Genomic DNA, 144,179 nt, shown 5'->3' with positions numbered 1-144,179 from the left:
CTAAGCATTAGCTTACAGTTTGTGGATTTGTTTTAGGTACATCTGAGCCTAAGGGAAAAGACAAGGCTTGATGGCGCGGCGTGCACTCTCTCTCAGGCGTTTTATGGGACACTCTGATAATTTGAAATAAAATTGTATTTGACATGTTTTTTGAAAACAATTATATTTGGGATTTCATGGTTTGTGGAAAGTAATTCGGTTAATCAAAAATGAAAATTTTCTTTTAAATTTTGGGTCGTTACAAGTTGGTATCAGAGCCTTGGTTAGAGGGATTCAGGCACACCCTTGGGTGTGTCGGGACTCAAACTAAGGAAATGGTAAAAATTGTTTTCAATAAAATAAAATAAAAGTTAAAACTTTTAAAGAATGGAAAAGAGGAGAGTGCAACGTGCGTGATCGACCGAGCCCAGTAAGTAGTTTCCCAATATGTTAGCCATGTTATATTGATATTTGAGCTATGATAATCGTATGGATTTTGCTATGTGTATGCTTTTAAAATTGTATACGGTTAGGAGCTTATAGCCTTAGAATGATTGATATGGCCTTATTTCCTGCTCCTCGTATGGTTGTGGTCCTAGGGTAGAATCTATTATTCGAAAGTCTACTTGATATTTTTTGTGTATAATTTGCATGCATAGGGGCAACCTGTTATGATTGGTTTGATGTGGATAGAGAAAATCTTAGGACAGCCTAGGATTTGAGCTATACGGTAGCCTATGAGATATGGTTTGTTTTGGGATGAACTAGAGTTATCAGGTATAGCCTTGGGGAAGGTATAGATAGGTGTGGAAGGTAGTATTGGGCCCGTACTATTGAAAGCATAGGACCTATACCCGAACTGATGTTAGATCTGGAAGCTCTAAGGAGGACCGGTGTGGGAAGATCTCCTATAAGGAAATCCTGATCATTATGATTTTTGACATTGCAGTTCAGTATGGTGGTGATAAAACATGGAGTTGGGTGATCGGGATCGGGATCTGGATCTGAGTCGGGTGATGGTACCGAGCCCATCGACGAGAGGCTGCGTGATCTCATCGCAGCTGAGGTTACGAGCGGCATCCTTGACGCTACTCCAGTTATCTTTGGGACGGTCAAGGAGGGTATGATGGAGATTAAGGAGGAGAGGCTCAGGGCATTCAGAGTCGAGATTGTTTCGGGCCAGGTTGGGGCCCGAAGTCCCTCAATTCAGGAGTTCAAGGCGTGTGGAGCACCAGAGGTTTTCGGGTTCAGGGACCCCCATTGTTAGTCGACGCTAGGTGGTGGATATAGAGAACGCCCAGTGCATGAGTTCTTGCCCTGATGCGGAAAAGGTGGGTTTTTCTTCATGTATGCTGAGAGACAGAGCCCGAGACTGGTGGGGAGAGGGGACTAGTCAGGTGGGAGCAGTCGGTATGGCTGAGACGACATGGGCCGAGTTTGTTTGGGGATTTGATTTGGAGTTTGCACCAGCTATTGAGGTGCAGCGGTTGGTGAAGGAGTTCCAGGAGCTCCAGCAGACCACCGAGACTGTGGCGGAGATCATCTCCAAGTTTCGGGAATGAGCATTATTGATCCCACGGTATGCTACCGATGAGGACATGAGGAGGATGAGGTATCATTCCATGTTGAGGGATGATATTTGGGATTTTGTGAGCTTCACATGGTGCAAAACCCTGAATGAGATAGTGAAGAAGGCCCATGAGCGGGAGATGGAGTTGGACTTCCGCACCAAGCGGAAGCAGAGCAGGTTCAGGTGGCTGGTGGTCAGGCTAAAAAGCCTAAGACCTCTGACTCTTCGGGTAGGGTCCAGCAGGGTCATGGCCGATGTGCCAAGTGTAGGAAACCGCACAATGGAGTTTGTCGGGGGTCGGGACCCGGTATGCTATACATGTGGTCATTCGGGCCAAACGAGCAGGGATTTCCCCAAGAAGGGCTTGATATGTTTCCACTGCAACCAGGTTGGCCATAAAAGGCCGATTACCCGAGGTTGCAGGGAGGAGGAGGAGTAGTGGTGGCGCCTGTGCCCACCACCATGAGGATCACTGATGGCCACTCTATTAAGGCGGAGACTCCAGCGGTGAAGAGCCGTGCATTCCAGATGACTACCGAGGAGGCTCGGGCAGAGCCAGATGTTGTGGCTGGTATGTATTTTGTCTTCCTGCTCTAGATTTATTGTATTGCTTATGTGTATATTGTGCTTATGTATAGGGACCTTTTTGGTCAATGGTATGTCTGCTCACGTTTTGTTTGATTCGGGGGCTACCCGATTGTTTGTGTCTCTTGCGCTTAGCAAGAAGTTTCGGGATGTGCCGGGAACTTTGGATTCCCCGCTTGAGGTGGAGATTGCAGACGACCGCACCGTGAGTGATGCGAGGGTGTATCGGGACTGTGTCTTGAATGTTCTTGGGGAGAGGTTTCGTGTTGATCTAGTCCCGATCCATTGCGAGGGCTGAAGGTGATTGTCGGGATGGACTGGTTGGGGGCATGATCGATTGTGAGCGCCAGTCAGTAAGGGTTTGAACCCCAAGTGAGGGAGAACTGGTTATTCATGGTGAGAGGGCCTCGCAGGGGACAACCTTTTGTTCAGCTGCGAGAGCTAGGAGATTTCTGCAGCAGGGTTGTACGGGATTCCTGGCATATATCTCGGATACGAGAGTTAAGACCACAATGGATGTGGGCAGTATGCCAGTTGTACAAGAGTTTTGGGATGTCTTTCTCGAGTAGTTACCGGGAGTGCCTCCGGAGAGGCAAGTGGAGTTTCGCATTGATTTGGTGTCGGGTGCCGCTCCGATAGCGAAGGCACCGTACCAACTAGCACCTCCTGAGATGTAGGAGCTATCTATGCAGCTTCAGGAGCTGCTAGACCGAAGGTTTATCCACCCGAGCAGTTCCCCGTGGGGAGCTCCGATCTTGTTCGTGAAAAAGAAGGATGGATCATACAGGATGTGCGTTGATTATCGAGAGCTGAACATACTAACGGTGAAGAACCGTTATCCGTTACCAAGGATCGATGATTTGTTCGATCAGATGCAAGGTGCGTCTTGGTTTTCCAAGATTGAACTTCGGTCGAGATACCATCAGATGAGGATTCGGGATGAGGATATACCGAAGATAGCTTTCAGGACTCGGTATGGGCACAATGAGTTTGTGGTGATGCCATCCGGTCTCACCAATGCCCCAGCAGCGTTCATGGATCTCATAAACAGAGTGTGCAGACCGATGCTGGATCAGTCGGTGATCGTTTTTATTGATGATATCCTGGTCTATTCTAAGACCAAGGAGCAGCATGAGCAGCATCTGAGGGAGGTATTGGAGACACTGAGGGCGGAGAGGCTTTATGACAAGTTCTCCAAGTGTGATTTATGGCTGCGAGAGGTACAGTTTTTGGGGCACATCATCAATCAGGAGGCCATTTTGGTTGATCCAGCCAAGGTTGAGGCAGTGATGCGGTGGGAAGTACTGAAGAATGCATCCAAGATCCGTAGCTTTTTGGGTTTAGCGGGCTATTATCGGAGATTCATCCATGATTTCTCCAAGATTGTTGTGCCTTTGACCCGCTTGACCAAGAAGAATGTGACATTTCGATGGGGCACGGATCAGCAGTTGGCTTTTGATACCCTGAGACGGAGGTTATGCGAGGCTCTGATTCTAGTACTACCGGAGGGGTTAGATGATTTGGTAGTGTACTGTGATGCATCGATCTCAGGGTTAGGCGTGGTACTGACGCAGAGGGGGCATGTGATAGCTTACGCCTCGAGGCAGTTGAAGCCTCATGAGGCGAATTACCCCACCCACGACCTGGAATTGGGGGCAGTGGTGTTTTCCCTCAAGATTTGGAGGCACTACTTGTATGGAGTACGGTGCACAATTTATACCGATCACAAGAGTTTGAAGTATTTGATGGATCAGCAGAACCTCAACATGCGGCAGAGGAGGTGGTTGGACGTGCTGAAGGACTATAACTGTGAGATCTTGTACCACCCCGGGAAGGCCAACGTGGTGGCCAATGCTTTGAGCCGCAATACGGCGGGTTCCCCGATTGGGAACATTTGTTTGAGGATGACGGTGATCTCTCCATTGTTGGATATGATCAAGGAGGCTCAGGTCGAGGGTGTGAAGAAAGAGAACTGGAAGATAGAACGGATTCGGGGTCAGTGTCCCTTGTTTGTTCGGGATAACCGAGGTCTTCTGACACAGTGTGGCTGAGTGTGGGTACCGGTGACTGGAGGAGTGAGACAGAAGATATTGGAAGAGGAACACTGTTCCAAGTTCTCTATACATCCGGGGGCTATGAAAATGTATAAAGATCTGAGACTGAGCTACTGGTGTCCCTATCGCCTGGTTTGTGGAGCGGCGCTTGACCTGCAGGAAGGTTAAGGCCGAGCATCAGCGGCCTCATGGAAAGGTTCAGCCGCTACCCATTCCCATGTGGAAGTGGGAAGAGATCACTATGGACTTCATCACGAAGTTACCGAGGACATCGAGGGGTGTGGACGTCATATGGGTGATTGTGGACAGGTTGACGAAGAGTTCCCACTTTATTCTGATCTCTGAGAGTATATCCGCTGAGAAGTTGGCGGATATTTATGTGCGAGAGGTGGTGGATAGACACGGGGTTCCAGTGTCGGTAGTCTCTGATAGAGATGTTCGATTTAATCCAGATTCTGGAAGAAGTTCCACGAGGAACTGGGCACTCAGTTACATTTTAGCACGGCGTATCACCCCCAGACAGATGGCCAAAATGAGAGGACAATCCAAACACTCGAGGATATGCTTCGGGCATGCTTGTTGAATTTTGGAGGTAGTTGGGATACATACATCTCGTTGGCAGAGTTTTCATACAATAACAGTTACCATGCCAGTATCGACCGACCTCCGTTTGAGATGTTATATGGTCGGAGGTGTAGGACCCCGGTTTGTTGGGGAGAGGTTGGACACCGAGTCATGGGGAGCACTGAGGTATTGCTTAAGACTACCGGGCTGATTCAGTAGGTGCGCGACCGACTGCAAGTCGTGTAGAGCCGTCAGAAAAGCTATGCTGACCAGCGGCGATCGGATCTTGAGTTCCAGGTGGGGGACTTCATGTTACTAAAGGTGTTGCCATGGAAGGGAGTCATCAGGTTTCAAAAGAGGGGCAAGCTGGGGCCCCGATATATTGGATCGTTCAGGATTACGACCCGGGTGGGCAAGGTGGCCTATCGTTTCGAGCTGCCGGATGAGCTTAGCCAGATTCACAACACCTTCCATGTGTCACAGATCCGAAAGTGTGTCACAGACGAGGCCGTGGTCGTTTCTCTAGATGACATTCAGGTGGACGAAAGCCTGAACTACATTGAGAGTCTTGTTGCGATTTTGGATAGGAAGACCAAGGTTCTTCGGAACAAGGAAGTGAAGCTTGTAAAGGTGCAATGGCAGGACCGAAGGGGCTCCGAATGGACATTAGAGTCGGAGGATGAGATGCGGGAGCATTACCGCGATCTATTTGCGTCTAAGGACTTCGAGGACAAAGTCTAGTCCAAGTGGGGGAGAGTTGTAACACTCCAATTCAGGTATTACCATTGAAGCCCTTGAAAATTTAAATATATCATAATAAGTCCCTTAAGTACGTTGGGCATACTTCATGAGTACACTTAGCGTACCATGCATGGATGATCGCAGAGGGCCAGCATGTGCGCTGGGTGTACCAAAGGGTGTGCAGGGCATACGTGATGGATGTTCAAACCCTAATTTCCAAACTTGAGACCTATATAAGCATCCTTATCTCATTTGAGCTTCACCCTAACCAGCCTCCTTCACCTTCGAACGTCCCTGAAAACCCTAAAATGATTAGAGAGTGTGTTCTTCAGCTTTTGAGTGTTTAAACATCATCCTTGTTGTGTGTTATCTGCAAATAAGAAGAGGAAACAAGCTTAAAAGAGGAAGAGCTTCTGGATCTTGCATTTTGAGCAATCTAAGAAGCTTAAGGAGGTAAAAAACTTCACCTTGGTTATCTAGAGCTAGGGTTTTCTCCTTGGTCCCTTTTTGTGTTCTTGAACCACCTCTTGAGAGTTTGAGCAACTCTAGAGCTTAGGGAGGATAGATCTGAAGTCCTTTGGTCCATTCATAGCATAAAAATGGAGTCTTGATGGGTGTTTTGACCTCATCCATGGATTAAGACTCTTGGAAAGGTCTTAATGTGTTGTTGGGAGCATAGGGGACATCCAAAGGCATAAAGTTGCCAACTTTATGCCTTAGGACGTCTTAATGAGATCAGATCTAAGGTTTGAACGTTAGAACATCGAGTATTACGCACTTAATGGAAAATGTGCTTAATTTGTTTGTACGGTGGGCGTAACTTAGAGTACGCAGCGCGTACGGATCAGGGACTCAGTATGCTACGCGTACCAGGGTGGTACGCAAGGCGTACGCACAACAGATGGACTCAGACTTTTTTTGGGCTTGTAAGCCTTTGGTTCTTAATTAGTCATTGGGCCTGGTCACTTTTTGAGTTAGTAGGCCAACTTATCTGTTTTGGGCCATGGTTTCTATGTGTAACATCCAGTTTCGGATCGTCCGTGATTAGGGTTCGTGGACTGCAACCCGGGCATGAGGAAGTCTCGGGGTTGCGACGAGTTGCTAGGAGCATAGGGCATCTCGTCACCTTTCTAAGGATATGATATTCACTGGAAACGGAGTTAGATCGAGGAAGCAATGGAAGTTTGAAGTTATGGCAGGATAAGTCCTTTAATTGAAAAATGTGGCAGCGGAGTACGTTGGGCGTACGTGTGGGTACGCTTAGCGTACTCATGTGCGTGATTATTAAGCAGAGCCACCTAGTACGTTGGGTGTACCAGAGGGTACGTTGGGCATACTAGGAACAGAGTGGAAACCCTAACTTTGGATGTGTCCCTATATAAAGAATGAGATGGCCTCATTCATGGCCACCATCCTCAGTCTATAAACCCTCTAAAACCCTAATCCTTCGTTCATGGAGCTTGTGAGTGCATTTGAGAGCCTTGAGTGATTTTGGTGTGTTCTTGGAGTAAAGAAGGAGCTTTGGAGAAGAAGGAGTGAGAATTCCAGGCCTTGGATCTGAGCGTATCTGAGTTGGAAGCTTCATTTACAGGGATAAAGCTTCAATCTTTCTCACTCTTTTTGTTTTGAGCATTATATTAGAGTATTTTAGGGTTATTGTCCCAAAAGGTGGAGACTTTATGAGGTAGTGAGCTCCAGAGACTATGATCAACCCCTTTGAGTGTGATTAGTAGTGTAATGTCACAAAAGTCCAATCTTGGTCGTTGGAATCAAGCCATGCATGAGTTATGAGCTTTTTGAGATAAGGGAGTGAGTGTTTTGGGTGTTTGTGACCCTTCCAGCCATGCAAAGGCTTAAAGTCACTGAATTTATGGAGTAAGAGCCATTAAGGAGTCCAGATCTGGTATTTGAGTTAATGTCTTAACGGATTAAGACCAAATGAGTAGAAAGAGTGAATCTGGGGAGTACGCTGAGCGTAATTCCTGTACGCCCCGCGTACCGCCCCAGTGTCCCCGATGGCCAATCTGGATTGTGAGTATGCTGAGCGTACCAAGGGAGGTACGCCCCGCGTAACCTCACTGTGGACTTTTGGGCTAAGTCTCATGTTGGGCCTTGAGTGTTGGGCCTGGAGTTTGGGCTTGTTGCAATAGAGTTTTGGACCAGAGGATTATATATAAGTGCTTTGGGCCCTTGAGTTGGGCTTGCCATTTAGATTTGAGAGTTGGGCCTCGGGAGAGCCCATTTATTATTGGGCCTTGGTGGGCCCAATGGGTTTTAGGTTGTTGATGGTATGGTTAGTGGACTTCCTTTAGACCTAATGAGTGAGAGTCTGGACTTAGTTCCTAATTGGGTTATTTGTGGATTTGGCTCAGAGTTAGAGGCCGGTGCGTAGCAACAACATTATAGGGGTTGTTCATCATCTGAGGTGAGTCTTCTCACTATACTTACCATGAGTGGTATCTATGAGTGACCGGAGGGTCTTATGTGTTTACTTGAGTTATGCATCTTGTTTGTGTGATATATGTATGTTATATTATATGTTACTGAGACCAGACCGGAGGGTCCAACGAGCCGTGAGACCGGAGGGTCCACACTGAGACCGGACTGGAGGGTCCAACGAGCCGTGAGACCGGAGGGTCCACTCTGAGACCGTACCGGAGGGTCGACACTGAGACCGGATCGGAGGGTCCAACGAGCTATAGCCATGAGAGGCTTATTATCTGTGTATGTGGTATTTTGGGGAACTCACTAAGCTTTGTGCTTACCGTGTTATGTGTTATGTGTTTCAGGTTTTTCTCAGGATCGCGGGAAGGCACCGACTCGATTGTACACACCGGAGAAAGAGTTATGTTTGAGGATCCTGGAGTCTTAATTAAACAATTATGGAGTTGCGATTTGTAAATTAAATAAATGAGATTTTGTGAAATGTGTTATGAGAATCATGTGATTTAAATGAAAATTTTGTTTGAAAATTTATGGTGTTACAAGTTGGTATCAGAGCCTTGGTTTGAGGGATTCAGTTGCACCTTCAGGTATATCTGGACTCAAACTGAGGATTTGAAAAAACAAATTCAAAAGAAATGATTTTTCTAAAACGAGCAAGAGTTTCTAAGAGAAAAACAAGAAGGAGCAGTGTGTACAATCAGCCAGAGCCCGAACGGTGATTTCCCAAAATACCATTACTTAATTGTGTTATGAGTTATTATTGAGATATTAGTGGTGCATGCTAGAAGATAGGCTAGGTATATCATATTTTTGGGCTAGAGTTGCCTGATTTGTGATGCCTTAGCCTAGGAATTTTGCTATCTGTGATGTGCTTTGAGTATGTGCGGAGTAAGAGTATCCAGCAGAGATCTTTTAGAGAGAACTTGAGTAGAGGAGTAATCTAGGAGAGATGCCTAGAAGAGCATCAGATGAGCCTACTAAGAGAGTAATTAGATACCCGCGAGGGGTAGAGTTGCTTGAGTTCGGTGATACCTTTTGAGTGTGAGTAGAACAAGTGCAGTGGTAACCTAGAGTGGTTTTACGTGTTGGTAGAGATTATTCGATGCCCGAATGTTGCTTGCTTCGTGCTTTGTGGAACTCTTGATGATGGGAGTCAGCTACTAAGTGAATATGACGATATTCAGGAGGTAGATGGCTGGCATCATAAGGAGTTCTTCAGCAGCTAATGGCGGAGAAGTGTGAGAACCTAGGAAGTGACTTGAGTTATATGAGTACGCTGATAGAGGAGGGTATTCGCTGGAGGGCGAACATGTGTAGCGGGATTGGTGATCGAGAAGATTGAGCAACTACTTAGGAAATCTGGGACGATCCGTGTGGAAAGTACGGGTAGATGTGGCAGGTAGTATGGGCCCGTACTACTGAAAGCAGAGGACCCGTACTCGAAACAGGGAGAATACCAGAGGTTCTAAGTAGAAGATTGAGAGGAGATAACATGGTTCGAGTACCATTATTCGTGGCGGTTAGTGCTTCTGGTTTTACCAGTTGTCCCGTGGTGGTTGATTAGTCTAAGATCAGATGATAGAGTGTGGGGCCAGAGGGCCATGTCGAGCAAGCTTTAATGGAGTATACCTTGAAAGGGAAATCGATTTCGTTTCCGAGGGATTTTATTGGTGAGATGTTAGTTGGAGTCGCAAGACTCAGGGATGAGTAGAGATGATGCTTATTGGAGGATCGAGGTCTGAGTTGAGCCATCGGCTGATGGATGAGACGTCACTTTCTGTGGCAAGAGTTGCGTTGTTCCCGTTTCTGGGAGAAGCGAAGGAGATATTGACTTTCCGGTTTCAAAGTTTGGAGGTAAACCCCGTGGGGTAGCATATGGTGGTGACCTTTGCATTAGAGTATTTGGGCAGTTTGTCTGTTGTGAGGTATTTCTTGTACCATGGAGTCATTAGTGGAGGCTGAGATGGAAGAGACCCAGGAAGGTACCTTATTGAGGGAGGCATACTTTTAGCAGCATTTCCAGGTGATCAAGAGGATTATATCGGGGCGGTGGCTCTCGTTGTCTACATTGTGTATCTACTGTGAGAATGAGGTCTCTTGCTTTTATGAGGATTCCCGCGATGGGAGGATGGTCGAGGAATCAGAGACGAAGTGCGTGATAATGCATTATTTCCAAACCGAGAGTCAGGACTAATTCAAGGCAGTTGGGGTATCCGGTGATATATCAGTCTGAGGTTTCGAGATGATTAGAGGCAGTCATTTTGGGAGAATTCTGAGATTCTTGTCTGAGTTATGGGATATTTGGAGTTGCTTGGTTTCCATCGGGAAGATCATTGAGTGATTAAGTGGTACGTTCCAAGAGTCAAGTGTGATGTACCTGGTGAGATAGTTTATGGAGTAGATTGTTGGTATGCCGACTGGTGATGGTTCGAACCCTGAGTGGGGGAGAACTGGGTATTCAATTGAGAGGATCCTCGATTCGTTCAATTGCGGTTAGAGAACTGATTATGGAGATCTGCGGAGCGGACACACGAAGACCGGGTTATGGGTGGACAAGGTCAGCAGTTGATTTGGCAACCAATTTTAGAGTCGGTATGAGTAATTTCGTATGAGTTGTGATCAGTAGGGGATGGAGCTTCGAATTTTCGTCAACGTGTTTTCAGTCATTGATGATTCCTCCGTGTTTCAATTTGTGGGAATTTGAGTATTTTGAGGTTACGAGTTCCGTGAGTGGAAGATCAGTGGTTGAGGAAAGACATCGTGAGATGCTGTGATGGTGTACTAAGGTACTTGAGTATGATGTCTTAAATTTTTGTCATGTTGAGACTCGAGTTGTGAGATGGCAAGTGGAGTACCGAGTGACTATTGTTCCAATGGGAATCCATCAGTTAATAGTCGCCATAGCGAGACTGTCTAAGGGTGTACTTGTGTTGGGAAAAGTGTCTTGCCTACGAGAATTTACACCAGGAGTGGAGGTGCATAAGTTGGGTGGGTGTAAGCACCTATCTATGTTGAATTGTGGAGCATGAGTTGGAGAACTCAGTGTAGTGATAACTTGATGATGAGATTATGGGGTGATAAGAGAGCAAGTGGATCCGGGTGGTAGTAATCGCTTGGGATTATCAAGAGAAACCATGGAGTGAGCCCATGGTGAGTCAGTGAGCGAGAGAGTGTTGTAAGACTACGGGGAGCCGTAGCATCCATGAGTCAGTGGGAGAGGGTATCGTGGTATTACAAGGAGCCGTAGTACTCACTATTCAGCGAGAGAGTGTCGTGATACTGCGAGGGCGTATTATTCACTGGATAGCGGGAGAGTGTTGTGATACTGCGGGGAGCCGTAGTATTCTCTATTCAGCGAGGGAGTGTCGTGATACTGCGGGGAGCCGTGGTATTCACTGGTTAGCGAGAGAGTGTTGTGATACTGCGGGGAGCCGTAGCATTCACGATTCAGTGAGAGGGTGTCGTAAGTCTGCGAGGAGACGTAGCATTCATGAGTCAATAAAGGAGCATCTTAAGACTACGGGGGGGAACCGTAGCACTCAGTATTCGATAAGAGAGAATATTGTTCTGCGGAGAGCTGTGGCATTCACTAGTCAGAGTATGACACAAAGGAGTTCTTAGGCTTGGGTAGCCTTACCACTTGAGTCTTTGGGAACCTAGTTGCCAAACCAGGGGTGAGGCGCAGGTCTCCGTGACGGTCGAGAATCGTTATATCCCTGGGACGAGGAGGGATTATCGTAATCGGAAGGAATTGAAGAGATGGTGTGTGCATAAATTCACGAATCTTGGGTCATGAGTTGAGTACCAAATTGGAAATGAGTGGTTCCAATTCTTCTGTGGAATCAGACTCTTGAGCTTGAGTCTGGAGCCATTCATGTATTGAGTAGACAAGATGAGGTTTCGGATTCGTGGATGGGTTTCATTTTGGGGGGTATTGACCTCCATCTGATGTCTTAGCCCGGAGTGGGTTAGTTTCGTTGGTATAAGAAAAACCGCGAGACGCATGGAACCAGTAAGTGGTAGACGACAGAGGTCGGAGGTAAGAAGACTTCGGAAGGGGTTGTAGTATTCGCTTGGGGTAAAGCGAACTTCGTGACTTGTGTGTCTCAATGAGCCGATATAGTTATTATGAGAAGGAAGCCGGTAAGTCGTAATTTTAGGTGTGCAATGAGTAACCTTGGGAGGTGCATCTATTGGGTCGGGAGCTAACTTAGTGCTCAGTGTTGAAGGGGATATTTGAGAGGAGGCTGGGGCTTATGTATATAGATGTTAGAGGATACTTCCAAGCGAGCATGGTCTTTTCCTTCTGTTTGAGGTCAGAGTTTTGGGGTTCATTCTTTCCGATGAGTTCTGATAGTTGTTCAGCCAGTGGGTCAATAGCGGGTTATGACCTTCCCATGTCTCTTGAGTTCGATCGGGATCGATTATAGAATCAGAGCTGGTAGAGTGTTCTTAGAGTCTGTTAATCGATGAGCGATTAACATGATATTTTGCGAGGGTGGTCTGGCAGGGAGACAGATCACTAGAGTTTTCAAGTTCTGGAGAGTCAGATCGAATACCGCAGCGATAGTTGGGCCTGTCCTTCTTTGGGGTCGGGAGTCCCTGTCGGGTTCAGGTGCTTTTGGATGAGATTGTTGTAGGATATGGGGTCTTTTCGATGGTGCTTCTCGGGTTTGGGTCCGATCTATGTGTTGATAAGGAGCGATTTCGAGGGCAAAATCTAATTCAAGTGGGGGAGAGTTGTAACATCATGTTTCGGATCGTCCGTGATTAGGGTTCGTGGACTGCAACCCGGGCTTGAGGAAGTCTCGGGGTTGCGACGAGTTGCTAGGAGCATAGGGCATCTCGTCACCTTTCTGAGGATATGAGATTCATTGGAAACAGAGTTAGAGCGAGGAAGCAATGGAAGTTTGAAGTTATGGCAGGATAGGTCCTTTAATTGAAAAAGGTGGCAGCGGAGTACGTTGGGCGTACGTGTGTGTACGCTAAGCGTACTCATGTGCGTGATTCTTAAGCGGAGCCACCTAGTACGATGGGCGTACTAGGCACAGAGTGGAAACCCTAACTTTGGATGTGTCCTATATAAAGATGAGATGGCCTCATTCCTGGCCACCATCCTCAGTCTATAAACCCTCTAAAACCCTAATCCTTCTTTCATGGAGCTTGTGAGTGCATTTGAGAGCCTTGAGTGATTTTGGTGTGTTCTTGGAGTAAAGAAGGAGCTTTGGAGAAGAAGGAGTGAGAAGTCCAGGCCTTGGATCTGAGCGTATCTGAGTTGGAAGCTTCATTTACAGGGATAAAGCTTCAATCTTTCTCACTCTTTTGTTTTGAGCATTATATTAGAGTATTTTAGGGTTTTTGTCCCAAAAGGTGGAGACTTTATGAGGTAGTGAGCTCCAGAGACTATGATCAACCCCTTTGAGTGTGATTAGTAGTGTAATGTCACAAAAGTCCAATCTTGGTCGTTGGAATCAAGCCATGCATGAGTTATGAGCTTTTTGAGATAAGGGAGTGAGTGTTTTGGGTGTTTGTGACCCTTCCAGCCATGCAAAGGCTTAAAGTCACTGAATTTATGGAGTAAGAGCCATTAAGGAGTCCAGATCTGGTATTTGAGTTAATGTCTTAACGGATTAAGACCAAATGAGTAGAAAGAGTGAATCTGGGGAGTACGCTGAGTGTAATTCCTGTACGCCCCGCGTACTGCCCCAGTGTCCCCGATGGCCAATCTGGATTGTGAGTATGCTGAGCGTACCAAGGGAGGTACGCCCCGCGTAACCTCACTGTGGACTTTTGGGCTAAGTCTCATGTTGGGCCTTGAGTGTTGGGCCTGGAGTTTGGGCTTGTTGCAATAGAGTTTTGGACCAGAGGATTATCTATAAGTGCTTTGGGCCCTTGAGTTGGGCTTGCCATTTAGATTTGAGAGTTGGGCCTCGGGAGAGCCCATTTATTATTGGGCCTTGGTGGGCCCAATGGGTTTTAGGTTGTTGATGGTATGGTTAGTGGACTTCCTTTAGACCTAATGAGTGAGAGTCTGGACTTAGTTCCTAATTGGGTTATTTGTGGATTTGGCTCAGAGTTAGAGGCCGGTGCGTAGCAACAACATTATAGGGGTTGTTCATCATCCGAGGTGAGTCTTCTCACTATACTTACCATGAGTGGTATCTATGAGTGACCGGAGGGTCTTATGTGTTTACTTGAGTTATGCATCTTGTTTGTGTGATATATGTATGTTATATTATATGTTACTGAGACCAGACCGGAGGGTCCAACGAGCCGTGAGACCGGAGGGTCCACACTGAGACCGGACTGGAGGGTCCAACGAGCCATGAGACCAGAGGGTCCACACTGAGACCGGACCGGAGGGTCCATGGAGCTATAGCCATGAGAGGCTTATTATCTGTGTATGTGGTATTTTGGGAAACTCACTAAGCTTCGTGCTTACCGTGTTATGTGTTATGTGTTTCAGGTTTTTCTCAGGATCGCGAGAAGGCACCGGCTCGATTGTAACCACCAGAGAAAGAGTTATCTTTGAGGATCCTGGAGTCTTAATTAAACAATTATGGAGTTGCGATTTGTAAATTAAATAAATGAGATTTTGTGAAATGTGTTATGAGAATCATGTGATTTAAATGAAAATTTTGTTTGAAAATTTACGGTGTTACAATATGCTTAGGCTTTATTGGGCCATGAAGCCCATTAATGATTTGGACATGGACTTTGGGCCCATTAGCTAAGGAAGACTTTTGGGCCATTGTAAAAAGGGCTTGGGGCTTGGGTCCTTTAATTTGGATCATGTCCGAACTTAACTTGGGTTAATTGTTCAGCACGGGTGGTCACAGACTGTTAGGAGAGCAGCTTTCGGATTCAACAGACAGAGGTGAGTCTTCTCACCATACCAATGGGTCTAAGGCACCAAGGCCGACCCATTTAATGTTATATGGATTGATAGTTGGTTATGTGATATGTCGCTAGGACATTTGTATGGAAGTCCTCGGGGGGTTCCCGTGGCAGTATAATAAGACCATGAGGAGGTTCCTATGGCATTTGTTATAAGTCCTTGGATGGTTTCCACGGCTTTCTATTATGTTTATTTGTTTAGCTCGTATGATATTTCCATGATTAGTGTAGACAGTGTGGAGGTTCTCACGACAATTAGCCAAAACCACGTCGGGGTTCCAGTGGCGGCTAGTCAAGACCACCTGGGGGTTTCCCGTGGCACTTGGTGTAAGACCTTGGAAGGTTTCCACGGCATCCCTGTATGTTTATATGCATGGCTTATGTGATATATGTAGTTTTATAGCTAATATGATATGTGTTATGTGGATTGTGTTGGATTAGTGTCTAAGTCCATAACTATAATTGGTATGTACTTGACGCGACTCGGCATGGTCCATTTGGGTTGCATGGCATCGGAACATTTGGATAGACCGTTTATGAGGAAAAGACATTTTGTGACATATTAATATATTATAAGTTCTAATATATTAATATGAAATCATGTTATTTAATTAGTATTGATCAAGAATTAATTTGGACTTAATTTAGTGATCAAAAGGAGACTAATTAAATATATGGGGATTGATTGTGTAAATCATTCATTCTTATATATGTGGGCTTATGATCCAAGATTCCTTTATGTTGGGTTTAACCCATGTGGTGATCCATGGATACTCCATGGAGGTTAAAACCCATGGAGCATAAGGAATGGGTAAAGTCATGAGTTACATGGTGTAACCCTAATAGCCACACTATATAAGAACCCCTTTAGTTCAAGAAATGGGGACTAGTGATACATATGTAAGAGGGCTAGCCAATTTGAACATGTATGTCTTCTTCTCATGGTTATTCCAAGAGTTCATGATGTTGTGTGAACCATTTGAGGTGTCACACTTGGGGCACTAGGCTCTCAAGCTTCATGGAGTCAAGCAACAACAACAAGGTATGTATTCTATCTATTTTAGTATCCTAGTATCAATGTTTTGATATGCTAGTTAGGATAATACCTTGGATAATCATATTTGCATGTATAATAGAGAAAACATAGATCCAAGGTATTTAGGGTTGCATGTACACTTAGGAGTGTTAGAATGCTCAAAACCCAACAGTGGTATCAAAGACTAGGCTTGTTTTCAATTATACTTGATGCAAATTGCTGAAAAATGCTGAAAAAGTCGAATTTCGGGCATTCTGGGCACTGTACTCGCCGAGTCCACTGATGAACTCGCCGAGTACATGAAGAAAATCATCCTACTCGGCGAGTAGGTTGATACACTCGACGAGTAGGAGCCCCAGACAGCATATTTTCGAGTTTTTTGGCTAGAAATGGACTAGGAACATTACCATAAGCTGTTTTTGAACTTATAAACTTGTTTTTTGATGTGGTAATGTTCATACTAATCCAATTTCAAAGATAATTGTCAATAGATTCATGTTTTGTATTAGTTTAGTGATTAGGCTAATTACATGAAAACGTTTGATTTGAATTATCTTGTTCTTATGAGTTGCTTAGATTAATAGAAAAGTTAATGGATTATGTGTTTTCAATCCATTTTAATCTAAGAGTTGATTCTAAAATGTGTTTTTGTAACTTGTCCTCAAGTTATATGAAAAGTCACATTTAAGTTTCATAAAACTCATAAAGGTTGGTAATGGTTACAAAAAAATGAAGAGTCTTGTCCTCAAGTTATGGAGGTTCAAGAGTCACTTCATTAAGTAATAAAATGTGTAACCTTAATTAATTCCATAAGTTATAAAATAAAGAAAAGTTACATTCTTTTATTAGTTTAAAGTCTTCCATAACTTGTCCTCAAGTTATGGAACTTGAAGAGTTTTTTAATTAAAACTAACTTAAACACATAAGTTATGGAATTAATTAGTTTTGAATAGTTTCAAAACTTACCCTCAAGTTTTGGAATTTGAAAAGTTTTCTCTTATGATTACTTTAATTCCAAGTTAGCCCTTAGAATTTTAAAAGTTAAAATTCAAACCCTTATACTATTATTATAATTTTAATTATATAGATATGTATAAGATAAAGTCAATCTTATCGTTAGTAGGCCTCATTCACGAAGCCGGTCTATAAGGGGGGTATAAGGTTACTGCCTATAAAATGGCAGTTTAATGGGTGTCCACTCTCACCCACCGCTTCCTTGACTGGTGGAGGGTCGTTAGCCGAACGTGTAGGAAAGGACTATAATTCTCCCTTCATTAAAAGTATTAATGATAAATACTAAGTAACTAAACATTTATACATTCCCAATATTAGTTACTTAGGAAAATGTGAATTTGGTGCTAGCCCATAAAATTACACTTTGTACCTTACCAAGTCGTTAGTGGAGCGTGTGTGGTTAACCGGCACACTAACATGGACTAGTAAGAGTGGCAAAGGGTAACTTAACTTTATTATAGATCGGTGGAGCGTGTGTGGTTAACCGGCACATCGATTAGGTAATATTGTTGAGGGTACCAAGTCAATTTGTATGGTTATTCACACCTTGTTTGTGATCCTCGGCATCCCAGTCACAAACTTGAGAGGGCACAATCGAGATTCAAACATGCCATTGAAAGTTCAATGTATCTCAAAAGATCTAGGAGTTTCAAATCCAATTAAAACTTAATTATATTTCGTTTTTCTATGGTGGAAATTGGTAAATCGTCATTTACCTACCTTTAACTATTTTATAACTTGGATTACGGCATCCCTCTTCCAGTTATAAATAGGTTATTGGGTCCTAGCCTTAATATTTCATATTAGGTGTTATATTAAGGACTCTAAATCAACTAACTTGAATATCTCCCAAAAGATGTCTAAGTTCAGACATCTATGATCTTCCCAAATCTCTTGAAACAAACTTTCCTAAATGAAGATGATGTCCCATGGAAATCATACCTCTTTCACCTCCTCCAATTATTCTCCCTAACCCACAAGTTCCTGAAAAGTTTAAGGTCACTCAAGCCCTATTGGCAAGCAAAGGTCTATGTGTGATCACATCTTGGAGATGTAGTCACATATTGACAAGCCGGGAGAGTTGGGTGTCAAAGTCTAGAGGAAGCTGATGATCAATCACTTTCTAAGTCACATAGTGAGTTCCTTTGGGACTCCTATGAAACAGACTATGACAAGACCCTTAATTATCTTATCTATTTGCTAAGATCAACTTCCTAAAACTTTATGGACATTGACAATGATGACGTTGGATATCCAGTAAAGCTCTCTCTTCCCAATGGAAAGGGATCGCCCATAGTCAACTCGGTTGACCAAATGGTAAAGAGAGAGGCTAAGTCTGAGATAGTCCCATTATCAAGGGTCTATTGCCAAAGAAAGGGCATTAGTTGCGAAGCTGCCAAATTTACCTAAGGATGTTAAAGTCAATAAGTTTGACTCTACTTCAGGTAAAGTCCACTATCTAACTCTACTAAGTTTCTATTCTGAGATTCTTGATACATGATGTGACTGGGTCACATGGTGATGTTTTAAGAATCAAAGAAAAGGTGAAGAAACTTAAAGAAAGAATATGTTGAATCTGATCGCGTAGATGGATTTCTATCACATAGTTTGAAGATCGGATTCTTGAGCTACTTCTTAGGAGTTATGATATTTTGCTTAGGAATAGATAACAACAAGTTTTCATATGGATTGTAAGGATGAGTTTTTCCGCAAAGTTTTAAAAATAAAAGGTAAAAATTTTTGATTTTATTTATTTTAAAATATCCTTACAATGGCATTTGTGAAAATTTTTGTTGCTTATAAGATTCCATTAAGAGCAAGAGTGGAAATATGAATTTGATTCTTTCATTTGTGGTAGTGTCTAAATTTACCAAATAAGGAAAGATTCTCATCACCTAAGTTTCAGTTGGATAGAAACTTGGAATCATGCAAGTTGTATAGCATGATGAATAAGAACTTTCAAGCATTGGAAAACTAAGACTAACTACTTGTTCACATGGATGTGTGAGTCAAGTAAATGATCGAGTACACATTCTTGTGCACTGATCAAGCCCACCACAAATAATCGTTAAGACTATTCGTCATTATTTACTAAAATTTAGTAAATATGGTTATACTTACAAGCTTAAGTGTAATTCTGAGACATTGCAAAAGGTTTCAATGTATGGCAGAGCGAATAAGAAGAATCAACTTAGGCAGAAAGATAAAAGTTTCTCAAATCTGAAAAGATGGGAGAGTACTTTAGTATCATGTTATATAATCATCTTAATGATTAAGAGACCTTATCACAATTCATCCTCTAAGTGCATTCTGGTAGCTAAGAAGAGGAGCTATGAATTGTTGAAGTGGTTAAATCAAGAAGATGATTTATACTTCGTTCCAAAAACAATTCTTAGAGTTATACTCTAAGATTGTAACTTGAGTGACATGTCTTAAAGTAGGTTTAAAACACTTGTCAAATGTAAGAGTAAAAGTTTTCTACTCTTGTACATTTGAAATTGGTAAGTTGTGATGTTTTGGATAAAACAAAGACCAACTAAGGCCAATTGTGTGAAGTGTTTGTCTTGATTAGAATCCACACTATCTCTTGAATATCTGACAAGAAAGTCTTATATGTCAAGAGGACAGTGGGAGTCTTAAAGGTCTTGAAAGTCTCAAGAACTAATCAAGAATAAAACCTGAAGTTCTTCACTAGCACACGACTTGAGGTTTATAACCTATCGTGTCGACATGTCTGTGCCTATTCAAGTTAGCTTTGCATAGGAGTTCTGAGAGTTCTCAATTGGTTGCACAGCTACTTGGAAGCAATGGCAGGCCCTTGAGCTGCCACATGGCAAGAAATTAAGATTGAGTTCAATCCATATGAGTTTGGATCTGTCATTATCCTAGTCTTGTGATTATGGTTTGACAAAATTCACATGGATAGGAACTCATACACCATAAAAATCTAAGTGTCATAAGGTTTCTCTCCGATTCATGAAAATGATGGTGAGGAAACACTTTCACTAAGTAGATTTTAGCTAGATAGCAATTGTGATATTTGCAGTTCTCAAAGTCGTTAGTGGAGCGTGCGTGGTTAACCGGCACACTAACATGGACTTGTGAGAAGTGGCAAAGGTCTAAACAATTGAGACTATGATTACGGCATCCCTTTTCATAGTTCTTAAAATTGTTTAGACACACCTGTGAGCTATCTAAGATAAGGTGTATGATATTGATAAAGTTTTATCAAAGCAATCTAGTATCAGAAATCTGAACTTTGGTAAGAAAGTCAATAAAGTATTGATTTCTAGAAGTCCAGCTGATTTCTGATTACATGTCAAAGCTAGTGGGAGCATGAGTGTTATGCTAATAATCATCATGTTAGTGGGAGCATGATAATTATGATAAAGATTGCAAGTTAGCAATGTTAATTATAGAAAACAAAAGTTTCAATTCGTGAGGCTGCAGGGGTTGAAAAAGTTGTTTTGCTATAATTAAGGGAGAGGAAATTATACTTCATTTCAATTCTAAAAGCTTAGATTGAGATTTTAATCGTATTTAGTCAAGGATATATATATATGAATTTCATGTTGGAATGGCTCAACATAAGGAAATTCTATATATGGGTCCATTATTTGCGTTCTAAAATTCGATTATGATTACGGCATCCCTTTTCATAATCTGAATTATGAGAACTTGGCAAATAGAAATGGAAATGTTATCGCAAAAGACTGGTTTAGTCTTTATGTGAGACATCATGACTCGAGTCCCATATGCTTCGGATATAGGATCGATTTCATGTGCTATATTCATCCTTTCTAAAATTTTCCAAATGCCTGGGGCATTAAGAAGGGAAAAGGTCTAGAACTGGATATGACTAAAAGGATTAAGCAATTGTCGAGGACAATCTAAGGTTTACCAAAGATTGGTTGCTCAAGGAAAGTTGGAAGTATAGTGATAATTGTGGAAGGACCATATTGACATAATCTATAAGGAGGCAACTCTTGTTCAGAAGTGATAGTCAAAATGGAATCTGGAAATGTTTCAAAGTTGGAAATTATTCAATCTGTGTAAGATTAGGAAACTTAATGCAAGAAGGATGTTTCCAAGGAGTTGATCTCCTTGGAATGCTCTGTAATGTTTGTTGTCAAGTCCTTGTGACTCTGTGCATAATCATTACAGGAGGATCAATGCATATAAGTTTAGAATCTAACAGATTTCAGTAAATGGCATGAATTTGGAATTCTTGCATTTGCAGTAAGGATTTGGGACTGTGAAAGAGGATCATTGGAGTTATGTTCAATTGATCTAATTCACAAAGTGAAGATCATAGACAAACATAGAATGCATACTTGGGGTATGGCATGACTAGTGTTTAGAAAACATAGTGTGCATGGCATGACTATTGTTTCAATTCAAGTATTAAGTTGATTAATCGAAACATGAATAATGAGTAATCAATATGGTGCTTAGATAAAAGATGTTTTATTTACACTCAAAGTGTTGGGGCCATATAGGATTAGTATTATGTTGTGTTTCACTTTGCATGTTTTGACTTCCAGAATAACTTGGTCGTTCTCCCTGAATGACTAAGTTATTCAAACCATCCACAGTCAGTCATATGTTGGAAGTAGATATGAATCAAGACTGTCATGAATTTGGCTTGTATGATTTGTCTAATGTGCATTAGACATAGCAAGAGTTGCTACAACATTCATGAGTGCTCATAAGTTCTGAGTATTGGATTCAACCCGCGCTCATTGGAATCACTTCATGGATTTTATCACGAGTAATCATGAGACGATAATATCTTATATTCTTCAAACCTAGAGAGATGAGTTGTTACTATGAGTTGGTTGTACATTGATTGCACGAAAACGCATTCGGTAACTCGGTGTTATAAAACGTGCCTTTGTGTATGATTCAACAAGTAGTAGAACAAGCCATATGAGTCGAAGTTTATCCATTCCTTTTACCTTCGGGATAAAAGCGATATCTGTGGGCCCCTCGATGATTTGGTGATGACAAATGTAAGTGCTCGGCCGGGCCTGGACTGATTTGATTTGTTCAATTAGTCAGTCGTCATAAATCGGAAATCGGGAAACAACAAATGGACAGAGAGAATGATTATAATCCATGTCTCAATCCATATGATATCTAGAATGGAGGAATATATGATCCCTTATCTAATGGACAAGTCATTGACAAAGGTCAGAGTTCATCTACAAGGTCAGAGTTCGACAACGGCTTTTGAGAGCTACGATTGCCAGTTGGTTCCTGAAGTCATACGCAATAATAGTTTTAGACTTATCCAAGTGGGAGACTGTTGGATTAGTGTCTAAGTCCATAACTATAATTGGTATGTACTTGACCCGACTCGGCATGGTCCATTTGGGTTGCATGGCATCGGAACATTTGGATAGACCGTTTATGAGGAAAAGACATTTTGTGACATATTAATATATTATAAGTTCTAATATATTAATATGAAATCATGTTATTTAATTAGTATTGATCAAGAATTAATTTGGACTTAATTTAGTGATCAAAAGGAGACTAATTAAATATATGGGGATTGATTGTGTTAATCATTCATTCTTATATATGTGGGCTTATGATCCAAGATTCCTTTATGTTGGGTTTAACCCATGTGGTGATCCATGGATACTCCATGGAGGTTAAAACCCATGGAGCATAAGGAATGGGTAAAGTCATGAGTTACATGGTGTAACCCTAATAGCCACACTATATAAGAACCCCTTTAGTTCAAGAAATGGGGACTAGTGATACATATGTAAGAGGGCTAGCCAATTTGAACATGTATGTCTTCTTCTCATGGTTATTCCAAGAGTTCATGATGTTGTGTGAACCATTTGAGGTGTCACACTTGGGGCACTAGGCTCTCAAGCTTCATGGAGTCAAGCAACAACAACAAGGTATGTATTCTATCTATTTTAGTATCCTAGTATCAATGTTTTGATATGCTAGTTAGGATAATACCTTGGATAATCATATTTGCATGTATAATAGAGAAAACATAGATCCAAGGTATTTAGGGTTGCATGTACACTTAGGAGTGTTAGAATGCTCAAAACCCAACAGATTGTGTGCGGGGTATGCTCTGGGGGACTCACTAAGCATTAGCTTATAGTTTTTGGATTTGTTTTTGGTACATCTGAGCCTAAGGGCAAAGGCAAGGCTTGATGGCGCGGCGTGCACTCTCTCTCAGGCGTTTTATGGGACACTGATAATTTGAAATAAAATTGTATTTGATATGAATTTTGAAAAAATTGTATTTGGGATTTCATGGTTTGTGGAAAGTAATTCGGTTAATCAAAAATGAAAATTTTCTTTTGAAAATTGGGTCGTTACAGTTGTCTACATAGTTGCAAGAGCTGTTAGACAAGGGTTTCATCCGACCGAGTAGCTCACCATGGGGTGCTCTGATCCTGTTTGTGAAATAGAAGGATGGATCACATCGGATGTGTATTAACTACCGGGAGCTGAATAAGCTGAAGGTGAAGAACTGTTACCCACTCCCAAGGATTGATGACTTGTTTGACTAGCTTCAGGGTGCGTCTTGGTTTTCCAAGATTGATTTGCGTTCGGGTTATCATCAGATGAGGGTCAGAGAGGACGATGTGCAGAAGACGGCCTTCCATACTCGCTATGGTCATTATGAGTTTGTGGTGATGCCCTTCGGACTGACCAATGCCCTAGCCGCATTCATGGACCTCATGAACCGCGTGTGTCGACCAATGTTACATCGGTCCGTGATTGTATTCATCGATAACATCCTGGTCTATTCCAAGACCCAGGAATAGCATGAGGAGCACTTGCGAGAGGTGTTGGAGACCCTGTGGAGGGAGAGGTTGTATGTGAAGTTCTCCAAGTGCAAGTTATGGTTGCGTGAGGTGCAGTTTTTGGGGCAAGTTGTCAACCAGGATGGTATTCTGGTCGATCCAGCCAAGGTGGAGGCCGTGATGAGGTGGGAAGTTACGAGGTCTCCATTCGAGATTCGTAGTTTCCTTGGGTTGGCAGGATATTACCGGAGATTTGTTCAGGATTTCTCCAAGATAGCGGTTCCCCTGACGCGGCTAACGAAGAAGACTGCCACTTTTCGCTGGGGGCCTGAGCAGCAGGCAGTGTTTGAGACCCTGAGACAGAGATTATGCGATTCACCGATTTTAACCCTGCCAAAGGGTTTTATGGTTTACTGTGATGCGTCTATCACGGGATTAGCGCGGTCTTGATGCATAGGGGTCGTGTTATTGCTTACGCCTCGAGGCAGCTGAAGCATCATGAGGCAAATTATCCGACGCATGATTTGGAGTTGGAGCTGTGGTTTTCGCCGTCAAGATTTTGCGACATTACCTCTAAGGGGTCTGTTGTACTATTTACACAGATCACAAGAGCCTGAGGTACTTGATGGATCAGTCGAATCTAAATATGAGGCAGTGTCGGTGGTTGGATGTGGAGAAGGAATGATTGTGAGATCCTTTACCATCTGGGGAAGGACAACGTGGTGGCTGATGCTCTTAGCCGCAAACTGGTCGTGGCTCTGATCTGGGATATTTGTCTGAGGATGATAGTGATTACTCTGCTTCTGGAGCAGATTCGAGAGGCACATATCGAGGCTATGAAGGAAAAGCACCAAAAGAGTGAGTGCATTGTGGATCAGGTGGCTTCCTTCAACAATGATAGTCGGGGTTTATTGACTCTCCATCGGACAGTGTGGGTTCCATATTGGGGTAGGGTGCGCCAGGTCCTGATGGAGGAGGCGCACAAATCGAGATTCTCCATTCATCCCGGGGGCGACGAAGATGTATAGGGATCTTCATCCTGACTATTGGTGGCCCTGCATGAAGTGGGATGTAGCTTGGTATGTGGAGAGGTTCCATGACTAGTTGGGTACTCGTCTGCATTTTAGCATGACCTTTCACCCACAGACGGATGGTCAGAGCGAGCGGACCATCCAAACATTGGAGCATATGTTGCGGGCGTGTGTTCTGGATTTAGATGGTAGTTGGGATACGTATCTTCCGTTAGCATAATTTTCATATAACAATAGCTACCACGCCAGCATTGATCGACCTATTTTTGAGATGCTCTATGGGAGGAAATGCAGGACCCCGATATGCTGGGGTGAGGTCGGTTAACGAGTCATATGGAGGACCGAGGTGGTAATCAGGATGACCGAGTTGATTCAGCAGGTTTGTAGCAGACTTCAGACAGCTCATAGTCAGCAGAAGAGCTATGCCGACAAGCGCCAAACAGACTTGGAGTTTCAAGTTTAGGATATGGTTCTCCTGAAGGTGTCCCCTTGGAAAGGTGTCATTCGATTCAAGAATCAGGGCAAGCTAGGCCCCAAGTATATCGGCCCTTTCAGGGTTATAGCTCGGGTGGGCAGGGTAGCATATCGACTGGATCTTCCGGAGGAGCTTAGTCAGATTCATAGTAATTTTCATGTCTTGCAGTTGTAGAAATGTTTGGCTGATGATTTTGCAGTGGTTCCATTGGAGGACATTCAGGTGGATGATCGCCTGAACTACATTGAGTGACCTATAGCGATCCTCGACAGGAAGACGAAAACCTTGCGGAACAAGGTTGTGGAACTGGTTAAGGTGCAGTGGCAGCACCGCAAGGGCTCAGAATGGACGTGGGAGCCGGAGGACGAGATGAGAGAGCATTACCCAGAGTTATTTCCGGCAGCGGACTTCGAAGACGAAGTCTGATTCAAGTGGGGGATAATTGTAGCACCCGAGTCGCCAAGTATGAATTTTCTGACTTAGTCTATTTTTTATTTCAAGTTAAGGTGGTGGAAGGATGGTGAGTGAGTTAGGCGTACATTATGTACGTATGGTGTACTTGTTGCATGCGTTCCATCGGGGAATCCTCAGCATACGCTCGGCGTACTCATGCGTACGCTGAGCGTAACCAAGCCGGGGGAAACCCTAATTTTTAGGGTTTGCATCCTATTTAAAGACCTTAAGTCCCCCAAGTCCCTTACCTTTTCAGCCTCCATTGCCTTGTAGTGCAAATCTCGAACCCTAAGCCACCTTGAGTGCATTTGTGAGCTTTATTGAGTGATTGTGGTGTTTTTTCATGACTTTGAAGGAGAAAAATCTTGGGAAGAAGCAAGGATGTGGGAAGAGCTTGTAGATCCAGAAGTTTGGCACCATTTCTAACCCATTGAAGGTATAAAGTTTAAACCTTGATCATTACAAGCTTAGATCTAGGTTTAGGGTAGAAAATGGTATCTTTTGGTCCCATAGTTTGGATACCTGGAGTATGAGCAATTTCAGACCATATGATTTGTCCTTTTGGACTCTTGGAGGTGTTTTTAGTCATAAAAATCGGATCTTGATGGTTAATCCACAACCATGCAAGTATTAGGGACCATCCAAGTGTGTTTATGGACTTGATTCATGATTTGAGCCCCATCCTTGCATGCAAAAGCATAAAGTTTGAAATTTTAGGGATTAAGACGTTATTAGGGGCCTAGATCTAAGTATTGGATGTTAGGTCTTAATGGATTAAGACATTGAAGTGAGTTTGGATTGGCAGACCAGTAAGCCATGCGTACTCCAATGTATGTTGCGTGTACTAGGTCAGCATCCCAACTCCTGGTCAACACCTGCATACGTTGGGAATACAAGCCAAGTACGTCACGTGTACACAGTCAGTGGGCCTAAAAGGTTTTTGGGCTCGATTAGTGTTGGGCTTTGGACTTAAGTAAGTTGGGCCTCGGGCACACCTGATTGTAATAGGCCATTTTTGGGCTTTAGGCCTAGTTAGGTGTTCTTGGGCCATATTGGGCCGTATAGGCCCTATAGTGGGCTTGGATGCCTTTATGGGTCTTCTTTTATGGATTTGCACCTTGGAGGAAAGGAGGCCCAATAAGGCAAAGGTAAAGGAGCCTTTTTGCCTTAATTCAAGAATTAGGGTTTTGGACTTTCGGGTTAGAATGTGACCTAATTTCTAATCAAGGTTTTATGTTTGTGCGATAGGGAAAGGAGTTCACGAGTCATCCGTTGAGTGCGATTTGATACCCACAGTCTGAGGTGAGTCTTCCTTTGCAGTATCTGTGGGTCGAAGGCACCAAGGCCGGCCCACTAGTTTATGTGGTAGTGTGATTATTGTCTTTGTGATAATTGTCAGTTATGTCTGTATTTGTTTGACGACTCTGTGATTTCTGTTATGATATTATGTGGTAGGAGTAGAGGTGAAATAGACCTGGTATCCGATTGAAACTGAAACATCCCAAAAACATGATCCAAAATTTTCATTTTTAATTTAAGTAAAATAGTATTCCAATAATTATCCATACATCCTAAAGAAAACAAGTGTATCAAAATATCATAAAATCAGAGTGAAATATCAAATGCGGAATCCATGTGGTGTGTGCAATGCATTCACCCTGAGCTTTTCCCCTTGCAACTGGAAGTACCTAAAACATAAAGTGAAAATTGTAAGCACAAAGATTAGTGAATTCCCCAAACTACCCCATACCATACATAATAAATCACATACTAGGCCCCCGCTCGACATCGGGCCCCGCCCGGTATCGAGCCCCGCTCTGTTTACAAATCTGTTATTCTCAGGCCTCGCCTATCACTGGGCCTCGCCCACTATACACATACAATCTATAGCACATAATCATGCTAACACATATAATGATTATAAACACTACCATATGTTCTAGTTCTCAGGCCTCGCCTGGCATCGAGCCCCACCCGGTATACATAGCAGTACATAACACATGCAAGGGTCACGCAGACTCCTATCATCCTAGCATAATCAATAAGGGTCGGCATTGGTGCCTTAGACCCGCTAAACCCAGTGAGGAAACTCACCTCGAATGCTGAAGCTCACTGAAAGAAATCCCTAGCTGCTGCCCTGACGACTCCCCGAGCTATCAGTACAAAATAACACCCAATTAACACTTAGGTTCCAATCTACAGCCAATAATCCATACTTAGGGTAAAATGACCATTTTACCCCTAGCCTAGCTTGAACCAAAACTGAGGCCCAAATCTAGAAACCAAAAAGGCCCAAAACCAATTGATCCACTAAGGCCTACTTATGGCCCAATTTTCCAAATTGGGCCCAACCCCCATAAGGGCCCAATAATTTTTCCTTAGCCCTAAAGCCCAATAATTTTTCCTTAGCCCAAAAGCTTGATTTCAGATGGCCCAAAAGACCCAAAGCAACAAAGTCCAAAGAAGTGGCCCAACCAAGGCCCAAAAGATGTAAAGCCCAAACTGACTGAGTACGCAGGGCGTACTCAGCTGTACGCTAAGCGTACTCACTGCATGGCTTGTACGTTGCGTGTACTGGCTTGTACGCCCAGCGTACTCCTCCATTAAGCCATTTCTTCCATTAAGCTCTTAATGCTTAAGTCTAACGGTCCAAAACACATATCTGAGTCCCAAAGAGTATTTAGAACCATAAAATCACTGACTTGGTGACTTTGCATGCCCCAAAAGATCTCAACTTTGATTTATAACATTCTACTTTCAATATAATGGCCATAACTCATGCCTGGATGGTTCTAAGCTTCAAAGATGAACACTTTATGACTCTATGACCAAAAGAACACTAAGAGTAGCAACTCTAAGCTTCAGAAATGATAATAATCCACAAGATCTCATCCATGGGACCAAAAAGGGTCCAAAACTCAAACAAAGAAGATCTAAGCTATAACACAACAAGTTCAAAGCTTTATACCTCAAATGAGTGCCAAATGATGATGATAACCCGGATCTACAAGCTCCACTCCTCCAATGAAGCTTCAATATGACCTCCTTCCTTCAAAACACCAAAAATGCACCTAAAAGACTTTCTAAGCTCAAGAACACTCAACTATGGAGTTAGGGTTTCGAGTATAGGGATAGGAGGATAAGGAGGCTGAATAAATGAGGGTTTCAAGTCCATAAGGATGATTATATAGTGGGCAACCCTTGAAATTAGGGTTTTCAAAAGTCCGTACGTACACCCCGCGTACACTTCTGTACGCCCAACGTACACCTCCAAATCCACGATCAAACCCTCGTATGAGTACGCTAAGCATACTACTTGGTAAGCCCCGCGTACTCGCTTTACAGCTTGTACGCTAAGTGTACCTTGTGGTACGCCCCGCGTATAACTCAAGGACTAAATGGGACAAATTAAATAATGCAAAGGCAAAAGAGAAACTTACCAAGATTCAAGTGTTACAGAAATAGACCGAAGGGGATTGCAAGCACCCAGATATGATTGATAGTATCTGGTTAAAATAGACCGAAGGGGTAGGCAAGCACCCAAGTATGCTTGGCAGTATCCGGTTGAAATACACCGAAGGGGGAGGCAGGCACTCAGATATGCTTAACACTATGTTTGTTTAGTATGTGGCATTTTGGGGGAACTCACTAAGCTTTGTGCTTACAATTTTCAGTTTATGTTTCAGGTACTTTCAGTTCGAAGGGGAAGGGCCCGACCTGATCGCACCGCATCACTCTATGTTTTTCCGCACATAGTGATTTTGGGAATTTGTACTCTGATAACATGATACAATTACACTCTTTTGACTATTTTGATATCAGTTTCTTATGAACTGAAGGAATTTAAAAACAAAAATTTTATCTGTATTTTTGGGATGTTACATGAGAGATGAATGAGAAGTTAAACAATAGGTTTTAGCTTGAATAGCCATGTGGGGTATATTCTCATTATATAGAAACAATTTACAAGTAACAAGCATAACAATCAGATCCTAGAACTATGGATCTGATCTTTACAACAATTCTATCTAAATATTTAAACATGAGACTTATCTATTATTCGTTTTACATTCCTCCTCAATCTTAACCGGAGCAAGGTTAAGATTGTTGCACAAACATTCCAGCATATTCCTTGTAGTTGGCTTTGTGAGACCATCTGTTAATTGATCTTTAGATGATAAAAATCGTACATCCAAAGCTCCCATTGCCACCTTTTCTCTAACAAAATGAAAATCAACTTCTATGTGCTTTGTCATAGCATGAAACACTGGATTAGCTGTTAAATACGTAGCTCCCAAATTATCACACCACAGAAGTAGTGCTCTTGTTTGAACAACTCCCAACTCCTTAAGTAATGATTGTATCCAAGTTGCTTCAGCTGTACCATTCGCTAGTGCCTTGTACTCAGCTTCTGTAGTAGAACGAGATATTGTAGGTTGTTTTCTAGAACTCCAAGCAATCAAGTTGGGACCTAAAAATATGGCAAAACCACCGGTGGACCTCCTGTAATCCAAACAACCTGCCCAGTCTGCATCTGTGAACACACTTAACAAGGTTGAGGATGACTTTCGAAAATTCAGCCCCATAGTTGAAGTTCCTTTGATATATCTGAAAATTCGCTTGACAACCTCCCAATGAGCATCAGTGGGTCTAGAGAGATGTTGGCACACCTTATTGACAGGAAACGAGATATCAGGTCGTATGAGAGTGAGATATTGTAATCCACCTACCATACGTCTGTATTTGAAAGTGTCTGCTTCATTTAGGGGTGTACCAACATTCAGTGCAAGCTTGTCTGTTACTAGCATGGGAATTGAAACGCTTTTACAATTCATCATGTTAGCACGACGTAGGAGATCAGTGGCATATTTGTGTTGGTGGAGCGTAATTCCCCCTGAATTGTGAAGCACTTCAACTCCCAGAAAATAAATGAGACACCCCAAATCTTTAATGGGAAATTCTAAGGACAAGGCAGTAACAAGGTTGTCAACAGCTTTAGAGGAAGATCCTACAACAATGATATCATCTATGTACACGAGCATGTATATAGTGACAGGACCATCACGAAACAAGAAAAGGGAGGTGTCAGCTCGCGAGGAAGAAAAACCAAGACGATGCAGTTTGTCACTTAAACGAGAGAACCATGCTCGTGGAGATTGCTTTAAACCATAGATCGCTTTGTGTAACTTGCAGACATGAGTAGGATGATATGAGTCCTCAAAACCAGGGGGTTGTTGCATGTATACATCTTTGGCTAAGAATCCATGTAAAAACGCATTATTGACATCAATTTGACGAAGATGCCAGCCACAAGACACAGCTAAAGAGAGTACCGATCTAATAGTGGTAGGCTTTACCACAGGGCTAAACATATCATGATAATCTAAACCATATTGTTGTGTGAAACCACGAGCTACCAAACATGCTTTGAGTTTGTCGATGGAACCATCCGGCAATTGTTTGACTTTATAAATCCATTTGCATCCCACAATATTTGTACCAGGGGGCCGGAGGACCAATGTCCACGTTTTATTTTGCTTAAGAGAATCAAATTCATGTTGTATTGCTTGCTTCCAGGCGGGATCAGTCAAGGCCACTTGATGAGATGTGGGTGCCACAGCAGAAAAAGCACGTTTAGTTGAGTCATAGCGTATTGTACTATCTGTGAAAATTCGAGGAAATGACTTGACAGCACGAAGTATAGTGTGAGCTGTTGGAGGTGACACCGAACTGTTACTTTGGATAACGGGGCTTGGTTGCTGCTGATCAGACATTGATGAAGAAGAAATAGATGGTGAAGTGGTCGTAGGAGATGGCAACGAAGTGGCAGCTGACACGTCTTCAGTTGTTGTTTTAGGTTCCGGAGAAACTGAAGTTGAACTGGTTTGTTGTGATATGTTGTGTTCAAGCGAAGAGGACTGTGATTTGTCATATGTGGTAGGCATGGGTACCGGAGGAAGCGATGATGTCACCTGTACAGGAGATAGTGCTGCATCTGCATGAGAATCGTTAGCGTATAACATTGATAAGTCATAGTTTCTCATATGATCATTAATAATTGCCGGTTCTTTTTGAGGATATGAGGCTGAGGTAGAGTGATTAGATGGCGACGATGATCAATTAGTATTAGCAAAAGAAAATTGAGACTCATCAAATATGACATCACGGGAGATGTAGATACGACTCGTAGTTTTATCCAAACACTTATAACCTTTATGGAGAGAACTATATCCCAGAAAAACACATTGCTTGGATCGAAAATTGAGTTTTTGAGTATTTCCTAAGACTCGACCAACAAGCGCACCCAAACACATGAAGAAAAAAAATAGTCAGGTTTTATTTTAAGGAGACGTGTGATAGGTGTAAGGTTGTTAAGATTTCTAATGGGCATACGATTGATAAGATAACACGCAATTAAGAAAGCTTCATCCCAAAATCTAAAAGGAAGAGAAGAGTGCGCAAGAAGTGCTAACCCAGTTTCAACAATATGACGGTGCTTGCGCTCAGCCACACCATTTTGAGGTGAAGTATGTGGACATGAGACACGATGAGTAATTCCAGATTTTTGAAAATATTTATGAAGTTTTTGGTATTCTCCACCCCAATCAGATTGTATATTTTTTATTTTGGCATTTAATAGGCGTTCCACATGAGTTTGAAAAGTATAGAAAATTTGCTCAACATCCTTATTTTTAATAAGATAAATCCAATTAAAATGACTGTAATCATCCAAAAAACTGACATAATATCTAAAACCTCCACTAGACACCTGAGTTGGTCCCCAAACACCAGTATGAACCAGCTCAAGAGGAGATGAAGTGACACGACCTGAACTATGATAAGGAAGTTGGTGACTCTTTGCTTGTTGGCAAGCATCGCAAACCGATGACTCACTAGAAAAAGAACAACCTATTTTATTCGACTTCACAATTAACTTGACCACTGTGGAATTTGGATGACCGTAACGCCTATGCCATTGAGATGATGAGACTTTGACACTGGAAAAAGCTTGAGGATGACTACGACTGATCGGTATTGGATAGAGTCCCCCTTTACTTCTATCGAGCAGGATTGTTTTCTTCTTGGCAATGTCCTTAACAAAAAAAACATTAGGATAGAGTTCAATAAACACATTGTTATCTGTGACAAGTCTATGAGCAGATAAAAGATTTTTGGTAATATGAGGCACATGGAGAACGTTCTTGAGAACAAGGGGTCTACCAATACCAGGAATTAATGAATGCCCAATATGAGAAATAGACAAACCTGATCCATTTTCCACCTGAACTTGATCCTTCCCAGTGTATCTCTCTTGAGTTGTTGGCCGATCCAGATCACTAGTAAGATGATATGTTGCTCCACAGTCCATGTAACATCCGGATTCCCAGGTATCTTATTTTAAGTATTTATATTGAATTTTAGAGAGGGACTCGGCGAGTAGGCGCTCAGACTCGCCGAGTGGGATCGCGCATTTCTGGTCTGATTTAATGAAGGACTCGACGAGTCGATGCATGGACTCGGCGAGTCCGCGCTGTTAAGTGAAACCCTAATTCTCGGGGCATGTGCCCTATTTAAAGGCCTTTATAGCCTCCATTGTGGCCACTTCACCCCTGAGAAACCCTAGAGAGAGAAAGAGAACGTTTGTGGTGCAAGAGGAAGGCTAATTCACCATTTCTTGTGTGTTTTAGCAAAAAAGAAGTAGTTTCCAATAAGAGGAGGTCAAGGGAGCTGTGGATCCAGGGTTTTCAAGTTCAGATCTACACTATTGAGGTATCAAATCGAACTTCCCTTCTGTTTTGGGTTAAGATCTATGATTTAGGGTTTTTCTATAAACCTTTTTAGGCTTGAAAGGTTGAGGTTATGGTCTCTTGCTGGGTTAGACCTCAGATCTGGACCCATAGAGGTCCAGAGAACCTTTCCCATTCTGCTTTATGCTTGTTCATGGAGGATTGGAGACTAGGTTGCCATTTTTAGAGTTATTTCTCCATTTATGACTTGATGTGGGTTGCATGCACGTAAAGGTTGCACCTTTACATGACCTTTGAGAACTTGAAGGCCAGATCTATAGTTTAGAGAAACAGATCTGACCTCAGAAGGTCATTTGAGAGTTGTTATGGGAGCAACTCGTCGAGTCCATAAGTGAACTCGACGAGTCGAATCAGGGTTGCCCCGCGATTCGTGACAGGTGTAACCCGTCGAGTGGAAGGATGACTCGACGAGCCAAGAGAGGCTGAAAGGATTCAGAGGACCCGCATGGACTCGCCGAGTCGCCCTTGTGCACTCGACGAGTCGGGTCAAAGTTTGACCGTTGACTTTCGCTGACCTTAGGGTTCTGGTCAAGACTGATTCAAAAGAGTTCAGGGAAGGGTAGAATGGCCTTCTACCCAATCTGTAGAGATGAGATCACGAGAGAATATTGATCGAGGATGTTATTTGAATAATAAGAGGAGGCTAAGTCGGGACGTTAAGCACGAAAGTTTATCCGACTTCATTAAGGTGAGTCTTCTCACTATACTGTACCTGGAAGGGTACCTATGTGTGACCGGAAGGTCTTATATGCTATGAGATGTATGAGTTGTATGTTGTTATGTGATATGTATGTGTTATGTATGTTATGTACGATAAGGACCGAAAGGTCAAGATGATATGGACCGGAAGGTCAAGATGATATGGACAGGAAGGTCAAGTGGTTACGGACCAGAAGGTCGATACGGGTAGGACCGGAAGGTCTACCGGGATTCGGGACGGAAGTCCCCTGAGACACATGGATCGGAAGATCCTACAGAGTTATGGCCTGGAAAGGCGTATGTGTTGTATGTGGTATCTTGGGGAAGTCACTAAGAATTTATGCTTACAGTTGTTATATTATGTGTTTCAGGTACTAGTGATGATCGCTGGAAGGCGCCGGCATGATCCGTACACACTTATAGAGTTTATGTTATTGAGATTTCGGGACATGTTTTATTATGACACAGTGGATACATTATGTTTTGTGATTATCGTGTGATTGAAAGTATGATTTAAAAATGAAAAATTGTTTTGGAAATTTACGTCGTTACAAGTTGGTATCAGAGCCTTGGTTTGAGGGATTTGGGTGCATCTTCGGATGAATCTGAACTCAAACTGAGGAATTGAGAAAGTTTTTCATAAAATAAACAATTTTTTTAAGAGAGTAAAAGATTTTGAGAAAGGCAGAAGGAAGCAGTGTGTACGATCAGCCAGCGCCTGAACGGTGATTTCCCAAAATACCCTTACATTATGTGTTATGAGATATGTTATGATATGATATGCATGATAGAGTTGGCTAGGTATTCATATTAGGACTAGAGTGGCCTGATTTTGTGATGCCTTAGCCTAGGAAGGATTTTGCTGCTATGTGATGCTTGAGAGCGAGTAGGTAGCAGTGAGGAGCTGATGAGGGTTCTACCAAGGGTAGCCTATGCCAGTGAGATATAGAGTACTTGTGATCTGGGATCCAAGGAGGAGGACTTAGGGTGAATACTGTTGCGGTATGGACGGTAGTATAGGGCCCGTACTACTGAAGACACCGGAGCAGTGCGCACTCTAAGTAAGAATCCTTTGGGTACTAAGGAACAAGTAGGGTTGAGTTATCGAGTGCAAGTATGCTCGAGCGAGTCTCTGAGATTTTTATGTTGTATTTCAGAGACATCATGGTTGGGACACGTCACAGACCTGAGCCGAGTGGCGTGAGTGACGAGGAGCTTCGTCAGATGATCCACGATGAGGTGGCAGCGGCGATTCGAGCCGAGATTCCGGAGATGTTTGGGTCTATCAAGACCACATTGATTGAGACTTTTGATGAGCGGTACGCAGTGGTGACTGAGGCTGCGGCTGCTGCAGCTACTGCAGCTGTAGCTGCTGCCAGACCTCAGGGAGGTGACTCGTTGTTGCTTCGAGAGTTCAGCAACACGAAGCCACCAGATTTTGACAGGACGCAGGATCTGATCGCTGCGATGAGGTGGATTTCTGATATCGAGGGATGCTTCTACACGTGTTCATGTCCGGAGCATCTGAGGGTACGGTTCGCGTTGAACCAGCTTCGCTTGGGAGCGAAGGATTGGTGGAAGTTCGTGACGGCGAGCTTCACTCTTGCAGAGATTTCAGCGGTGACCTGGGAGAGGTTCACCACCATGTTTAGAGACGAGTATGTACCCCCGGTGGAGAGGGAACGGTTGGTTCAGGATTTCTTGACCCTCAAGCAGGGTACTGATTCGGTTACTGTGGTTACCAAGAAGTTTCATGAGAGGGCGATGTTTTGCCCTGAGCAGGTGTCTACTGAGCAGGCACGCATGAGCCGGTATTTGGGTGTTTTGAGGAGGGATATTCGGGAGTTCGTGTCGAACTCGACTTACCAGACATTTGCTGAGCTCCAAGCAAATGCCCGGAAGAGGGAGATTGAGTTGGAGACTCAGGCCAGGGAGGAGGCCGAGTCTCAGAGGATGGATCGGCGGCCGGCACAGTCTCAGCCGGAAGCCAAGCGGGCAAAGTCCGCTGATACGAGATCTGGAGGCCAGAAGGGCCGCACTTGTGGGAAGTGCGGCAAGGGACATGATGGGGTCTGTCGATCAGGTGCTTGCTACAAATGTGGCAAGGAGGGGCATATCGCCAAGGATTGCCCCAAGGGATTTATGGTTTGCTTTCATTGCAACCAGACTGGCCATCGGAAGGCCGAGTGCCCGCAGTGACATCAGGGATCAGCACAGGGATCTGCCCCTGCTGCTAGGGTTCCCGAGGTTCGGCCAGCGAAGGCCGAGGCACCGAAGGCTCGCGGGAGAGCTTTCTAGTTGACAGTGGAGGAGGTCCGCACAGCGCCCGATGTAGTGGCTGGTATGTATTCTTATTTATTTATGCTGAGTTGAGATATTGTGCTTATATGATGATATGCGTAGGTACTTTTCTTGTGAGTTCTGTACCTGCCTTAGTGTTATTTGACTCGGGTGCGAGTCGATCATTTGTGTCGATAGCGTTTAGTCGACACATCAGTAGCAGACGAGAGGGGTTGAGTCGACCTCTGCGAGTTTCCATAGCTGACGAGCGAGCGGTGTATGCTACGGATGTGATACGAGGATGTGTACTCGAGATCTTTGGTGTTGAGTTCCCGATAGATCTGGTCCCGATAGCGATGGGGGACGTGTGTGTCATAGTGGGCATGGATTGGTTGAGCCGATTTGGGGCTGTTATAAACTGCGAGCGACAGTTGGTGACGATAGGAGACCCTAGTGGGGGAGTACTTACGGTGTACGGCGAGGGTACCCGATGTGGGTCAGCGATTTGTTCGGCTGCCAGAGCGAGACAGAGTTTACAGCAGGGCTGCAGCGGGTTTGTAGCCTATGCGATGGACGCACGAGAGGCCGCTGGGAGGCCAAGTTCGATGGATGACGTTCCGATAGTGCGTGAGTTCCCGGATGTTTTTCCCGAGGAGTTGCCGGGTGTGCCTCCCGAGAGGCAGGTAGAGATCCGCATCGATTTGGTTCCGGGGGCAGCGCCTATCGCCAAGGCGCCTTATCGCCTTGCGCCGCCAGAGATGCAGGAGTTATCCTCGCAGCTTCAAGAGCTGCTGAGGAAGGGGTTTATTAGACCGAGTAGTTCCTCTTGGGGAGCACCGATCCTTTTTGTCAAGAAAAAGGATGGTTCACACCGGATGTGTATTGATTACCGGGAGTTGAACAAGTTGACGTTCAAGAACCGTTACCCATTACCGAGGATCGACGATTTGTACGATCAGTTGCAGGGAGCGTCTTGGTTCTCCAAGATTGATCTGAGGTCTGGATATCATCAGATGAGAGTGCGCGATGAGGATATCCAGAAGACGGCGTTCAGGACTCGTTATGGGCATTACGAGTTCGTGGTGATGACTTTCGGGCTCACCAATACACCAGCAGCGTTCATGGATCTCATGAACAGGGTGTGTAGACCGATGTTGGATCGTTCGGTGATCGTGTTCATCGACGATATACTGGTGTATTCGAGATCTAGAGAGCAGCACGAGGAGCATCTGAGAGAGATCCTCGGTGTATTGAGGACGGAGAGGCTTTATGCCAAATTCTCCAAGTGCGAGTTCTGGTTACGGGAGGTCCAGTTCTTGGGGCATCTCATCAACCAGGATGGGATTTTGGTCGATCCGGCCAAGATTGAGGCAGTGATGAGTTGGGAGGTGCCGAGATCTCCCACCGAGATCAGGAGTTTCCTAGGATTGGCCGGTTACTATCGGAGATTTATCATAGATTTCTCCAAGATCGTCGTACCTCTCACCAGGTTGACCCGGAAGGGTGTTGCTTTTTCATGGGGTCCGGAGCAGCAGACCTCGTTTGAGACACTTCGCCAGAAGTTATGCGAAGCCCCTGTGTTAGCCCTCCCGGAAGGGATGGAGGATTTTGTGGTGTATTGTGACGCATCGATATTAGGGTTGGGTGCGGTGCTTATGCAGAGAGGGCATGTGATAGCGTATGCATCGAGGCAGCTGAAGCCTCATGAGACGAGGTATCCCACCCACGATCTGGAGTTGGGGGCAGTGGTGTTTGCCCTCAAGATATGGCGTCATTATTTATATGGGGTTCGGTGTACCATATACACGGACCACAAGAGCTTGAAGTATTTGATGGATCAGCCCAATCTGAATATGCGCCAGAGGAGATGGTTGGACGTGGTAAAGGATTACGATTGTGAGATCCTGTACCACCCTGGCAAAGCTAATGTCGTAGCTGATGCCCTGAGCCGTAGGGCGGAGAGTGCCCCGATTTGAGACATTTGCATGCGACTGACAGTGATGACTCCGGTGTTGGACACCATTCGGGAGGCCCAGGCAGAGGCCGTGATACCGGAGACCCGCAAGAGGGAGCGGGTGATCGGGCAGGTGTCCGAGTTCGTTACCGGTAGTCGAGGGTTGATGACCTTTCAAGGTCGGATTTGGGTGCCGTATGTAGGCAGGGCACGTACCATTCTGATGGAGGAGGCGCATAGATCGAGGTTCTCGATCCATCCCGGGGCCACTAAGATGTATTTGGACCTGAAGAAAGATTATTGGTGGCCCTGTATGAAAAGGGATGTCGCATGGTTTGTCGAGAGGTGCTTGACCTGTCGCAAGGTTAAGGCCGAGCACCAGCGTCCGCATGGCAAGTTGCAGCCGCTTGAGGTTCCCCAGTGGAGGTGGGAACAGATTTCCATGGATTTCATCACCAAATTGCCGAGGACCGCGAGGGGTGACGATGCAATTTGGGTGATCGTCGACCGGCTGACGAAGAGCGCGCATTTTCCTGCTATCAGTGAGAGCTCTTCTGCTGAGAGGTTGGCAGAGTTGTATGTGAGGGAGGTGGTATCGCGTCATGGAGTACCGATCTCGATTGTGTCAGATCGAGATGTACGTTTCACTTCCAGGTTCTGGAAGAAGTTCCACGAGGAGTTGGGTACGAGGTTGCAAAATCAGTACCGCCTACCACCCCCAGACGGACGGACAGAGTGAGCGGACGATTCAGACACTCGAGGACATGCTTCGAGCATGTGTGTTGGACTTCGGAGGAAGTTGGGACATGTACTTGCCGTTGGCTGAGTTTTCCTACAACAACAGCCACCATTCGAGTATTGGTATGCCTCCCTTCGAGTTGTTGTGTGGTAGGAGGTGTCGGACTCCCATTTGCTGGGGAGAGGTAGGACAGCGTGTGATGGGTAGCACTGAGATAGTGCTTCAGAAGACATAGCAGATACAGCAGGTTAGATAGAGGTTATTGACGGCTCCGAGTCGTCAGAAGAGTTATGCGGATAGGCGACGATCCGAGCTTGAGTTCCAAGTGGGAGACTTCGTACTCCTGAAAGTGTCTCCTTGGAAAGGAGTGATCCGATTCAGGAAGAGGGGCAAGCTGGGGCCCCGGTATATCGGGCCATTTAGGGTGACCGCGAGGGTGGGCAGGGTAGCTTATCGGTTGGAGCTACCTGAGGAGCTGAGACAGATTCATGATACCTTTCACGTGTCTCAGTTGAGGAAGTGTATAGCCGACGAATCGGCGGTGGTACCGCTGGAGGATATTCAGGTGGATGCGAGCCTGAATTATGCTGAGAGACCAATCGCGATCCGGGATCGGAAGATCAAGGTTCTGAGGAACAAGGAAGTGTCCCTGGTGCAGGTCCAGTGGCAACATCGGAAAGGGTCCGAGCTGACCTGGGAGCCGGAGTTGGAGATGTGGGAGCAGCATCCAGAGTTGTTTGCCGATCAGGACTTCGAGGGCGAAGTTTGATTCTAGTGGAGGAGAATTGTAACATCCGGATTCCCATGTATCTTATTTTAAGTATTTATATTGAATTTTAGAGAGGGACTCGGCGAGTAGGCGCTCAGACTCGCCGAGTGGGATCGCGCATTTCTGGTCTGACTTAATGAAGGACTCGACGAGTCGATGCGTGGACTCGGCGAGTCTACGCTGTTAAGTGAAACCCTAATTCTCGGGGCATGTGCCCTATTTAAAGGCCTTTATAGCCTCCATTGCGGCCACTTCACCCCTGAGAAACCCTAGAGAGAGAAAGAGAACGTTTGTGGTGCAAGAGGAAGGCTAATTCACCATTTCTTGTGTGTTTTAGCAAAAGAGAAATAGTTTCCAACAAGAGGAGGTCAAGGGAGCTGTGGATCCAGGGTTTTCAAGTTCAGATCTACACTATTGAGGTATCAAATCGAACTTCCCTTCTGTTTTGGGTTAAGATCTATGATTTAGGGTTTTCTATAAACCTTTTTAGGCTTGAAAGGTTGAGGTTATGGTCCCTTGTTGGGTTAGACCTCAGATCTGGACCCATAGAGGTCCAGAGAACCTTTCCCATTCTGCTTTATGCTTGTTCATGGAGGATTGGAGACTAGGTTGCCATTTTTAGAGTTATTTCTCCATTTATGACTTGATGTGGGTTGCATGCACGTAAAGGTTGCACCTTTACGTGACCTTTGAGCACTTGAAGGACAGATCTATAGTTTAGAGAAGCAGATCTGACCTCATAAGGTCATTTGAGAGTTGTTATGGGAGCAACTCGCCGAGTCCATAAGTGGACTCGACGAGTCGAGTCGGGGTTGCCCCACGATTCGTGACAGGTGTAACCCGTCGAGTGGAAGGATGACTCGACGAGCCAAGAGAGGCTGAAAGGATTCAGAGGACCCGCATGGACTCGCCGAGTCGCCCTTGTGCACTCGACGAGTCGGGTCAAAGTTTGACCGTTGACTTTCGTTGACCTTAGGGTTCTGGTCAAGACTGATTCAAGAGAGTTCAGGGTAGGGTAGAATAGCCTTCTACCCAATCTGTAGAGATGAGATCACGAGAGAATATTGATCGGGGATGTTATTTGAATAATAGGAGGAGGCTAAGTCGGGACGTTGAGCACAAAAGTTTATCCGACTTCATTAAGGTGAGTCTTCTCACTATCAAGAGAGTTCAGGGTAGGGTAGAATAGCCTTCTACCCAATCTGTAGAGATGAGATCACGAGAGAATATTGATCGGGGATGTTATTTGAATAATAGGAGGAGGCTAAGTCGGGACGTTGAGCACAAAAGTTTATCCGACTTCATTGAGGTGAGTCTTCTCACTATACTGTACCTGGAAGGGTACCTATGTGTGACCGGAAGGTCTTATATGCTATGAGATGTATGAGTTGTATGTTGTTATGTGATATGTATGTGTTATGTATGTTATGTACGATAAGGACCGGAAGGTCAAGATGATATGGACCGGAAGGTCAAGATGATATGGACCGGAAGGTCAAGTGGTTACGGACCGGAAGGTCGATACAGGTAGGACCGGAAGGTCTACCGGGATTCGGGACGGAAGTCCCCTGAGACACATGGATCGGAAGATCCTACAGAGTTATGGCCTGGAAAGGCGTATGTGTTGTATGTGGTATCTTGGGGAACTCACTAAGCATTTATGCTTACAGTTGTTATATTATGTGTTTCAGGTACTAGTGATGATCGTGGGAAGGCACCAGCATGATCCGTACACACTTATAGAGTTTATGTTATTGAGATTCTGGGACATGTTTTATTATGACACAGTGGATACATTATGTTTTGTGATTATCGTGTGATTGAAAGTATGATTTAAAAATGAAAAATTGTTTTGGAAATTTACGTCGCTACAGTCCATAAACCAGCCACTATCAGGATGATAGCCTCCTGTTGTTGCACTATTTCCACTGCGAAATTCATCAGCCTGGTAAGAGTGGTTGAACCTGTTTCTGCAAGTTAAGGCTGTATGACCCTGTATTCCACAAACTTGACACCGTGGCCCATTGTTTCTTCTGCGACCACGGCCAAGTCCTCTACCGCCACTGCCTCTGTAATTTCCTCTGTGATGATTGTTGGATGTGTGATATCCTCCGCCATTAGTGTTGTTAAAGTTGCGACGAGGTGCACTGGGTTCTGGGCAAGTCACATTGTTTGCTGATGAAGTGAATTCGATTGTATTTCCCATAGCTGCAGATTGGGCTTCATGAGCAATCAAATAAGAGTAAAACTCAGGCAATGTTACATTTCGTTCGTCGCTCAGAACTATAATGGTTGTAAAGATGTCACTGTGACCGGGTCCTAATCCGGCTAGAATGTACCCGATTACTTCTTCATCATTCATGGGTTGTCCAATATTTGCCATTGTATCGACAAACCCTTTCATCTTCTGGTAGTACTCAGCTATACTCATGTCTCCCTTCTTGGTAGTTGACAATTGTGTTCGAATCTGGATTTAGTTGCCTCGGTGTTGGGAAGATAACATAGTGTGAAGAGTGGTCCACAATTCATGAGTCGTGTTGCTATTTCGAATTAATTGAGGGAGAACCTCTTCAGTCATGGAAGATAACAGCCCTCCAATTACCGCCTGATCTTGGATCATCCAAGTTTGATACTCCAGATTAGGTGATTTTTTTATCACAGATGGAGATTCTTTATCGGTAGCACTAGTTTCACTAGTGATTGTAGCCTCTGGTGCAGGTGTGGTCCCATCGAGGTGCCCAAAGAGCTGCACTCCTCGAAGGATAGGGATGACCTGAGCTTTCCAAAGCAAGAAATCTGTGCGTGTCAATTTGCACGATATGGCAGTGGCTATGGTGGAGGATTTGACTGGTGTAGTCATTTTAGAGATGCTCGTTCAAAAAGAACAAGGAGTCGGAAGGGGATTTTAGGGTTTTAAGAAAAGGATCTTGGCTCTGATACCAAGTTAAACAATAGGTTTTGGTGTGAATAGCCCTGTGGGTATATTCTCATTATATAGAAACAATTTACAAGTAACAAGCATAACAATCAGATCCTAGAACTATGGATCTGATCTTTACAACAATTCTATATAAATATTTAAACATGAGACTTATCTAAATATTTTTGGGATGTTACATGAGAGATGAATGAGAGTCAATTGATCAATTCTGAAATTAGTGAAGTAAAAGCCACTTGAATGTGATGAGGGAGACGATGGTATTGTTGCTCTGATACCATGTCAACGTGATAATCTTTCATGCCCCTCATATCATTAATCAATCACAATAAATACAAGATACAAATTGGATTGGGCCTAATACATCGTAAATACATTGGGATATACAATGCCAAATACATCATACAAATATGTATACTAACAATCATATTGTAGTATAAATACAAACTCAATAACAAATATGTGTTGTACTTCAACAACACATGCTACAACACTAAATTATGGAATACTTGGATATAATAACAACAAAAGAAATTAAATTTCTATGGTAAAAAAAAAAACTAGAAGGAAACAACTCAACATTCTATAATCTTATATATAGAAAGAGTTAAATTAAGTAATTATATATTTAATTAAAAAATATCTTTAGTAGAAAACTAGTCCAACAGATATTAACGGTTCTAAAAAGTAATAATAATAATAATAATAATAATAATAATAATAATAATAATACTCAAAACTGGAACAACTCTCAATTACTTCCACACTTTAGAAACCGAAACTGAACCCACTCACATCGATTCGACTCCATATTCAAAACCAGTAGTTCTGGAACAATTTTGATTTCAAAAGCAGCTACTTGGTCCCGATACTCACTCCTACTTGAAATAAAGATGGTGCATGTAGGATATAAAAAAATCAATAAATGATGTCTAACACGTAAAATATGTAATACAAATATTTTGATCAAATGCAATTGAGATGGTGTTTACACAGAATAAAAATGCGAATTAATGAACGCATTATACATGTTCTAGATCGGTGGCCCTTTCTTTTGCTTTTCATCCCTTCCACTTTTCTTATTTTCCATTTTGAGTCCACCAACTTTCTTTTTCCTTACCAGATATAACAATTCATTCACATTTATCCATATCAGTAAGCACACTATTAACTACATGATTACGCATCGTTTTTCTGTAAAAATACTTTTTTTGTGAAAACCAATAGCAATGCATTTTTCTATAGCAAAAAAGTAAATGTAATATCAATACGAAAACAATAAACTACTATCATTTTAAGTATTCTATCAACTTACATAGTACTTCTATACTTATTACCAATGTTCTAAAAGGTGGGCTATGGCCGCGCCAAGGCGTGCCATGACGTGAGACGTGACTTTTGCCGTTACGAAAAGTCTCATAACGTTGATGTTAGGCATGACGCGTGTTTTTTCGTTTGAGACACGTTTTTTCTCTTTATTATGTTTTTTCTAATCGGAGATACAAATATTGTATTTTTTTGTTAATTTTTTGTTATTAGTTGTTGATATAACACTTTTAAAAAGTAGTTATATTTAATATAAATTTATATTTATGTGGTAATATAATTATAAATTAATACAAAATCGCCGCTTAACATCACGCCTTGAAAAACGTCATGGCTCGTTAAGCTTGAGGCTTGGTCTGGCCGTCACGCCACGCCTCACGCCATTTAGAACCTTGCTTATTACTACGATGTTTGATAAAAAAAACAATGTATTTTGTTTTTTATTACCAAATATAGTAGCAAGCTACTATGTTTTCTAACAGCAATAGTAGTGCATTTTCTTTCACCAAAAATGGTAAATAGCGATGTATTTTCTTTCACCAAAAATGATACATGTAGTATCAAAAGATTTATATACTCAATTGAAATAAAAATAGAAATAACATTTTCGTCTACTTTCAACAAATAGAAACTAACTTTCTACTGCTTAAATCTAGGGTTGTCAAAATTGTATCAAGGAAAACCAACCATATTACCAACTGAACCAAGAAAGTTGATAGTCAATATGTTTGGTAGCCAACATGTTTGGTTGGTAGTATTGTACTAATTGAGGAATCTTTGTACAATAATGGTACACAAATTTGAATATCATGGTAATACCGTACCAACCAATTCATTTATAAGTGTAAGTGTGTGTATGTATGTGTGTATGTTTGTGTGTGTGTGTGTATATATATATATATACACACACACACACACGCACACACACACAAAATCGTATATTTTAATTGTCAATTGTATTTAGTGTTTATAGTTTTAAGACCATGATATAAGTCATTTAGCCGCATTCGTTAATATTTACTACCACTTAAATTACAAAATTAAAATGTTACTTTAATGGTACTTCATTAGATATTTTTAACAATTAAATGAACTACATAACTAGTTTCTTCACTAATAGTTAAAATTACGCGAAGTATTATCTTATCTTTAAATCTTACAAAGAAAAATAATAGGATTTGACGTATACTATTACTAATTTGTACCAACCAAACATATTGGTAGCCAAACATATTAGTACCAAGTATACTTGGTATGGAACAGGGGCGGAGCCAAGATTTGAGGATAACGGGGGCTTATATTGTGTCCGAAAAAGGTCTTGGACGATAGTGTAAAAAAATCTTACATATATAGGACTTATATAATATATTGGTTAATTGGCAGTTAAAAGAGCCATAATTAAACTAATTAAATTAAATGAATTAAACTAAATGAAGGTAAATCGATAACTAAAATATGATTGAAGTACTAAAGTCTATGAGATTTTAGTTGTGGGCCTCAATTTTACTTATAGTCATAACCCTATTACTTTTCTATATACTGCTTTGCATCACAGAAAACCTATGTGGACTTAAAATTATACATACATCCTTTCTTGATCTATACTATAGTTTGGACTTTTAAAGGAGATTCAGGGGGCAAAGCATCCGGCAGCCCCCCTGCTATCTCCGCCCATGGTATGGAACCGGTAGAAATTTTTCTATACCAATTGTAGTTGGTATGGTACACGGTTTAGAGGAAAAAATTGATATCGTACCATGTTCACCTCTACTTAAATCCATTATTGCCGCATAGCGGCGGGTAAAATACTAATTCTAGAAGAATTTTCAAGTAACTAATGTGACATCTCTAGATTGTTCTAGATGTTCAATGGGTGGTGCTTTTGGATATCTCTAAATGTGAATGGATGATCCTTGTGAATCATTAAAAATGGGCGAGCCAAACACATTGAAATATCTCAATCTTTAAATATTCCTCTAAAAACTTTGAATAGGTTTAATCAATGAAAAAAAATCAATATATGAAATGAACTAACTGAAATATTTAGAAAATACAAATATTATTGACGGATCAACTGCCCATTTATTTTGGATACCCTTGTGTAGCCCTTAACAAGTTAATAGCCAACTGATCTGTAGCCCATTTAGGTGCCCCTTTAAACCTTCTCCATTGTTGTCGTTCACCAAACGACGGTGGTCACCGGGACATAAATCAGCGTCGGATTCATCATTTTCAAAAGGTTTGCTCCAGATCCTTCCTTTTGTCTCTTGTTTGATTCACTAAAAACCTAATATCTTGTTGATCTTATAATTCGAGAAGCTATCATCAAGCATTACAGTTTTAGTTTGGATTATTGCGTTGTGATTGTTGATATACCGAAGACTTTGGTTGTTTGGTCTTCGTTCCTGCAAAAAACATATGCGATTGCGAGCTACACTTGTTACGTTTTGAAAAGTAGGTGCAAATTTATTTATGGGTAGTTTAGCTAAGTTCGCGAACACACTGATCTGTCATGCTGAATATTATGCTTCATCTCCAACAAATTTTTGTGCGTTTTGAGTTGTAAAATCTTAAATGCCGTATGTTTGATTAATAGTCTTCTTGATCTAAATGACGATACAAGTTTTGTCCTTCAAAAGTGAAATTGAGCTCTTGAAACTGCTCCTTGGTGCTGTATGCTTTAAGTAGCTCCCGATTTTGTAATAATTATTGTTTTATAAATTATAACAAGTGTGATTTGGGACAAACATGTTCTAATGATATTTGTTTTTGTTGTTTTAATGCTTTGAAGCCAATGGCCGAAGCTGGGAATTCAATGCTATATTCTCTTCTTCTCTTTGTTGTTACTCTCTCACTGCAAGAAATGTATAGAGGGAAGTTAGCATCATCAGAACTGTTCACCATACTTGGAGGATTCACCAGTTCACTTGTGTTTCTTTTCTTACTAACTGTGAGTTCAGTCTTATCTATCAACACTTTCATGCTTTTGAAAATCTTTTGTAATTTGCAATGATGCATCCATGCACTAATTCATATGTTGGAGCTCTTTGATAAGGGCGAAATTGTGGATTTGATTTTTGTTTTTGTTTGGTTTTAAACACCAAAATGAATATGGTGACATAACCATTACCTTTCATTGGATTTGTGCAATAATTGTCTTCATGCTCAATTGCTCATGTAGCTGGTTTTGTGATCTCTTTTTGATAATGAAATTATAAATTGTTTGGTAATCTTGTTTGACATGATGAACAGTGTTTTTAGCTATCTTGATAGAAGCCATATAGTCACACTATAGATTCATTTATCCAATATTTCAAAATTTCAACTCTTTTACTCACCAATTCCAAAAGTATATCTACATTTTATCCACTTGGCAATTTTGGTCCTTTTACTCTTTCGTGTTATGAGTGTCCAACTTTGATATTACATAATTAATCAAAACTTGCACTTTAACTTGCTTACATTACTTATTTTACTTCCAAAACATACTCACAAATGTGAATATAAATTCTTACTACATAATTGATGATGATAAAGTGCTTAACTTTGTCTTTCCCCTTTTTACAGTTCATTGGAAATTTCCAGGAAACTTCTGGGGTTAAAACTGGATGGGGTGCAGGTGACTTGATATTAGCCTTCTAACTTCTTACCTGCTTCCAAGAACTCTGAATACATTAAGCAATTTATTTTTCTCTTTTTACTGATATAGGCAATGTACTTTGTTTTTTACTTATAATAGCAATGTACATGCATTTTTACAGCATTATATTATTTATAAGTATGTTGTTATTATGGGTAAAAAATGAAGTACATTGTTATTAATCAACTTATTATGGATAAAAAATAAAGCACGTTGCTATTAGTGGTAAAGAAATGTAAGTATGTTATTACTATAGGTAAAAAGGATATAAGTACATTGCTATTATGGATAAATAAAACTTCATGATTTTTTATTTTTTTTCATTTGCAGTTATTCTAGCTGAAGCTGTTGCTCTTGTTGCTGCTGGCACTGTGCATCGAGTTTGTATAACAACTTGGTAGCTTATCTCACTTTTTTTATTATATATATTTTTTATATGGATTACTAAATCTAGTAATTGATAATCAGATACAAATTATTTGTTGAAATTGATATGAATTTTTTTAATTTTTACACAGCTTTTTATTCTCGGCTGCGATATTGTATGAGGTAAACCAGATTTCAGGGGTTATGGCTTCAAAAAGCGAATCCAAAGGTCGAAGGCATTAAAATCTGAAAACATGTTTTTGTTTTGATTGTATCCTTTGAAGTAAAAGATGATATGATAGATATAATATTTTAGACCAATTTATACTAGACTGTATGTTTTATTTTTTTTATATGAATCATGGTAAAAGACTAAGAGTACGCTCATTTTAACAAGACTTGAATTTCAGACATTATTTTCAACTGTTTTTACTTTTGATATATTATTATTATGATGGATACAATATTTTAGACTATGCTCATCTTTGGAATGAACGAAATATGTTAAAGCAATTGGAATGAGAATGAACGACAAAATTGACATGAGTTTGATTGTTGGGAAGTGGAATAGGTTGATTTGATTCATTTGTATGTTTTATTTATAAATATATATAAAAAAATGTATACTTGTTTTGACTTTTGATGTATATATATTTATGATATACTGCAGGGTAAAGTTATAGTTTTGGCCTCATGGTTTGTTCATTTTGATGGATATGGTCCATGAAAAGTTTTTATGACAGTTTTTTCGTTTCTAAATTGACCAACATTGAGTAAAACCCACTTCAAATTAAAACAAACAATCAGCAAAAAAAAAAAAAAAAACATATCCTTAAGAATGGAACCTCAACTCTTCTTCACCTTTAAACAGCATAACTACAATAGAACAAAACTCAAACCCAAAAAAGAAATAAAATAAAATAAAATAAAAGACATTATAATAGACAGACAAGTGAAGCATGTAAAATGTTGTTATAAGTTGAATATTTAGTTTTTTTAGTTCCATCTAATAATAGCAGAACCCCATGTAAGACCAGCCCCAAATCCCGCAGCAGCAATTGTTTCCCCGGATTTGATTTTCCCGCTCCGCACCGCTTCATCTAACGCCAACGGAATCGAAGCCGCGCTCGTGTTTCCGTAGTTTGCCAAGTTCGATATCACTCGTTCCGTCGGGATTTCTAAACGCGTTGCAACCCCATCAAGGATTCTCTGGTTCGCCTGTATAATTAATGATGAGGGCATTTACGTCTTTTACACACACAACAAATTAAATTTGAGAGAGAATCATTTCCCTCACTCACTCGTCAACCTTTAATGGTCCGTGGGACCCGAAATCACAATCTTTGTACCATTCACGTTAAAAGTGATGAATATCGTGAATTTTTTTTGGGAATGTAAGGGTAAAATGGTCATTTAGTCTAATTCAGACGGTTTATTCGGTATACCTGATGGAGCAATAACCAATCAATGCTAGACCGAGTCAACCCGGCATTTTGTAGAGCCAACTCGATTGATTGTGGGACCACCCGACACGCAAACTTAAACACCTCTTTACCATTCATTTGGACATATGAATAAGACGAACTCTTTGGAGGAAATCCCGGGATTGTGCCATTTGTACCAAATAAATCCTCTGTTTCATTCTCTTTGATGCTCGCATTTAAATGTCTGAAAAAGAAAAAAACGATATCTTTTATTTGTTCACCAACAATTAACAATGGGCAAATAGGTAAATTTTAGTTTGAACTATTTGTTACAATAAATATATGAAATTTCATGGAGGAAGAACCTGTTGCCTTCACCATCACTGTGCAAATCAAAACCAAACATCCCATCTTCCTCACTTTCACATGCCTGCAAAAAGTTGCAACAATTAATCTCACATAACAATATTTTAAAAAAAAAAGTAAATTTACTTTCACATGCTATAATACACAAATTTTTAAAAAAAAAAAAAAAAAAAAAAAAAAAGTACATTGCTATAATATAACCTGAAGTAATACAGCACCAGCAGCATCACCAAATAAAATACAAGTCCCTCTATCTGTCCAATCAACATAACGAGACAAAGCATCTGCTCCAATCACAAGAACATTTCTAAATCCACCACCTACATTTAAAATTTAATAAAAATTATCAAAACATTGAGCATATTTAATTTAATTAAAAAATAATAATAATAATAACCTCGGATATAACAAGAAGCTGAAACTAGACCCAATATAAATCCACTACAAGCAGCTGTGATATCAAAAGCCAATGGATTTCCCTTACACCCAAGTCCTGCTTGTATCTGACACATGAAAAAGAGTCAAAATGAAACAAATCTCCTTTTTGGGATATGTCACATTAAGATTCATTTTTTCTACTTTTTTGAGATTAAAGTTTGATGAAGTAAGACCTGAGGTGCACTACCAAAAAGATCATCAGGGGTTGATGTGCATAACAGGACTAAATCCACATCATCAGGATCAACATCTGCCATCTTTAGGGCTTTCTGAGCTGCCTCAATAGCCAATCCTGTCATTCTATCTTTTCCTGTTTATGAACAATTGAGATTAACATCAACTTCATGGGAAACTTGAAAAAATAAATGAGGACAAATTTGTAAAAAAAAAAAAACAACCTGTAAGAACTCGGCGATTACGGATTCCAGTTCGAACAGATATCCATTCATCATTTGTGTCAACAATTTTAGAAAGATCATCATTAGAAACTTGAAGATTAGGTACAGAAGAACCACATCCAACTAACTTGCAACCCTTTCCAACTACCCTGAAAAAGAATTAAGAGAATAAATAGTATTATGAGATACTTCAGTAATGACAAAATAAGAGAATCTTATGGATACATGATCCAAATTCCAAAGTAATACCATCCACCTTTTATATTATATATATTCAATGAGCAAATATATCAAAGACACTTGAATACCATCAACTTCTTATAGTATAATAAAGATCCACAAGGAAGGCAAAACAGAGTTTGCAAGAAACTTAGACATTTGATTTCTTTACATGAATTGCACAATCAAATGCTAAAATGCAGACTTTAATGCAATGATCTGATAAAAAGCTCTCTGACTTTCCTCCTTAATCATTGCAAAGCCCTTTCATGCACCAAGATCACCCTTTTATACACTAATCATGATGCGAAAGCAAGCACCACAGTTATGTTGTTCTTTTTTGTGGGGAAAAATAGTCTACTCTTTCAGCGACCCTGATTAGTGTATAGAATGGTGAAGAAAGATAATTACGCTATTTTTCAGTGATTCAACATTCAAAATCTATGGAAAAGAGGAGCTGCAGACACACAGACACACAACAAACAACACAGCAAATACACAAATACCCACAAACTAACAAGTACAAGTATAAGAGAGGCATTGATATTTGATAGATATAGAATAACCTAAAAATAATTCAATCATAAGAGAAGAAGTACCTAGGGGAGCGAGATTCGGAAGGGGATAGCTTATCAGCACCATTAGCAGTACTTGCGCAGGATACCCTCTTGGAAATTCGATCAGTGGAATAAAACCCAGATCGAAAAATGGTTATAGATGGAAATATCCTCGTTCGATCAAGATGAGGAACTGTAGGAGTGAAACCCCAGGATGCATTTGCCATTAACCCAGCAAATAAACAGAATCTGCGATGGATTTATGAGAAGAAAACTGGAAATCGTTTAGTTTTTTGAGCTAATTACTGTTGTTGATGAAACAATGAGGATGTTAGATGGTAATATAGAGGCCATAGATGAGCATGCACGAAGGTGGTGTTTTTGGAATTTCTGGTTGAGCTGATGGTGTTGGTGTGTGTGTATGCTGGGTTTTCTTCTTGAACAATTTTTCGGAGTAGTCGAAGCACACCCAAATAAATGTTTTCTCCTTTTTTGACTTGTTGATCTTTTAAGGCAAATGGCGATTTATGAGTTGAGCATTATACTTTTCAAGCGTTATTATTTTGAGCAACCAAGTTTCTTTCTTGTCATTTTTAGGTCTTTTCTTTGATAAATATTTTCTTTTCTCAAGATCATAAGCATGGCAACAGTGTCGAATCTAGAACCAAAAACCACATGGTTCCTTATGTAAATAAAACTAAAATAGGTAGGTCTTTTAGCAAAAATAGGTAGGTCTTTTAGCAAAAATGAGATAGTTCCTTCATATTTTCTATATATATTTGTTGTATTTAAAAAAAAAAAAGTAGGTCCTAGGACCTACCTTCTTGAAGCTTAGCTACGCCCCTACATGGCAACCGTAGCAATATAAAAGAAATCAAGACGTTTGAATGATGTTGTAACTTATGTAGCATATTGTTTTTAATTATTTAACATAATAAACTTGTAGGTTTCTATCAAATTTTAGTAAATTTTACATAAATGAAAAGTTTATCATGGTTAACAAAATAAGTTGCATTCATTGGTGAAATGTTAAGATGTCTTGTATTTTTTAGCATTTAAATTGTATTTTATATGGCAAAAGATGCATATTTGATATTATAATTTCGCATACAAAAATATAACCATCGTTTTTAATGTATTATATCTAACATTGATTTTGGAAGTTTTGTATAAAAACAATCAAGTATCATCATATCTCTTGAGTTTCATGTGGAAAGCATGGAAAACTTTATAAATCCAAATAAATATATAAATAGACCTGTCAATGGGGCGGGTTTGGAGCGAATCACCCTTGATCCAAACTCGTTTAAAAAAAATAAAAACATGACCCGCCCCGCTCCAATAACCCTCAGTGTCTTGAATAGTCGAATCCATACTCGTATCCACCGAATCAACGACTACCCGACCCTTTTATAATATTAAATTTTCATAATTTTTATGTGTTCCTCAAAGTAATATTTCTCAAAAAGATAAAATGTCTACTTAAACAAGATGTACATTGATTAGTACTCAAAGTCCAATACAATAAAAATCACATTTTACTTAAACATCGAGTTGTATATTTTGTTGTCATATATATATATATATATATATATATATATATATATATATATTAAATGGGGCGGGTCATAAGTGGAGCGGATCGACAATGATCCATACCCGACCCATTTACTAAAAGGGTAAACGGGTATGGATCGTAAACGGGTAAACGAATCAAAAATTAAAATCCAAACCCGTTAAATTCCTACGGGTTTGGAGCGAATCAGGGTCAAAACCCGCCCCATTGACAGGTCTATATATAAACCATCTTTGTTATTGTCCGTCTAATACTTGTAACAAGAATGATATCTTGGATTTCATTCTCCTTTCAAAGTTTGTGAAAAAACCTTATAGATGTGTATATAAAATATATTGGTTACGATGTATTCACATGCTTGGTTTTCAATATTAATTAAATGTTCATTTAGTGAAATACTAAGAATGCAATTTAGTTTAAGATTGAAACGATCCATCTCCTTAGATGACTTGTAGAGAAATATATAAGAACAGAAACAGAGACCTCCATATAATGTTCATCAACCTCGAAAAGATGTACAATCATGTATCTCATGAGATAATTTGGAGGACCTTGGAAGCTAGAGGGTTCCCTAAGAGATATGTCATGGTTGTACATGTAACGTCCCAAAAATACTTAATAAAACTTTCGTTTTAAATAAGTCAAAACCATTCATTCATTGTTCCAGAAGACGATCAAAGTCAAAGTATTCTCAAAACATCATAGTAGTTTGTAAACATTCAGTGCGGAATTAAAACTCTAAGGGATACAGTGCGATCAAGTTGGGTCATTCCTTTCGAAAACGGAAGTACCTGAAACCAAAAACATAAATTGTAAGCACAAAGCTTAGTGAGTTCCCCAAAATACCTCATACCATACATACATAAAAGTTCAAACATAATTGGGTCTATTTCACCCCCTTCGGTCTCTTTTAACCGATATTGGGTATATTTCACCCCTTTGGTCTCTTTCAACTAGTACTGGTCTATTTCACCCCCTTCGGTCTCTTTCAACCGGTATCGGGTCTATTTCACCCCTTACAACTAAGCATGTGATCATATCAGCAAGAGTCACGAAGACAACAAACACATACAGGCATAACAGTAAGTGTCACAAAGACAAATATCATCCTATAAACATAATCCAGTGGTTCGGCATTGGTGCCTTCGACCCATGAGTACAGTGAAGAGACTCACCTCCGATGACAAACCAATTTCTCGCTTGAACTGTCGAAACGGGAAATCCCCACACTAATCACAAATAAATAAATCTCAATCACTAAATAGATCATAATCCATAATCAGGGTCCTTTTACATAATAACAACTCCTTGGGTAAAAGACCGTTTTACCCCTCCAAGCCTAGACTCAACCATATATGGTCCAAACCCTAAAATGACCCAAAAGTGACCAAATTCCCCAACCAGGAGTACGATATGCGTACACCACCCCTTACACCGTGCGTACTAAGCATATAAGAAAACGGTGACATGGTCGAGTACGCCCAATGTACGGATCGGTCAACAGACTTCATTTTTAGGTCTTATTCCCTTAATACCAAATGTCCAAATCCTCAAGTCTAAGCCTAATGGACTTCTAAAGTCATAACGTTCTTGACTTTATGACTTTGCATGGCTTAATAGAGCCCAACACCCAACTTAAGTTTCTAAAATATCAAAATGACGAAGAACTCACTTAAAAGTGCTTAATCCCTTAAGACATTACTTCCAAAACTCAGATCTAATTCTTATGGGTGTCTTAATCAATAAAGTCATCAACTTGATGCATTTGCATGGCTCCAAGAAACCCAAAACCCAAATCTAGTCTACTAGCTTCACCAAGAGGTCAACAACTCATGCATGGTTGGTCCACAACCATCAAGATGCAAACTTTATGAATAAGGGACCTCAAAAACATCAAAATGAACAACCCAAAACCTCTGGAGTAGCATTTACTCACAAGAATCAACTCATGGGACCAAATATGCCCAAAAACCCAACTATTCCTAGATTTAAGAAAAGAATCACCAAGCTAGGAACTTTATACCTTCTGGAAGATGGTGAAGATGAATAGATTCTGGATCCACAAGCTTCAATCCAACCAATGCTCCTTCTCCAAGCTTCTTCTTCTTAAAGATGCACCAAAATCTCATACAAATGCTCAAGAGGCTCAAGATATTCATAAATGGGGCTAGGGTTCGATATTTCAGGTTGAGGGGGATGGAGGCTGAATATGGGGAGGGTTCCAAGGGTTAATTGTAACGACCCAAATTTTCAAATAAATTTTTCATTTTTAATTAACCAAAACATTCCCATAAAATATGAAATAACAATGACAATTGTTTTCAAAATCCATAACATCAACATTTTATTTCAAATATCAGAGTGCCCCATCAAATCAAATGCCGAAGAGTGCATGCTGCGCCATCAAGCCTTGCCCTTGCCCTTAGGCTCAGATGTACCTGAAACAAATTAACAAACTGTAAGCTAATGCTCAGTGAGTTCCCCAGAGTATACCCCACACAATCCACATAATCACATAATCCATATTAGCTATAAAAGCTACATAAACCACATAAGCCATGCTTACGAACATATAAGGATGTCGTGGGCTCCTCCCAGGGTCTTACTCAAGGATGTCATGGGATCCCCCATATGGTCTTACACCTAAGTGTCATGGGCTCCCCATATAGTCTTTAGCTGGAAAGCCATGGGCTCCCCCACATGGTCTGACATCCAAGTGTCATGGGCTCCTCCTCATGGTCTTTAAGCCATGGGCCCCCCACGTGGTCTTACATCCAAGCTTCATGGGCTCCCCCATGGTATTTACCTGAAAAGCCATGGGCTCCCCCACATGGTCTTACATCCAAGCGTTATGGGCTCCCCCCATGGTCTTTCCTGCAAGTATCACATAAATACTAGCATACCACCTATCATATAACCAACTAGCATACCACATATCACTACATCAACTAGTGTACCACATAACATAAAATGGGCCGACCTTGGTGCCTTCGACCCATTGGTATTGTGACGAGACTCACCTCAATGCAAATTGTAGCTGAATAAATCCAAGCTCCGAGTGTCAGCTCTGCCAACTCCCTAATCATAAACAAATCCTTAGTATACAACTCAACCTTTCAGACCCTTAAAAGTCCAACTTGGTCAACCATGGTCAAAGTCAAAGTTAAAGTCAACGGTCAAGGTCAACAGTCCATGTTGACCCAATTCGTCGAGTGCATCCCGCAACTAGGTAAGTTCCTTCGGTGTTCAGAAAACCGGGGAAAACCCTAGCCAACTCGTCGAGTTGCTTTGCATCCAGAAACAGGGAAACCCGTCCCAACTCGTCGAGTTTCCCCTGTCTTCGCGCATTCAGTCCTTTCCAGTCGAATCCAGAGCTCCATACAACAGATCCTTAACCATATAGACGTCTAGAGGGGTAAAGTTTCCAACTTTACCCCCAAAGACCATCTAATATGCCTTAGACTCAACCCCTAGCTCCTTTGAGGAAGGTTGTCACAACTAGCATTTTTGGCTAGGAGATTTTGTCCTCATGTACTCAACTTTTGTGTAATTTGTAACTTTAAGTTGATATTATGCTCGATGCTTATCCAAAATCAACCATTTGAACCAAAAACTCACTCGTGAAGTTCAAAATCTAACTCAATACATCTTATATACTCAACTTTAGGTTTGAAACCCTAATATCCCGGTTCAAACTCAGAATGGACCAGGATCCTCTTATTGGGCCTAATGGGCCAGTAAACTTTCAATTTAGCTATTTTAGGCCAAGGAACTCCATTTGGACTCTAATTGGACCCACTTTCATTAAACTATAACCTTTTGGGCCATGTTAGGCCTAAAATATCTCACTTCATTTTCATGGCCCTTTACGGGCCGCGAACAATCTTCTTGAACCCAAATGGGCCGAAAACCCATTATGTTCACTCTTTTGGGCCATAAACCCAATTCTTTCATCATTTTGGGCCGTAAACCCTCAAATGGGTCCAATGGGCCGAAAACCTTCATAGTGGGCCACATAATTTCGAATATATTCAAAAATGGCCCAAACATTTCTTTCTCTTTTCCTTCCCTCTCATTCTCGGCCATATATACACAAAAAAAGGAAAATTAATTAACATAAATTAAGGCTTGACACCTCATGTTTGTTTAATGGATATCCATGCAATTACACAGCATTTATCTAGACAAATCTCATTTATCCATGCATGTCACTTCTCATCTCTCTCTTCTCTCTTCTCTCTTCTCTTCTTCTTACCCTTGGCCGAGAGCATCCACAACACCCCCATTTTCCACTTCACAATCCCTAACAATTCCTCTCACATCTCTCTAAAACACCAAGGAGTATTCTACCCTTTTTCTTCCAAGATTCGTGAACTAAAGGTGTTTCACCAAAGCCTTTCATCAAAGATCATCACTCTTGGGTAAGCTACTCTCTAAGTATGATGATTAACTTCATTTTATGATAATCTTCACTCTTTAACACTCTATTTCATAATCCATGCTCTTGGAACTTCCTAGAACTCGAAAATCTCTTCAAGGAAGTTTGTTAGAGCCGAAAACTCCTCCAATATTCTTTTAAAACCGAATCCATCAAACCAATGTGAGTTTATACCCCCTATTTTCGGTTTTTACTATGTTTTGGGGGAGAATACAAGTTGTTTTGTGTAGATCTATGTGTATATGCATGATTTTGTGTGTTTTTCATAATCCAAATGTGTTTGTGTGTTATAGACTTCATGAACTCAAAAATATGCTAAAACATGATGATATTTGTGGAACATAACACTTGATACAACTTATTATGCAAAGAAAAGGTTTAAAACAATTCAAGGTGGTTTAAAACTAAGAAAATTGCATAAAAGGGCCAAAAATGTCAAAATAATCAAAAAATGAAGTATTATGCATAATTCACGGTTTTGGAAAAGATTTATTTGATTAAATATGGATCTTTATAGTATTTATGATTTTAGAAGGGCTAAAAGTGTAAACTTTCACAAATGGGTCTCATAATGGGTTTTCACGGTTTTGGGCTAAAATTGTAAATGTTTGGATTTTTGTGGGCTTAAGTGTCAATTTAAACAAAGTTGAACCAAAAATGTTATTTTTCGGTTATAAGGGCTGAAAATGATAATTTTATCTAATTTGGGCCAAAATGAATAATTTCTATACTTTTGGGCCGAAAATGATCCTTTTGACAAAAGTCGGGTTAAAAATGTTATTTTACTCGAATCAAGCCCTTAAATGTAAACTTTTGGTTTTAAAGGCCCTAAAGTGTCATTTTACCAAAAATGTGTCCAAATTGTAAATTTTAGGATTTAAGGACCAAAAATGTCTTTCTACAAAAAGTGGACCTTTTATGTTATTTTGGTGAACAATTAAGCTTAACCAACCAACGTAACAACAAACAGATTAATCACGTCATTATCACCTTAATTGGGCCCAGAAAATATATTACATGTTTATTGGGCCTTAGTGGTCCATTCACGTGCTTGTTGGGCCTGAAATGTTCATTACATGTTTATTGGGCCTTTGTGGTCCATTTACATGTTTATTGGGCCTGGAATATACATTACATGTTTATTAGGCCTTAGTGGTCCATTTACATGCTTGTTGGGCCTGAAATATCCATCTACATGCTTGTTGACTTCATTCATTCACGTATATATACTCGTTTGGCTTTGTAAACTTAAAATACACACGGAAACAATATACTCTATGCAAATTTCATATTCACGTAAATTTCAGTTAAGGATCTTGTGAGACACTTCGTTTGACACCTATTGAGTGTACAACCATAGCCTGTAGTTATAACCAGAGTCTCCTGGAGGGAGAACGGGAGTTTGTGTATAGATATATACGGGGGTGACACCCCACACCTGAGTTGTTCGCTATAGTTAGACTAGGCCAGTCTAGGATGACAAACCTTACCATAAACACGTCGACGTCCGAAAATGTCATGACAGGCGGATTAGTCATTATCAAGTATGGTTATAACGACTCACTTAGAGGAATTAACACCATTATAAAAATTTACGGAATACCTTTACAGTTTGGTAACACGGAAACTTACACTGATAAGACTTCAATGTTTTTATAGACAGACAATATCGGATTGTCTGGAATCATTCATTTTATACATTCTCAAACATTAACACATATGTATTAATACAAGATCGGACACAAACATTTCAAATCGTTTTTCAGGAAATATCGGATTTTCTGGTGTTTACAAAGTTATACAAAACATTTTACTCACACATGCTTATGAACTCACCAACATTATATGTGTTGACGTTTTCAAAATAACTTGTATTCTCAGGAAATCGTTAAGCAGAAAGGTCGACAGGAACATGTGGAACTTTCATATTTTGTATCATCATACTTTAACTATTATGGCATGTAATATTTAATACAATACTTGATGAAAACAACGATGGTTGTATTTTGGTATGTATGGTGATGGTGTTTGTCATGTTTCATTTATATTAACTGTGATGATATTACAAGATGAAGTCACCCAACCCCCGGACGTTTCCGCCGTCTAGTTCGGGGGTGTGACCAAGGTCTTAACTCATTAATCCTTTAAACTCTCATCCCATCGACCCAAAACACAGATCCGGTGTCCAAGGGTGGACAAATCACGTAAAGTTTCTAACTTTACGTCCATGCATGTGTGAAATACTCTCCAAGATCCATTTTAGCCTTCATTGTGGACATAATGCATGAATGGGACATGGAGGCTATTAAAGTTTGCAACTTTAATCCTCTAGAGGTCTTATAGAGGCCATATCTACACTCCTAACCTCTGGAAACCTCTTATCTTGGGACATCCAACCCAAAGTTCCAAAACAAGCCCTAAACTACCAAAAGATGAGATCTAAAACACTACATGTCAAGGTTATGGCTCTATACCTACAAAATGCAGCCCTTGATGTAGAGTTTCTAGATCCAAGATCACTCCTCCAAGATTGCTACTTCTCTCTTTAAGACTTCCTTCAAAAATCACACCACAACACTCAAAACTTCAAGGAACAAGAGGGGGAGGCAGTTCTAGGATTTCTCTGAGTAAGGAGGCCAGCCCTAATGGTCAAGTTCTTTAAATAGGGTACTAAACCCGGAAAATTAGGGTTTTCCTTTACAGTGTCTACTCGTCGAGTTGGGCCTTCCAACTCGTCGAGTAGACCCTGAGTCCCGCGTCCAATATCGATCTCTACTCATCGAGTTGGGCTCCCCAACTCGTCGAGTAACAGTGCAAAACCCTAAAAACTTAAAAATAATTGACACCTGGAACAAGCGTTACAGGTTAATGATGCTTAAATATGGTCTAAAACCTAAAAATTAAGGTTTAAGTCTGGCGGTCGTACGCCCAACGTACCAGGCTGGTCATCCGCAATCACATGAGCCCAGTACGCCCAACGTACCGGACTAGACCCATATTCTTCCTATCTTCCGAAAGCCATAACTCCTTCGTCCCGACTCCGATTTCGGCGTTCTTTATATGCTAGGAAAGGTAATGAGAAGCCCTACACTCCTATCAACTCTCCTTTGTCTCAAAACCTTCTGAACTTAAATCCTTAATTTATGAAAGGTCTGAACCATCACTTTTACCATTATACCCTTGGGCTCCAAAACACAAACCGAACTCTTGGATCACATAATCTACATTACCCACATCTAAATGGGTCTAAACCTCTATTCCCTCAAAGTCCGAAGCCTTATGATAATTGATCTTCGGGTCACGGTCCCGAATTAGGAAACGACTTGAAACAGGGTGTTACAATACACTTATACATGATATGTATTACTGGTTTACGACTTTGTCCAGGCCCTTATCAGAGCATATAGTTGTTCCCAGTAAAAATTGGGCTCCATCAGGGTTCTCCCCTCTCTCCATATAGTTTTTATTGATCTTGGATGAGGTGTATTACCAGCCAAATGGATGTCAGAGTTAGAAGATAAAAGGCTACAAATCTGACATTCTTAAAACTGAGTTCCTTTAGTACCATTTTAGTGGGGATAGAAAGGATGAAGGAGTGGATGTAACTATATGTGAGCAAGCTCTTCATCCAAATGAGAGTTTTAAGTATTTAAGTCTATGATCCACAAAGAATGGGGTGTCGAGGTAGATGTCACTCATCGTAGTAAGGCGGTCAGTTAAAATTGAGGATGACCTCAGGTGTCTTGCTTGATAGACCATTAAAATTGAAGGATAAATTTTATAGGGTAGCATTAAACATGCCATGTTGTATGATCTAAATATTGCCTGAGCAATAAGGAAAAAGATGGAAGTAACAAAAATAAGGATGATGAGGAAGACATGCAATAGAACTTTGCTAGACGGTATCTTGAACGAGGCTATTAGAAAACTCGTTGGGAGTGACAATGATCAATAGGAAATTGAGGAAACGACACTTCCGGTAGTATTAACATATACAAAGAATACTAGCATCAACAACAATAAGGAGGGTTGGGTCGTTGATGGTTCATGGTAAGAGGAGATGGTTGTCTTCAAAGGAAATTGGGGGATACTCCTAGGTTAGACATGTAGGACTTGGTCATATAATTATGGTGCTTACTTAGTTTTTTAATATTTATTGTTGATATTTGCTCTCAGTGCATAAACTTGTATTATAAGTTATACCTTTTGTTCTAATGTCCATGCTGACTTATAGTGGCGAATGTACATATAACCAAGGTGGATCATTTGACCCACCTATATATATATATATATATATATATATATATATATATATATATATAACAAGTTATGTATTATTACATTTGTGACCTATCTTAGATAAATCTAGTCAACTACTATAATATTTTTGGCAAAGAAAAAAACAAATGCAACTCATATTCTATATTTTAATAGGTCAAAATTTTTAAGGTATAATCCAATATGAATAGTCCACTACAAGTTAAATTAAAAAAGAAAAAGTAAAAAAGGAACAATAATCGTTCATCAATATTCAGTCTCAACGTCGTTTCCTTCTTCAAGCCTCAATTCCCGCTACACAATCGTTGATCACTATCTGGTGCACTACATCACAATTGACGATCAGCCGATCAGGTGTGTCGGTTGCCATTTGCCACTTGCCACCGCTGACAGCTGCCCCTCCGCTACATCGTCCAGTAGTCGTCCACTCCCCACTCTTTCCTCCTCAGCCTCTTGTTGGATATAATTGTAATAACTTAAAAAAATTGTTTATGCGACCCGATCTAGACCCGCAATTAGTATTTTTTTGAATTTTTTCCAATTTTTATGGATATCATTTAAATAGTGAACCATGTCATTCTAGACTCGCCACTGCTGACTTACTCCCTTTGTCTGTCTTATTTGCATGGCACATGCCTCAAGATTCATTTGTTTGTTTTATGTTTTACATTTTTGTATTACTACTCACACCGACTTACTGTCATTATAAAAGTGATAAATAACTATGTGTTATATTTTTTTATTATCTCGAAAATAAAACATGTTTATCATTTTGAGTAGGGATAATGACTTAAAAGGGTAATATATTTTTCGATTTGTACACATTTGGTCACTGAGTTTTTTTTTTTTTCGTTCACATTTACCCCTTCAACTTGTTAAACTGTACACATTCAGTCCTTATGACCGGTTACTCCAGGTTAGCCGGGAAAAATGACTTAATAGGGTAATATATTTCTCATTTTGTACACATTTAGTTCTTAATATTTTTGTACACATTTAGTCCTTAATATTTTTTTGTTTCAGAATAAGACATTTTTGTTTTTGTACTCATTCAGTATTTATGAATGATTTCTTTAGGTTTTTCTTACGATATCTTACGCAGGACAATCATTGATGAAGTGTGTGGGGCTCTTGATGTTTATGTGTAACGTCTCATTTTCACAACCAAAATTTTTCATTTTTAAATAAGGCAAAAGTCCCTAATTATAAATTCATTATTAAGAAAAAACGTTTATTCCAAAATACATTTATCGAAAATCAGAGTAATATAAGAAATGCGGAATCCTTAATACTGTTGATGAGTGTGTACAATCATGTCTTCTTCTTCCCACGGTCAACGATAGAACCTGAAAACATAAACAACTTGGTAAGCACAAAGTTTAGTGAATTTTCCCCAAAATACTCGATACAACAAACGTATTATCATGCATAACGAGCCCACACTCATCAGATTGGAATACCCTGGCCCAATCAGTTATCGGACTGGAATGCCAACATGCAACATGTCCAATCAGTCATCAGACTGGAATGCCCAGGGTTTGTCGGCATGCCGCCTTAACCCAACCGCTCTTCTCGAGCCTCCGTGCCTACACCTTACAGCCTGTCCGCACCAGGTATCTTGGCCTACAACATATAGCAGGACCACCTCAACCTATCCCACCACCATATGGCTATCTCACGTAAGATGTCATGAGAAAAACCTAAAGAAATCATTCATAAGTACTAAATGAGTACAAAAACATAAATGACTTATTTTGCAACAAAAAAATATATTAATGACTAAATACGTACAAAAATATTAAGGATTAAATGTGTACAAAATGAGAAATATATTACCCTATTAAGTCATTTTTACCGGCTAATCTGGAGTAGTCGGTCATAAGGACTAAATGTGTACAGTTTAACAAGTTGAAGGGGTAAATGTGAACGAAAATAAAAATCAGTGACTAAATGTGTACAAATCAAAAAATACATTATCCTTTTAAGTCATTGTCCCTTTTGAGTATGTCTTTTGCTATAGTTTTTTCCATATATTTTATGCTACTGGAGTACTAGTATATTCCAACATATCATGTTGATATATTTCTAAAATTTATATTGTGAGGGTGACTTCGTTATAATTAAGCTAAAATTGGAGGGGTGAAACTATAAATTCCATCAACTTAAATGACAAAATTTGTCATTATGGATGTGGGTTAGGTGGGTAGGTTATAGAAAGTAGGAATTAAAAATTCATACAATCTATCAAATGTTTTCATAAATAGGGTTGTTTTCTATTATCTATGTTGCTTGTAATAAATATAATTAGTTAATTATTCCGGTAAGGTGTATTATTATTACCTTATATTATATTTTATTTATAAAAAAAACATTTAATTTGAGTGCTACTTTAGGAATAATTAGATATATGAACGTAACTAGTCATATATCATTAAAATATGTGTGAAGGGAAAATGAAATTACGTATTTACTTGAAACATATTAACGGACCAATATACATGAATCATTTATGTTGTTCCGTATATGGTTTGACTTGGATTAAAAACAAACTTTATATTATAACGACGATGGCATTAAATAGTAAATAAGTTATATGTTTGTTTTATTCAAAGGTTTGTTTGGTAGGATTTAAACTTTTAAGATCCAAATTTTTAAAAGGTTGGACAGGACAGTAGGCGGAAGGATAATGAGAGCCGTGTTAAATATAAAAAGAAGAGGGAAAACCATAAAAGATATGTTGAAAAAATAGGGTATTTCTGAAACACGCATATTTTTTTTCTTCAGATACAACTCCTCTTAAAAATTAAAAGTTTGTTGATCAATTAAGAGACAAAAATTAAAAGGTTATCAAACATTTTGAATCTAAAAAGTTAAAAATTTACCTCTTAATTAAAAAATTAAAAGGCTACTAAATAGCCCTGAATATTTTAAACATTTTCCAAGAGCTTTGATTATTTAACTTTCATTTTTGTTCCATTATTAGTATGAAATATGTATCTTCAAACATGTAGCCGGTTAAATTGAACATTTTCCAAAGGGTTTCTAGCCCAGCGGTATCCGGTGTTGCCTTCTCTCCTTGAGGTTGAGGGTTCAAGTCTCATCGTGGACATATGTGGATTTAAGGTGTAGTTTAGGAGTAGGTTAGATTTCCCGTTTCAAAAAAAAAATAAGTATGTAACCGACTTATTAAAAACCATTTCATTAAATAGCATCTTAAACTTTTTAAAACTTTTAATCACGTTTCACATCACATATCCAACATGGAAAAAAATATAAAAATTCAAAACAATGTAACAAATCTACAAATTGGTAGGTTTAGAGCTGGTAATGGGCCGAACTGAGTTGGTCTCAGTTTCAACCCATTTATTAATTGGGTTTAAGATTTCAACTCAACCCAACATTTTTATTTAAATGGGTGGATATTTTCAATCCAACCCAATCTTTCAGATAAATAGGTTGTCATCGGGTTGACCCGTTTATATAATTCTCAACCCAACCTATTAAATAAATGGGTTAAACCTGTGTTAACTCATTTTAAAATAAAAAAGTAAATAAATTAACTAAAGATTCTACCACTTAAAATAGTTCCAAACTTAAATAAACTTTGAAAGTATAATAAATTAAAAAACCTGTGTTAACTCATTTTAAAATAAAAAACCTGTGTTAACTCATTTTAAAATAAAAAAGTAAATAAATTAACTAAAGATTCTACCACTTAAAATAGTTCCAAACTTAAATAAACTTTGAAAGTATAATAAAAGCACAATCTCATTTCACAAATAAAAAGAAATTGTTCAAATAACATTAAAGATATGTAATTTCAAAATAATTTTGAAGAGTGACTAGTGTTGGCGCAAAGAAAAAAGATAAGAATTAGGATTGTCTTTTTAAAAAAGCTAAATAACAATACAACATTGTAATTTATAAATTAATACTTAGATTAATACATGGTAATATTTAAATAATTATTAAATTATATATATATATATATATATATATATATATATATTAAAGTTAAATGGGTTGGTGGGTTGAAAACGGGTTGATAACTTTACCCAACCCAACGTATTTAATTAAATGAGTTAGGCGGGTTAACCTATTTAACCTAAATGGATTAAAAATCTCAACCCAACCTGTAAATTTTGGGTTGGGTTTGATGGGTTGGATCGATTTTTACCGACTCTAGATAGGTTACATAGTTTGAAATAAAATTTGAGATACCATGTGAAACAAATATGAAACTCTAACAATTTATTGGCATTCTAGTATTCTACCTATTTTTAACTTGTGAAAATCAAATGGATAGACCATCTAATATAAAGAAACTCTAATCATTTCAATAGAGGTCAAAAATAAAATGATGATTTTAAGCCTTTTGGGCTTTTTCTTTTACATGTCACATCTCTAAATGGTGCCAATGTCTAATTTGGTTGGACATTTTACAAGGAGCGAGTATAGAGTTTCACAATTCTAACCGGTCTAATGAAATGAAACTGGTTTTTTTTTTTTTTTTTTTTTTTTTAAATTGGTTCAATTAAAACTAAACCATCCGTTTGATATAGTTTTTTTTAATTGAAACCGGTTTTTTCAGGTTTTATAAAAAATCCGAACTGAACCGGTTGCTAATTTACATTACAAAAAAAAACTTTTTACAAAATTTCATTTTCAATAAAAACGAGGCCATTTTTTTTGCCAGAACCAGTTTAAAACGGGTGTTTGTGCACCTCTGAGTGAATGTTTGTTTCTTTTCAAAATTGATAAACAATTTTTTATTTGAAAGATTATGCAAAAACTAATGACTCAATTGGTGGACAAAAGTATATTTTTTATAGTTGAAAATTAAAATCCTAATTCCACCCAAACATCTTTGCTCTATTTACATGTACCACTCCAAATTTCATAATAATAGCAACTAGAAAATTATGGTAAATAAATACCCATCGCCATCAATATATAAAATTTAATAATTTAATGTGCTTGTGCGTATATACAGTCTTAACATTTGCTTTATAATATTCTAACACTTTTCATGTCGGTATACATGAGATGAGATGTATAATTACTTGATGTCACTATATATATATATATATATATATATATATATATATATATATATATATATATATATATATATATATAATTCACAAACTAATATATTGAATCCACATGTGAGCTTTATATATGATTATGTGATTTCTCTATAATCATACATAAAATTCACACAATAATACATTGAATTTACATATGAATCTGCTCATGCAAAGTTCACAATAACAAAAAAAATGAATTCACATGTTATGATAAGATAATCACATAATTGCATATGAATATGATGTTTACTTGTTCTTGTTTTGTTTTTGCTCTCCTTCAGGTTCAAATTTTCTTGTTGGGTTCGAGTATTCTTTTCATCCAAATGTAAATTCCCATATTATATCCTAGTTGGCCCTTACCCCTTATATTTATTAGTTTTTTAAAGCAACCCTAGTACTAATTAATTTTTTGAAATTTTATCACACACATTTTTTATAACTTTATCAATTATATTATTTCATAATTACAACCAAATGAATTATTCATAATACAATCATTTTAAACTGATTGTCATATTAAAACCAAATAAACTATTTAAATTTTTAAATAAATTTGATTAAATTTAATATATATAACTAATTAATATCAATGTAATATATAACATAATATTACACATAATAATTATTACATTTAAAATTTAAACCATAGGGTTAAATAAACCTAGAACTTAAAAGACAAACTGTGACATCCAGCAACCCTTGAGTTGACACACACTGCACTGCTGCCCAAAAAACATCATCTGAGATATAAATCAGGTACACAACGGCCCACCTGATTGTTGTCATAAGAGAGGGGCCCACCAAATTGAATAACAAAATCTAAACATTCCTCTAATCAATCACATAATGGCTCTTTTACCAATAAGTTCAACTTCTGTTGTAAAAACTCAAACACATCATCACGCTTTTGATCCAAAAGCAATTTTCTCAACCTCCCAAAAGTCAACCTCGGTGGCCTAATTCCTTTCTCAATCATTTCCTCCATTAACACACAAGCTTCAGAAGCATCTTCATTTTCACACAACCCGTTAATCATAACAGAAAAAGTATGCAAACTAGGAACAAATTGCTTCCCTTTCATATACTTCCAAACTTTTTGTCCCATTTCAATATCACCCGTTTCACAAAACATCTTAATCATCATCGTATACGTATCCGCATCAGGTTCACAAATCTTGATCATCCTTTTGAAAACCTTAAACGCCTCATTACTTTCTTTTCTATCTATCAAATGATTCAAAAGAATGTTACAAGTTCTTGAATTTGGATTCACCTTTTTGCATTCCATTTCGTTTAAAACCCTATACGCGTTTTTAACCTTGTTTACTTTACAAAATGCACTAATCAACGCATTGTAAACTGCCACGTCAGCATGAACACCGTTTCTTTCCATTTCAAGAAACGTATCAACAGCATCTTCGATTCGGTTTTCAATCCCGTATGTGTGAATTAAAATACTGTATATGAAGGATGTGGGCCCACAACCGTTATATTCCATGTCTTTTATTATATCGATAGCTTCATCTACCCTACCTGTTTTACACAAAATATCAACCATGATCCCGTATGTGACAATATCAGGGGTACATCCGTCATTTTCCATTTCTTTATAAATCTCTCTTGCTTTAGGCAAATTGGGATCCTTTCCCCACCCTTCGATTAATATACTGTAAGTTTTCTGATCAGGTTTAAATCTTTCTTTCATTGTGTCAAAAATCTCTTGGGCTTTTCTTACGTTTCTTGATTTACATAATGCACTTAATAAACCATTAAAAGCTGATAAATTTGGAGGGGTGTTGTATTTTTCCATGATATTGAAGGTGTAGATTGCCTCTTCGACTTTTTGTGCTCTTGCATACTTTCTCATAATTATGCAAAAAGTCTCGATATTGAGCAGGTTTTTAGTTCTCATGGTGTTTATAAGATCCCACATGATTTCATATTGTCTGATTTTGGCTAAAGATTCAATCATGGCATGATAAGCTTTTATAGAATGTTCATAGTTACGTTGCTTACCTGCCCAATCAAAGAATTGATACACCAACATGCCTGCATTTGTGAATCTTTTAAGGACTTGTTCTACTACTTCAGGTGATGGCCTTATACCACTTTGATCAAGTGCAGTTGCAACTCCTAGCTTTGGACATGACATCATGATTTTGCATATTTGTTTTGTGGGGTCGAATAATATGTCTTTCTTTGTTTCAATTGAGCAGTATGTTCTTCTTCTGGGATGAAAAAGATTTCTGAAACTTGATTTCATAGGACTGGTGAATACTCTGATCATATTGTCGTGGATCACCTAGAAGAGTTGGAGACCATCAAACAACTTTCTTGCATTTAAATTATAACTAAGAGCTTAAAGAGTAAAGAGTATCAAAAGAAGTCCCCAAGGGATAATAATAATTGTCATGGGCATTTCATCAAACAGCTTTCATGCATTAACATGTTATCATCTCCAAGCCAACAGACTTGCCAGTTGGGCAGTTGACATTACGAATTTTGAGTTTAGTCTACAGAAATAGGAGCAGTAAAGCTTAAATATCAAACGGTTTGCTTGGTGTACCAAAACTGATGAAAGGGAAAGTAAAAGAATGAAGATTAAATTGAGAGTTCGGACTTGCCATTCGGGATTTCGGAGATTGAGACAACGGGATGTACAGCCGAGCAAGTGTGAGAGCGAGTTCGATTCGAGATGCGAAGATGGAGAAGCGGAGACGCGATCGTGGCGGCCGGCGGGAACGAGCCGACGGAGATGAATTTCGATTTTCGAAGAAGCAGGTTTTAATTTTTAACTACTGTATTTATTTGGAGTTTTTCATAAATTATATTAGAAGATCATTTTTAAATAAAAAAGCTTAATATTAAAAGTACTTCTTCGGTTCTTTGTACGTATAATATTAAAGTATATGATATTTTTCTTTCGTCGACATTTCTTTTAAAAAATTTTAGTCCACCAGCAAACCATTTTCTTTTATTTCATATATTAAAGTTGACTAACATTTGAGGGGATTAAAAGTTTGTGGATTTCAACCTAACAAGTCGTATTTGTTTATGTTAAGGTTATATACAAATTTTCAAACGTCTACTCTTGAAAATCTAATAGCAAAAAAATAGATCCAGCCAAATTGTAATTTATTGATTTGTATCATATCTCGATTCATTTTTAAAAATTAAAATTAATTTGGTTTTACTAAGTTAAATTGGATCGAACTGATCTATTCAAACGAATATCATCGTCGATTGTTTTAAAAGGCTCATGTTGTCGAACTAAGACGCATCATGGAGGGGCGGAACACGAACAATATAAATAGGGGGCCAAAACAATGACGTATCAATAAAAAAATTGAGACGAGGACAAACCTTAAACAATATATCTATCCTATCTACTCTAATAGTTCACTGTAAAAAAGATATATATCATAAAATAATTGCTTTCATGCTGATTTGTTTTTTTAAAATGGATATTCAAACATCAACATGTCTTGTTTATATAACTTAATGTACTAATCAAAAGCAATAACAAAGTTATACATGTCTTGTTTATATATCTTCATGTCCTTATCCTTATTAAAATCAACACAAAAAACAACAATTATACTAATATAAATATAAAAACAGACATTAGGTTATAACTAAATAAAACATTAGATATTTTTATAGAAGTTTTTATTGAAAAAGTAATTGAAATAAGCATAAAGGATAACAATCAACATATAACTGGTGACACTTTGGAAGAAAAAAAATGCGACAATACAATGTACTATAGAAATAATTACAAAACAATTTGACATCAAAAAGCTTATGACTCAGCGTTATCAAGTGTTGTCCTCCTTATTTGAGGTGAAGGTTCAAGTCTCGTCGTTGACATAGGTAAAACTAAGTGTTAGATAGGAGAATATTATATTTGTTTTTAAAAAAATGACATTAATGTGGCAGACTAGCAACACATTTAACAGAAGCAATCCTCTAATACGATTAAATAAGAAATTAATGCCAAAAGTAAATCAACTGAAATCCAGAGAGAAAAAGAACTCAAAGGAGATGACTACTGGGGAGGCTTCAAGTGCGTAAGCGGTGGAAAAGATCCACGAAGGAGAGCGACGGGGGCAAGAGAAAAGAGTGGAGGACATGTGATGGGAAAGATTTCATTTGAAGCGAAGACTATTGGATTAGCGAGTTCTCAGGAGTGGTTATGGATGCATTATCTTTTTTCTCCAGTTTGATTTATTTCTTGTTATTTTCTCCATTTATTTAATCTTGAATTATCTATGTTTTGAAAATCCAGGAGGCCATTGTAGTAGTTATGCTTAAATAATAGACTAATTATAAATATTTAGATGTTAGAAGGCTAAAAACCAGGTGCCCTGGCCCTTAAAGGATCCGTCACTAGTATCATGCTTTCCAAAACTCATATCTAACATTATACCTTAAGAAATAACCGCCTTACAATATCTATATAATTTTAAATAATATATACAAAATCGAATAATAGTTTAAAATAGTAATATATATATATATATATATATATATATATATATATATATATATATATATATCCCTTATATACCAAATTCTTGATTGAGTAAAAAACATTGTGGCTTTGTCGTTGCTCCTAAAACTTAAGGCTTGACATTACCGACATTACAACATGTCACTTCTCGGATCATTAAAACATTTGTATTATTGTTAAAATCCCGATCTTAATTTAAAATTTTACGATTTTAAGATTCTATAAGTGAAAAATAATTTGTATCACACTACGATTCCGAACTCACATTTTTAATTTTATTATATAGCAAAGTCTCAAAAAACCATCTATTCAACTTGAAATCGAGCATCACAAGTTGTAAAACTATATTAGAGCATCATCATTTAATCAAATTATTTCAAATTAGTCCGGGCACACTCATATTATGATCTTATATTTTTAGCCACTTGCGAACAAATTTGAATATCAATTTATTTTGATTGGATTTTTTATCCAGATGTTACGATCATATCTCTTACAAAACGTATAAATATTTTAAAAAAGATCTCTGATGGTAACAATATAAACAATTTAGTTTTTAGCTATAATTTTTGAACTGGAAATATCTGCATGTTACTTAAAGTCAAAAAGACCGCATCACTTTCTCTAAGAGGTATTCTTTTAGACAACTATTTCAAGTAAGTTCTTTTTTTTTGTTTCTTTTTGAAGTCGAGACAAACAGCCAACTCATCAAAAGGTAGATTTCCTTTTTGTTTGCATTGATCATTTATGGATCCAAAAGGTGGTTGTATATTGGCTCTCTACCTTGATTGGGAAATTCATCCCCTCCACAAATGTATGTGTCCTTCCACATTTTATTGATATTGTGGTTAATATGGTAAACACATATTTTTTAAGTCTTTTATAATTTTTGTGTGTGTGAAGTTACTTTACAGATCTCATTAATTTATTAAGGCTCACACGATAAAAAAAACATTCTGTTTTACCATTTATAGGTTTGTGTTTAGTTTCTAAATCTAGTTCGATGTATAACCATTAAGTTCTTCAAATTTTACAAGCATCATTTTTCAACAAACTTTGTAAAAGCGAAAAATAGAGAAAAATGAACAATTAAGAATCCTATACTTACATAAATGGTACAAAAAGCATTACCATTTACCAATTTCAAGTGTTAAGAATTGAACTCGTTATCGACCCATCGCTACTCGACCACAAACTGGTACCATGCCGGAAACTCAGTCCAAAAGACTCTTGACCAAGCGGCGGTGGCCGGTCCGGCAACCGAGGAATGTCAATATCACCTTCCAACATCTTCAGAGCTTCTGAAATGGTAGGTCGAAGCACCACCATGGCATGAGCACAAAGTAATCCAACTCTTACAAATCTACCCATCACACCCTTCGGCGACGTCCCTTCTTCTCTCATCGACTCATCAAAAACCTCATCAATTCCATCCGATTTCACCTTCTCCCATGCCCAATCGGCGATCAAAACCATCCCAGAATACGCCGCCCCTTTCACCTCTTCAAGCACCTTCCTCCCACTCATGATCTCAAGAACGATGATCCCAAAGCTATACACGTCGCTCTTTTCTGTCAATTGCCCGTAAAGAGCGTATTCCGGTGCTACGTAGCCATAAGTTCCGGCGACTCTAGTGGTCATCTGAGACTGCCCGTCTCTACTTTGCTTAGCTAATCCGAAATCCGCAACTAGGGCTTTCATGTTTGAATCTAGAAGAACGTTTGTCGCCTTTATATCGCGATGAAATATCGGGGGTTTAATCCCGTCGTGTAAATAAGATAGCCCTTTCGCCACATCGAGAATGATCGATTTTCGTTGAGGCCAAGTTAAGCTTTTTTCCGGTGTCCGTTTATTGAAGATATGATCATGTAAATTACCATTTGGCATGAAATCATAAACCAGGTACCTTTCGTTTCCTTTAATGGCGTCGCTAGTGACACAAAACCCTCGAAGTGGGAGAAGATTTCGATGTCTTATCTTGCTTATGATATCGGCCTCGTTTACAAAATCGTCGTCTGCTTCAGTATCGAAGCTGGTCATCTTTTTGACGGCGACCTCCGTTCCATCGGAGAGGGTTCCTCGGTAAACAATCCCGAATCCACCTTGACCGATGAAGTTTTGTTCAGAGAATCCATCGGTGGCGACGTCGAGCTCGGCTATACGGAACCATTTTGCACCGGTGTTGGGCAAAACACGAGCTCTTACTGTTCTTACATAATCTGTGTGAAATTGATTTTCTTTCCTTTTGTTTTTGAATCTCCTGTACGCGAAAACTGCACCCAGAAAAAGGAGAGTTCCGATCAAAGCTCCTAAAATCGCGAAAATGGTGTTTTTCTTGGATCTTGAATTGGATCTGGATTTAGCTAAAGGTACGCCGAGGATGCAATCGGCAGTTCGAGTGTCTTCCGGGCCAAAACTGTTGACGATTGCGGCGGCGTATAGAGCGGTGAAAGTGAAGCATTTACTTGAGTTACGGCTTAAAGCTACTAACCGGGTGTTAACCGCCATTCCTGCATCAAGGCAGGAGCTGCAGCTGAGAAATCCGGCGAAATCAACGTTGCAGGAAGAGTCAAGCGCGGTGGTCGGGCCTGATTTGTTGACCCAATCTGATAACGTCACAATCTCAGCGCATTTTGACGGGGTTGCGACGAACTCAGTGGTGGAGGTGAGGCAGGTGGAGAAGATCTGTGTGATGGAGATTGAAGAGAGATGGGATTGGAAATCGGAAAGGCAAGAAATGGAGGATTGGAGGTTTGGGAACAAGAAAGTTGAGGTTTGGTTGAGGTGGTGAGCGAGGCCGATGCCGAAGAGACTCCGGAGAGTTTGGCAGCAGTTTGGGGTGGCGGTGTCGTTGGTGGTGGTGGTCCGGCAGGCGGAAGAATCCCATGGAAAGGTGGTAACATAGTTGAAATCTGTTGAGCATGAAGAAGAAATTGCTGCTCGATGTAAAGAGGGGAGGATGAAGAAGAAACAAACCAGACACAAGAACCGGCATTTCCCCATTAATGGTGACCTTACTTTCTCCCAAGCAAATGGTTGCTTTGAGCTCATTGGATATGTTATGTAACTTGTTGATGGTGCAACTTGGAGAAAATGTACAACTTTTTAAGCACAAGTTACAACTCAAAATATTATCTTTATCGGTAGTTAATGTTAGGAAGGATTTGTAGTTAATGTTAGGAAGGATTTGTCTTTATTTAATCTTTACAGCATACATCATTATTTTTTTGGATATATTAAACTCTGATAGAATAAAGTAATTTGTGAAGGCTGTCACATGTTAAGCTTTACAAAATACATCATTATTTTTAGGATATATTAAACTTTGATAGAATAAAGTAATTTGTGAAGGTTGACACATGTTGATTACATTAAAGGGGCGTATTTTTTTATATTTCACACGGTAATAGTCAAAGTCAAACTTAGTACAATGATATATCCAAAAAAAGAAAATTAAGGTAATAAAATGTCTCTTTCTACCTCATTCAAGTTTCAACAATGCGGAACTCAAACACCAAAGAAAAAAAAACAAACTTTTTCCCTTCCATTGCTCGGATATGTTTATGAAATTGCAATGTTTCCATGAAGCATTTTCAACTTAGAAAAGTATAATATTGAAATAATATATCTTTTTCTGTATCTTTACTTTTTTATTTTTTGGAACCAACGGAAAAATATATAAAAATAGGAATGACGAGGTTAGGCCCGAAGAGAAAATATGATTAACCAAATAGCCACCAAACAATGCTTCTTCTTTTGGATGGAATAAAGGTAAGAGAGAATAGGATTCGCTACCAAATAATAGGGGTGTGCTAAAAAACCGAAATCGAATAACCCAATCGAACCAAATGATGTTTGGTTTATGTGGTTTGGGTTATTCGGTTTAATTAACTGAATAAGGATACCTTATTTGATTTGATTTTGATTAAATTTTTATTATTTGGTTAAACCGAAAAAACCAAATAAGTTGTTTAATTAATATATGTTTTTATAGTTTATATCTAAAAATTAACCTTTTTTATTTAAATTGATGAATTAGTTACTAAAAAAGTTTTTGATAACTCGCTATTTACTTATTAACCATTATAAATTTATAATTGTTTATATATTGTATTTAAAAAAACAACAACTAATTAGTCAAATATTAATTAACCTTCAATCATTTATTTCTTCTTCATCTTCGACTAAAACTATATTAACTTACATCTACATCTTGTATGATTACATCAACACTTCAAGGCAACATATAATGAAAAGAAAAGTTGGATATAATATGTTATGAATTAATGTATTTTTTTCATTTGGTAAAAGTTTAATAAGTTTTTTTCTTTTATTTTAATATTTATTTTTACATGCGAAATTTTATTTGGTTTAAGCGGTAAACCAAATCAAACTAACCAAAACCGATTAAGGGAAGATGAAGTCGTATACGCTTTGGGCAATGCCATCGCATTGAGCAGCGCTTTCAGTGAGTTTAGCCGTTTTCTTGATTACAACGGGTTTGTAAACCCAACAAACCCGCCATTTGATTTAATGATTATTGTTTGACTTTCTATTTGACCTCAAAAGAAACCCACCGGTGAATATTGCTTTCTACATTTATTTATTTTTGTATAATTCGGAACTTTGCAAAACGAATTATTTTCCATAATTTAGTGTGTTTCTTTCGAATTTTTTTAAACTTCACAAAACTAATTCTTCAAAAAAAAAATATGTTTTATTTTATTTCATATTTTATTTTCTAATTAAATAAATAATAGTGTTGTAACAAGTGGTCGGGAGTCCTTCCCTTCCAACTCATTCAACCCATTTCAACATAAATTTTTTCTATTTTTTTTCTAACCAACAACACATGGAAACTTTATATTTCCCAAACATTTGTCACATAATTATTTTTTATTTAATTAATTTAGAAAATGTAAAATAAAATAAAACATAATATTTTTTTCTTTAAAAAAACGGGGTTGTCTATGTTGATTAAACTTCATTTTAGATTATTTTAATGATGTAAGACAACATCGTGTGCAACTTAAAATAAACAATTTAGTTAATAATGCATATATAATTATATTTTATTATCGTTTGAAGAATTTTGTCTCTCGTTCATATTTTGTATATTATTTGACCTATCCTAAAACAAAATTATGGCTACGCCACCATCCCAATGTTCATGGAAGCACACCCCTTTGATATCGCCAATACCTACCCTCAAAAAACATACGTTACCATCCTCCCTAAGGGAGGAGGGAGTCGTTCCCTCCCAACCTACTGAACCCAATGAACCCACTGCCACATCAGTTTTTCTCTTTGATTTTTTTTCATCTTTCCCAACCCACAACACACGGAAATCATATCTTTCTCAACTCACTCAACCTACTCAATTAAAAAAAATACAAAATAATCAAGGTAAAATCTTAATTAGCAACAGAGTTATCGCCGGTACCACTCCCTCTTTAGCCGGTTGTTTAATTGGTTTTACGAACCCACTTCATCCTCTCTCTCTACTTTCTCTCTCTCATTTTCTCTTATACCGTGTGTTTTAAGATTTGTACCTTAGTTGTTTAGTATTTTTTTTAATTGAGTGGGTTAAGTGGGTTGAGAAAGATAGGATTTCCGTATGTTGTGGGTTGGGAAAGATGAAGAAAAATAAAAAAGAAAAGCTAATGTGACAGTGGGTTCAGTGGGAACGACTCCCTCCTCCCTAAGATGTAAAAAACCGAATTAATTGATTAAACTGGAAACCAAAAAAAAACTGACCGAATAACACCCCTACCAAATAATAATGATTCTTTTTTGGATGGAGTAGAGGTTCGGAAAATGGAGCATTAGTTTACCACACTTGACCCAATTATCCATCTAGAATAAAATATCATTCCCGTACCCTACCACACGAGAGAAAATTTCCTTGTGACTCAATTCCAAGTTCTCTACGTCCCTTGCGATTTTTGTAATGTTGCTCGAAACTATTGGGATGATTTTTAGTCTCCAACACTTGGCTAACTCCTTTTTAAGATTATGAATACCTTTTAATTGTCTAACACCAAAGAAAGTTATTCTATTTTTATATGCCACCACCATTTAATGAGCAATGTTATGTTTGAGGAAACCCACACCAAGACCACTTTCATCTTTTAGAGCAAGAACGTTGTCCCTACCCACCCAATTGATTTTTTATTTTCCATTAACCCATCCCCATAGGAATTTTCTTTGGCTTTTTCTAGTGTCATAATAATGCACGATGGGGCTCTAAACAAAGAAAAGTAGTAGGTTTGGAAGACTATTATGAACCACCTTAATCAAGGTGAGCCAATCCCCGAGTGAGAGAGAGATTTTGCCTTCCGAATCAAGAGTTTTAATTTGAAATGTTCAAGTTTATAGTGTTTTATAAGAGCCATGAAAGCACCAACAAATAAAAAAAAGAGTAAACTAATTTGTTATGTATCGAGTGTCGATAAATAATTAGAAATTGCTATAATTACTTTACTATTGATAAAAACTTAATAAAAAATCAGAAATTTATTTGTGAAAATTAATTAATTCTTATTGGAGAAGATGAAGTTAGTCAACGTTGACTTCTTGATTATATTTGACTTTCTGTTAGAGAGTTAATTGTTTGTTAGCTATAGTTTAGTTAGTTGAGCAGAGTTAAGTTAATTAGTTGTTTTACTTGATGTATATAGATTGTATTTTTTTTAATCAAAATATTATAGTTCAATACATATCGATTGAAGGCAAACGGGCAACAAGCTGCGCCGCTAGCCCATTCTGGATGGCAAAACCAATTCTTTTGAAAACAACATTTGTGGATCTATGAGATATGACATTAGAATGCATGACCCGTTGGACTCTATTAAGGAGCTCCACCGCCTCTGGTGCGAGAAAACCAAATGTATCGAATGCAAAAGTAACAAACACATGTTGATTTTCTATACATGCATTCTCGTGTTTTACCACTTTGCACGCAGCGGCTTTCAAAGCGGCATGCCCAGCTGTGAAACCCCCGCTCCCCAAACCAACGAGAGGAGAGACCCCAGTAAGATCCACGCACGCATGCTTCCCTCCTATCCATCTAAAGACCAAAATGTCAGCCGGTCTAAGTGTGGACCTGCCATCCTGCGGGTCCGTCAAAAAGTTCACTGGCGCTTCTTTCTTCACAGAAATACCAGCACGCCGACAAGCATCAAAGAGAACATCCCGAACCACATCATGTCTATACTTGAAACCAGGGAGCTCTCTACAATGAACTGCGTGTTCCCCAAAGGTATCCAAACATGCCTTGCGACAAACTGGGCATATCTCGTCAATTGGGAATATGGGAATCATGAGGCGGTAACGAAGGATAGTTCGGTACTCCACAGGAGACATGTGCTGGCCAAGACCATCAATAGGGATAGTTAGCAGAAAATCCTGAGCATGAGGCGCCCGCAGACACTCAAATACTGCTTTCTGTCTGACAGTCATGTCGAAGTCGACTTCCATATCTTGGACGATTTTGCTAAAAAGGGCACACGCCAAAGCTTTTTGGGATTTAGGGGGGGCGGTGTCCTTATTAGTGAAACCGCTACAGTCAAATCCCGGAATCGTATCGCGAAGACGAGTCATAGCACATAGGTAATCCGAGTCCATACCACATATGCCACTGTCACGTAAGATGTGGTCTTGTAATGCCCAAGATTGGGCCCTCGAGGCTACAAATGCGTAGGAGGAAACCTCGTAGGCCGAGTACAAACCCAAACCACCGAAACGAATAGGTAAGGAAGCCAAGCGCCACTGAATGTCTCCAAAGAAGGGGCCTCCACATACCACCATATCCTCGATAGACCTGCGCAATCTTTTGTCAAAGAATAACGTTGCCTCTTCTATGTGTACCGGCTGGCATGTCCTTAAACCAAAGAAAAGTTTTGCAATGCCCATACATGATCGAAGCAAAAGGAGCTCACTCTGCGGGTCACATAGTTGTGGAAGAAGACCCATGAAATCAACAACATTGACCGCTCTCTTCATGGCCAGCCCCCTAATAAACCCCGCGTCTCTGCTAACAGCCCCCCCAAGGAGCTTCACCCCCAAAGAAGGTCTCCCTATATCCGTTGGGAATAAATCGACACGAAGCTTCCTACCATCACATGAGGGCCAAAAAATCTCCGTTTTCTTGATGTTCAACTCAAGACCCAAACATGGACCGTGCAACCGAATTATGTTCAACACTCTAGCACCTCCTCTGAATCCCCAATGACAGTCCCATCATCTAGATACCAAGCATGGAGAAGGAGCTTACAATTATCTCTAATCTTGTGCACAAGCGGGTGCAAAACGAGGGCAAAAAGAAGAGGGCCCAAGGGGTCACCTTGCTGCACCCCAATGGCAGACCATATATGTTGGTCTCCGATATAAAGTCTCGCTGCTTGCTCGTACAAGAAATTCACCCACAAAGAAATGGAAGGGCACATCTTCTTAACCTCGTGGAGCAATGCTGATCGATCCACCAGGTTAAAGGCATTCGAAAAATCCACAGTCAGCATTACAAGAGACCCATCAGCATGGTGTTCACTCAACACCCTATTGGCACTGTGTAACACAGCCTCAGCACCGCCAGATACACCAACCCCGAACTGAAAATCATTAAGGTACTTGGCCATTTCTTTACCCACACATTTCATGGCAACCTTGGAAACCAGACGTCTCCATATAGTGCCTACTGCAATCGGACGGATCCCGTTGTCGGGTTTAAGTAGAGGCGTGAGAGGAGCGGATGCAACAAACTCTGCCAAAATGGTTGGACATCTTCCCGCTAACCATAAATTAACAACTGAAGTGATAGCATGTATGAGATCTGTGGCAGTAACAGGCCTTTCTCCACAAAGGGCGTCTAGTAAGTGTTGAGCCCTCAAGCCATCTCTCCCGCAAGAAGTTCCTTTTAGGGAAGGATTTGATGCAACCAAATACACAGTCAAAGTCTGCTACAAGGGGAGGTTCAGAAATTATGGGGCTCGGCATGGATGGGGGTGGTCTGAAAGGGTGTTTGTCCTCCAAAGCTTTAATAGTATCACCATTATATGGTGCAACACCCGATGAGCATAACACTTTCATTGCTGCGGTAAAATGACCATCTGCAACCTTACGGAGACACTGTCTGATGTTGGTGTTACTTGATGTAGCCTCCTTCTGAAGGATGCCTCCACCCTGTCTCATAGCTCCAACCTCAGGATTGTCTAACATATTTTGAACTAACTTTATGATACCACCCTCTTTCCCCCATGTATCCAAGGACTTCAGGATGGAGCTTTGCTGTAAAGATTTTCTATTCCCAGACCTACATTCTTGTCTATTTTTGGGTCTAAACACTTGCAGTGTGCATCGAGGAAGAAGTAACAAACACATCCATGCCTCAACCGAGCCAGGTTGGGCAATCACCTTGTAAAGAGCGGTCTTCAAAGCCTGAGAGAAAGCAAGACGACAACTATGGGGGATACTCTTGACATAGATTGTATTGGTTGTTCAGATGAATTAATGAGATGAGAAATTCTTTCCAAATCTTGAACTTCTACAATTCTGCCTATAATAATTATCCATTAATTATTCCACCAAAGTAAATGAAGGGTAAAGTCACCGGTTCACATCCAATGATCGAGGCCCGTTGTAAATTTCATTTTGAGGGACCCTAATACCTAATAATCGAGATTTATGAAAAATTACCTTTAAAACGGAAGAAACATGGAAACATCTAACAATAAGGCCCATGTTTTTAATATTGCTTCTAAGGGATGTTTGAGATTATTTTTAGAATAACTTTTCACTTTTAATTTTTTCAAAAAAAAAAAAAAAAAAAAAGTCGAAAGGTATTTGGGTAATAGAAAAGTTCTTCTGAAAATGACTTTTTGCATAGAATAAAAGGAGGGTTTTTAAAAGTTACAAAAACTGATTTTTTATGACTTTTTGTTGTTTTACATGTAAAGGTTAAACCAAAAATATTTTTGTTAATTCAAACACATTTTAAGGAACTCTTTTTGCAAAAAATCCTTTTACAAAAAAGACTTTTAATGTTCAAAATGTTCAAAAGCAGCCCCAAACATACAAAGGGCGTGTTTGACACAGAGCTTTTGGAAGCGTTTGAGAGTTTATACCTTTTAGCTTTTGACAAAGCGCTCTAGTTTAAACAAAAAGTTTCGTTTGTCAGTACGAGCGTTTAGCTTTTAGTTTAAAAAAACGCTTCAAATATAGGGCATGTTCGGCACGGAGCGTTTGAGAGCTTCTAGCTTCTAGCATTTGACAAAACGCTCCGTTTTGAACAGAAAGTCTTGTTTGACACTACAAGCTTCTAGCGTTTAGTTTAAACAAAACGCTCCAAATCCAAATGCTACTTCATGTAACGTTTAACAAAACGCTACAAGCTACAAGCTACCCGCCACCCGCTACCAGCTAATTTTGCCGAACACGCCCATAAAAGCTACTTGATGTAGCGTTTAACAAAACGATACTGAGCTTTTGAAATCAATTTCCATAATTACTCTTAAAAATATATTTATATATTTATTTATTTTTAATCAATTGTCCTTTTATGTAATTTTATATATTCCAAAAGCTACCAGCTACTTTTGCCAAACACTCATATAACAAATAAAAATTTCAGTTTCCAGCTACCAGCTACCCGCTACACACTACCAGCTACCCGCTTCAAGCTAACAACTAATTTTGCCAAACACGCCCAAAAAATCTTTCTACAAAAAAGACGTTCAATATGTTAAATCCCAAACACCCCTAGACCAATTACCTACAAAAAGGACGTCATTGGCATCTGTGATATAATTCTCGACTGGATTGTAGTTGGACTTAGGCATGCACAAACTGGTTTTTTTTTCTGAACCGGACCGGTTCAGAAAACCGGTTCGGTTCTAGTCAAACAAGTCAAAACCGGTTCACCCGGAAACCGGTTCGGTTCCAAACCGGTCCACCACAAAAAAAAAAGCTGAACATATGTAAACCGGTTCGGTTTTATCGAAACCGATTCAGAAAACACCGGTTCAAAACCGGTTCGACGCATATAAGGTTTTTTTTTTAATTTTTTTTTTGTTTTTGGGCTAATAAGGGTAAAATAAAAATGGGTTTTTTTTAGATTGTATTGATTTGTTTAGTGGTTAACCCAAAAAAATTTGCATTTCACAGTAAGTTTTTTGGGGGGAAGGAATTGGGAAGGCTTATATGCCTAATACACACATACACTTACACGTCCATATATATATATATATATATATATATATATATATATATATATATATATATATATATATATATATATATATATATATATATATATATATATGCATATATTTCAAATTTTTTTTCTTTTGTTTCCTCTTTAATAATATACATACTTTTTGATGTTTATTATTTTTTTGGTTTTAAATTTATGTTTGTGTACATGAACAAAAACATAATGTATGCATAAAATTGTTCAACTTGAATCAACACATTTTTTAGGAGCAATTTTCAACCTTTTTTTCATTTTTTTTTGTTTTTTATATTGGAAATACATAATACAACTTCAAACATAATAACAAAAAACATCCAAATTGTCAAACTAATACATCTTCAAATATAAAACATTGTCGTCGTCGTAATCTTCATTCCAAGTCCGTAGTCATTGTATTTATTCGTCATCCGCCATGTTGTTGTGTAATCTTCTCTCATACTCGAGCTCTTCTAGGGTGAGTGGCACCGACATTCTCATCACTACTTCTTCCTTATGTACTCGTGCTTCGGCATGCAACGATGTGTCTTCTAGTACTTCAATGTCTTGTATCCGTTCCACGCCATCAAGGTAGCATTTCAAGCAAATGCACACTTCCACCGACAAAGGGGTGAGTTTTGATCTTCTTGGTGATATAACCCTGCCACTAACAGAAAAAGCCGATTCCGAAGCTACCGTAGAAGCTTGGGAGCTTAGTAGATCACGGGTCATAGCGGCTAGAATCGGAAAGTGGGTTTCCTTTCCTTTCCACCAAGCCAAAATATCAAAATTTTCAAACTCTTGAATGCTCATTTGTGACAAGAAATCGGAACCAATGTACCTTCTGAGCTCGCTGCTAGGGGTGTTAGACCGAGCTCGTTTGGAATTTTCATTCCTCAAAGTATTATAGAGCCTAATTGTTTCGTTATTTTGGTGAGAAGTGGATCTGGATGCCCCCGTATTTTGCATCATGTCATGAATGTTTGTTGAACCATATTTTGTTAAATAAACTTCAAACAAATTTTGAAAAACTTTGTTAAATTTTGAAACTTCTTTTGATGCATAATCCATGTCATCATCCAATAAACCCAAATCGTAACAAATATTTTCAACTAAAGTCTCAACCCCCCAACATTTAGAGCCGGATTCAAAGCGGCGGAACAAGTAATAATGGGAGACATTTCTTGAAAATATTTTTTTAACTTTGCTTTCATCGGTTTCATCATATTAGCAAACATTGTGCTCCTCATTTCAAACTCATTTATTTTCGCACACATTAAAAAAATTTGGTTTAAAACTAAACAACTTGTAGGATAATAAACCCCCGATAAAAAAGTAGTTGCTTTTTTAAAAACATCAAGCATGTCCGTAACAAGTTTGATAGTATCCCAACTTGATTCCGGATAAGCCGTAACCTTATTACGGTCCGCAAGGTTGTCATTGAACATTTTTAAAGTATCTTTTTGACGTAAGGCACATTCAAACATTTTGCAAGTGGAGTTCCATCGGGTATTATTTTCCCAATTCGGACCTAAAAAGAGGGCATTCGCATCGGCACAAAATTGCATATAATTATGATATCGAGCATTACTAGAACTAAAAATATCTTTTAGCATGTCTTTGAAACCATCTTTTATAGTTTCAATGCTAGTTAGTCCATCTTGCACAACCAAATTAATAATATGTGCAACACATCGACTATGAAAAAAAACACCATCGCAAATTGGTTTATATTTTAGTTTTAGTTGTCCAACCGCGACGGTGTTGTTTGAAGCATTATCAAAAGATATAGAAAATATCTTTCCTTCAAGTTTATAAGTTTTGATCACACAATCTAAAATTTTAAATAAATTTCTACCGGTGTGCGGATACTCAAACAATTCAAACGTAATCGTACGCTTCATCATTACTCAATTAGTTGGATTAATCCAATGAGTGGTAACACAAATGTACGCATCCGGTGAACCATGAGGAGTCGTCCAAACATCACAAGTTAAATTCACACCGGTTTCTAAAGATTGAAATCCTAAAATCATTTCATTTTTTGCAAGTTTCCACATTTCAATACAATCACGTCTAATAGAAGTACGACTCACATGGCAATATCGTGGTTAGAGAGTATCTTGGATGAGTGAAGTCAATCGTTTGTTGTCGAAGTGGTCAAATGGCAAGCATTCTTGAATCACGAACTTCGCCATCCTATCCTGAACTTTAGCCAAATCGTAACTCCACAATGTTGTATCATTCGCCATTGTTGTTTGATTATGTCCCGGCCCAAATTTCACCGCGGGGCATCTCTTGGTCATATGAGTTTTCAATGTCGAATTTCCATCTTCATTGAAAAAAGCACCACATTTCTTGCATCGCGCTTTTCTTGGACCGCTCGACATTACACACAAATCAAAATTGCACCAAATAGCCGGATTTCTACTTGTTTCTTTGATGCTAACAACGGTAAGATTGTTTGATGAATCTCCAACACCAACGGAAGTCGAATCCATTGTTTGAATTAAGAGCGTTTTTTGAACTAAGAAAGGTTTTTTGAGGTTTGGTTAAGCCAAAACATCTAATAGCTATTTATACTATCAAATATTAGTGAATATGGCCAAAAGGGACCCAAAATCGAGTCTATAAGAGCCTTAAACGACTATATAGCCATTAGTATAAGACAAAAAAACGGGCAGAATTCTTGGAGCCGCAAAACCGGTTCAAAAAACCGGTTCGTAATAAACCGGTTCGAAACCGGTCCCAACGGTAGGAATCTTGAATTGGTATAATCCGGCGGTTCGGTTCTTCGGCGGTTCGGTTCATAGGTGAACCGGTTCGGGGATAAACCGGTTTTCGGTTCGGTTTGTGAACCGGTTTTTTTGCCCACGTCTAGTTGGACTGGAGGAGAAAATGGGCTTAAGTACGTGTGTGGGCTAGGAGCTGGATCTTGGGCTCTAGGCTATGGACTATTAACTGGATGTGCAATTTTGCAAATGCACCGTGTTAAACATAACTTTTATATAATTTAAGTTGAAAAGGTTAAAGAATAATTAATAATACCATATAGGCATATAGATTAAGATAGGATCATAGGAATCATAGTCATGCTTATGGAATACAATACAAGGATATGAAAGAAAGAAGAAATAAGAATGATATCAAGGTAAGCAAATATGAAATTACTTATTAGTTACAATATAAATAGGAGGGTTAATGAAGAAGTTAGAGTGAGAAAAATAAAGAAAGGATGAACATTTTATTTGAATATTAGATAAAGAATGACAAAAGGTTAGAAATATGTATTAATCAATAAAATCATGTAAATCATTTTATATATGAAATTTAAAAATATATGGTCTGATTAAAGAAAATTTGATGAAAATGAACGTTAGATGCGATGAAAAAAAAGACAAGAAGTAATCAAGAAAATCGTGTAAATTATTTATGAATTTTAAAATATAAAGTGGAATTAACAGAATATTATAAAGAAAAGGTATTTAATGCTATGAAAAGAGGCAATAAGTAATAAAAAATGTGAACTATTTAATGAGTTTTAAAATGGAAAGTAGAATTGATAGTGTAACGCTCCGTTCCTGGTACACATTTTTTAATTATTATTCTTCTTGTTTTAGAAGCTACTCGACGAGTCAGTATCCCTAACTCGTCGAGTAGCAGCGGGTCTGCACGTGGTTTGAGCGTGCCGACTCGACGAGTCGGTTATTCCCGACTCGGCGAGTCCGCGAGTCTGGATGAAACCCTAAATCTCAGGGTTTGTACCCTATTTAAACGTCATTATAGCCTCCCACCCCAGCCTCCAGCACCCTTAGAGCATTTCTCTGTAAACCCTAGTACCCATTGTTGAGCTTGAGTGTTTTGTGATAGCTTGGGAGTTGTAGACGAGAAGGAAGAAAAGAAGATCTATAGAAGAGAAAGGAGATCCAAGAGCTAGCTTCCATCTGCTTCATATTCTGGTAATAAAGTTATTACCTTGCTTATTCTTCCATTAAACCCTCTTTATGCTTGTTTATATCTCTTTTGGAGCTTTATATGATTCAAACTCGAGATTTGAGCTCTCCTTAGGATGGAGACCATAGATCTGGATGTTATTGAGCTCTAGGAACTCAATATAGCTACCTTTATGCAAATATAGCCTTGATTCCAAACCCTAAGTGCTTAGTGTTGGATGATTTTGGTGTTTTAGCCCCATTCTCGTGTGCATGCACGTAAAGTTGGAAACTTTACGTGCAAAACCAGCCCTAGAAGCCCAGATCTATGAATTGGATGCACTGAAATCGACTAGTATCGACTGTATAAGAATGCATGCAAGAGACTCGGCGAGTCCATGCCGTGACTCGGCGAGTCCAAGGCAATCTTCTTGCCTCAAGAACAGACTCGACGAGTTGTTCCTACAACTCGGCGAGTCACAGTTTGGACGTGTTCATATGATGAAGGAGGACTCGACGAGTTGTTCATACGACTCGGCGAGTCGGATGAAGTTAGATTCGACGTTAGTACGGGGGAAGAACTCGCCGAGTTGTTGCCAAACTCGACGAGTTGAAGCGAATAGAGGATTAGAAAAGGTGTTAGGGACTCGGCGAGTTGGCGGCCCAACTCAGCGAGTCCGGTCAACTGAACGTTGACTTTGACCAGGAGGTTGACTTGGATCAAGGGTAAATCAGTCATTTTACCCTGAGAACAGTTATCAGTATCTGATTTAGTGTTTATGGAATTTGTAGTCGGGGAGTTCCGGAGCAGCAGTCAGCCAGTTTCAGATTTTAGCATCTCAGCAGCCAGCGTTACGAGGTGAGTTTCCTTTCCAGTAGGAACGGGTCTACGGCCACAATGCCGGCCCGTTTAGTTAGCAGTAGTTCCGGACTTCGGACCGATGCAGTAGTTCAGTGTGCTTGAGGTCTTTGTGATTCAAGCATGTCCTTGTGTTATGTGTTCCAGACTTCGGTCCGATGTAGTATGCAGTATATGTGTTCATGCTAGTAGTTACGATTATGATATGCTATGTTCAGTCAGATTCCAGACTTCGGTCCGATGCAGAGGGCAAGGCCCTGGTTAGTTCCGGACTTCGGTCTGATGCAGTTTCCGGACTTCGGTCCGATGCAGAGGGCAAGGCCCTGGTTAGTTCCAGACTTCGGTCTGATGCAGTTTCCGCACTTCGGCCCGATGCAGAGGGCAAGGCCCTGGTTAGTTCCGTACTTCGGTCCGATGCAGTTTCCGGACTTCAGTCCGATGCAATGGGCAAGGCCCAATATGTGTGTATATGTTTGTATGGTATGTGGTAGTTTGGGGGAGCTCACTAAGCTTCGTGCTTACAGTTTTAGTTTTGGTTTCAGGTACTTCCGCTAGCAAGGGAAAGAGCCCGGGATGATGGCATGTCACACACCACAGTTTATCCTGGGAGTTTGTTCAGATGTTTGATATGATAGTGACATTAGTTTGATTTGATACTTTTACTATGGCGTTTTGAGACATACAATTCATGGTTTTATTGTATGGCATTTGATATTGTGGGTTTTTAGTAATAGTAAAACAAAAATTTTCGGGTTGCATTTTTGGGAGGTTTCAAGTTGGTATCAGAGCCTTGGTTTGAGGGATTCAAGCACACTTTCGGGTGTGACTGGACTCAAACTAAGGAAATGGTAAAAAGATTTTCAAAAGAAAAATGTTTCCTAAAGAAATTTTTTGAAAAAGAAAACTTAAAAAGAAAAGAGTTTTTGAAAAGGAGAAAAGGGTGTGGTGCATGCGATCAGCCGAGCTCAAGTAAGTACTCCCAAATTACCCATACAAGTTTATGTTATGATTATCAGTTTCAGTTTCAGTAGAACAGCATGCTAGAATAGGACTAAGGATCTAGTAGGATTCCTTATGTGCCTGCTATATGTGTTTCAGCTTTACGAGAATTGCATAGACAGTAGTAGGATAGCATGTTTAGGTTATGCCTGATAGTATGAGCTTAGCATTGTATGATAGTACAGTTTCTTGTTATGAGGATAGAATTGCTTGAGTAGTTTCTGTGTCTAAATGTTGCTTGCTTTGTGCTTTGTGGAACTCTGAGTGAGGGGAGTTAGCCATTAGGTGAATACGCCACGTCACATGTGATCAGGGTTGAATAATCTCAGAGTGCTGGATTTGGCCCTATTGCGCAGCTCTTGTTTGAGTCTAACCGTTGTAGGGACGAGTCTTGTACTCGAAGGATTATTTGAGCCTCGTTACGTGTGATGGTATTCAGGTGATGACTAATTGGCATTACGAGGAGGCCTTCAGCAGTTGAGGACTGGGTTGGGTAGAGTCAGAGATTTCCCGAGGGCAAGCCTAGGATAAGAGTAGCAGAGATCAGTAACAGTAGATGTGACTTGGTGGAGTCGAGGCAGTTCTTGAGGAAAGTACGGATAGATGTGGAAGGTAGTATGGGCCCGTACTACTGAAAGCATAGGATCCGTACTTGAACCAAGGAAGGCTGAGATGAGACTAGGGAATTTGTAAGTAGTAACGATCCCTCGAGATATATCAGTGTTTCTGACGTTTATCACGTTGTGATTTCAGAATGGTGGTTTTACGCCCTAGGCCAGCAGTCGGCAGTTTAGGAGCCAGCGAGGGATCAGGATAAGGCTCGGGGGCCGAGCATCTAGATAAGCATACCAGAGAGTTCCTCACATCAGAGGTTACTCGCACTATACTTGAGCAGACTCATATGATCTTCGGTTCGATCAAGGAGGGTATTCTAGAGCTGATGGACGAGAGGTTGAGCACATTCCGTGCTGAGGTGGCGGCCATGATGGGGTCGCGCACACTCGCCTTCAGGGAGTTCCGGGCTTGTGGGGCTCCAGACTATCATGGGGCGCGGGACCCCATAGCGAGTACTAGGTGGTTGGTAGATGTCGCCAATGCATTCCGCACCAGCAGATGTCCCGAGGGGGACAAGGTCAGACTAGCATCCTGTCTTCTGAAGGACAGGGCACGAGATTGGTGGGAGGAGATCGGGCACGTCATCGGGGATGACGCAGCACTTGATGCGATGACTTGGGCTGATTTTACTACCAGGTTCAGAGCCGATTTTGCACCGGTTATTGAGGTGCAGCAGTTAGCTAGGGAGTTTCAGGATCTCACCCAGACTACAGAGACAGTGGCAGAGATTACCGCCAAGTTCAGAGAGAGGGCTCTTCTCGTTCCTCAGTACGCAGCTGATGAGGAAATGAAGAAGGCCCGTTATCATGAGATGTTATGGAGTGATATCCGCCAGTTTGTGAGCCGGTCCAGCTGTAAAACGCTGGATGACATGATTGTGAGGGCTCGAGAGAGAGAGAGAGAGAGAGAGAGAGAGAGAGAGAGAGAGAGATATTTGGAGATGGAGAAGAAGAGGAAGCCAAAGACGGTGTCTGACACCGGGAGTTCGAGCAAAAAGCCCAAGGTATCGGATCACAGATCTAGAGGACAGCAGAGCCACAGTCGGTGTGGCAAGTGTGGGAGATTGCACGATGGGGCGTGCAAGGCAGGGAGTCCCGATTGCTAGAAGTGCGGTCGGACTGGGCATATGAGCAGAGATTGTACAGCTACTCCCACCACTGCCGCAGCATCTGATCTGATTTGCTTCCATTGCAATCAGAGGGGACATAAAAAGTCCTAGTGTCCGAGTTTGGCAGTAACAGGAAAGGTGGTGGCACCTGCCCCTACTACATTGAGGATTACAGATGGCCGTCAGGTCCGGGGTGAGGCGCCAGTGGCGAAGAGTAGAGCTTTCCAGATGACAGCAGAGGAGGCGCGAGCGACTCCTGATGTGGTGACGGGTATGTATTTTCCTCTTGTGTCTTATTTGATATTGTTTGTTTCTCATAGTTATATGTTTTCGTATAGGGTCGTTCTTAGTGAACGGCATTTCAGCTTCAGTATTGTTTGATTCGGGGGCCACCCGATCATTTGTTTCACTTGCGCTTAGCAAGAGGTTTAGCAGAGCTCCGGGGGAGCTGGATTGTCCACTCGAGGTTGAGATAGCTGATGACAGGACCGTCAGGGTCGCGAGAGTGCATAGGGGGTGTTCGCTGCAGTTATTTGATGAGCAGTTTTCAGTAGATCTGGTTCCTATTCCCCTGCGAGGGAATAATGTTATAGTGGGTATGGATTGGCTGAGCCCCAATGGGGCAGTGATTGATTGTGAGCTGCAGTAAGTGAGGGTTCGCTCTCCCAGTGGGGGAGAGTTAGTCATTCAGGGCGAGAGGCCACAGCGCGGACCATTTCTTTGTTCAGCAGCGAGAGCGAGGCGCTATGTTCAGCAGGGTTGCGCAGGGTACTGTTAGATAAGGTGTCTAAGTCCATAACTATTTCTGGTATGTACTTGACCCGACCCGGCATGGTCCATTTGGGTTGCATGGCATCATGCATTTGGATAGACTAAATGAGAGAAATAACACTTGTGGTTTATTAATATATTATAAGTTCTAATATATTAATAGTATTATTTAATTAGTATTGATCAAGAATTAATCTAGGATTAATTAAGTGATCAAAAGATGACTAATTAAATATATGGGTTGATCATGTAAATCATCCATAACTTGTATAGTGGGCTAAAAGGCTCCATGGATAATCAAGTTGGGTTAAACCCATTGAATGCTCCATGGAGGCTCCATGGGAGTTACAAACCCATGGGTCATGGAAATGAAGAGTCATGCCACATTAGGGTTTACATGGTGTAACCCTAGATGTGACACACTATATAAGCAACATGTTCTCCACCAAAATCGGCGACACTAAGAAACAAGAGGGCTAGAGCCGATTTTGCAAGTGTAAGATTCTCTCAAAGTTTACTCCTTTGCATTTGGTGTTGTGTGAAGCATTTGAGGCATCACACTTGGGGTGCTAGGCTCACAAGGTTTCAAGGATCATAATCAACAACAAGGTAAGTTATTCTATCTTTCATTCAAGTTAAAAATGTTCCCCATGTATGCTAGATATGAATATAACCCTGGAATTCAACTTTGCATGATTATTAGACAAACATAGATCCAAGGTTATTAGGGTTGCATGTCACTTAGGAAGTGTTAGAATGCTCAAAACCCATCAGTGGTATCAGAGCCTAGGTTTGTTTGTTGTTTTTTTTTTTGTGCAAACAGCTTGAAAAAAAATCGTTTTTCTGTTTTCTGCTCGTATGAAAGTTTGCACATTTGTTGCTGGAAATGGACTAGAAACATTACCCTAAACTGTTTTGATGTTTTAAAGCTTGTTTTAGATGGTGTAATGTTTATGCTAATCCATTTACAATGGCAATTATTAAAATTACAAGTTTTTTTAAGTGTAATTTTTGATTCTTGAAAGTGTTCATATTCATGTTCTTGAACTTATGAAGATTAGATGATCATAGGAATTGTTTGTAACCTTCATGGTAGTTTAATTCATGATCATAATGTGTTTTAATGGAGTCCATAACTTGTCCTTAAGTTATGGAAAACCAAAAGTCTCACTTTTATTAAAGCCATTAAAAGAACACAAGAGTTATAAAAATGAAGAGTCTTCATTTTTATTACTCAATTAATTCATAAGTTATAAGAAATGAAAAGTTTTGGAAGTTTACAAAACTTGCCCTCAAGTTTTGGAACATGTAAAGTCTTGATTAAAACTTTAGTTCCAACCCTTAGAATTTTAAAAGTTAAAATTCAACCCTTATACTTTATAATATTATAAGTTACTAATATATATATATATATATATATGTATAACGTCAAGTCGTCTTACCGCTAGTACGCCTCATTCACGAAGCCGGTCTATAAGGGGGTATAAGGTTGTTGCCTATAAAATGGCAACTTAATGGGTGTCCACTCTCACCCACCGCTTCCTTGATCGGTGGAGGGTCGTTAGCCGAACGGGTAGGACAAGGACTTATAAATTCTCATTAAAAGTATGATGAATATTATAAAGTAACTAAATGCTTTTATTAAATTCCCAATCTTAGTTACTTTAGGAAAATGTGAATAAGGTGCTAATCCATGAAATTACACTTTACACTTTGTTTAAGTCGTTAGTGGAGCTCGTGTGGTTAACCGGCACACTAACTTGGACTTAACAAGGTAGGTAAAGGGTGACTTAAAGCTTATTATAGGTCGGTGGAGCTCGTGTGGTTAACCGGCACATCGATTGAGTAATAAACATTGAGTGTACCAAGTGATTTGCATGGTTACTTCACACCTCGTTTTGTGATCCTCGGTATCCCAGTCACAAAACTCGGAGGGCACACTCGAGATTGAAACATGCCTTTGAAAAGTTCATTGAATCTCAAAAGAATCTAGGAATTTCTAAGAACCAATTAAAAACCTAATATCTATATTTCGTTTTTCATGGTGGAAATTGGTGAATCGTCATTCACCTACCTTTCAAATATGTTATAGCTTGGATTACGGCATACCTCTTCTAAGTTATAATATATTGTGATTGGATTCTAGCCTTAATATTACATTTGGGTGTTTTATTAAGGACTCTCTTAATATCTAAACTAATCTTGTTCTCTTCTTTCAGATGTCTTCAAACAATGCTGCTTCTGGCTCTAATCCTAATGGCTCCTTTACCCTTATGAACTTGTGTGGGAAAGTCACTTTTGATGGATCCAACTTCAATGAATGGATCAGAAACATCAGGATGATTACCCGCTACGAGGACAAAGAATATGTCCTTGACAAGGAGCTTAAGGAGATTGATGAGACCACTGCAACTCCCCAGGAGATCTCTGACTTCCGGGCACATGAAAGGGATGCTACAAAGCTGGCATGCATCATGTTGGCCACCATGACAGCGGAACTCCAAAAGTCCTATGAGGACTTCTACCCTTTTGAAATGCACCAAGATCTGATGGAAAGATACCATCAAAGTGCACGACAAGAGAGGTATGAAATCATATGCTCTATCATAACAACCATGATGAAGGACGGGGAATCCGTCACGAGCCACATGCAGAAAATGCAAAGGTATGTGGATCGGTTGCTGAAGCTTAATGTGAACTTCCCTGAGGAGCTTGCAATAGATATCATTTTGCACTCCTTACCATTGTGCTATGATCAATTCCGCATGACATATCACATGAATAAGGAAGAGGTCACACTCAGCAAACTTCAGGGACTCCTCAAGACCGCAGAAACAGGTCTTAAGGGTAAGTCGGTTGTTAACACTCCTACTCCAAACTCCGCCCCGGTTTTGCCAATCGGGAAAGGTAGAGGGAAGAAGAGGAAGAGCTCTTCGAAGGGTACCAAGGCTAGGACCCTTGATGGCTCTTCTTCAAGTGGAACCAAGAAAGGTTTTGTCACTCCTTCTTCTGACCCTAAAGAGGCTGAATGTTTCTATTGCCATGAAAAGTCACATTGGAAGCGGAACTGCCCAAAGTACCAGCAAGATGTGAAGGATGGGAAAGTTAAACCCAACCATGCAGGTATTTACATTATCTTATCTAATAACTCACCCCATTCTAACTCTTGGGTCCTTGATACCGGTTGTGGTATTCATATCTGTTCTGATTTTCAGGGACTAAGAAGAAGTGAGAATGTGGAGCATGGAAGAATAAACTTAATCATGGGGAATAGGAAAGCTTTACCTGTCACCAAGATTGGAGTTTATACTTTATCGCTAAGTAGTGGGTTTAGTTTAGATTTGAATAAATGTTGTTATTCGCCAGAAATGGCAAGAAATATTATTTCCTTTCATGCATTGTATAAACAAGGTTTCACCTTTTCATTTGATAATGAAGTTGGTTCGATTAATGCTTTCTTTAATAATGTTCTTTATTTTAAAGCATTACCTTGTGATGGTGTGTATGAAACTGTATCTGTGGTTGATAACTTAGGAAATAATGTATTGTGTATTGATTCTGTTAATGATAATAACTTGGATAAAGCATCATTATGGCATTGTCGTCTTGGACATATAAGCAAGAAACGCATAGGCCAACTCCAAAAGGATGGAGTATTGGAGTCATTTGACCTAAAGTCAAATGATAGTTGCGAATCATGCTTACTTGGAAAAATGACAAAGTCACCCTTCACAGGTTCTTGTGAGAGGGGTGAAGGTTTGTTGGATCTTATACACACGGATGTGTGTGGGCCCTTCAAACATGCCACAAGGGATGCTAATCATTATTATTTGACTTTTACTGATGATTACAGTATATATGGATATGTCTACTTAATCAAGCATAAGTCAGAGACTTTTGAGAGGTTTAAAGAGTTTAAACAGGAAGTCGAGAATCAATTGGGTAGGAACATTAAGATGCTTCGATCCGATCGAGGTGGTGAGTATCTTAGTTTAGAGTTCCTCGACTATCTTAGGGAATGTGGGATTGTCTCACAATTGACACCTCCCAGGACACCGCAGTTGAATGGTGTAGCTGAGAGGCGTAATCGAACCTTGTTGGATATGGTTCGTTCCATGATGAGTCGAGCTTCGCTACCAATCTCATTTTGGGGGTATGCCTTAGAGACTACCGCCCATATCCTTAATCTAGTTCCCACAAAGAAAGTTGCCAAAACTCCTCATGAGATGTGGACTGGTAAAGTACCCAAACTAGACCACATTAAGATTTGGGGTTGCGAGGCTTTCGTGAGACGCGAGACTCATGATAAGCTCGAACCTCGAAGTGAGAGGTGTATTTTCATCGGCTACCCACAGAAATCCTTTGGTTACCTCTTCTACAGACCTAGTGAGAATGTGGTCTTTGTAGCTAGGAGGGCTTTCTTTCGAGAGAGAGAGTTCATAAGCCAAGGAGACAGTGGGAGGCAAGTTGACCTTGAAGAAATTCAAGAGTCAAGTGGTGAAGGAACTTCAAACCCTAGCACTCAACTTGAGGAGGAAACTCCTGTTGAGCCAATTGACAAGTTTGTACCTCTGAGGCGTTCCACAAGGGTTAGGAATGCACCTGAGCATTACTATGGATTCCATATTACTGCGGAAGGTGATACACTTATCAGTGATGAGACACTGATAGGTCTGGATGAACCTAACAGTTATGCGGAAGCCATGGCAGGCCCTGAGTCAGCCAAGTGGAAAGAGGCAATGGACAGCGAGATACAGTCCATGTATGACAATCAAGTTTGGAACTTGGTTGAGAATGTACCAGGTCGTAAGACTATAGGGTGCAAATGGATATTCAAGAAGAAGACCGACATGGATGGTAATGTACACACTTATAAGGCACGACTGGTTGCAAAGGGTTTCTCACAAACTCCGGGAGTTGATTATGATGAGACCTTTTCTCCAGTGGCCAAGATTAAGTCTATTAGGGTTCTGTTAGCCATAGCTGCATTTCATGACTATGAAATATGGCAAATGGATGTCAAAACCGCTTTCCTTAATGGAAAGTTGGCTGAGGATGTTTATATGAGTCAGCCAGAGGGTTTTGTCAATACAGAGTACCCTAATAAAGTGTGTAAGCTTGAGAAATCCATTTATGGGTTAAAGCAAGCACCTCGCAGATGGAATCTTTGCTTTGATGAGAAAGTCAAAGAATTTGGCTTTTCTAGGAGTGAAGATGAATCTTGTGTATATGTCAAGGCTAGTGGGAGTATAGTTAGCTTTTTGGTATTGTATGTGGATGACATACTACTCATAGGAAATGACATCTCAACTCTGCAGGAAGTTAAGTCCTGGCTTGGGAAGTGTTTCTCTATGAAGGACCTAGGAGAAGCTGCCTATATTCTAGGGATAAGGATCTTGAGAGACCGGAGTAAAAGACTAATTGGACTTAGTCAGAGTACCTACTTGGATAAGGTGTTGAAGAGATTCGGCATGCAGGACTCCAAGAAAGGAGAGTTACCCATCCAGAGTAACGCCAGATTGAGTAAGACACAAAGCCCTAGTACTGAGGCTGAGATAGCAGAAATGAGTCGAATACCTTATCCTTCGGCTGTAGGATCGATCATGTATGCTATGACGTGTACTCGACCTGATGTAGCCTTTTCTTTGAGCATGGTTAGCAGGTATCAGGGGAACCCTGGCAAGGCACAATGGACTGCGGTAAAGAATATCCTCAAGTACCTACGGAGGACTAAGGACTGGGTCCTTACCCTCGGTGGGAGTGAATACTTGAGAGTTGTAGGGTATAGTGATGCTAGCTTTCAGACTGATAAGGATAATTTCCGCTCTTAGTCAGGCTGGGTCTTTACGTTAAACGGAGGAGCAATTTCTTGGAAGAGTTCCAAGCAAGAGACAGTGGCTGATTCAACTTGCGAATCAGAGTATATAGCAGCTAGCGAGGCAGCAAAGGAGGCGATATGGCTGAAGAACTTCATTGGAGACCTTGGAGTTGTACCGGCTATTAAAGAGCCAATGGAAATTTTTTGTGATAGTGAAAGTGCAGTTGCCTTAGCCAAGGAACCAAGGGATCACGAGAGATCCAGACACATCGACAGAAAATACCATTTCATCAGACATCGAATAGAAGAAGGACTCCTCGTGGCAAAGAGGGTATCATCGGATGAGAATCCAGCAGATCCCCTCACGAAAGGACTGACTCGGGTTAAGCATCTCCAGCATGCTCGGAGCATAGGGCTGAAGGATGATATTAGATTTAGTAGTTAGATAACCTTGAAATTTGTAAAGTGTAATTGACATTAGATGATGAATAAAAGGTGTTTTATTTATGAGTAAAGTGTTGCTATCTCTTGTCGATCGTTTACTATATTTCTTTTGCATGTTTTGACTTCCAGAATAATTATGTTTGGTATATCATATTATTCGAACCTCCACAGTCGGTCATATGTCGGAAGTAGGTATGAATCAAGACTGTCATGATTGGTTGCAGAGGTCTAAGTTGTTGGACATGGCTACAACACTCATGAGTGCTCATAAGTTCTGAGCATTGGACTCAACCCACGCTCACTGGAATCACTTCATGGAATTTATCTCGAGTGATCGTGAGACGGTAATATCATATAAGTCTTCAAACCTAGATATATGATTTGTTACTTATGAGTTGGTTATGCATTGATTGTACGAAAACACATTGGTAACTCGATGTTATAAAACGTGCTCTTGTGTATAATTCAATGAGTAGTAGAACAAACATATGAGTCGAAGTTTATCTGTTCCTTCTTGGATTAGAAGGTGATATCTGGGCCCTTCGATGATTTTGTTTTGACCTATGTAACGGGCCCGGTCAGAACTAAGTTGATGTGTTCAATTGAGTTCTATGTCAAACAAATCGGAAATCGGGAAACAAACTGCTGGACACAAAAGTAAGACACTGTTCCATGTATTTTTCCGGCTGATATCTAGAACAGAGGATTATATGATCACTTATCTGAAATGGCGTATCATCATCTTCTCAGTGCCTAGAAACCTTGAAAAGAGCTACGATTGCTGATCGGTTCCTGAAGTCATACTTGCAGTTATAGTTATTAGACTTATCCAAGTGGGAGACTGTTGGATAAGGTGTCTAAGTCCATAACTATTTCTGGTATGTACTTGACCCGACCCAACATGGTCCATTTGGGTTGCATGGCATCATGCATTTGGATAGACTAAATGAGAGAAATAACACTTGTGGTTTATTAATATATTATAAGTTCTAATATATTAATAGTATTATTTAATTAGTATTGATCAAGAATTAATCTAGGATTAATTAAGTGATCAAAAGATGACTAATTAAATATATGGGTTGATCATGTAAATCATCCATAACTTGTATAGTGGGCTAAAAGGCTCCATGGATAATCAAGTTGGGTTAAACCCATTGAATGCTCCATGGGAGTTACAAACCCATGGGTCATGGAAATGACGAGTCATGCCACATTAGGGTTTACATGGTGTAACCCTAGATGTGACACACTATATAAGCAACATGTTCTCCACCAAAATCGGCGACACTAAGAAACAAGAGGGCTAGAGCCGATTTTGCAAGTGTAAGATTCTCTCAAAGTTTACTCCTTTGCATTTGGTGTTGTGTGAAGCATTTGAGGCATCACACTTGGGGTGCTAGGCTCACAAGGTTTCAAGGATCATAATCAACAACAAGGTAAGTTATTCTATCTTTCATTCAAGTTAAAAATGTTCCCCATGTATGCTAGATAGGAATATAACCTTGGAATTCAACTTTGTATGATTATTAGACAAACATAGATCCAAGGTTATTAGGGTTGCATGTCACTTAGGAAGTGTTAGAATGCTCAAAACCCATCAGGTACATCGCCTATATTATAGATGCCCAGGAGAAGGGTAAGGCGACAGTTGACGATGTACCAGTAGTGCGGGAGTATCCGGACGTATTCCCGGAGGACTTGCTTGGGATACCTCCGGAAAGACAGGTCGAGTTTCGGATTGACCTGGTTCCGGGTGCGGCTCTGATTGCCAAAGCACCATATTGGCTGGCTCCTCCAGAGATGCAGGAGTTGTCTACGCAGCTGCAGGAGCTGCTAGACAAGGGTTTCATCAGGCCGAGTAGTTCACCATGGGGAGCCCCGATCCTGTTCGTGAGGAAGAAGGATGGGTCGCACCGTATGTACATAGATTACCGGGAGCTGAACAAGGTAACGGTGAGGAACCGTTACCCACTCCCGAGGATAGACGATTTGTTTGACCAGCTTCAGGGAGCATCTTGGTTCTCCAAGATTGATCTACGGTCAGGATATCACCAGATGCGGGTCAGGGATGAGGATGTGCAGAAGACCGCTTTTAGGACCCGCTATGGTCATTATGAGTTTGTGGTGATGCCGTTCGGGCTCACCAACGCTCCAGCCGCGTTCATGGATCTCATGAACCGCGTATGCAGACCGATGCTGGATCGATCAGTGATAATGTTCATTGATGACATCTTGGTTTATTCCAAGACTCAGGAGCAACATGAGGAGCACCTGAGAGAGGTGCTAGAGACGTTGAGGAGGGAGATATTGTTCGCGAAGTTCTCCAAGTGTGAGTTCTGGTTGCGCGAGGTGCAGTTCCTTGGACACCTCGTCAACCAGAAGGGTATACTAGTAGATCTGGGCAAGATAGAGGTTGTGATGCAGTGGGAGGTCCCGAAGTCTCCATCTTAGATTCGGAGCTTCCTGGGTTTGGCAGGGTACTACAGGAGATTCATCCAGGATTTCTCCAAGATAGCAGTACCATTATCCTGACTCACCAAGAAGTCAGTAGTGTTTCGTTGGGGACCTGAGCGGCAGACAGCTTTTGAGACGCTCAGGCAGCGACTATGCGAGGCGCCGATTCTTACCCTGCCGGAGGGAGTGGATGACTTCGTAGTCTACTGTGATGCTTCGATCATGGGTATGGGAGCAGTGTTGATGCAGCAAGGGCATGTGATAGCTTATGCCTCTAGACAGTTGAAGTCTCACGAGGCTAACTATCCGACGCACGATTTAGAGCTGGGGGCAGTGGTGTTCGCCCTCAAGATTTGGAGACATTACCTCTATGGGGTCCGCTGTATCATTTACACGGATCACAAGAGTTTGAGGTACCTCATGGATCAGCCGAATTTGAACATGAGGCAGCGCCGATGGTTAGACTTGGTAAAGGATTATGACTGTGAGATCCTTTATCATCCGGGCAAGGCCAATGTAGTGGCCGATGCCCTGAGCCGCAAGGCGGTAACAGCCCCGATCAGGGATATATGTCTGAGAATGACAGTGATTACTCCATTGTTGGAGCAGATTAGAGAGGCACAGGTTGAGGGCCTGAAGGAGGAGAGGCAGAAGTGTGAGAGGATTGTTGGCCGAGTAGCTTCCTTTGACTATGACAGTCGAGGATTGTTGACCCTTCATGGGAGAGTTTGGGTACCATATTAGGGAGGAGTACGACAGGTGCTGATGGATGAGGCCCACAAGTCTCGGTTCTCCATCCACCCAGGGGCGACGAAGATGTACAGAGATCTTCGACCCGATTATTGGTGGCCCTGCATGAAGCGGGACGTAGCTTGGTACGTGGAGAGATGCCTGACCTGCAGGAAGGTCAAGACAGAGCACCAGAGACCCCACGACAAGATGCAGCCATTAGATATTCCCGTGTGGAAATGGGAGGATATCACTATGGATTTTGTTACTAAGCTTCCCAGGACTGCACGTGGAGTTGATTCGATTTGGGTCATAGTGGATCGGCTGACCAAGAGCGCGCATTTCATACCGATTCAGGAGAGTATATCGGCCGAGAAGCTAGCCGATATTTATGTGCGCGAGGTTGTGGCACGACATGGAGTGCCTGTATCAGTAGTATCAGATCGAGATGTCCGGTTCACTTCCAGGTTTTGGAAGCGGTTCCATGACGAGATGGGGACTCGTCTTCACTTCAGCACCGCTTTCCACCCTCAGACGGACGGGCAGAGCAAGAGAATGATTCAGACTCTCGAGGACATGCTTCGGGCATGTGTTCTAGATTTTGGTGGCAGTTGGGATACGTATCTTCCATTAGCGGAATTTTCGTATAACAACAGTTACCATGCTAGTATTGACCGCCCTCCTTTCGAGATGCTTTACGGGAGGAAGTGTAGGACCCCGATCTGTTGGGGCGAGGTCGGTCAGAGAGTCATGGGGAGCACAGAGGTGGTGCTTAAGACCACAGAGTTGATTCAGCAGGTTCGTAGCCGGCTCCAGACTGCTCAGAGTCGGCAGAAGAGTTACGCCGATAGGAGGCGTTCTGATTTGGAGTTTCAGGTAGGCGATATGGTCCTCCTGAAAGTGTCACCCTGGAAGGGTGTCATCAGGTTCCGGAAGAGGGGCAAGTTGGGCCCCATGTTCATTGGTCCCTTTAGGGTTTTGGCCCGGGTGGGTCGGGTTGCCTACCGTTTGGATCTTCCAGCAGAGCTTAGCCAGATGCACAATACTTTCCACGTCTCTCAGTTGCAGAAGTGTTTGGTGGATGAGTCAGCAGTGGTACCATTAGAGGATATTCAGGTTGATAGCAGCCTGAATTACATTGAGAGGCCAGTTGCGATCTTGGATCGGAAGACGAAGACCTTGAGGAACAAGGTGGTTCAGCTAGTGAAAGTGCAGTGGCAGCATCGGAAGGGTTCAGAATGGACATGGGAGACCGAGGAGGAAATGAGGGAGCATTATCCGGAGTTATTTTCGGATTCAGAAGCAGCAGACTTCGAGGACGAAGTCTAAGATAAGTGGGGGAGAATTGTAACGCCCCGTTCCTGGTACACATTTTTTAATTATTATTCTTCTTGTTTTAGAAGCTACTCGACGAGTCAGTATCCCTAACTCGTCGAGTAGCAGCGAGTCTGCACGTGGTTTGAGCGTGCCGACTCGACGAGTCGGTTATTCCCGACTCGGCGAGTCCGCGAGTCTGGATGAAACCCTAAATCTCAGGGTTTGTACCCTATTTAAACGTCATTATAGCCTCCCACCCCAGCCTCCAGCACCCTTAGAGCATTTCTCTGTAAAACCCTAGTACCCATTGTTGAGCTTGAGTGTTTTGTGGTAGCTTGGAAGTTATGGAAGAGAAGGAAGAAAAGAAGATCTATAGAAGAGAAAGGAGATCCAAGAGCTAGCTTCCATCTGCTTCATATTCTGGTAATAAAGTTATTACCTTGCTTATTCTTCCATTAAACCCTCTTTATGCTTGTTTATGTCTCTTTTGAAGCTTTATATGATTCAAACTCGAGATTTGAGCTCTCCTTAGGATGGAGACCATAGATCTGGATGTTATTGAGCTCTAGGAACTCAATATAGCTACCTTTATGCAAATATAGCCTTGATTCCAAACCCTAAGTGCTTAGTGTTGGATGATTTTGGTGTTTTAGCCCCATTCTCGTGTGCATGCACGTAAAGTTGGAAACTTTACGTGCAAAACCAGCCCTAGAAGCCCAAATCTATGAATTGGATGCACTGAAATCGACTAGTATCGACTGTATAAGAATGCATGCAAGAGACTCGGCGAGTCCATGTCGTGACTCGGTGAGTCCAAGGCAATCTTCTTGCCTCAAGAACAGACTCGACGAGTTGTTCATACAACTCGACGAGTCATAGTATGGACGTGTTCATATGATGAAGGAGGACTCGACGAGTTGTTCATACAACTCGGCGAGTCGGATGAAGTTAGATTCGACGTTAGTACGGGGGAAGAACTCGTCGAGTTGTTGCCAAACTCGACGAGTTGAAGCGAATAGAAGATTAGAAAAGGTGTTAGGGACTCGGCGAGTTGGCGGCCCAACTCGGCGAGTCCGGTCAACTGAACGTTGACTTTGACCAGGAGGTTGACTTGGACCAAGGGTAAATCAGTCCTTTTACCCTGAGAACAGTTATCAATATCTGATTTAGTGTTTATGGAATTTGTAGTCGGGGAGTTCCGGAGCAGCAGTCAGCCAGTTTCAGATTTTAGCATCTCAGCAGCCAGCGTTACGAGGTGAGTTTCCTTTCCAGTAGGAACGGGTCTACGGCCACAATGCCGGCCCGTTTAGTTAGCAGTAGTTCCGGACTTCGGACCGATGCAGTAGTTCAGTGTGCTTGAGGTCATTGTGATTCAAGCATGTCCTTGTGTTATGTGTTCCGGACTTCGGTCCGATGTAGTATGCAGTATATGTGTTCATGCTAGTAGTTACGATTATGATATGATATGTTCAGTCAGATTCCGGACTTCGGTCCGATGCAGAGGGCAAGGCCCTGGTTAGTTCCAGACTTCGGTCTGATGCAGTTTCCGCACTTCGGCCCGATGCAGAGGGCAAGGCCCTGGTTAGTTCCGGACTTCGGTCCGATGCAGTTTCCGGACTGCGGTCCGATGCAGTGGGCAAGGCCCAATATGTGTGTATATGTTTGTATGGTATGTGGTAGTTTGGGGGAGCTCACTAAGCTTCATGCTTACAATTTCAGTTTTGGTTTCAGGTACTTCCGCTAGCAAGGGAAAGAGCTCGGGATGATGGCATGGCACACACCACAGTTTATCCTGGGAGTTTGTTCAGATGTTTGATATGATAGTGACATTAGTTTGATTTGATACTTTTACTATGGCGTTTTGAGACATACGATTCATGGTTTTATTGTATGGCATTTGATATTGTGGGTTTTTAGTAATAGTAAAACAAAAATTTCCGGGTTGCATTTTTGGGATGTTTCAGATAGCTTATTTTTTTTCCTTATTTTTATTAGTTTATTTTAGATTTTTAGATCTTTTTATCATTATTGCATTGTATTTTATTTATTTTCTTCATCATGGATCGTATCGGGGACTTTTTATGTTGCATGAGGAATTTTGCAGGGTTTTGGAGCTTATCGTGATTGTGGATTAGAGTGAAGACGGACTTGTGGACTCTCGAGGAGCTATTGGGCTTGGCGAATCCATAAAAGAAGACTTGGGCCTTAAAGAGTTGAAGACTTGGATATTTTGGACTTGTGAAGATGGGTCATAAACTTCTATTTTTGGGCTTGGAGCATCCACTTTTGTAGTTAAATGATGATTGGTTGGTTTAAATCACATGGATATGGAGGGGACCAAAGGAATATTTGGTAGTGGAAGGGTGGAGTGGAGGAATGAAGGACCAATAGCATTACAACAACATTTGCGCGGGTGGAATTTCCGTCGCCCGGGTACCCACGCAACTGCCCAGTTTGGGCATTTTGGTCATTTGGCACACCATAACCTTTGGGGATCAGATCTAGCAGCCATAACTTCGATTTTACACCATTGGAGACCAGGAGAAGGCGATTTTGAAGCTCAAGACTCATTTCTTTTCATCTTTCCAAGTTATTGGTAGTTTCTTTATGCAATTAGACTTTTGTGATTGTTGTTCTATTGCCATGAGGGCTAAACTCTCTATTTGGGTAGACCTTGGCTAAAACCTCTGAATGTTTGTGGGTTTTTGAAGGATTTATGCTTATTTATCATTTATCTTATGTCTATGATTCTAGTTCATATTTCCTATGCTTGTTTAGTGCTTTGATCATGAGCTTGGTACTTTAATAAGCAATTGTTGGTTTATTTCTTTGGTTTAGCATTGAATCATTGAATTTACTTAGAACAAATGCTTTATGATGGTAGAAATCATCTCTAGCTTATGAATCATAACTCCTTTATGGATGTGTAAACATTGACATCCTCTAGGAATTGGGGATTTCTTCATTCTTAAGGCTAATCAACTTCTTGGGTTTAATTGCTTCAATTGACCCTTGATCTTGATTAAGAAGGTGTGTTGTGGGCTTCCCCAACCTCCATACTACCTATGAGAAATCTTGGCATATCATGCTTCATGATTGCTATAACCAATTTGGGATGAATGATAAGCTTCATGTTAAATCCTAATGATAAACACACAAATGTTCATTGTGTTGAATTGCCTTGGTTTACCGATTCTCTCTAATATGTGAGCATCTCACTCTCTTGCTTAATTTCAAGTATTTAGTTATTCAAGTCTTTTAGTTTTCAAGCAATCATAACACCCCCCCCCCTTTAGTTTAATTGTAGTTAGTTAGTTTATTTACAATAGTTCTTTTAGATTGCATTGGTGATTGAATACAACCATTTCCCCGAGGATCGATACCCCTTTTTACCATTATATTACGTTTTATTTGCAAACAAAGGGTGTAATTTGCTTGGTGGACTTGACATCCTACCAAGTTTTGGCGCCGTTGCCGGGGAAATTGGTTATTGTTATTTGATTGTTTATGCCTAGGTCTACAAGAACCGGTGAACTACTCTACAATCCGGAAATTGAAAAAGAAGCAAAAAGGTTGAAAAAGTTAGCCAAATAAGCAAAGCAACAACAACTAGTTCAAGCTTCTTCCTCTGCTCCACTAATCAACATAGAAGACCAAGTTCACACTTCAAGTGATACCGACACCGAGCCGAGTTCTCCAATTGTTGGTCATTCCTTTGAAGACATTCCATTTGAAAACTACATAGCCATGAATCACACTCCACCTCACAATCCCAACCCAAACCCAAACAATCAAGATGCCAATACACCACCCCAACAACCAAGACAACAACAAGAACCTCTCATTGATATGCCACCTTGGAATCAAGCCCCTTCTCAAAACCAACCCAATTATCAACAACCACAACCACAAAACCAACAATTCCACCAAAACAACCAACCTCAAACCAATGCTTTCCAAGTTCAACAACAAGTACATTACCCAAATCAACCTAATTACCAACACCCTCCAATGTACCAAAATCCAATGTACCCCCAACAACAACCTCCCTACAACCAATACCCTAACTACCAACCTTATCCACCACCAATGTACAATCACCAACCATACCCATATACACCTTACCAACAACCACCCAATTACATGCAACAATATCCCAATAACCCCAATCCACCCAATCCCCCTCAAGAGTTGACACTTAGACAAATGATGGAGACAGATGTTACTCATACACCTCTTGCTATTGTTTATCCCGCAAACCACCGAGGGATTGAATTGAAGTCAAGTTTCATACATCAACTCACCAAGTTCCATGGTTTGGATAGAGTAGATCCTCAAAGGCATTTGAAGTCCTTTCATATGATATGTGTTAGCATGTTGCCCGAACACGTGACATTGGATGATTTCAAGCTAACCGCCTTCCCGCTCACCTTAGAAGATAAAGCTAGAGAGTGGTTATTCAACTTACCACCGGGATCTATTCACACATGGGAAGAGTTACTCAAAGCCTACAATAGCAATTTTTATCCCACCTCCCGGATATCAAGTCAAAGAAGCGACATTTTGGGGATTCGTCAAGGGGAGAATGAGACCTTTCATGATTTTTGGGAGCGATTCAACAACTTGTGTACAAGTTGTCCTCAACACAACATACCCGAACACCTACTTCTTCAACAATTTTATGAGGGTATGAATGAAAAAGATCAAAGGATGATTGATGCTTCAAGTGGTGGTGACATCTTCAACAAGACACCTCAAGAGATAAGATCACTTTTTGGAACCATTTCTCAAAATCAAAGGAACTTTGGGACTCGAAATGAAATGAAGAGAAATTCTCCACAAGTGGTTGGTGAAGTTAGCAACACTCAACACTTGGAATCAAAGCTCTTGGATTTGACTAATGTGCTAAGTCAAATGGTGGTCGGAAGTGGTCAACAATTGATGGTATGCGGTATTTGTGCCATGACGGGGCATTATACAGATAAATGCCCCACACTTGGAGGTGAACCGGAGGATGTGACTGCAATGGGAGGAAATCAAGGTCAACCAAGACCCATGGGATTTCAAAACAACTTCAACCCAAATTGGCGGAATAACCCAAACAACCCATACCCACCAAAGCAAAACCCACCAAACATTTTGATGAGACCCCAACATCCGCAATATCCTTCCCAAAAACCTCCATATCCACAAACTTCTTATAACCCTCCAAATTACCAACAACCTCCACAACAAGGCCAATCAATTGGTAACCATCAAATGAGCCTTCAAGAACTCGTCACTTCTCTTGCTCAAAGCCAAACCCAATTTCAACAAGAGACCAATAACACTTTCTCCAACATTCAAGCACAAATTGGAGACTTGGCCACCGCTCTCAACAAGATGGAACAAAGGGGTAAACTTCCATCTCAAACCGAGAAGAACCCCAATGTGAGTGCAATAACCTTAAGAATTGGGAAAACCCTTGGAGAAAGCAACCCCAAAAGAGTTTCAAGAGAAGAAGAAGATGAGGTTATTGTTGTTGAGCCTTCAAAGGTTGTAGTTCCTCCAAAGGAACCGGTTGTTCCAAACATTGAGCAACCCAAATATTCCAACAAGCCTATCAAGCCATTGGTCATACCACTACCTTTCCCTTCCCGGTTAGCCTTTTCCAAGAAGATAGAGGACGAAAATGAATTATTTGAAACTTTCCGCAAGGTCCAAATCAACATTCCACTATTGAATGCTATTAAGCAAATTCCAAGTTATGCAAAATTTCTCAAGGATTTGTGCACCAAGAAGAGGAAATTCAAGGCAAATGAAAATATTCAAGTCAATGCAAACGTGTCTACAGTTATCCAAAAGAAGCTACCTCCCAAATGCAAGGATCCGAGAATATTTGCTATCCCTTGTACAATTGGTGATTTACATGTCGAAAGTGCCATGTTAGATCTTGGAGCCTCGATTAATGTGATGCCATATTCGGTTTTTAAATCTCTAAATGTTGGACCTTTAGAAGAAACCGGAGTAATCATTCAATTAGCAGACAAGTCAAGTGTGTCTCCAAGAGGAGTGTTGGATGATGTGTTAGTACAAGTTAATCACCTTGTTTTTCCCGCGGAATTTTATGTCATTGATCTTGAAGAGAAGACTCCTTCCAAATCATCTATGATCCTCCTTGGAAGACCTTTCATGAATACCGCTCACACGATCATTGATGTCCATAAAGGAAAAATTACCATGGAGTTTGATGGAGAGATCATTCACTTCAACATCTTTGAAGCAATGAGGTACCCTAACAACATTTCTCCATTGTACCGGGTTGATGTGATTGAGCCAATAAACGAGATAAGCCCTAATGTATACACACACAAGATTCTTATCGAAGATTATTGCAAGCCTAGGAGAGAGGCTCAAAGAAGATTAAATTCTCCAATGATAGAAGTGATCAAGAAAAAGATAATTAAAAGGTTCAAAAGGTGCAAAGAGAAGAAAAAGGCATTTCATGAAAAGGCATTGGTGAACTTTGAAGTGGGTCCCCCAATTCACATCTTTTGGGACCAAGTCTTTTCGGTAACACCCATTTTTGAGTCATTCCCCACCCTTTTTAGTTGATATTGGCACATTGTCAATGATCATTAGGCGTTCATGTTAGCCTCCATCATTTGTTACATGGTGAAATTCCTTAGACCTTCAAAGAAGAAAAATGAAGAAAATGAGCAACACAAAAAGAAGAACAAGAATCCAAGTTCAAGGCTTTAGTTCTAAAAAAAAAACGAGAAGATTTAAGAAGACTGAATATCAAGCAACAAAGAGGCTGAAGACCAAATAACAGAAGTTCAAGATTGAAGATTTAAGTTGTTAGGTTTAGATTTAGGATAAGTATAATTTTTATTATTTTATTTTATTTTTGATTTTTGGTGAGAAAAGGCCTTGACGATGAGACGGTAAACTGTAAAGGACAGTACAAGGGAGAAGCCTCTGAAACCGGATGTTTGCCCGGAGGCCGCGCTACAAAACCCTATTTCGTACTATACACTTTAGCCTGACAAATGTAGGAATCATAGTGTGTGAAGAGGCGCCTTTCCTTTGTGCATTATGATCTGCATTGGTGATTTAAAGTGCCCCCACTGGGCGCATCTCTGTTTCCTTTGTCTTGCACACCACGACTGCATCCAGCCGTGATCTATTCGCCCATCAAGTGGTTGAGAATGTGGTTTATGGCTCTAAAGCGGGGAACATTTTGAAGATGCGTAGGGTCCATGAAGGACTAATTCTGACCATGTTGACTGATGTTGACCAAGTTCTATGGTACCTTTCTTTTTCCTTTTTAGTTTAGCTCATCCCGATCTTATATTAGTCTTGTTCTAACTTGAGGACAAGTTAGGTTTAAGCTTGGGGTGATTTGATAGCTTATTTTATTTTCTTATTTTTATGTTGACTGATTTGTCAAATGTTCATTGTGTTGAATTGCCTTGGTTAACCAATTGTTCCCAACATTTGAGCATCTCACTATCTTGCTTAATTGCAAGTTTTTAGTTATTCAAGTCTTTTAGTTTTCAAGCAATCATAACACCCCCCCACTTTTAGTTTAATTGTAGTTAGTTAGTTTATTTACAATAGTTCTTTTAAATTGCATTTGTGATTGAATACAACCATTTCCTCGAGGATCGATACCCTTTTTTACCATTATATTACGTTTTATTTGCAAACAAATGGTGTAATTTGCTTGGTGGACTTGACATCCTACCAAGTTTTGGCGCCGTTGCCGGGGACCAAGTCTTTTCGGTAACACCCATTTTTGACAAAACTATAAAAATAGTCCATGTGGTATGCATTTTTTGGGTTTTGGTCTAAACCCTGACCTTTTTTTGGCTTCGTGGTCATTGTGAGCTAGTTTCTTTGCGAATTTGGTCCATCGGTAAACTGAAACTAGTTTAATACTATTGGGTATTTATTTTTAATTTTTTTAAAAATCCAATAGTTATTTATCTATTTAAATAATTAAAAAATTAAGAGTCTCTCTCTCTCATATTTTTGTGTTGATTCCAAAGAAACCCAAATCGATTGATGCACACATATCTTAAAATCGATGCACTCTAGTAAAATCGCGTCCCCTCCTTCTCTTGCAATAAATCGATTTCACATGTAACCCACAAGAACAACCATGAAATTAGAGAAGAGATGAGTATAAGGAGGATGTAAGCTACCAGAAACAACAAGATTTTTGAAAAATGTTGTGTCACAAGTTTCATTATGATTAGCTTAGAATAGGAAAATGGCGAACATATAACCTAAGAACTCTTGAACAAAATTGATTTCAAACTTCAACCCCAATAAATCATAATTCTTTGCATAAATCAAGTTATTTTTGCAGAAATCAGATATAGATTGGATATCTTCATCATATGGAAGAACAAATTAATTAAGACGCTAGATATAGATTGAATATTTTTGTTGAATTTTCTTTTGGTTTGATGAAGGAGTGGTACAAGAGAGAGAGAGAGAGTCATTTTTTTATTATTTAAATAAATAAATAAGTATTCGATTAAAAAAATGAAATAAAAATAAAAAATAAATACCCAAGGGTATTAAAATTATTTCAATTTACCCATGGACCAATTCTACTATGAAACTGACTCAAAATGACCACAAAACCAAAAAATAAAGGTATGGACTAAACCTGAAAAAATACATGCTATATATTCCATTTTTGCAGTTTTGTCTATGACTTTTTATTAATTGGGTTTTTGATGTAGCGTAGAATCTAGAGGGGTTAAGATGGCTTTGATGCGAAAATGAGGATAAGGTTTGTAACTATAAGTGTTACAGCTCATCATCGAACACGTCGTACCCCACATAAACACCACCACCTAACGACGCACCGTTGACACCTCCATTCCATCAAGGCTGAGGTGGGAAGAAGGAAAGAGGCGATCGAGAAAGGAATTGAGACAATTATTCAATCATTTTGTCGGTGGGTTATCGCGTTTGCACTGAATCTTCTTCATCCCATCCGACTATCATATTCCTTCCTTTCGAAAACCATCTCCGATAGCTCCTGCTTTTCGGCTCAAATTTCTATAAGTTTTCCCCTTTTTTTTGTATCTTTTCTCTTTGTTTTACATCGAACAAATCCCACCACCTCCTCACTTGAAATGGATCAGTTTGGTGTTCTAGTAGAAAGTATCGGCTTCAAAGCACATGGAAAATCATCAGCCCCATTGGCCGATTTGAAGGGCACCAACAAACCCAATAACAATTCCAATGGGTTCCCTGGAGATATTGGTCTCAACCAGGATTTTTCGTCGTTTAATCGATCTAAATCGGGTTACAATTCGAATCCTTCACTTAATGTTGATGATCTTGATGGGATATTTAGATCCAATAGTAGTAACGATATGAAACCCCCGAATTCCGGTTTTGATGATGTGTTTGGGGGAGTTCATTCTAGGGCTAATGATATTGATCTCGACTCAGTTTTCAAGGTTTCGAATTCGAATAATTACGATGATGATGACGATGTGTTTGGGTTGAAGAAATCGAGCTCAGGAGCGAGCTCTGTTGATCATCATGCGTTTAAGAAAACGCATTCAATTGATGATTTGCTTGGAAATTTTGGTGGAATGGGTGTGAAATCGAATGCTCCCAGAAATAACACCGGGGGAAAACAAGCAAATGCTTCAAAATCAAACGATTTACTTGGAAATCTGAATGGTAATGGAGTTAAGCTGAATGGTCCAAAAAAGGTTTCAGTAAACAAGCAAGAAACTGGTTTTGAATCCGCAGATTTGCTATCAGGTTTTGGTGTAAAAAGTTCTTCAATCAATAGGTATGTAAGCCTTTATCATTTAGTACTTGCTTCCTTTTGCTTATTTGTTTGTTTACACAAACATATGAAACTTCTAAGTGGATTACAATTTACACATGATTGCTCAAATGATCAAAATGGATATGAAGTTAATACATCATTTATTCATTTACAATACAACTTAGTTTATATTTAAGAGGAAGTAAAGGATTCTTGTTCATATATACAGACTAAAATCAGAAACAAATCCCACTCGTCAATCAAGTTCAGCCAGATCATATTCAGCTTCAACAGAAGATCCATTTGTAATGTTTGAGAGAACACATGAGAGTGCTAGAGCAAATAATGGTGCTTTTGGAGTTGATAATTATCTGGATTCCCTTTTCAGCTCAGGCACTCAGTCAAACACCAGAACTAGTCAAAGCTCTTCAAGTGAGGTGAAACAAAGTGTCAGAATTTATGCAATATGTAGGCCCCATTTGCTACATAACAGAACATGACAACAATGACTGATGCAGTACAATGTTGTCCTATGTCCTATGTAGCAAATGGGGGTGTAGGCAACTGTAGACATGGGCTTATGTTTGTGTTTCAGGATTCTGTTTATGATGCTCTTTTCAACAACAATGGTGGCACTAAAGTGGGAAAGAAGGTTTCTTCTAGTGTAAAGAAGGCACCAACAAATGCAAATAGCACCGATGACTTCTCTTATCTTTTTGGAATGGGAGGTAATTATATTTCAATACTCCTTGTAAACTCTACGTATATTAAGACATTTTCTTTCTGGAATTGATTTTGTCTTTTTCTATTTCAAAGATGCAACTCCATCGGGAGAATTTCAGGAAATCAAAGGGGAAAGTGAAGAAAGACGAAGAGCCAGATTAAACCACCACATGTCGACTCGGGAACGCATGGTATTATTCTTTTGATTTCATTCGTGATTTGTTGTTGTATCAAATATAAAGAATCCATCAAATCCTCAAAACCCTAATTTGAAACCCTAACATTCAACACAAATAAGAAGGAACCAATTATTTGAACCATCGCTTTGATGATTAGTTCTTACTCTGCTATTTTACTTTAATCGACTTGTCAGACTAAAGCACTGAATGAGAAGAACAAGCGTGACTATGAGGCACAACAAGAGCAAGATGAGAAGCACGTAAGTACTTCTACATATCAACTTTTATTTATTCTTATACTATTTGAATAGAATACTTTTGGATAAATTTTAATTTATTGTTTTAACATATTAATTTTTTCAGAGGGTAGCTGCAACCCTAGAAGGTGATATAAAGCGTTGGGCTGTTGGAAAAGAAGACAATTTGCGTGCACTTTTATCTTCATTGCAAAATGTACGTTTTCATCTTGGATTTGTTTTGTTTATTATTAGGAAATTGTATTTTAATAAGTCTATGAAAATTGACAATATTGGTAGGTGCTTTGGGGTGGAAGTGGGTGGCAAGCAATTTCACTGACTGATTTGATCACATCAACAGCGGTTAAAAAAGCTTATTACAAAGCAACTTTATGTGTTCATCCAGACAAAGTTCAGCAAAAAGGTGCAACTGTTGAACAAAAATATATTGCAGAGAAAGTTTTTGATCTTCTCAAAGTAAGCTCTCTTTAATCATATAGTATTATGTAATTGTTGTCATGATGTTTACTTTCTTGACAATGGCCAAAAAAGTAATTTTGGCTACTTTGAAATATTGCAATTAACAACAAATATAACAACCGGTTTTCTTGATAGGAAGCTTGGAACAAATTCAATGCTGAAGAATTCAAGAAACAATGAGGAGATGTTTTTTCTTTTTCGGATGTATAAAAAGTGGGAGGTGAGTTGTTTGTTTTTGGAGAATTGTAGTATGAGATTTTATTTAATCCAAGTAATACGAGTCAGGTCTGTATATGTGGGAAAGCTACTTGGTGTATTAAAAACTTGTGTTGGTTTATTTATTTGTATAAAAAAAAGAAATACATATATATATAATATATGTTATTGATATTTGTTTTGCAACAGTCATCCATGGATTCAAATGTTGCATGGATGATTGTTTGCAAGTTAAGTTGAAGATTGTAACGCAAAAATGACCGAAAAAAAGTAGACTTTTTATTATTTGGTGCAACACACTCTTAACATTTCTTGATTTTGGACTATGTTTTAGCTATAAACGAGCTCACTTTTTGACATAAATAACATACCTTTGGAATTCTACAATCATGTTCTGCAATAATTAAGGGATCAGTTATTTTTTTCTCAAATAAAAACACTACATGAAATAAAAACATCTGATATGAGATTTTTCAAAAAGTTTTTAGGTTAATAAGCTTTTTTATATTAGCTTGTGCAACCACAAACTCACAATGGGAGCTTTTTTAAATAAGTTAATGGATCTCACAAGAAACAAAGAAGAGGACTGTAATGAAAACAGTAAGATTTTATAAATGATAGAGAAAACTCTCCTAGGATAATTTAGGGACTATATCCATTAACTTACATTACATATAATAATAATAAAGGAACATGATCAATATAAACCGGATACATATTGACATCATCACAAAAAAATTAGCCCAAAATAAAAACTCTAGCTGCCAAACTATTACAATACAACTATATGGGTCTTAGGGGTTGTTTAGCAAGATTTGAATTTTTAAGATTTGAATTTTTAAGAGGTATGAATTTCTAAGAGGGTTTGAATTTTTAAGATCTGAATTATTAACAAGTTGTTTGGTTGTAACATCTGAATTATCATGCTGAATTATGAAAATGACTTTTTTACCCTTTTATATTATTTTTTCTAAATTCAATATTTTCGTTTATAAAATAATCAAACAAATAACTTCTTAAATCATTATAAAAACAGATAATATATACGCCATTCATTCCATCGATTCATCTTTACATATCAAATTTTTTTAATAATACTTCATAACCAAAGATACAAGTCCAGTTAATTGGCACTCTATAATTGACCTTTGACCACAATTGAATTACACAAATAAAACAATTGAACTGCCATTGAAAACATTAATTTCAATTATACTTGAAACCTAATTTCAATAAAATCAAAGATCATCCAATTGCCATCGTCATTTAAACCCGTTTTTGTGGCATTTTCTCCATTCTTTCTAATAATCAGTGAAACGAAGCATACTCCCATCGATAACCAACCAGCATAAATCGAAGCTCCACTGAAACGAAAACACACTTAAAAATCTTTCATTATCATCAATCGAAAACTGCAACTAATCGAATAATCGAATTAATCCACATACAAATTACGTTTTTTAAAAACAGTCCACAATTTTTATTTTTATTTTTGTTTTTTTTGTTTTTAATGGCGTAACGGGGAAATTAGATTTTTTTTACTAACGTAACAATTAAAAACTTTTTAATTGTTATCATACAATGAGTGAGATGGCAAACGGGCAACAAGCTGTGCCGCTAAGCCTTTTTGAATGGTAAAACTAATTCTTTTAAAGACTACATCCGAAGATCTATGGGATATAACATTACTATGCATGATTCGTTGTACTCTTTTAAGAAGCTCTACCGCATCCGGTGCGAGGAAACCGAACGTATCAAATGCAAATGGTATGAACACGTGTTGATTTTCCATGCACGATTTCTCATGTTTGGTGACTTTGCCTATAGCTGCTTTTAAAGAAGCTTGTCCCGCCGTGAAACCCCCAGCCCTCAGGCCCACGAGAGGGGATACCCCTGTAAGATCCACACATGCGTGTTTCCCTCCGACCCATCCAAAAATCAAAATGTCAGCCGGTCTGAGGGTTGACCTTCCTTCTGTCGGGTCAGTCAAGAAATTAACAGGTGCTTCTTTCTTAGCGGAAACCCAGGCACGCTTAAATATGTCAAACAAAACATCCCTAACCATATCGTGCCTGTATTTGAACCCCGGGAGTTCTTTACAGTGAACTGCATGCTCTCCAAAAGAGTCCAAACATGCCTTGCGACACACAAGACATATCTCGTCAGTTGGGAATATGGGAATCATGAGTCGATATTTGAGAATAGTACGATACTCCACGGGAGACATGTGTTGGCCAAGCCCATCTATAGGGATAGCCAGAAGAAAATCTTGAGCATGTGGTGCCCGTAAGCACTGGAAAACCGCTTTCTGCCGAGCCGTCAAGTCGAGATGCACTTCCATATCTTGGACAATTTTACGAAAAAGGGCACTCGCCAGTGTATTCTGGGATTTAGGGGGGCAGTGTCTTTAGTAGTAAAATTGTTAAAGTCAAAATCTGGAAGCTTGTTGCGAAGGGATGCCAAGGCACAGTCATAATCAGAATCCATACCATGTATACCGCTATCCCGTAAGATGTGGTCTTGCAATACCCAAGATTGGGCCCTTGAGGCAACAAAAGCATAGGAGGTAGCCTCTACTGCCGAGTATAAACCCAAACCCCCAAACCTAATGGGTAAGGAAGCAATTCTCCATTGTATGTCACCAAAGAAAGGGCCCCCACAAACCACAATGTCCTCAATCGCCCCGCGCAATCCATTGTCAAAGAATATTGCCGCCTCCTCCATGTGAACGGGTTGGCACGTCCTCAACCCAAAGAAAAGCTTAGCAATACCCATACAAGACCGAAGAAGAAGGAGCTCACTCTGGGGGTCAAACAATTGTGGAAGAAGGCGCATCAAATTCACAGCGTTTTCGGCTCTCTTTATGGCTAAGCTGCGAATGAAACTAGCATCTCTACTAACAGCTCCCCCAAGAAGTTTCACCCCCAAAGGCGGCCTCCCGATGTCTGCCGGAAATAGCCCCTCCCGTAACTTCCTACCATCACACGAGGGCCAAAAGAGCTCGGTTTTCTTGATATTCAGCTGAAGGCCCAATTTTGGGCCAATCACCGTAATGATGTCCAATGCTTTGGCCACCTCCTCCGAATCTCCGATAAGTGTGCCATCATCCAAGTACCATGCATGGAGAAGAAGCTTGCAATGGTCTCTAATCTTATGCAAGAGCAGGTGCAACACAATGGCAAAGAGAAGTGGTCCTAAGGGGTCTCCTTGCTGAACCCCAGTAGAAGACCGAATATGTGTGTTGCCTAGATATAACCTTGCTGCTTGACCATATAGGAATTCTACCCATAAGAAAATAGAGGGACACCTCAATCTGAACTCATGGAGTAATGCAGATCTGTCTACAAGGTTAAAGGCATTAGAGAAGTCCACGGTAAGCATGGAGAGAGATTTGTCATCGTGGCGCTCACTCAACAACCTATTGGCGCTATGTAAAACGGCCTCAGCGCCACCCGACACCCCGACTCCGAACTGAAAATCATTGAGATATTTGGCCATTTCTTTACCAACCCCCTTCATGGCCAAGTTGGAAACCAAACGTCTACATATAGTACCTACTGCAATAGGTCGTATTCCCTTGTCAGGTTTTAAGAGTGGCGTGAGAGGAGCAGAGGCAACAAATTCTGCCAAGCTCGAAGGGCATCTTCCCCCTAGCCATAGATTAACCACAGAAGTAATAGCACGTAGGAGGTCTTTGTCTATAGCCGAACCTTCTCCACAAAGGGCATCTAAAATGTGTTGAGCTCTCAACCCGTCCCTCCCACACGAGGTACCTTTAGGGAAGGATTTAATTCCCCCAAGGACATTGTCAACATCCACTACCAGGGGAGGTTCTGAAAATATGGTGTTGGGCATGGAAGGCGGTGGCTTGTATGGACGCTTATCCTCCAATGCCTTCGTGGTATCACCCCCAAATGGAGTAATCCCCGAAGAACATAAAACTTTCAATGCTGCTGTAAAATGTCCATCGGCAACCTTACGAAGACATTGTCTGACATTGGTGCTGCCCGATGTTCTTTTATCCTGAATATACTCTTCTTTTTTATCTTGATGCTCCAGTCTTGCATGGTCAACTAAGTTTTTAACTAGCTTGGCGATACCGTCTTCAGTCCCCCAAGTAGCTAAAGCGCTCAAGATATTACGATGTTGCAAAGACTTCCTGTTGCCAGACCTAATTTCTTGCATATTCTTGGGCCTGAACACCTAAAGAGTACACCTAGGAAGAATTAAAAAAGCAACCCACGCTTCAACGGATTCGGGATGACCAACCACCTTGGAAAGGGCTGCTTTCAAAGCCTGAGAGAAAGCCATACGACAGTTATGAGGGATGCTTTTGACAGTGGTGATAGGCAGCTTAAAAACACGATCAAGTAGTTGAGCATCCATCACCAACCCATCATTGAGGTCGGCTTCCGGTTCATTGGGTATCGGCTTTGGAATGCCAACAATATGCATGCTCAGGTCATCAGTCCCATCAATAAACTTAATCAAGCAACCCGGGTGGTGACATGAACGACTCAGGGCATGAAGCTTCATGCAATCCCCACATATCCATTGACCAAACTCCTTCAAAGTTGCTGCCACAGACATAAACAATCCAATGTCAGAAGTAATAGCCTCCCGTAACACAGCTCTGCGTTCATCTGTATGGAGGTGTAGGCTCTTGAGATGAGATATCATACGGGAAATCCATTTACTTCCAACAATACCATTTGGGCAACAGTGAAACCCCCGAAAAGGACACGGCCAAGCCCCACTCTCAAAGGAATGAGAGGACGCCATAAACCAACAAATAAAGTTTATTTAAGCCTCAAGGTGAGACCCGAAATTAGAAGCACTAACCCAAAAGAAAAAGTGACACTCCAACAAAAGGCTGGAGTGTGCACAATGGAACCCACACCGGATAGAATCTCTACATCAGCTTGAGTCGAAAATTGGCAACAACACTTGAAAAACTCATTTAGGCATTTTATCAAACACTTGGCGGGCAGAAAAAGAAACACCTTGTTTGCATCACCAAGCCTTAAATTTTTTTTCCCAGAATCGTTCTTCCATCGACGATGGTCGTTGCTCACTTCATAATTAAGAATATCACATTTGATTTTTTTTATATATATTTAACTATTTTCAGAGCTAAATCTATAACACCCAGTAAGTCAAAAGCAACCAAGTAGAGTCAAATAAACTTCAACAGAACCTTTACATTTGATGCTGAAGAAGTAGAGCTTTCTCCAAGATCTATAAGCTCGATCTTGGGGGTTTTCATCTCGCAATTTTAGTAATAAATAAGGGAGCGAGTGGCTGCCTGATCATGGATTTATTTAGGGTTTTTGGTGTTAATCTATAAATTGATCATGGATTATGCCTATTATTCAACATGTGGTATCAGAGCATAGTTTAATATAAGTCTTATACCCTAATTTCATGTGGCTGTCTGATTCATGATACTCCATGTATGACTGGAATAAACATTGTTGAACCGGTTAGCGAATTCTTGATGTGTAAGGCGTATCGAGTATCTGGATTTTAAGATTTGTACAATCTCCATGACTCTACTGCATCTAAGCTTTTGTAATACATAATCCTTTTCATACATTCCAGGAAGTTGGTTGGTGTTTGGTCTTATGCATCGGATAAAGTGTGCCTTTGAATTTTCTAATTGCTGAATCAATTTAAATAATTGTTCCTTGAACTTCACCCCGACACTTTGCACATGTGAAACAAAAGCAAGGGTGAAGGTACGGACATAAAACCTACTGTAAAGCGTAGAGGATTAGATGGAGCAGCAGCCGGCGTCGCGACAACGTCGGCAACGATAAAAGACGGTCCAGCGGAGGAGTTTGTTGGTTAAACTTCTACGTCATCCCCGCCTAGGGCTTGTTTCCTTTAACAGAGTAGCAGGTGGAGAAGCGAGCAGTTGGAACCAGAGATGTGAGAATCGAAGTCGAGGTCTGCGACAGCCGATGGCGGAGACGGAGAAGTGTGTGTTGTAGCAGTCACAAAAAAACAGAAAAACCCAAGTTTATATCTATTGATACTCGATTTTCATGGTAAATAATTAGAAAAACCTTACCTACAACCGGAGGTCGGCATCTTTGTAAATAGGTGAGGTCGATGTTGCTGCAACAGTTGGCAGAGGCGGGGCGGCAAAACTGGCGGCGGTAGCGTTGTAGATCAGAGGAAGCAGCCGATTATTGGAGATCATAGAGGGAGAAGAAGTGGGGTGAGAAAGAGAGAACGAGATTTTAGTTAGGGGCATAGAGCGTCTTTTAATTTTTCAGACAGGGTTTCAAGTCTGATTCGGTAAGAGCTAAAATTCAGATTAAGACCAAAAATTAAGTGGTAAACAAACGGATTGAATCTTACAGATTCAGATCTACCCTTTATTAAGAGGTATTAAGATGCAAACAAACAGACCCTTACTAATCTCAAATCATATCCTCCCTCAATATCATTACATAACTAGGCCACCAAGGGAGAGAATCTATCTTTAGGTCATTATTTCTATCTATGAAATCTTGTATGACTTCTATATTCTTAAACTCTTTTATCCAATGTTAAACATTGTATCTCTGGGATACATGACATTCATAACAAAATACGTAAGATGTCTGGTGAACTATATGAATTTTAGACACAATAAAGTGATAAACTATTGCAAGCATTTTATAAAAACTTTTACTTATATCATAATTAATACATGATGTAATGTATAAAATGAATGATCACATTCCAATATAAACTATCTTGCATCATTGTTTTATATGTTCTTTGAGCTATCGATTATGTATCGAATCATTGGTCCTTATAAAAGGATATGGTTGCAAATAGTGGCACTCTGCAAGTTGACCATAATAATAATAATTAATAAATAAACATCACTTCACGAAGGAGGTACCATCCAAGTAGAGTCTTCATGATCTCATTCTTAGGACATCATGTGTCTAGACAAATTTTAGCTACTATGCAACTCTCATTCCTTGTATGTGTGATTATCATTTTTCTTTTGTGCAGGTCAGTGTTGGGTTTTCTATGCATCAATACACTCTTTCTAGGTAGCGGAAACAATCATCGATTTACTGTAACATCCCAAATTTTCATTTTTAAGCCATAAAATCCATACATCATTGGTTTCCAAAATCAACAATGATGTAAATGTATCTCAAATATCAGAGTATAACAAAAATCATCAATGCGGAAAATCATAGGAGAAACGTTGTGCAGTCAAGTCAGACCCTTCCCTTTAGAACTGAAAGTACCTAAAAATGTTAAATCACAGTAAACACAAAGCTTAGTGAGTTCACCAAAATACCACATATCATATAAGTGGGCCCAGCCCAACATACGTACAAATGGGCCCACCCAACATTTTTCAGTAATAAAAACACTACATGAAATAAAAACATCTAATATGAGATTTTTCAAAAACTTTTTAGATTAATAAGTTATTTTATATTAGCTTGTGCAACCACAAACTCACAATGAGAGCTTTTTTAAATAAGTTAATGGATCTCACAACAAACAAATAAGAGGATTGTAATGAAACACAATAAGATTTTATAAATGATCAAGAAAACTCTCCTAGGATAATTTAGAGACTATATCCATTAATTTACATTAAATAATAAAATAATAATAATAATAATAATAATAATAATAAAGGAACATGATCAATATAAATCGGATAAATCCATATTAACATCGTCATAAAAAAATTAGCCCAAAATAAAAACTCGGCTGCCAAACTATTACAATACAACTATATAGGTGTTACTAATCTCAAATCATATTCTCCCTCAGTATCATAACATAACTAGGCCACCAAGGGATACATGGTATTCATAACAAAATATAACAAAATACGTAAGACAATAATATCTGGTGAACTATATGAATTTTAGACACAATAAACTATTGAAAGCATTTGATAAAAACTTTTACTTATATCATAATTAATACATGATGTAATGTATAAAATGAATGATCACATTCTTATGTAAAAGCTAATAGGCTATCTTGCATCGTTATTTTATATGTTTTTTGAGCTATCGATTATGTATCGAATCATTGCTCCTTATAAAAGGATATGGTTACAAATAGTGGCACTCTGCAAGTTGAACATAATAATAAATAAACATCACTTCACAAAGGAGGTACCATCCAAGTAGAGTCTTCATGATCTCATTCTTGGGACATCATGTGTCTAGACAAATTTTAGCTACTATATAACTCTCATTCATTGTATGTGTGATTATCATTTTTCTTTTGTGCAGGTCAGTGTTAGGTTTTCTATGCATCAATACACTCTATCTAGGTAGCGGAAACAATCATCGAATTACTGTAACATCCTAAAATACTAATAAAAAATTTTGATTTTTAAGCCATAAAATCCATACCTCATTTGGTTCCCGAAATCAATAATGATTTAAATGTATCTCAAATATCAAAGTATAACAAAAATCATCAATGCGGAAAATCATAGGGGAACGTTGTGCAGTCAAGTCAGGCTCTTCCCTTTAGAATTGGAAGTACCTGAAAATGTTAAATCACAAAACCGTAAGTACAAAGCTTAGTGAGTTCCCCAAAATACTACATATCATACAAGTGGGCCCAACCCAACATACATACAAATGGGCACAACCCAACATACACGTAAATGGGCCTAACCCAACATACAAGTAAATAGGCCCAGCCCAACATACACATGCAATAATCACAAAGACGACTAACATCCTACACAGTATAGTGAGAAGACTCACCTCAATATGAAGACAGACAAATCTCACACTCGAGCTGCTGATACTAGAACTCTTCACACTAATCATATACATAGTAAAACCCTAATAAGACATTAAGGTAATAATTCATACTCAATGGTCTTAGTTCATAGTTACTTTCCCTGGGGTGACATCCCTATTTTTACGACAATTTTAAAACTTTTTATTTATGTTTATTTAAAACATAGTATATTTATAAATGCAGAATTTGTCCTATAAAAATATTTCCGAAGAAATTTTTTTCATTGATTGTTAAAAACTTATTGGGATGTCATAACTTTTTATTTATGTACCTTTGTACTGTTACTTGTGATAAAAAGAAGCTGAGTGGGTCGGGTTGGGAAATCTGGTGAGTACATAGGATTTTCAACTCATAATAATATAATTAGTATCAAACAATTAACCCAATTACTCGTCCTCATTATCTTCTTTATTCATTTATAGAGTCATATCTTAAGGACCATCATTGTTGCCATCTATATTCTATTAGATGACCGCATCGTTGGTACAATAGTACTAGTTTTTATATCGTTAGTAAAATAGTACTAGTTCCTACATCGTTAGTACAATATTACTAGATCCTACATCGTTAGTACAATAGTACTAGTTCCTACATCGTTAGTACAATAGTACTAGTTCCTACGTCGTTAGTACAGTAGTACTAGTTAAGTCGTGACACCCTATTTTCATCTTTTATCGTACTAATGCATCTTATCATTTTTACCCTTTATTACCCAATGTATTATATTCATAAAAATACATATACGTATACAGTATAAATCATATAAATTTATCTTTATAACACTTCATCTAACACATTACATATTTGCACATAAGCACATATAGCATTCAATTACTTAAATACTTCATATCTATGTTTAAGATGAAAGTAATTATGCACTCACCTGACATAGGTGGATGACTGGTGAGTTTGGCAGCGCTCCGCCTAACACCTTAGCTTATCCTTCGACACAACCTAAGTATGATGTAACATCCCAAAATTCAATACCAAAAATTTCATTTTTAATTAAGTTATTATAAAACCAATAGATAAAAACATCCATAGTGTCATCCCATATCAAACCCAGTATGTCAATAATCAAAACATGTCACAATGAAACAATATCAGAGTATAATCCCAAAGATCTAATGTGTGGAAAACATAGTGTGATACGCTGCGATCATGTCGACTCCTTTCCTTTTGAAGAATAAGTACCTGAAACCAAAATTGAAAACCGTAATCACGTAGCTTAGTGAGTTCCCCCATCATACAACATACCGTACAATAAACATACTGCCTAGCATATCCGGGTGCTGGCCTACCCCTTTGGTCTCTTTCAACCGGTAACCGCCTAGCATATCAGGGTGTTGGCATACCCCTTCGGTCTCTTTCAACCGGTAACCGCCTAGCATATCTGGGTGTTGTCCTACCCCTTCGGTCTCTTTCAACCGGTAACCGGGGACTATTTCACCCCTACCACTACCACATAATACCCTAGCATATACATATAAATCACATACTGCCTAGCATATATGTGTGCTGGCTTACCCCTTTGGTCTCTTTCAACCGGTAACCGGGGACTATTTCACCCCTACCACTACCACATAATAACATAGCATAACATACTGTCAAGAATATCTGGGTGCCCGACCTACCCTCCGGTTTATTTCAACCGGAAACGCGGTCTAACCTACCCCTCCTATCACTATCACATAATATCATAACATACTAGCACATAAAGCATATCAGATAGTGGCACAACAGACAATTATCACAAAGACAATCATCTCAACTATAATAAACTACTAGTGGGCCGACATTGGTGCCTTCGACCCACTTCTACTGGAAGGTAACTCACCTCACATTACTGAAGTCCCGCGGACAAAACTCTAGCTGCTGGATGACAGATTCCCAAACTGTTAACATCAAAATAACACCCAATTAATAATTGGGTTCCAACACATAACCATAAGTCCATGCTTGGGGTAAAAGACTACTTTACCCCCAACTTAGCTTGATTCAAGCCCAAGGCCCAAAAGTCAAACAATGAACCAAAGCCCAACATATGGCCCAATTTTCCAAATTGGGCCCAAACCTTTATATGGTCTTACCCTAAGGCGCAACTATTTATTCTAGTCCCAACACTTGGAATTTCGATGGTCTAATGTCTCATAATCATCAAGGCCCAGTTATGGCCCATCTATGGCCTAATTTTCCAAATTGGGCTCAAACCCCTCACATGGGCCTTACCATAAAGCCCATCCAAATATTCTAGTCCATATACTTGTTCTTGGATGGCCTATCAATAGCCCAATCACCAAAACCCAATAGAAATGCCCAACTCAAAGTCCAAACAATAATTAGGGGTTCTCACATGAAATGATGATTAGGGTTAAGTGTTCTTACTTAACCCATTAAGGACTTAATCCATTAAGTACATCACCCCCACTAGGCCAAGCATACAATGTAATCGGGCATAAGTCATAACATCAATTGCATGGTCCAAAACGCGGGTCCTGACAATCCAAAACCCATATGTCCAAAATTAGGGTTTTCTAAACCCTAATTAGGGTTTCCAACCCCATCGCGCTCCAATTAGTCCATTAGTTAAGCTTTTAGGTTAATTAATTGTTAATTAAGTCGGGCACCACCCACTACCACCTCGGGTAGTGGTGGTTAACGGCGGCAGTTATCACCTCGCGGTGGTGGTTATGAATTTCCTTGATTATTTCGGCCACCAAATAAAATTATACAACAATATCCAAATGTACACACACATAAAATAACAAACACACACACACATCCACCCTTGTGGCGGCAGGCGGTGGTTGGAGGTGACAGCCACCACCTCATGGTGGTGGCGGTGGGGTTTTTCTTCGGATCTCCGGCCAAGAAACGCTCCTACAGCCATTTACCATCAAAACAAACGCACACAAACACCATAACGCACACACAACCACCTCTCACGGTGGCCAGTGACAGCAGAATAGGGTAGCATGGCGGCAGCCACCATGGTTGGTAGCCATGGTGGTTTTTCCTCGTTCTCCAGCTAACAGAAAACACACACAACCACCTGTAGCTAGAAGAAACGTCCCACCTGCACAAGGTCCGCTGAAACGCGCACCCAACACAACCACATCAGGTGGCAGAAGAAGGTTGTCGCTTGGAGCGGTGGTGGCGACGGACGTGGCTGAGGCGTATCACCGGCGAAATGGGGAAAAGACGTGGTGACCGCGAACGACAACAACTGCAATAAAGGAACGAAAACCCGCTGGTGGTCCTCTTCGTCACCAGCAAGGGGGGGGGGCAACGATAGTGCTGGATGGCGGCTCACATGACGATATTGTCGTCGGTTGAGAATGACAGCCGCTCGGAGCTTCACAGATCGGAAACGAGTTGGAGTCGGTGATGGCGGCACCAGAGACGAAGGGGGGCATAAGGAGGGCGGCGGCTGGTGTTTTAGAAGTAGGGTTAGGGTTTAAATACAAGGTGGTGACGGGTATATAAGTCCTGTCCAATTTCAAACAATGGTCCATAATGACACTTTCAGTCCCTCCTTCTCCTTTTTCTTTCAAATTAAATCCAAAATTTACCATTTTAGACCCAGCCTCTAAAAATCCTTCCATAGCAAGTCCAATATTTTATTGAACACCCCCTGACTTCTGAAAATATTTACAAAATAACTCCCAGAATTACACTTTAACGCCCGGAAATCCAAATTATATTATTTGGCTCCCGAAAACCAACACCTCGCTAAATATTATGGACTTTAGGACTACTATTCATTTATTATTCTTTATCTATTTAATAAACATGATGTTATAACTCTCTCCCACTTAAATTATATTTCGTCCTCAAAATCATTCCTTACCATACCTTACACGCCAGACAACTTGAACGACATGGCCACAATCCCGAGCATAACCCCAGCCTTCCCAAGGCAATCAAAACCAACCCTCACAGGGTTCTAAAACCCGGAGATGAACGAATTCCTTGCATTATGATCACATTACTCAATCTGAAATCTGTAGTCTCGAGATGTTCTGACTCCCTGACAGACCGCCCATACTGAATCATTATTGTTGAACCCAGTCCACTTATCTCTCAACTGACTACTCAACTTATGATAACTCGAGGTTCCGACTAGAAAACAGAATCACAGACCCAATTATCCCTGTAGATCACTTATACTTGGCCAAGGCTCAGATAATCCCACTGTGAGTGACTTAGCATAACCCAAGCAATCTGTTACTCTAACCATACATGAAATCCTAAAACACTAATACTTCCCGAAACAATGTGCTGCCACCTGGCTGCTTTCTAAAATCCACCTAGATCTCCCTGGTCTCAATTCGTTCGTCGGTCATCTGAATACCAGGTTTCGACCCGGTTGCGGAGCCAAAGGACTCCCACGCAGTCGCCCCACACGACTTCCGAACGAAATCCTTGTTTTTCAATAGTTGCCACTAGTTATCTTGCCACTGTGGCTCTAATGACCTTCTGATTGGGTCCATACGTCGAGTCCTGACGTCACCAAATCCAAGGCTAAAAGTGATTACTACATGACCAAGGGTAGCCTTATATCACAAACGACCTTAAACGATCCATTGCTTCATTGATCCCCTGACTGCAGTGGTGTTCCTACGGTCTTATCACTGGCTCAACCAGGTCTAATTCATCCGGGGAAATCCGTAAACCAATCCGTGGATTTGCCACGCTCTCACTGCTGCACCCGAACTGGTGGGTACTACTGTTCCTTCCGCGATCTAATAATACTCCCATGCTACCTACCAACCTAGTGAATGCTACGACTACATCCGCAGTCTTACAACACTCTAGCACTATCTGATAACCTTGTGAATGTTATGACTACACCTGCAGACTTACAACACTCTAGCACTATCTGCCAACCTTGTGAAGGCCACGACTACACCCGCAAACTTACAACACTCTAGCACTATTTTCCAACCTTGTGAATGTTACGACTACACCTGTAGACTTACAACACTCTAGCACTATCTGCCAACCCTGTGAATGCTACGACTACATCCGCAGACTTACAACACTCTAGCACTATCTAAAACCTAGCTTATTTCACCCTTTCCTACACTTTAACTCTTGAATGAGGACTAAACAAGGTCTAAGCTTGCACCTTTATGATTTAAAAATGTCTAGAAACGTTTGAAAATACAACTTAGAGGCTTAGGAGTAGCTTATACTCACCAATATCTAAACTTTAGGGACAAGAAGGAAGAAACTAGTCTCAAACTAGAACTTAATGAAATACAAACCAAGTTTGGAGCTTTATACCCCATGGTGGTGCAAAATGAAGAGGATGTGTTGGATCCAGAGTCTTGAGGACAAAATTTCCTTCTTGAATAACCTTCTTCACAACCAGAAGCACACACAATCACTCTAAACACTCCAAAATGAACCAAATGCACTAGGGTTTGCTAGGAGGGTCGAGAAAGGAAATGAAGGTTGAGGCAGGGAAGGGTCTTGGGCCATAATGAGGTTTAAATAGTGCACAAACCCTAATTATTAGGGTTTTGGTTTGATCCACGTATGCCCTGCGTACTGGAGTACGTGCATCGTACTCGCACGAGACCTATTATGCTAAGCGTACCAAGACGGACGCCCCGCGTACACGATAAACACCAAAATTCAAGATTTAGACTTCGGGGACCCCTTTTGCAACAAATTCAAAATTCAAGGGTGCAAAAGCAACTTTGATCATTGTAGACGTTATATTTTTCTTTCAGATTTCTTAAATATAACAAAGGAATCATTTTATTATTATTATTATTATTATTATTATTATTATTACATAACTATATTTTATAAATGTATAAGAACATATTTATATATTTAAAAACATGATTTTTGTTAAACGTATTGATATCTTTAAAATCGTATTTATACATTTAATATGTGTAAATTTGATCTCGTCGGTTTGAGGAGCGGATGTTTCACAGTAGGACATGCCGTTGCGTGCAAAGTGGCAAAGCACACGAATGCATGTATAGAAAATCAACATGTGTTTGTGCCTTATGCATTTGATACATTTGGTTTTCTCGCACCAGAGGCGGTGGAGCTCCTCAACAAAGTCTAACGGGTCATGCATTCTAATGTTATATCTCCTAGATCCACATATGTTGTTTTCAAAAGAATTAATTTTGTCATCCAGAAAGGACTAGCGGCGCAACTTGCTGTCTGTTTGCCTTCTATCGATATGTACTGAACTTTATTATTCACAATGAAAAAAAAATATTGTATAAAGACGCATCATGATGTATAAATAAGTTCAAAAAGAAATAAAAATGCATGTATTCATATTTATTTTAAAAAATGCATGTATACATATTTATGTATATTTTTATGGACAAAATTGCAAAAATGGTCCCCGTGGTATGCATTTTTTTTGGGTTTTAGTCCAAACTCTGACTTTTTTGACTTTGTGGTCCTTTTGGCCATGTTTGTACGTAAATTTGGTCCCTCGTAAAATTGAAATGACTGTAATGCCCTTCTGATATTTTTTTTATGTTTTTTCTATTTAATTTAATTGAAAAAAAATAATTAATTAGTTTGGGCCCACATCTCTCTCTCTCAACATAAAAAACACACATGTGAAAGGAGGTTCGTAGTTTCTGGCTCGTTGGTTCAAGGTAGATGGTAGTAGCAGATGTGAAGGATCGATGGTGGTTTTGGGTGTTCGAATACAGAGGTGCGACTGGTGGTTATTAGAGGTTGAAGGCGAGGTTCAACCCAACTTACCATTTGGTTTGGGTTCAAATCATATCTTATCTTTAGTGATATGACTCCTCCTCTTCATGATTTTGCCTTGATACACTGATTAATTGAAGTTCAAAGGTAAGGGCAGTTGAAGATGTGGTCCTCAGGTGCGCTTCTATGTATCAGAAAAGTTTTTCCCTACTACACTGATCATTATAGAGTTCAACTTATTCTCCCTTGATCATCATCTTCTTTACAGAAACCTACAAATATCTTTTTTTGGGGTATCCTTGTGCCAGTCGACATACACATCAGGTTCAAGAAGGGTTCAAATATCTTTACATAAACATGCCCCTGTTCTTAGTTTAACTTTCTTGCATCTTAACCTGATGCAAATCGTACACTCCTGCCTCGTATGTCCTTGAACACGAATTTGATGTTGTGAGTTGTTATTGGAAACTAATTTCATCTGGGTTTAGTTATATAATCGACTTCTCAATCTGGGCAATTGTTCTTGGAAATTGATTTCATCTGTTTTTTTTTCCGGGATTGATATTTCAATCCAGTGTTTAGCAATTTGGATTAATTTTAGTTTTTGTGATGGATTTGATGTAGCAGGTTGCAGTTAAAGCTTAAATTCATCTTGGTTTGTTATTTGGTCGATTTCTCGATGGTTTGGGTTTATCCGGGTTTTTAGTTTCTTTTCGGTTTATAATCTTGAATTCAAAAGTCTATGATTGCATTTGAAATAAAGTGAAAACAAATTCATCTCGTTTTTTCATCTGATTAGTCATTTATTATGTGTGTTTATTGAAGCTGTGAATCATTTAAGTTTTTATGATTAAGAAATATTGAACTTATTTGAGGGTTTTTAGTTCCTGTAGTTAACAACTTGAATGTTGTGTATTTTTTAAGAAGAAGAACTCTTGGAGAGAGAGAGAGAGAGAGAGAGAGAGAGAGAGAGAGAGAGAGAGAGAGAGAGAGAGAGAGAGAGAGAGAGAGAGAGAGAGAGAGAGCCCCTTCTTAATTTATGAATAATTAAAATAAATATATTAGTATTAGATTTAAAAAGAAATGAAAGAAAAATTAAAAATAAATACTCAAAGGGTATTACAGTCATTTTACTATTCATAGAGACTAAAAACGTAAGGAAACTAGCTCAAAAGGACCATGAAGCCAAAAAAGTCGAAGTTTGAACTAAAACCCTCAAAAAATGCATACCACAGGGACCGTTTTTGCAGTTTTGTCTATTTTTATGTAGGGCTAATGCCATAAAAACCTTTACATTTTCAAGAAATTGTAGCTTTTACCATTTGATGATTTTTAGGTTCATTAAAACCGAAAGTTTGCAACTTTTTATTCACTTTTATCATTTTTGCCGGTTAAGAAGGTAACCTGCTGGTCATTAGTAGAGATGGCGCTTAACGTGTGCATGATTTGTTAATTCGGATGATGAGGCACGTGAAGTGGCCCCACATCAACTCCAGGGCGGATCTTTACCTTTATACATATTTAATCCAAAAATATAAAATTTTGACTATGGCCCCTGTTCACCAATTTTTATACAAATTATATTTTCGGTCGCCCAAAATGAAATATTGAAACTCCGCTCTTGATCAATCGAAGAGAAAAATACAGGCGCTTTAGGGAAATCAGCATGGCAGGGATCGATCTTGGGACGTCTCATATTGGGGTGTGCGCATTTACCATATAATATTTTTGTCCATCTATCCCCTACTCTTTTACTTTTGTTTTATTTGAACTTTTTAATTATATTTTAGATTCCAATATTTGTTAATTTTTATTTATTATTAATTATTATTTATATTAAATATTTAGTGATGTATGTTTGAAAAAATAACTAATAACTAATACATAACATTTGTTAGGTTTAATATATGTAAATAAAATTGAGTTGTTATTTTTTTAATATTGTATTAATTATAAATTGATATATCACAGGACTGAAAGGGTTTTGTTGGTTTCTCTCTGTTTGCCGTCTTCTGTGCGAATTGGGTGCCTACTCTTGCTCGTTATGGAAGATTTGCAGAAGCTCCTGCTACATGACCATGGTCTATCAGTTTCGACACTTCCGGAGAAAGGTCGCTGCCTCTTCACTACTCGAGAATATTCCCCAGGTATCTCTCAATTTCTAAACCTTCATCCCTCAGTTGTAGCTAGCAAATGGGTCAATCGTGGTTTGGATAACCGGTCAAAATGGGTTCCTCTCAAAACCGATACAATTAAACGATACTAAGAACAGGTTTGTGTGGGTTGGATGTTGATCATTCTATTTATATTCTTAAATTACAGGAGAAATTATATTATCTGAAGAACCTTATGTTTCTGTACCAAACAAAACTCCAGTGAAATCCAGATGCGATTGGTGTTTTACATCAAGTAATGTGAAGAGATGTTCATCTTGTCAAGTTGTGTGGTATTGTGGAAGTAAGTGCCAGGTATATTTTGCTTCATGTTGTTATCTACCATTCTACTTCCATTAATTTTGTTTATTATCACATCCTACTTTCATTTCTTTCTATTACATCTTTCTACTTTTAATTTTCTCTCATCAAGTTCTTTTTTCTTTCATTTGGACATTCACTTTGAAAAATTCTACCCAATTATAGTTGGGTAGGTTTTCAAAGTACAATAGTCTAGGATGCCATAACAAACAACTAAATGAAAATATGTTGCTATTTGCTTGCATTAAGTCATCATTTTTTAAATCATCATATCTTTCTTCTTAATATAATGTTTCATTGGTGATCATTTTAGACATCTGATTGGAAGGTGCATAGACTTGAATGCCAACTTCTTGCCAAGCTGGAGAAAAATAGAATAAAATCTCTTACACCTTCTATACGTTTGATGGTTAAACTTTACCTACGCAGGAAGTTGCAGAATGAAAAGGTTAATCTCTCTCTCTCTCTCTCTCTCTCTCTCTCTCTCTGTATATATATATATATATATATATATATATATATATATATTTAATACTAGCATTAATGCCAGGTTATTCCTACTAGTGTGACAGACAACTACAATCTGGTGAAAGATTTAGTATCTCGTATCCTTGTGTATATGGAGTATTGCCCTGTATATATATGTATTGTGATGCTAAGTTTCAATGGGGTTTTGTTGTTAAATTTGACACATTTTCATAAAGATATCTCGGAAGTTGAAGAGATGCAGTTGGTGTTGTATGCACAAATGGCAAGTCTTGTGAATATAATACTCCAGTGGTCTACTCTCAATATTAAAGAGATTGCAGAAAATTTCTCCAAGGTACAATCTTCTTAAACTGCATAAAATTATCCTCAAGTGAAGTGCCTATTTCAAAGTTAAGTGTTTAATGAGGTTACTTGTTAAAAACCAAATTTTGTTAAAAAGATAACGAGTTTACTTGTTATTTTTAAGTTTAATTTTGGACAAGTAATAGAGGGTCAATAGCCACATAGCTGTTATATGATATGATATGCATCCTTGAATCTTGATGTATAATCATATTGGACAAATGCCCAAACTGATATTTTTTAACATTTCTATTTTTTAACAAAATGAGAACATCTTCTATATGATTTTATAATAAATATTATTTTAATCACATTCACATACAGCTCGCATGCAATGCACATACAATTTGCGACAGTGAGCTGATACCATTAGGAACCGGACTATATCCCGTCATTTCCATTATAAATCACAGGTGACTTCAAGGGTAAAAATGGTATTTTCTTCTTTGAAACTTCACTCACATCAACTAAAAATTGACTTTGATTTTACAGCTGCTCTCCAAATTCAGTTCTTGTATTTGAGGGCAGAATGGCAACTGTACGTGCTATGCAAACAATACCAAAAGGCAGTGAGGTATGTTTTTCTTACAATCCTTCTATTTTTAAGAATCAGATTATTTATTCTAATAATAATAATAATAATAATAATAATAATAATAATAATAATATATAAAGGTATTGATAAGTTACATAGAGACAGCAGGAAGCACCATGACTAGACAAAAGGCTCTGAAAGACCAATACTTCTTCATCTGCAGTTGTCCCCGATGCATAAAACTGGTAATTTACATTATTTGTTGGAAGATATTTGGTATTATTATTATAAGTACATAAATTTTGTTATTATGAGTAAAAAGTGGATTGCTTTTGATTGAAGGGTGAGCATGATGATATTGAAGAAAGTGCAATTCTTGAAGGATACAGATGCAAGAATCACACATGCAATGGTTTCTTGCTTCGTGATCTTGGTATGGTATTAATAGTGTTGATATTGTTTTATTTATTTATTTATAATTTTGTTTGCAGAAAGTAAAGGATTTAAATGCCAACAATGTGGGATTATAAGGGAGAAAGAAGAAATTGTAAAGATTGCTAGTGAAGAAAAAACAATGTCAAACAAGGCATCTGTAGCACTTTCCTCTTGTCGTATCCTTTAATTTTTTCTATGTAATTAATATGTGGATATCTTTTACTTGTTTTTTTCATTTCTTGAAAATCTTCCTTAATTAGATTTCAGATAACAAGGAAGCGCTTGACATGTATTTAATGGTTGAGAAACTCCAAATGAAGCTTTGTCATTCCTTTTCAATCAATCTAATGCGTACAAGGGAAACTCTATTAAAAGTAATGCATTTAATCTTTTTTATACATATATTTTTTAAAGAAGTTAAATAGTTGATAAATGTCACACTTTTTTTTTTTTTTTACAGATATTAATGGAGTTGCAAGATTGGAAGAAAGCACTTACATATTGTAGACTCACTATCCCAGTTTATGAAAGTACATTATCAACTACAAAAATATCTTCCATAATCATTATAATCAAACTTTACATAATAATAAAATATCCATTTACCATGAGTATTCTATTTAATTACAGGAGTGTACCCTAAATTCCATCCTTTAAGAGGGTTGCAATATTATACGTGTGGGAAGCTTGAATGGTTTGTACTTTGTAGTAGTAAATTACTATTTTTTTTTGTATATATATCCAACTTCCTTAACATTTATTTTAATAAGAAGTTTATAAAATTTTCAGGTTACTTGGATACACTGATGAAGCTATTAAGTCGCTTACACAAGCAGTTGATGTATTACGCATTACTCATGGAACTAATACTTCTTTCATGAAGGATCTTATTGCAAAATTGGAAGAAGCACAAGCAGAAGCTTCTTACAAGCTTTCATCAATGGATGATTAGTGATATCAATTTGTACTTAATGTTAATGAGGACTTCACTTAATCTGATAAGTTATATGTCAGTGTTTCTTTTTGACTTAATAGAGAAAGTCAAGGAAATGTGGCTTTTCTATCAAGTCCTAACTTAGTTTATGTAATTTTTGGTAGATGTTCTCTTTTATACAATTGTTAAACAGGTAGAAAATTTTGGGGATTCATGACTATTAAATACAATGCTGCACATATTTGAGCAACATTCTTAGTGCTAAAGGGATTAAGACATTTTTTTTATGAACATCTTGAGAACAAAAAATTTCATGAGGGTCGCGATAGATAATTAAATTGGGTTATAAGATTCAATAATGCTTTAACTGATTTTTTATCGGCTACTTAATTACTCATATAAACAAGTGGTTAATCGCTTTGTTTTTTTTTCAACATTGTTTTCAATTAAAAAAAAAAATTAAATATACTAAAATTGATAGTTTTTTTCTACAGTAAAGACACAAGTTAATATATTTTGAAAAATTCGTAAATTTGTAATGTAATATTGAATCATAACAAAGTATGTTAAATTTAATTTTGTTGCCATCCAAGAACACATCTGAGCCACCAATTTTGAGCATATCGTTCACGGAGCTGGTAACATGTTGAGCACGTATGAGAAGAGGTTCAAGTAATCTAGGTAATGAACAAGCAAAAGTAAAGAGGGATAAATCCACCAAATTTTATTGTCCCTGAAAACCAAAAGTCCAAGTGACATTGATAATTGTGACAAATAACTTAAATCGGTAACTAATAATTTAAAATCCTCTAGGTTACTACACTTTTAATTGTATCCAATAAGCAAACCAATTTTTTATTTTGGTTTTAAAATACCAGCAATTATGATTTTCATCGGTTAAAATGACAACGAACACCATTATTGTTCTTGTCACGTCTAACTAATAGCCAATTATAATCAATTTTCTCAAACCACAACTTCAACTATATAGATTTTTATTGATTAAAATGGAAAAATCACAAAACAACATGGCGTTGCTAATGGTTATTAGTTGCGGTTTGAGAAAAACGATTACAAAAGGCTTTTAGTTAGATATAGCAAAGACAATGATGGTGTTTGTTGCCATTTTAATCGATAAAAATCATAATTGTTGGTGTTTTAAAACAAAAATAACAATTTAGTTTCCTAATTGGATACAATTAAAAGTTTAGTGACCTAAAGAATAAGTTTTGTGTTATTAGTTGTGATTTTAAATCATTTTCCCATTTTGAAATAGATGGGTCAATCTCATTTATTGAAGATTTTTTTTTTGTAAAAACCAAAGTTTCTAAAGATTCCCTCTACATTTAAAAGTATACATGTCGAATCGACAATCATTAGGAGATAAGGAAATAAGGTTAGCTATTGATTATTTTTGTTTTTTCTTGATTCTTTTGTTTTTCAATTATTTTCAGTTTCAAATTTGATTTCTTATTCGTGTTCATGTCTTCTTGATATTTGATCAAATGCTGAAAGTTTATAGTATTATTTTTATTTTGTTTGTATGTCAGATTTTTGGAAATTAGACTGGAGTCGATTCTTTATAGCCTCTACGGTGCAAATTTTTTACTTAACAAGGTAGTATCTTTGTAGATTTCTGATCAAAAGTTTTAATCTAGTTCTAAATTTTATGATGTTTGTTTCTGATTTTATTTTGCAGTTGCAGCTTGCTTTGAATTGAATGTGATATTAGGCTTCTATAACTTTGAGCCAGAAATCAGAAATCAGGCGTAATTTTTTCCTTTAAGTAGACAATAGTGTTTAGTTATTGACAATTTTTTCCTAAAAATCATTTATGTGGAAGCCAAAAAAGGAAGAAACGAAAAGTTGATGATACTTTCATTTAAACTCAAATACTTTTATTGCGTATAACATTTGATTAACCATTCCTGTCACTGTTGAAAGAAGTTTTTCAAATATGAAGTTATTAAAAAATTATCTAAAACTATCGATGTCACAAGAAAGGTTGAATGGTTTGACAATACTATGTATAGAGAAAGATATTTTAAGATAAAATTGATCTTGATAGTATTATTAATGATTTTGCATCTAAAAATGCTAGGAGACGTATTTTTCGTTAAAATAGTTGTTTTCTTAATGGTGTAGTCATATTTGTGTTATTTAATATTAATAGTGAATTTTGTAACAATGTCTCTATTTTCAAATTAAATTTTATTATATTTATAACTTTCGAGGCCCATTTTTTCTTTTCGCCCTGGACCTATTCTATGTTTGGACCGGTCTTGGTACCGCTGAGGTGTATGGTAGCGAGTTACATTGTAACATCCGGATCCCGAGGCATAAATTATATATATATATATATATATATATATATATATATATATTTATTTATTTATTTATATATATATGGAAATCTGAGTTGCCACGAAAGAGTGATGGCATCACCACGACATGGCCATTTGATTGATGATCGCATGTTTTAATTGGGTGCCACACCATGACACTAAGTGGCCACGCTGTGGCGACCATTTTGGGCTAAACCCTAATCTCCGGACTTTAAGCCCTATTTAAAAGAAGTTAATGCTATGATTTCCTCCACCCTCAACCTCCATCACCCTCAAATGAATCCATTGCAAACCCTAACCCTCTGGGAAGCTTTTGTGCTCACTTTTGCAAGTTCTTGGAGGATTTGAAGGAAGAAGAAGAAGAGTTAATGCATTGATTCAACAAGCAAACCTCCCCTTCACTTGTGTGCATCTTCTGGATCCTTTGTAAGTCCTAAAGTGTCCACCTTTTCTTGTATTTCTTCATAGATCTAGGTTTTATGGCATATTATTGTCCCTTTGAGGCGGTTTGAGTGGACTGAAGAGATACAGTTTGCAACTTTATGGTTTCTCTATGTCCCAAGAGCATTATATCTCATAGATATAGGAAATGTTTGTGATTTGGAGTCTTAGCTTGAGGTTGGGTTTTTATTGCATCTTTGACCTAAATATGTGAATAACATGCATGAGGTATGCATATCCATAAAGTTTACATTTTTAGGGTTCAAAAGGACCCCTAAAGTGTTTCTAGAAGTTTTGGTTTGAAGATTTCATGGATTAAGTGCTTATTGGCCTAGTCCCATGCATTAAGTTGCATTTTTGGACTTTAGAATTTAGATCTAGACTTAAAGGGATGTCTTAAGGGATAAAGTTGGAAACTTTATCCATTAAGACCATGGAAAGGATCAGATCTGAGCTTTGGAGCTCTTCAAATCGAAAGAAAATGATTTAAGCTCGTTTGAGCTGTTCAGACCAGTCCCCACGACGTGGCCTTAGGCTGCCATGGCATGGCGATTGGGGAGTCATCGACTGTTTTGTCACTTTGTGCCCACAACGTGGCCAAGGAAGGCCATAACGTGGAGGACCGCTGTAGGTAATTTTGACCTTATTTTTGACCGTTGACTTTAAGGGTTGACTTTTGACTCGTTGACTCTTAGTCAAATTTCTAGTTTTAGAAAGCTGGCCTAAGTATTTATATTGTGTGGCGATATAGGTGGCGTTTAGCACCTGTCTCATGTTTTGCGAGCCATTGACTTTTGATTACATTAGAAAGGTGAGTCTTCTCGATGTACTTGTGTAACGCTTGGTTTTTGGTATGAATTTATTTCCAATTATTTGTATTTTTTTCCTGGAGGAATTGTCGAGCTGGAAGCCTCAACTCGACGTGTCGAAGATGTTTTGGCCGCGAGGTTTAATGAGTCAACTCGACGAGTTGGCAGCTGGGAAGGAAACCCTAATTTTAGGGTTTTGCACACCATTTAAACACCTTAAGTCCCAGGTGTTGGCCTCATTCCTAGCCTCCATAGCCCCTAACCCTAATCTCGAAAGCCTAGAGCCTCCTTGAGTGTTGTGAGCTCATTGTGGGTGTGTTTTGGTGTGTTTGAAGCTCATTGAAGGAAGAGAAGTTTGGTGCAAGGTGGTGGTTCAAGTAGGAGCTTTCAGATCTTGATTCTCTGCTCCATTTCCAACACATTTCTGGTATACTGTTCTAACCTTGCTTAATATTTTCTTAGATCTCTTCTTGGGTTAGATTGCATGCTTTTAGCCATGGATAGGTGGTTGTTGGGGAAGTAGAAGTCCCAAGTGTTTATTCTTTCAGATCTATGATCTTCATGAGCTCTTTTTGCATAAAGGTGCCAACTTTATGGTCTTAAGGGCTTCATGCATTCATTAAGTCCTTCCTTAGGCCCTTTTTGGAACATTTGAGCTTCTCCTAGTCATGCATAAGTGTAAAGTTGGAAACTTTACGTGGCCATTCAGCCTCTAAGGCCAGATCTGCAGTTTGGGGCCATGCCCTTAGTGATTAAGTGCTTAATGATGAATCCCTCAACCTTTTAAGCCTAGGGTTTGGGTGTTGAACCCATTTTGGTGGTTCTTAGGGGTAAAGTTGGAAACTTTACCCTTCTAGATGTTATTTTAGTTGAGATCTGAGTTGTGAAGCCCTTAGTCTAGATAATGTTGGCTTAATAGATTAAGATGTTGGATTTCTGGCGAACTCGGCGAGTTTATGGATGAACTCGGCGAGTTGGATCAGTTTCTTCCTAACTTTACAGACTAATGGATAAACTCGGCGAGTTGAAGGACAACTCGTCGAGTTGGGTCAATTCGGATCGTTGACTTTGACTTTGACTATAGTCTTTGAAAAAGTTTGACCTATAAGGGGCTTTTGGGCATTTTGTGTTGTACTTAAGAAAATCTTTTATGTTTGGGGGTTGAGTATAGTCGATATTCGGAGCCGAGATCCATTCAACTATCTTTCTATATTTGAGGTGAGTTTCCTTACCGGGTTTAGCGGGTCGAAGGCACCAATGCCGACCCATATTAATGTTATGTTGTTAGTATGCTAGCTGTCTTTGTGACTCTTGCATGTGCCTGTGTTTATGTGTTTTTCCGGGCTAAGGCCCGATGCCGGGCGGGGCCTGATGGATATTTGTATGCTATGTGATTATTGCATCTTTATGTGGTTATTTGATATATGTTATTGTATGTTGGGCAGGGCCCGTTTATCGAGCTCAGCTCGATTCCGGACGAGGTCCGATGTCGGGCGGGGACCGATGACAAGGCGGGGCCCACTATATGTTTAATGTATGTTCATTGTATGGTTGTTATTTGGTTTTATGGGGAGACTCACTAAGCTATGTGTAGCACCTCGTTTATTTAATAAATAAATAAATAAATTGATCAATGAATCGTAGCCCTAAAATAATTAATTATGTATCAAAGGGTGGTCTCGAAGAGCTAATTGGCATAATTTAGAAGTTGAGGATTAAAAGTGTAAGTTCCGGACTCAGTTATAATTATTTATGAAGACAGGGGGCTCCGTGGTAATTATTTGGATTTAATTTAAAAGGAAATGAGGTGGAAGGGCTGATTATGTCATAATAAAGATATTGGGGGCTGTATAGTAAATTTTGTACCTATGGTGTAAAGGATTTTGATGCTGAGGGTTTAAATGGTAATTATCAGATTTAATTTGAAGAAGAATTCCAAAGCCAGGGTTGAAAGAGTAAATATTGGATTACATTTGAATAAAAAGGGGCATGGAGGGACTGTTATTGCCATTATGGCAAACTCTTGAGTGGAGTCGGGTATAAATGTTTAAGCAAACCCTAACCCTAAGGACCATGTGCAGCCGTCACCCCCCCTTTCCCGCTTATGCCTCCCACCACCGGCCACCCTTGCTCCTCCGACCACAAAGCCGCCATCATCGAGAGATCTCCAGCCGCCACGTCTGCCTTCCCCCTCGCCACCACTGAAGCCAAGTCGCCGGAGCCAACCTCTACGTCGGAAGCAAGCAAGGCCGTCAGGAGGCTGCTGTGGATCGTCGCTGCTGTTGTTCCGTTCGCCGCCGCTGTAGCGCTGCTGCTCCGCTGTTGCCTGTTTCCGTAGAAGGCAAGCGGCCGCCGATATCCAGCCGTGGGCAGTGGAGGGTTGTGATAGCATGGCCCATTGCTGCGGTTCCAGATGACGGATAGTTTCCACCTCCTTGCCATATTCTTCCTCTCCTTCTCCGATTCTGCCCGGTGCTGCGACGCTGTGGGGTCCCGATGAATATTCTGTCATTTTCCGTTCGTCTGCTTCACGCCACCGCAGGGGTGGCCGGGGCTGGTGCGTATTCGGAGATGGATGTGCAAGTTTTGGTGTTATGGGCGTGTTTCTTGGCTGGGAATCAACAGAACCACCGCCACCACCGTGAGGTGGTGGCTGTTATCGCAAGAGTTGTTGCTGCCGCCGCCATACGCCGCCAGGCGGGTGGTTGGTTTCCCTATCCGAGCAAAAGACGTGAAGTTGGGGGTGTTGCAGTTGGTGAGTATGTGTGTGTGTATGGCTGGAATTCTCGGAAAATGCATCACCACCACCATAGGGTGGTGGCTGCCGCCACGTGCCACCGCCGGCCACCACGAGGGTGGTTGCGCGTATGTGTGCGTTTATTTTGGTATTTTCATTGTAAATTGTAAAAATGGAATAATGGAAAGAAATTGAAAACCACCACCGTGAGGTGGTGGCTGCCGCCTCCTGCCGCCACCGGCCGCTGGTCGGGTGGCGGTGTGCTTAGTTGTGTTGGGATTGCTTGTTGGATGTTTGGACAAAGGACTAAAACCCTAATGGACCAATGAAGCCCTAATGGACCCAAAAGCCCAAACATGTGACTAATGGGTGTAATAAACCCCAATTGACCTAAGGAAAACCCTAATGGGCTTAAGGATTTGGTTTTGGGCCTATTGGGCTAAGATGGGATTGGACACCCTAATTAGGGTTTAGAAAACCCTAATATTGGATTTATGGGCTTGGACTTATCGGGACCCACATTTGGGCCATTGGAATAGAATTATGTATTAAGCCCAATCACACCATATGATTTATTTAGAAGAGTGATGGACTTAATGGATTAAGTCCTTAATGGGTTAAGTGAGAAACACTTAACCCTAATTGTCATTTCATGTGAAAACCTAATTTCACTTGGGTTATTAATGGGACATCCAAGATCAAGCAAATGGACTAGAATAATTAATGGGCTTTGATATAAGGCCCATATGAGGAGTTGGGCCTAATTTGGAAAATTGGGCCATAGATGGGCCATAGTTTGGGACTTTATGATTATGTGATATTGGGCCATTAGAATGTTGAATGTTGGACTGGACTAAATGGTTGGGCCTTATGGTAAGACCTTGTAAAGGTTTGGGCCCAATTTGGAAACTTGGGCCATATGTTGGGCTTTGACTCATAGTTGACTTTTGGGCCTTTGGATTGGGCCTTGGGCTTGAATAAAGCTAAGTTAGGGGTAAAGTAGTATTTACCCCCAAGTATGTATTTATGGTTATGTGTTGGAACCCAATTATTAATTGGGTGATGTTTTGATATTGACAGTTCGGGAATCTATCATCCAGCAGCTGGGGGTTATGTCTACGGGACTTCAGCAGTGTGAGGTGAGTTACCTTCCAGTAGAAGTGAGTCTAAGGCCACAATGCCGGCCCACTAGTAGAGTTGTTTGGTAGATGATTGCCTTTGTGGTAATCATCTAGGTTTGTTACTACCTGATATGTTTATGTGTTAGCATGATATGACGTTATGTGTTAGTAGTAGTAGGGGGTGAAATAGTCCCCGGTTACCGGTTGCAAGATACCGAAGGGGTAGTTAGTACCCATGCATGCCTAGCAGTATGTTCATGGTATGTTATTATGTGGTAGTAGTAGGGGGTGAAATAGTCCCCGGATACCGGTTGAAAGATACTGAAGGGGGTAGCTAGTACCCATGTATGCTTAGTAGTATGTACACGATAATTACTATGTTGTAGTGGTAGGGGGTGAAATAGTCCCCGTTGCCGATTGTGATAGACCGGAGGGTTGGTCAGCACCCCAGAATGGCCTGGCATGGGTAGGTCAGCACCCCAGAATGACTTGACATGGGTAGGTCAGCACCCCAGAATGGCTTGACATGGGTAGGTCGGGCACCCCAGAATTGCCCGACAGTACGTATGTTGTATGGTATGTGGTATGATGGGGGAACTTACTAAGCTTCGTTCTTACGGTTTACAGTTTTGGTTTCAGGTACTTCGTTTCAAAGGAAAGGAGCTGGCTTGGTCGCAACGCATCACATCATGTTTTCCGCACATGAGATCTTTGGGATTACACTCTGATATTAATTGATGATAACATGCTTTGATTATTGACACTTTGGCTTTGACATGGAATGTTTTTACTGACGGATTTATACTTATGGTTTTATAATAACTTATTTAAAATTGAAATTTTTGGCCTTGAATTTTGGGATGTCACACTATATGCTTACCGTTTTAGTTCATGTTTCAGGTACTTTCGGTTGTAAAGGGAAGAGCTCGGGATGACTGCACCGCACACATCGTTGAGATTCCGCTTATGATGTTTACTCTAATTTTATGACAAAATGATACATTGGGTTTTATTTAAATGTTTGGATGTTATTGGAAAATACTATTTTATCTATTATTAAAATGAAAATTTTGGGACCATATTTTTGGATGTTTCAAGTTGGTATCAGAGCCTTGGTTTGAGGGATTTGGGCACACTCTCGGGTGTGTCTGAACTCAAACTAAGGACTTGGTAGAAATTTTCAAAAGAAAAACATTTTTATAAAAAGGATTTCTAAAAGAGAAAATGTGTAACATACACGTTCAGTTATTGTGTTATGTAATTTTAAAAGTGAATAATATTATGAAATATTATATAATTATGAGTATTGAGTTTTAACAGATAGTTTTTACTATAATATATTAATATAAATCATAAGTATACTATTCTCAAAAGACTATCCATATAAATTGTGCCGGTGAAGTGCAACCCAAATGGACCATGCCGGGTCGGGTCAAGTACATACCAAATATAGTTATGGACTTAGACATTAATCCAACACTTAATCCCATTGTTGTTCTTACCTGGATCCAGAACACAGAGAAAGTGTTTCGTATTTCTCATGTGGATAATGAAGACAAGGCTAATTATGCTTCTGCTATGCTCGTCGGAGAAGCCTTGGTCTGGTGGGAAGCAACATATGAAGCTCTCAACGAGTATGACCAGGAGAATTTATCCTGGGAGATGTTCAAAACTCGTTTGCTAGAGAAGTATTGTCCTCTAGACATGAGGAGGAGATTGGAGAAAGAGTTTCTTGAGCTTAAGCAAGAAGGAATGACCGTGAATGAGTATGAAACTCAATTCAATCAAAGAGCACGGTTTGCCACAAAGTATATCCCAACTGAAGACGATAAAATTCAGTTATTCTTGGATGGACTGCGGTATGAGATCCGCGATTTCGTAGCTAATCGGGATGTTCTGTTCTTTGACAAAGCTGTTGAGTATGCTCGAAAGCATGAGCATGACTTAGAGATACGTGGTGCCACTTTTTCTGTTCCAAAGCATCCACGTATCGATCAAACTGTTCCTGTTTCCTCTATTCCACCAGCCCGATCTGTTCAATCTGATTCTAATACAAGAGAGCAATCTCAGAGCGCCGTTCGTGGTCGCGATAGATCACAATCTTTTTCTATTCAATCGCCATCATGTCGCATTTGTGGAAGGAATCATCTGGGCCAATGCAAAATAGACAAGGAATCCGTTGTCTGTTATGGATGTGGAGAAACGGGTCACATAAAGCCAGCTTGCCTAATGAAGGATGTTATTTGTTATGCATGTGGTATTACTGGCCACAAGAAGCGTTCCCCCCCCTTACAAGTCAAATGGCAGGGAGTCAAGCTTCCGTTCAACAACCAAGGAATACTCCAAAGGAGGATGTGCCAATAACTAAAGGCCGTGCATTCCAGATTACCACAGAAGAGGCACGCGAGGACCCGAATGTTGTGACGGGTACATTTCTTGTCAAATTTTAGACCTGCCCACATCTTATTTGATTCTGGTGCCTCAAATTCTTTTGTGTCTCATGAATTTGTGCATTCTTTTCAAATTTCCTGCTATGCACTCGTGCAACCATTTCACGTAGATACCATAGGAAGTGTATCATTGCTTGTTGGTAAAGTCCATAGAGATTTGTCATGGAAAGTGAAGGTTATAGTTTTCTTGTTAACCTGATTCCTATCTTCTTGCCCAACTTTGA

At 39.4% G+C, this 144,179-nt stretch overlaps 5 protein-coding genes and 1 pseudogene across 8 annotated transcripts; 3 read left to right on the top strand and 3 right to left on the bottom strand.

The window, feature by feature from the left end:
• The first annotated feature begins 46,204 nt into the window (after positions 1-46,204).
• Positions 46,205-48,544, top strand: LOC145118918 (keratinocyte-associated-like protein). Of its 2 annotated transcripts, XM_079054575.1 has the most exons (6): positions 46,243-46,381; positions 46,462-46,596; positions 46,934-47,092; positions 47,710-47,761; positions 48,113-48,179; positions 48,301-48,544. In XM_079054575.1, exons 3-6 carry the CDS (start codon positions 46,937-46,939, stop codon positions 48,389-48,391), a joined length of 366 nt encoding a protein of 121 aa, XP_078910701.1. In that variant the 5' UTR covers positions 46,243-46,381; positions 46,462-46,596; positions 46,934-46,936; the 3' UTR covers positions 48,392-48,544. The 2 variants fall into 2 exon arrangements, with proteins under 2 accessions (XP_078910700.1, XP_078910701.1); XM_079054574.1 differs by lacking the exon at positions 46,462-46,596 and having other exon boundaries at positions 46,205-46,381.
• Positions 48,545-48,980: 436 nt separating this feature from the next.
• Positions 48,981-52,054, bottom strand: LOC145120775 (beta-ketoacyl-[acyl-carrier-protein] synthase III A, chloroplastic-like). The gene is made up of 8 exons (XM_079056569.1): positions 51,593-52,054; positions 50,775-50,923; positions 50,550-50,686; positions 50,336-50,441; positions 50,140-50,258; positions 49,938-50,002; positions 49,594-49,816; positions 48,981-49,366 (listed from the first exon to the last, which is right to left on the bottom strand). The coding sequence occupies exons 1-8, from the start codon at positions 51,775-51,777 to the stop codon at positions 49,145-49,147; spliced, it is 1,206 nt and encodes a 401-aa protein (XP_078912695.1). The 5' UTR covers positions 51,778-52,054; the 3' UTR covers positions 48,981-49,144.
• A 15,412-nt stretch (positions 52,055-67,466) lies between these two features.
• APPR6 (Tetratricopeptide repeat (TPR)-like superfamily protein) lies at positions 67,467-69,786 on the bottom strand. The gene is made up of 2 exons (XM_079054436.1): positions 69,557-69,786; positions 67,467-69,234 (listed from the first exon to the last, which is right to left on the bottom strand). Exons 1-2 carry the CDS (start codon positions 69,557-69,559, stop codon positions 67,768-67,770), a joined length of 1,470 nt encoding a protein of 489 aa, XP_078910562.1. The 5' UTR covers positions 69,560-69,786; the 3' UTR covers positions 67,467-67,767.
• Positions 69,787-72,500: 2,714 nt separating this feature from the next.
• On the bottom strand, positions 72,501-74,535 carry LOC145120212 (putative receptor-like protein kinase At1g11050 pseudogene; annotated as a pseudogene).
• A 36,032-nt stretch (positions 74,536-110,567) lies between these two features.
• LOC145120239 (Chaperone DnaJ-domain superfamily protein) lies at positions 110,568-113,516 on the top strand. Its single transcript, XM_079056055.1, has 8 exons — positions 110,568-111,529; positions 111,738-111,945; positions 112,104-112,236; positions 112,325-112,422; positions 112,605-112,670; positions 112,774-112,863; positions 112,947-113,123; positions 113,262-113,516. Exons 1-8 carry the CDS (start codon positions 110,856-110,858, stop codon positions 113,304-113,306), a joined length of 1,491 nt encoding a protein of 496 aa, XP_078912181.1. The 5' UTR covers positions 110,568-110,855; the 3' UTR covers positions 113,307-113,516.
• Positions 113,517-130,812: 17,296 nt separating this feature from the next.
• SDG37 (SET domain group 37) lies at positions 130,813-134,304 on the top strand. 3 transcript variants are annotated; one of them, XM_079054359.1, is made up of 14 exons: positions 130,813-130,990; positions 131,166-131,311; positions 131,631-131,765; positions 131,868-131,922; positions 132,022-132,140; positions 132,473-132,561; positions 132,641-132,722; positions 132,824-132,928; positions 133,026-133,095; positions 133,175-133,294; positions 133,386-133,492; positions 133,579-133,648; positions 133,749-133,812; positions 133,908-134,304. In XM_079054359.1, the coding sequence occupies exons 1-14, from the start codon at positions 130,888-130,890 to the stop codon at positions 134,068-134,070; spliced, it is 1,428 nt and encodes a 475-aa protein (XP_078910485.1). In that variant the 5' UTR covers positions 130,813-130,887; the 3' UTR covers positions 134,071-134,304. The 3 variants fall into 3 exon arrangements, with proteins under 3 accessions (XP_078910485.1, XP_078910484.1, XP_078910483.1); XM_079054358.1 differs by having other exon boundaries at positions 133,026-133,116; XM_079054357.1 differs by having other exon boundaries at positions 131,868-132,140; positions 133,026-133,116.
• Positions 134,305-144,179: the final 9,875 nt, after the last annotated feature.

This window comes from Lactuca virosa, chromosome 6, assembly GCF_052849685.1.
Source record: "Lactuca virosa cultivar CGN04683 chromosome 6, Lactuca_virosa_CGN04683_v6, whole genome shotgun sequence".
NCBI classification, from domain to species: Eukaryota; Viridiplantae; Streptophyta; class Magnoliopsida; order Asterales; family Asteraceae; genus Lactuca; species Lactuca virosa.
The sequence above is the reverse complement of the archived record's forward strand: the minus strand, read 5'-3'. Positions and strand labels throughout refer to the sequence as shown.

Bases quoted from the DNA above. Each gene is read 5' to 3' on its own strand.
- LOC145118918 (XM_079054574.1), top strand. From the start codon at position 46,937: ATGGCCGAAGCTGGGAATTCAATGCTATATTCTCTTCTTCTCTTTGTT. The intron at 47,762-48,112 runs GTGACTTGATAT...TTTCATTTGCAG, and splicing joins TAAAACTGGATGGGGTGCAG to TTATTCTAGCTGAAGCTGTT. The intron at 48,180-48,300 runs GTAGCTTATCTC...ATTTTTACACAG, and splicing joins CGAGTTTGTATAACAACTTG to CTTTTTATTCTCGGCTGCGA.
- LOC145120775 (XM_079056569.1), bottom strand. From the start codon at position 51,777: ATGGCAAATGCATCCTGGGGTTTCACTCCTACAGTTCCTCATCTTGAT. The intron at 50,259-50,335 runs GTTATTATTATT...TTTTAAATGTAG, and splicing joins AGCTTCTTGTTATATCCGAG to GTGGTGGATTTAGAAATGTT. The intron at 50,003-50,139 runs GTTATATTATAG...AACTTTTTGCAG, and splicing joins CTGGTGCTGTATTACTTCAG to GCATGTGAAAGTGAGGAAGA.
- LOC145120239 (XM_079056055.1), top strand. From the start codon at position 110,856: ATGGATCAGTTTGGTGTTCTAGTAGAAAGTATCGGCTTCAAAGCACAT. The intron at 111,946-112,103 runs GTGAAACAAAGT...TTTGTGTTTCAG, and splicing joins GTCAAAGCTCTTCAAGTGAG to GATTCTGTTTATGATGCTCT. The intron at 112,864-112,946 runs GTACGTTTTCAT...CAATATTGGTAG, and splicing joins TTTTATCTTCATTGCAAAAT to GTGCTTTGGGGTGGAAGTGG.
- SDG37 (XM_079054357.1), top strand. From the start codon at position 130,888: ATGGAAGATTTGCAGAAGCTCCTGCTACATGACCATGGTCTATCAGTT. The intron at 132,723-132,823 runs GTATGTTTTTCT...TAATATATAAAG, and splicing joins CAATACCAAAAGGCAGTGAG to GTATTGATAAGTTACATAGA. The intron at 133,813-133,907 runs GTTTGTACTTTG...TAAAATTTTCAG, and splicing joins ACGTGTGGGAAGCTTGAATG to GTTACTTGGATACACTGATG.